This window comes from Phoenix dactylifera, chromosome 14, assembly GCF_009389715.1.
Source record: "Phoenix dactylifera cultivar Barhee BC4 chromosome 14, palm_55x_up_171113_PBpolish2nd_filt_p, whole genome shotgun sequence".
In the NCBI taxonomy this organism is placed as follows: Eukaryota; Viridiplantae; Streptophyta; class Magnoliopsida; order Arecales; family Arecaceae; genus Phoenix; species Phoenix dactylifera.
The window spans coordinates 11,186,490-11,330,227 of record NC_052405.1 but is presented as its reverse complement, the minus strand read 5'-3'; the positions used below and the strand labels follow the sequence as shown (position 1 = coordinate 11,330,227).

Here is a 143,738-nt window from a genome sequence, read left to right as displayed (position 1 = left end):
GTCCTGTCAGAGCAATAGGATGAGTCAGGATTAAGTATAGGATTATACTATGGAGCATAGGATTTTTCTGTATGTTATTTTATGAGTCGTTTACAACTGAGTAAAATATATCATGACTCAGTGTGTAACGACTGCCCTCTCTTTTTAACTCTTTTAGAGACATATAAAGAGAACCTTCAAGGAGAGGATCTGCTCGTCCTGGAAGGAGGATGGAGCCAGATATAGCATTGGATGCGGGTTCCGCACATGTCGAGCCCCAAAGAGAAAAATCTCCTCCTGCTGATAGACGGAGGGTTGATGATCAAGGGGAGGTAGGAAATAGAGATGCATTGATGGAACAGTTACTGGCGGAGAATCAGGCTCTGAGGGAGCAGATTGCTCGGGGGAAACCTCCTGCCCCGTCAGTAGTATCCATCCTACCTCCTGTACCTGTGCAAGAAGTTTGGCCAGGCGAGCTCTAGATGATGAGGGGATTACTGTACAAGAATTTCTGAGGCTCAGAACTCCGGAGTTTAAGGGGGAAGAAGGTGAAGATCCTCAGAGATTCCTGGAGGAGACTGAAAAGATGATACGGAGACTGCCCTGTTCTGATGCAAGGGCAATAGAACTTGTAGGGCTGACAATGAAAGAAGATGCCTGGGACTGGTACCAGAGACAAGTGGAGGACAGATTGTACAGTAGGAATCCTCCAACCTGGGAAGAGTTCAGGCAAGCAGTGATGGATGAGTTTTTGTCTCCGGCTGAGAGGCAAAATCGGGCTCTTCAGTTTGAGAGGCTGAAGCAGATGCCCGAAATGAGCGTATCTGAGTACGCTCGTGAGTTCACTAGATTGGGGAAGTATGCTCCTTACATCATCCCCACTGAAGCTGCCAGGATAGAAAGATTCAGGCGGGGTCTGATTTCCCCGCTTTATAATGCGGTGTTGGCAGTAGAGGTCCCACCTTGTCTAGGCTGATAGATAAAGCAAAACAGTGGGAGATCAGAAACAAAGAGGAAAGGGCTGAAAGAGAACAGAGGAAATGAGTAAGGGGAAAGGGCAAAGCAGCCGAGGTAGATCTGAGGGAGTAGATCTCTCGGAGGGCCCGACGGAGCAGTCTGTACGCTCAGCTCCACCTGCCCCACGTAAGAGGAAATGGAGGGAAAGAGGTCAATCACAAGATACTTTTCTGCCATCAGTACCTCGTCCTCCGGTCACTATGGCCAGAACGGAATCCAAGTTCCAATCATGGCCAGTATGTGGCATATGTGGGAAGCAGCACCCTGGCAGATGCAGAATGGGTCAGGGAGTGTGCTACAGATGTGGACAGCCGGGTCATTTTGTCAGAGAATGCCCGCAGGGTGCCACCCCAGCAGTTTGTGCCTTTGGCATCCTATCCTTCTGTGCAGATGGACAGGCCTAGTAGTAGGGAGCCTGTAGGCAGAGGTAGAGGTCAAGCACAAACATCACAGCAGAGTGCTGGACCATCTCAGCCATCAGCTCCAGTAGGCAGAGGGCAAGGAAGGGTGTTCACGGTAAATCCACAGGAGGCACGGGCATCGAATGCAGTTATGATAGGTATGCTCCTCATTGATAAGATTAAAGCTAGAGTGTTATTTGATTGTGGAGCTACCCATTCATTTGTGTCCCCTTATTTTGCTAAAAAGTTAGCTAAGGATAAGATATTAATGCATATTCCCTTAGCTATTAGTACATCTGTAGGGGATAGTATAGAAGCGAAGTATGTGTATCCTACCTATGTGGTAGAGATAGAAGGTAAAACACTTCCAATTGATATGATTTCCAATACCATACCGAGCAGAAAAGCTTCTGGTAGTATTGTTGCTCTACTTACCCCTTTGAGTAATCAGGTAATTTACTCTTTCAAATTCGAGGACGAATTTTATATAAGGAGGGGAGGATGTAATAACCCCAAAATTTTTTTTTTTATATAAAAAAGGGATAGAATAGTCCTTTTCAATTGATATAAGGGGTAAAATTGGAAGGAATCAAAAGTTAATGGCATAACCGTAGATATGTTGAAGTGTTAGGGGCAAAACGGGAATTTAATATATTAAACAAAGGGTGAATAGTGTCTTGATGTGATTTAATTGGAGGGTTTGAGCTGGCTTTTGGAATCAAACCGAGAGAAAGAGGGAGGGGGTTCTCAGGCGTGAAACAGAGGAAAGAAAGAAAGAAAAAGAGAAGAAGAAGAAGAAGAAAGAAGAAGAGGAAGGGGATTCAAGGAGGAAAGGGATCCCGGTTGCACTTCCAGCTGAGGGAAAAACGTAGATCTCCTTCCCCTCTACGCAAGGACCTCGATCTCCTTCATCGTATGCTATGATTGCAAGAGACCGGGACATATTCGTTCCGAATGCCCTCAACAAAGAAGTATTTTGGAAAGAAGAAGAAGAAGGCATTGAAGGCAACATGGGATGATAGTGACACATCATCCTCCCGAGGAAGAGAAGGAAGAGACCGCCAATCTATGCTTCATAGCGTTCGAAGACGACGAGGTATGTCAAAACCCAACCATAAATTTTACTTTAGAAGAATTATATGAGGCTTTTCAAGAACTTATGGGTGATTGTAGTATGTTAGGAGCAAAGAATAAGAATTAAAAGCCTCCAATCAAAAACTAAAGGAAAATATTGAAAACTTATTAATTGAAAAGGAGAGCATTAAAAATATTAACACTACTAACCTAGAAATCAAAATTCAAACTGAGCATTGAAAATGAAAAGGCAAAAACACTAATTAAGGAATTAAATCTAAAAGTAAAATCCCTACTCGATAATAATACCTCACTTGCACAAAATGTTGAATCTCTTAAAAAGGATAAGGAAGAACTAGTCAAAGAAAATTTGAATCTTAAGAATGAGGTACATAAATACAAACCAATTGTTGAAAATTTACACAAAGCTCTGAAAAATTAAATCTTATTCTCTCAAATCAAAGAGCTGTTTTTAATAAAGCCGGATTAGGATATAAAACTAATGAGCAACAAAAGTATCTAAAGAATTTCTTTGTAAAAGCAAAAGACGTAAAAACTGAAAAACCAACATGCTTTCTTTGTGGAAAGAATGGACATAAAGCCTACTCTTGTATTCAAAGAAAAATCCAAACTAACAAGAATACATTTGTAAAGGCTAAAAGCATAACTAAAGTATGGGTGCCTAAGGGAACCAACTACACTAACCACGAAGGACCCAAGAAAAACTTGGGTACCTAAGAGCTTCACATGATCATTTTGCAGGTATGCCTTGCAGCCGGAAATAAAAAGAGAATGTGGTATCTTGATAGTGGTTGCTCAAGGCATATGACCGGTGACAAGAGTCTCTTCGTCACCTTGGAATCAAAAGAAGGAGGAGTAGTCACATTTGGAGATAATGCTAAAGGCCGAATTATTGGTATGGGTAAAATCTCCATATCACCCTCCTCATTTATTGATAATGTATTGTTAGTTAATGGACTAAAACATAATTTATTAAGTATAAGTCAATTTTGTGACAAGGGCTTTAAAGTGTCATTTGAATCATCACTATGCATAATTAGTAGTCCAAATGATAATGAGATCATACTCACAGGACATAGGCATGGAAATGTTTACATGGTAGATCTTGATGATCTCACCATGAAGGATGGCCAATGTCTTGTAGCTATGAATCCCAAAGTCAATGAGACTAGTTGGTTATGGCATCGTAGGTTAGGGCATGCTAGCATGACTTAATCTCCAAATTAATTACAAAAGATCTAGTCAAAGGACTACCAAAAATAGACTTTGAGAAGAATAAAATTTGCGCTGCATGTCAATTAGGGAAACAAACAAGAAGTTCCTTCAAGTCTAAGAATATAGTCTCAACATCAAAACCCTTAGAACTAATTCACATGGATTTGTTTGGACCCACTAGAACTGCTAGTCTAGGGGGTAAGAAATTTGGTCTTGTAATTGTTGATGATTTTTCACGTTTTACATGGGTTTCATTTCTTGCACACAAAGATGAGTCCTTTCCCGCTTTTATCAAGTTTCATAATAGGGTTTCAAATGAACTCAATCTTAAACTAAAAGCAATTAGGAGTGATCATGGTACCAGGAGTTTGAAAATCAGTATTTTGAAAAATTTTGTGAAGAAAATGGTATCAATCACAACTTCTCGGCACCTAGGACACCCCAACAAAATGGGGTGGTAGAAAGGAAGAATCGCACACTAGTAGATATGGCTCGTACCATGTTGTGCGAATCGGATCTACCAAAGTATTTTTGGGCTGAAGCAATAAATACTTCATGTTATATCTTAAATCGTGCTTTAGTTAGATCCATCTTAAAGAAAACACCTTATGAGTTGATAAAAAGTAAGAAACCTAATATAAGTTATTTTCATGTTTTCGGTTGTCGATGCTTTATTTTGAACAATGGAAAGGACAATCTAAGTAAATTTAGTGCTAAATCAGATGAGGGGATCTTCTTAGGTTATTCCTCATCTAGTAGAGCATACAGGGTCTTCAACAAGAGAACTCTCGTTGTTGAAGAATCCATTCATGTTGTTTTTGATGAAACTAATGGAGATTCTTCTAGAAAAGAAGAAGATGGTGATGTAGGTATACTTGAAGACCAAATGAAGGAACTCTCCACTCAAGACAAACAACATGAGGATGATATCAAAGAAGATACAAATCAGCGAGATGAAGAAGATCAACCTCCATCAAGAAATCAAGATCTTCCTAAAGAATGGAGGTATGCACATGGTCATCCAAAGGATCTAATCCTTGGTGATCCTTCACAAGGTATAAGAACTAGATCCTCTTTAAGAAACACTAGTAATTATCTTGCCTTCGTTTCGCAAATAGAGCCTAAATCACTAGAAGAAGCTGAAAAAGATGATAATTGGATGAATGCTATGCAAGAGGAATTAAACCAATTCGAAAGAAATGAAGTTTGGACTCTAATGAAAAGACCCCCTAATGTTTCAATTATAGGCACCAAGTGGGTGTATAGAAATAAACTAGATGAAGATGGAATAGTAATAAGAAACAAAGCTAGGCTAGTGGCCAAAGGATATAATCAGGAGGAAGGAATAGATTTTGATGAAACTTTTGCTCACTGTTTGCTAGGTTAGAGGCTATTAGACTGTTTTTAGTATATGCATGCTTCATGGATTTTAAACTCTATCAAATGGATGTAAAAGTGCATTCTTAAATGGCTATATAATGGAGGAAGTTTATGTAGGAACAACCTCCAGGTTTTGAAAATCACTTACATCCAGATTATGTGTATAAATTGCATAAAGCATTGTATGGACTTAAGCAAGCTCCTAGGGCATGGTATGAAAGATTAAGCAATTTCCTAATTGAGAACAAATTTAAGAGAGGAAATGTAGACAAAACCCTCTTATTAAAAGAAAAGGAAATGACTATTGCTTGTATAAATTTATGTGGATGATATAATTTTTGGTGCTACTAATGATAGTCTTTGTCAAGATTTGCCAAGCTTATGCAGGGAGAATTTGAAATGAGCATGATGGTGAGCTCAACTTCTTCCTTGGCTACAAATAAAAACAATCAGAGAAGGCATCTTCATCAGTCAGTCCAAATACATCAAGGAAAATGCTGGAAAAATTCAAGATGAAGGATGCAAAGGAAATCAGCACACCCATGAGCTCAAGTTGCAGCTTGACAAAGATGAAAAGGTAAAAGTATAGACTGCAAATTGTACAGAGGTATGATAGGCTCTCTACTTACCTTACTGCTAGTAGACCAGAATATATTATTCAGTGTTTGTATGTGTGCTAGATGTTGGAATTTGGTATCTTAAATGTCAATCGTCAGCATATTGATGATTGAATTTTGTAAATGAATTGACAAATTAATAAAGTGTTATTTGGCATTATTCATCATTTCATCTTCAAATGAACTCTTATATGATGAAGTACCTTAGACTATGTTATGATAAAGGAGATTTATCTTTGGAGTCCTTAAACTTGTTTGCGACGAAATGATATGTTTATTAGGACGACAACATTATCGAGATTAGGTCGTTGTGTGACATATATGTTGGTTGTCCTCTTAACCAAGGAGTGTGGAGACACTGGTATGCCACACAAGTGAAGTGTAGAAGTATATTTCACTAAGACGTGACCAATTCCGGAACGCTCTACTGTCGAGAGATGTTCCGAGTGGATATGGGTAAAGTTGGCCCTCTGACCTGAGACCGCAACCTTGACTACAAGCAACTCACTGTACTTTGGTACCAGACTACCTGAATTTCTTAATTCAGTGGACGAAGGTCACTGGTGCAGTCAAGTACTTGCGTAGTCAGTTGTGAGTCAAGATGGAATTACCCCTCCTGAAACAGGAGATAATGTCTTATGATTAATTTAGCAAAACCTTGGCCAGGGTATCCCAGTGAGGAGTCACGGGATACTAAAGTTAATCACATAATGGATGTACTAATTATAGGTGTTGACAGTGAGCTCTAGTCATCCTGGCCATTAGGAGGTCAAAGGGATTGAATTATACAGTAACCATAGTTCAGGGTTCCAGAATATTTGCTTCGCATATATTCGACCTATCCGGACGTCGGGGTACCATTGCTAGATGGTCACATCGATTAGTGTAGAAAATTGTTCCTATACTACCGGCTTAGGTTCGAACCTATGAGGTCACACGCATAGAAGATTCCTGATTGATCAAGAAAGCTGAATGAATGATTAAGAATCATTCAGGATAATTTGGTCAATTTGATTGCAAATTATCTTATAAAATAATTAAAAGTAATTATTGAAGGATTAATTAGTAATTAAATTACTAATAAACTCAATTTGATTGAGTAATTGTGCTAAGGATGAGCCAAATTGAATTGGCATTCAAGTTTGGGCTCAATCAGGATTTTGACCTGATTGGATTAGGTTAGAACCAAAAAGGACTTAAGCTGATCAAATTAATTTTAAATTAATTTGTTCTTAATTGGGGATTGACCTAATTGGATTAGGTCCAACACAAAGTAATTAATTCAATTTGATTGAGTTTGCATTGAGCCAAATTGAATTGGATTCAATTTGAGCTCAATCAGGGTCTGACCTGATTAGATTGGGTTCAACCAAATTGCTTTGTTTTAATTTGGGTTTGACCAAATTTGATTAGGTGCAACCCAAGAGGATTAGGCTCAGATGATGTGGCAATTATTGGTGACATGGAATTGGATTTCATGAATTTTAAATAAACCAAAATTATTGCATGGCACATGGACCCATTGCTTGACACATGGCGACATTGTTTGTTATTTGAATTTAAATTCAAACATTAAGCAATGTGTTAAATGATTTTAATCACTCAAACCATCAGCCAAGGTGGCATATGAGTTTTTGAATGGATTAATTCGAATTTCAAGAGGTGATTTCGAAATTATGAAGTGTTTTACCTTGCCGCATGGATTTCAAATTCCTTCCCTCTTGCACATGTGTTTAAAATTTGAATTTAAATCAGATTTGGTTGAGATCTGATTTGGGTTGTTCCTATTCCTTTGCATGTGCCAACTAAAAGAGGTTTTCTGAAAATAAATTTCGAATTTTGAATGAAATTCGGAGGCCATTAAAAGGGGTCAAACAGGGCACCAAAAACACATCCATTGCAGCCTTCTTCCTCACCGCCTCCTCTTCCTCTTCTTCTCCATTTTAGATAGGGTTTTTCAGGGTGAATATCTAGAAGATTCAAGATCAGATCTGAGTCCTCTACTTCTCTTACAAACCTCATCTCCATCTGCTCAAGACAGATGATCAAGAGTTGATTGAATCCCGACGGGCAGATTTCAGCTTTCAAGAAATTCTGCGCAAGCTAGCACATTCCGCAGGATTGGATCTCTTCAGAACTTCGCGTGGACTCTCGTAGAGGCTTCGTGTGCGTGGCTGCGAAGTCGAGGATCAGATCACAAGTTTCTTTCCATCATAAAAGGTATTATCCTACATTAATCTTTTATTATGGTGTCAGATCTAGTCTGATTCCCGAGGTTTTACCCTCTTTTGGGGCTCCTCACGGAGATATCTCCAGAATCCATTCAATGGATATCGGAGATTAATCGGAATAGAGTTCTTAATTCAGATCTGATAGTTTAATCATGCATAAAGTTTTAGCATAATTGTTTAAACGATTCCGGCATAATCCTATGTGTTCTTAAGGTGCTGATTTCTAGATTTGATCTTGTAAGCATGCATGAATTAAATTGTTTGATTCGATTTTTCCGCTGCGTTTTAAAACTTAAAAAGAACTACGTATGGCTTGATCCCCCTTATGAAGGGGTACGTAGGCAACCCGATCAGGTTCAGCCATGGTTTTTTTTAAAAAAAAAAAAAAAAAATCAGCATGCTTAACACCGAAGAACCTAGGATTCACTTTCAGTGGTATCAGAGCCAGGTTTATGTTTAAACTTTTATGTTTTAATTCTTGCAATTAAATCTGAAATCATTACATGTTTAGATTAGATCTAAAGTGCTTTTTATGATTAATTTAATTGCTGATTATGCATGATTAAGTAGATCGGAAATTTTGGATGCACATGATGCATGTTTGTGTTAGGATTAGTAACAGGAATAATCTGAAATCATAATATTGTTTAGATTAGATCTAAATAAAGTTTATGATTCATATGATCTTTGATTTTAATAACAAATCAGATCTGAAAATAAAAGTGAAAAAACAAATACATAAGATGTATGTTGTTTGTATTAATTCATTTGTTTGTATAATGTGATGCTGACATAAAACATAATGACTTAAACATGAATTAAATCTGATTACATGTGATTAATTACAAAAACTCAGATCTGAAAATGTGTTTTTAAGAACTGAAGATTGTAATTAATATGTAATTAAAAGAAATATGCAATGATCAAAACTTTCATAAGTCTAAACTTGATTGAGAATTAAGTGTTATGAAATAGAATTGTAACTCAATTAATTGACATTGCATAATTATTTGGGCATATGGGTTAGCTTGAATCAGTTTCTAGGATTGGGTTAGACCTAAGGTTAGAATCATACATGGACAAATAGAATTAATTGATCAAATCTAATTAAGTAGTAATTAGATTAGGTAAGGAAATTCTAGGTCAATTTTACAATAGTTGTAGATGGATCAAGGTCCATGTCTTTTGATTAGACCAAGATGGAACTTGATTTAGGCTAGAGATGTAGCCCGAGTCATTTGAGTAATCAAATCGAAATTGATTAAACCAGTCGGTGTCTAAGGTAAGTTTGGCAGTTTTGACCGGTGGTTTTTTAATTGGGAGCTACTCGCACTGATTCGTCTTTGTCGAGTTAATGGCATATCCCTTCCACCGATCTCACTTACCCTGGCCGACATGGTCAATCACATTTTGATTGGATCACTTAATGATTCGAGTTAGCCCCATGCCTTAAGAAAAATCAGTATGACTGATTTAGTGTCTCCTTAACCGGTTTAAGTCTAATCTGATTTGGTGAAGTCAGTGGGAGAATTAGACTAACCGGATCTTCTCATCTATCCTAATTATGAAATCCTCTAAAATTATTAGGTTCTTAAAATGAAATGGTTATGGAGATAACTAGGTCATAGCCTCCCATTAAGTTGGGTGATAATGGGTCCAATGTTTTGATAATTATTGGAGGCGCGACACGCCTGGTACTTATCAAGCATTGGAATTGTCATTCAATATATGATGAGTTAAGTGTACCTTCAATAGGCGGTCAGGTGAGGCCGAGCCACACTCGGGCTTGGTCGTCTATTAGTTGATTAGACTTAACCCTATCATTTAATGGTTGGACCTGACTAGGTATTCCGGTGGAGGCGCCACCACGCCTGCCAGAAAACCTAGGGGCAAAATTATCACTAGAAGTTGCTTGGGTGAAGCAACTGGTTTAGAACCTACCATAGGTGCATATGGGTTAGCCGAGCCACACTCGGGCCTATATGCGATCTATTGGGTTCTAGTGCCCACTAAAGAATTAGGAGTAATTTTTCGAATTGAAGGTAGAGGCTTACCAATTGTATAAATAGTGGGAAGTATCTTTAGACTAAAGTCCAAGTCTACTTGTTTAGTCAATTCATATACTAATAGCCAAATTTTCTTTTATGTAGAAATGGCCACAAGTTTGTCACTTCGCTCATTATTGGATAATGACAGTTGACTGGTCCCAACTTCAATAATGGTATAGAAAGCTGAAAACTCAGCATAGTCAGACCAAAAGGATTAAGGATGACCAAAGTCAGGCAGAATGCTTCTATTGTAAGAAGCAGGGGCATTGGAAGAGGAATTGTCCTCAGTACCTTACCTCACTTGACCCGAACAGGCTAAGCAAGAGAAAAGGGCAATCAGTTGCTGATCAAGGTATTTATATGATAACACCTTGTAATTTCTCTATATGTGATAATTCAACCTGGGTATTAGATACTGGAAGTCCGTTTAATATATGCAATTCATTGCAAGGACTTCAGGTCAATGAGAGATTTGAAAACAGCGAGAGATTCCTGAATGTTGGAGATGGAAGATCTGTTCCAGTTCTAGCTTTAGGAAATCTCAAACTTGTTTTCAATTCTCATGTAGTTGTTTGAGTGATTGTCACTATTGTCCTGCATTCTTATTGAATGTAATTTCCGTAGGCCTTTTGGCCATGAACGGTTATGAAATTTCAATAAAGAAATATTCTTGTGATATCATTATGAATGGTGTTACTGTAATGAATGGACAATTGAGCAATGGCATCTACTTGTTATCACAACCTGTTAATGTAATGTACACGTCAAGTAAGCGTCCTAGAATAGATAATGTCACGGATGTCTACCTTTGGCATCATAGGCTAGGTCATATTAACAAGAACAGGATGAACAGGTTAAGTAAAGAGGGAATCCTCAATGTTAATGATTGTGAATCATTGACAACCTGTGAGTCATGTCTTCTTGGTAAGATGACCAAATCACCTTTTACCGGAAAAGGTGAACGAGCCAGTGATTTATTGACCCTTGTACATTCTGATGTATGTGGGCCAATAGCACAGATGCTAGAGGTGGGTATTCATATTTCATTACGTTTACAGACGACCTTTCTAGGTATGGTTATGTCTATTTAATGAGACATAAATCTGAAGCATTTGAAATGTTCAAATTGTATCGTAATGAAGTAGAAAAACAAACTGGAAAGAGTATTAAAACTCTTCGATCAGATCGAGGAGGTGAATACCTTTCCAGAGTTTTTGACATATTTAGGAGAAATGGGATTCTCTCCCAATGGACTCCTCCTGGTACACCACAGTATAACGGTGTGTCAGAAAGAAGAAATCGAACTCTGTTAGACATGGTTCGATCCATGATGGGGTTTGCAATCTGCCCATATCCTTTTGGGGATATGCACTTGAGTCAGCCTGCTACATTCTAAATAAGGTTCCAAGTAAGTCTGTAAATAAAACACCACATGAGATGTGGACTGGACGTAAGCCAATGCTCTCTCACCTTAGGGTTTGGGGGTGTCCAGCATAGTCAAACGTTTGAAGACAGACAAACTTGAACCCAAGTCTGACAAATGTTTCTTTGTTGGTTATCCTAAAGAAACTAAAGGATATTACTTCTACTTTGCTGAAGAACAAAAGTTTCGTAAGCAATAGAGCTGTTTTCTTAGAGAAAGAATTCCTTAGTGAAGGAACTAAAAGCTCTAATGTTGAGCTTAGGAAGTTCAACATGTAGAAGATCCGACACCATCTACTGAACTAGTTGAGTCGATTTGATTAGATCAGATCCAGAACCCATTTAGATGCACCATTAAGGCGATCAGGTAGAGTACCACGTCAGCCGGACAGATACTACGGTTTCTTGGTCCGGACGGGGATCCTGTCGAACTTGATGAAAACATGAGGATCCGATCACCTATATGGATGCATGCAGAGGTATGACTCTGATGCATGGCTTGGAGCCATGCAATCCGAAATGGAATCCATGAAGGTCAATGATGTATGGACATTAGTTGACCCACCCGAAGGATTAAACCCATAGGGTGTAAGTGGATTTTCAAAAGAAAACGGGGCGCAGACGGAAAAGTAGAGACCTATAAAGCCCGTCTGGTTGCCAAGGGATATCGTCAACGTTATGGTATTGACTATGACGAGACGTTTTCTCCTGTGGCAATGCTCAAATCCATTCGGATTATGCTTGCGATAGCAGCACACTTAGATTATGAAATCTGGCAGATGGATGTTAAAACCGCTTTTCTAAATGGAGATTTAGAAGAAGAGGTGTATATGATGCAACCTGAAGGTTTTATATCTGCAGATGAGTCTAAGGTGTGCAAGCTTCAAAAATCCATTTATGGATTAAAGCAAGCTTCACGGAGTTGGAACATACGATTTGATAAGGTGATCAAATCATATGGCTTCATTAAGAATGAAGAGGAACCTTGCATTTATAAATGGGCAAATGGTTCAGTTATTATATTTCTTGTTTTGTATGTGGATGACATTCTTTTAATCGGGAATGACATTCCTGCATTACAAGGAATAAAGGTTTGGCTATCATCTCAATTTGCCATGAAGGATTTGGGAGAAGCATCTTACATCCTAGGGATGAAGATCTATAGAGATAGATCTAGAAGATTGCTTGGATTATCCCAATCCACATACATTGATACTATACTGAAAAGGTTCAGTATGATTAATTCCAAGAAAGGCTATCTTCCAATGGGCCATGGAATTAACCTCTCTAAAAGGGATTGTCCGACAACCTCTCAAGAAAGAGAGACTATGGATAGAATTCCATATGCTTCGGCAGTGGGATCTATAATGTATGCCATGACATGTACTAGACCAGACGTGGCATACTCACTAGGAGTAGTGAGTAGATACCAGTCTGATCCAGGTAGCAACCACTGGAAGGTTGTCAAAACCATCCTTAAGTATTTGAGAAATACTAAAGATCAGTGGCTTGTCTACGGTGATTCTGACTTAAAACTTGAGGGATATACCGATTCAAGTTTTCAGTCAGATCAAGATGATAGCAAGAGCGTGTCGGGATATATCTTCACTCTTAAGGGTGGGGCCATCTGCTGGAAGAGTTCCAAGCAGCATACAGTGGCAGATTCTACATGTGAAGCAGAATATATTGCAGCATCTGATGCAGCCAAGGAAGCCGTATGGTTGCGCAAGTTCATCACCGAGCTGGAGTGACCTCCATTGATGGTCCAGTTCCTATATTTTGTGATAAATACTGGAGCCATAGCTCAGCAGAACCTAAAGCACATCAGCGGACCAAGCATATTCTACGACGTACACCTGGTTCGAGAGATTATCGAACGAGGTGATATTGATCTTCAGAAGATTGACACAAAAGAAAATCTGGCTGACCCATTTACCAAAGTCCTCGGCATCAAAGAGTTCAACGAACACAAGTCGAAGATGGGTATTAGATACTGTGCCGATTGGCTTTAGGCTAAGTGGGAGTTGTTGGAATTGTATCCTAAATGTCAATCGTCAGCATATTGATGATTGAATTTGTAAATGAATTGACAAATTAATAAAGTATTATTTGGCATTATTCATCATTTCATCTTCAAATGAACTCTTATATGATGAAGTCCTTAGGACTTATGTTATGATAAAGGAGGATTTATCTTTGAGTCCTTAAACTTGTTTGCGACCAAATGATATGTTGTTACTAGGACGACAACATTATCGAGATTAGGTCGTTGTGTGACATATACGTTGGTTGTCCTCTTAACCAAGGAGTGTGGAGACACTGGTATGCCACACAGTGAAGTGTAGAGTACATTTCACTGAACGTGACCAATTCCGGAACGCTCTACTGTCGAGAGATGTTCCGAGTGGATATGGGTATAAGTTTGGCCCTCTGACCTGAGACCGCAACCTGTGACTAGCAAGCAACTCACTGTACTTTGGTACCACTACCTGAATTTCTAATTCAGTGACGGAAGGTCACTGGGTGCAGTCAAGTACTTGCGTAGTCAGTTGTGAGTCAAGATGGAATTGACCCCTCCTGAAAACAGGAGAAATGTCTTGTGATTAATTTAGCAAAAAGAAATCAAACGAACTAATAAAAACCCCTGGGCCAGGGTAAATCCCAGTGAGGAGTCACGGATACTAAAGTTAATCACATAATGGATTACTAATTATAGGGTTGACAGTGAGCTCTAAGTCATCCTGGCAATTAAGGATCAAAGGGATTGAATTATCAGTAACTAGTTCAGGGTTCCAGAATATTGCTTCGCATATATTCGACCTATCCGGACGTCGGTACCATTGCTAGATGGTCACATCGATTAGTGTAGAAAATTGTTCCTATACTACCGGCTTAGGTTCGAACCTATGAGGTCACACGCATAGAAGATTCCTGATTGATCAAGAAAGCTGATGAATGATTAAGAATCATTCAGGGATAATTGGGTCAATTTGATTGCAAATTATCTTATAAATAATTAAAGTAATTATTGAAGGATTAATTAGTAATTAATACTAATAAACTCAATTTGATTGAGTAATTGTGCTAAGGATGAGCCAAATTGAATTGGATTCAAGTTTGGGCTCAATCAGGATTTTGACCTGATTGGATTAGGTTAGAACCAAAAAGGACTTAAGCTGATCAAATTAATTTTAAATTAATTTGTTCTTAATTGGGGATTGACCTAATTGGATTAGTCCAACACAAAGTAATTAATTCAATTTGATTGATTTGCATGAGCCAAAATTGAATTGGATTCAATTTGAGCTCAATCAGGGTCTGACCTGATTAGATTGGGTTCAACCAAATTGCTTTGTTTTAATTTGGGTTTGACCAAATTTGATTAGGTGCAACCCAAGAGGATTAGGCTCAGATGATGTGGCAATTATTGGTGACATGGAATTGGATTTCATGAATTTTAAATAAACCAAAATTATTGCATGGCACATGGACCCATTGCTGACACATGGCGACATTGTTTGTTATTTGAATTTAAATTCAAACATTAAGCAATGGTTAAATGATTTTAATCACTCAAACCATCAGCCAAGGTGGCGTATGAGTTTTTGAATGGATTAATTTCGAATTTCAAGAGGTGATTTCGAAATTATGAAGTGTTTTACCTTGCCGCATGGATTTCAAATTCCTTCCCTCTTGCACATGTGTTTAAAATTTGAATTTAAATCAGATTTGGTTGAGATCTGATTTGGGTTGTTCCTATTCCTTTGCATGTGCCAACTAAAAGAGGTTTTCTGAAAATAAATTTCGAATTTTGAATGAAAATTCGGAGGCCATTAAAAGGGGTCAAACATGGGCACCAAAAACACATCCATTGCAGCCTTCTTCCTCACCCGCCTCCTCTTCCTCTTCTTCTCCATTTAGATAGGGTTTCAGGGTGAATATCTAGAAGATTCAAGATCAGATCTGAGTCCTCTACTTCTCTTACAAACCTCATCTCCATCTGCTTCAAGACGATTGATCAAGAGTTGATTGAATCCCGACGGGCAGATTTCAGCTTTCAAGAAATTCTGCGCAAGCTAGCACTTCCGCAGGATTGGATCTCTTCAGAAACTTCGCGTGGACTTCTCGTAGAGGCCATTCGTGTGCGTGGCTGCGAAGTCGAGGATCAGATCCACAAGTTTCTTCCATCATAAAAGGTATTAATCCTACATTAATCTTTTATTATGGTGTCAAGATCTAGGTCTGATTCCCGAGGTTTTACCCTCTTTTGGGGCTCCTCACGGAGATATCTCCAGAATCCATTCAATGGATATTCGGAGATTAATCGGAATAGAGTTCTTAAATTTCAGATCTGATAGTTAATCATGCATAAAAGTTTTAGCATAATTGTTTAAACGATTCCGGCATAATCCTATGTGTTCTTAAGGTGCTGATTTCTAGATTGATCTTGTAAGCATGCATGAATTAAATTGTTTGATTCGATTTTTCCGCTGCGTTTTAAAACTTAAAAAGAACTACGTATGGCTTGATCCCCCTTATGAAGGGGTACGTAGGCAACCCGATCAGGTTCAGCCATGGTTTTTTTTTTTAAAAAAAAAAAAAAAATCAGCATGCTTAACACCGAAGAACCTAGGATTCACTTTCACTAGATACCAAGCATGTCCTAAGGAATCACACTTGCAAGCTGTTAAAAGAATATTTAGATATCTAGTAGGGACATCTAATGTAGGTTTATGGTATTCTAAATAATCTGACATAAACTTAATTGCTTATTCCGATGCTGATTTTGCCGGTGCAAACTCGACAGAAAAAGCATAAGTGGCACATGTCAACTCTTGGGTGCCAATTTGGTTTTTTGGTTTAGCAAGAAACAAAATTCAGTTGCCTTGTCCACAGCTGAGGCTGAGTACATTGCAGCTGGAAGCTGTTGTGCCCAAGTTCTTTGGATTAAGCAACAACTTGAAGACTTCGATATCAAAATGGATAATATACCAATTAAATGTGATAATACAAGTGCAATTAACTTAACAAAAAATTCTGTCCAACACTCTAAGTCAAAGCATATAGAGATTAGGCATCATTTTATTAGGGATCATGTGCTGAAAAATGATGTGATGATTGAATATGTATGTACTGAAAATCAATTAGCTGATATCTTTACAAAGCCCCTTTGTAAAGAAAGATTCAACTTCTTAAGGAATGCCTTGAGCTTGTATGATCCTAGCAAATGAGTTGAATTTGTATTGCATTGCTTTGCTACTCAACTAATAATCAACCTCAAGGTAAACATAAGTGAAAACATGAATTCATCTAAGCTAAATGACGAACTGTTTGACTTTCCGGAGGATGGTTACCCTCCCTTGGACTCTTCATGGAGATATTTTCAGAGCCTATTTCATAGGTATTCGAAATTTGGTCAAACACTCCTCATTTCAATATTAATAATTCAAAAATCATTATCAAATTATTATAGGATGTATCATTAAGGGGGAGGATCACAAACAAATTTACTCTAAGTTTATCAAAAAAAAATCATGTTGATTAGGGTGATTAAACAAAAATTGGGAGAAAATAGAATTCAGTCTGAAATTTTTCAGTGCCGAAGACGTCTCTGGCAAATCGCAGAGACGTCCCCCCAGGGGAGACGTCTCGCCTTAGTCGCGGAGACGTCTCGGGGACCGAAGGAGGGCTTTTTAAATAGGTCGAAATCGCTCGAGCCGACTCGAGCTTTCTCCTTCATTCCCGACCAAAACGAAAAACCCTAGCCTCCATTTGCTCTCCACCTCAAATCCTAGCCTCCGTTTGCTCTACATCACAAACCCTAGCATCCATGGCACAAAGAAGGCTAGGACGACCCGTGGAAGGCGACCTAGGGTAGCGGCCGACGGTGAGGAACGACGGGAAGAACCCTCCGCGCCGTCTCCTCCGGTTGCTCCGCCAACCACGACTATTTCCTGTGCAAATCGCACAGTCACGACAGGAAGGTATATAGATTTCTCCTTTTTAGATCATGAGGGGTTCTCTATTTGAGAGACTCCGAGCCCAAGGGTGGGAACACTTTTGTACCCTCAATACCTCGACCTACCCCGGCCTAGTTAGAGAACTTTTTAGCAATATGGCCTTAGGGGACCTAGGGTACACTGGATATGTCCAAGGACATTAGTAGAAGTCAATGAAGATGTCCTATCCACTGTCTTACAAATTCCTAGGGACGGTGAGGCTCCAACCTCACATCCCCAAAGGGAGTCAGCCCTAAATTTACTTTTAGGAAGAGAGGACTGCGGCCCTCTTGATGTTGTCAATTCCAGGACCTAAATGCAGAGATGAGACTTCTCTTAAGTATTGTCAACCGGGTCCTATTTCCTAAAACAGGTCGCTTCGATTTTGTTTCGGAGCGAGACTTAGTTATAATGCACCACATCCTACTAGGGATCCCTCTAAACCTCCCTAGACTCATGCTAAATTACATTGCCCTATGTCATAGGTATTCTAGGTTTAGTATACCCTATGGCATGATCTTTACCTTAATCTTTAAACACTTCAAGGTTCCCATTCCAACAAATGAACCTGCAAAGCCCTTGAGAAACACCGACTATTACAATGAGGGCACAATGAGAAGAATGGAATTTCATAAGATAGATGGATCGTGGGTCAAGTACCAAAGAGAAAAATCCAAATCCTAGAGCCTGAGATCCCACATCATGAGTCTGACCATCACTCCCTCCACCTAGCCACATGGATATCCCTGATATTCTCTCCAGCTCAGCTGGACCTTCCACATCCATGCCACCACCTCCTCCAGTTAGTGGGCCCTCCTTCCTGTCAGAGGATCAGATGCGCACCTTAGCATCTGCCATTTGCCAGCAGATGAGGGAGGAGATGAGATCCATGATTTCTACAGAGTTGGCCCCCATCAGAGCTTCACATGAAGGGCTTCTACAAGAGATGAAGATATTAGAAGTCAAATTGAAGCTACAACACAAGAAAATGGGTGTGGGTGCCACCCAAACCATCAGATCAATAGAGCTCAAGGACAGCTTGAGGAGCATTTCCAAGAGTCTCAAAGAGCTGACAAAACCAGATGGCAATGTGGCACCTTGGTTGCCCAACTCAGAGGGAGAATTGAAATGGCAACCATAGAGTTTGAAGCACTTGTGGCAGGTTTCCACAAGTCACAGGGAGATCAATTTAAGACCCTCATGGATTCCATCAATGCATTCATAGATGCAGCTTGTAAGGTTTATGAACAAAATACAGCTAGTAGGGCCCATGAGCAACGTCGCCGATGAGGGACATTTTGCAGGCTCTTCTTTGTAAATCCTAGGCTGTTTTGAAACACTTTTTGTATTAGAAATCAATACTTGTAATGATTTCTTCTTTTGACTATGTACTGACTTCGAAGATTTACAATGACATATGAATGACATACAATTTCTTTTGCAACCCTGTGTACATTTCCAACTCTGTATATGTAAATATGAATGTGCCTCTTGATGTGTCATAAGAATCTCATAACATACATTATGTATTCAATTTGGCACAACTTATCAAAGCATATGAAACAAGGGGAGCACAACCTGAATATCAAAGGGGGAGTAAAATGAATGCTGAACTCTTTAATAAAGATAACTTGAGTATCCTTGAGTGGTTAATTATATTATACTATGAATTGAGTTTTAAGCACCTAATGATAATTTGTCCCCTTCATTGTTGATGACAAAAAGGGGGAGTAGATATATAGAAAGTATAATTGAAAGGAGGAGTAGATATATAGAAAGAACCAATATGGATATTGAGATATAATTGAAAGGGGGAGTAGATATATAGAAAGAACCAATATGGATATTGAATATGGAATGCAAAATTTATAATCATACTCCAAAGTTGATTTAGAAAAGATAAAATTGAAGAATATTGACTTGATTCAAATTCAGCATCAATATTTCATTTTAACTTGATTCAAATTCAGTTGATATGCTAAAATTGCTTAAGAGCCATAAAGTTCAATCTCATGCAATTATGCACACTGTATCTAGCTCTAATCAAAACATTATACTTGTACATCTGATCAAATACTGTGTATATGTTTAAACTTCAAATTTTTGCATATACTCAGTGTTTTGTCATCATCAAAAAGGGGAGATTGTTGACCCCCTAATGGATTTTGATGAATACAAAACACTAGAGTATAATTCCATTTATCTTAACATTTAATTGAGGAATTCATGTGATTAATTGAGAATATTGTTAAGAAATGTCTAGGCAAGTTCCCATAATTTTTATGAATTTATTGAAGAATATTTTGAGTTAAAGAAACAGATCAGGAACAGCCGAGACGTCTTCGGATAGTTTCAGAGACGTCTCTGGCACAAACAGGAAGAACTGGGACACTTGGAGACGTCCCCGGCACCTGCCGAGTCGTCCCCGCGCTAGCGGAGTCGACTCTCTCAGTAGCGGAGTCGACTCTCTCAGTGGCGGCAGAAAGGCAATTTTCAAGAGATATGCGCGAGACGTCCCCACTGTACGCGGAGTCGTCCCCGCAAGTAAAAAGGAGACTTCCCGAGTCGTCCCCAAGATAGCGGAGACGGCTCTCTCAGGGTTTTCCAGAGAATGGTCTTTTCGGTGATAAGGAAGCGGAGTCGACCCTGAGACAGCGGAGTCGTCCCCATGCATAAAGTGCAAACAAGCCGAGACGTCCCCTGAAGGAGCGGAGTCGACTCTCTCAAGGAATTCCAGAGGACATGTTTTTCAGAGATAAAGAAGCGGAGTCGTCCCCAAAGCAGCGGAGTCGTCCCTATTCAAAAAGTACAAACAAGCCGAGACGTCCCCTTAAAGTGCCGAGTCGACCCCAGACAACGTAAAAAGTGAAATCTTGTAGCCGAGACGTCTCTCGTTGAAGCGGAGACGTCCCCGGAGCGCCTGGGACGCGACTGACAGCTTTTCAGGTTTGGTTTGAATTTCAAATCCTTTTTACTTTGTCTCTAACGGCTATATTTGCTTTTTTGGGCTATAAAAGGGACCTCTTAAGTGCTTCTCAACAACTCTTCACCAACCCAAAGCTAGATCATTCAAGAGAGAAGTAAAAGAAAAGTTCAAGGGAGTGAGTGCATTCAAGTGAAGAAATCAAGTGTTTTCAAGCTTCCCAAGTGATTTCAAGCTCAATCACTCTCGTGCGCTTGGATTAAAAGCTCACACTCAATCCTACGCGCTCCACATCGGAAGAATCAATATCTCCCACGCTTCCAACGGCAAAAGGATTCTTCCGGGTTCTATTGTTCATAATTGCAATATTTGCTTTTAGAGCTTTTCCTTTCTTTTGTAAACCTTTCGTTGTGGGCGTTCCATCAAGGGACTTGAACAAGGGAAGGCCCAAGCCTAAGTGAAATGGGGTTTTAGGGTTTGTGTGAGTCCGGTGTAAAACAACGAGGTGGTAGTGAACTCGCAAAACACCGTACGGTAATCGTGGATTATAGTGAAAATTCCCAAAGGTGATTTGGAGAGTGATGTAGGAGCAGTGGAAGCTCGAACCACTATAAAACCTTGTGTTTGCGATTGACCTTTCTCATTCCGCCTTCTATACTTTAGTGCATATATTTGTGTGTTTTATTTTTAATTAGTCAAAAGTTTTTAAACACCCAATTCACCCCCCTCTTGGTGACCATCTCTGGCAACACCCGCCTCATATGGCCCAGGCTCCTGCAACGAATCTTCCGATGTGGACTTATTGGACCTCACACCCTTCCCACCATCGGACAGGAGCCTGCCTCAGCTCTGATACCAAATGTCACGCCCCTCCTGTGCGGAGCACGTGAGCACCTAGTGCCCACGTGGAGGCCACATGAGGGGGAACACGGGCTCCTCTGCCAGATATTGTCGGTTTCGGGTTTCACGCAGCGTCCTTCATCCCTCCTCGATTTGTTTTCCACCCAAAACGCGTCTGCGGATTTGAAGACACCCGCCTCATATGCGCAGGCTCGAAATGAGTCTGCTGAGTTGAAAACCATTGGCCTCACAGAGTCCTCCTCAAGGAAGACACTGTCCGCGGCCCAGCACCTGTCTCGCATGGATAACACCCTTTAGAAATAAGCCCTTCCCAAATTGTCCTCTAACTCTACCCTAGGACCGAGATATCATGAAGTTTTCTTGAACCGGTTAAAAGCACATGGCCATTGTGGTCTTTAACAACGAAGCTAGCTCCACCTTAATTAACCTTGCAGAGGCCATCAAAGTTAATTTTGAGCAACCCATAGGCCGAAGGCACCTAACAAACATGCAAAAGATAAGATGAAGAGAAGCTACTCAAGCTGCAGATGTCCCAGTGCCAGAAGTTACTTGACAGAATATCAAGCTTTTGAAGCCAACCTTATAGCATCTTCGGCAATCAAGAATGGATTAGAAGCGTCATTTTGAAACACTAGGCTATTTCCAGCTGACAAAAGCATCCAAGCAGTATAAGTAAATAATTGATTGCATCATTGAGTTACCAATAGGAACAATATAATCTAATAGGGCTTGCAATATAATATAATAGCTATAGTACCCAAACTTGTGGGAGATCGCCCTTCATGTGTCCCTTTGGAATATGGCAACCAATCAACATTTGCTCAACATCTTCAAGAAGGCCACATACATCACAACTAGCTAAGCATTCATCAGTGAGTCCTGTTTCAGCTGATAAAGATATGCAAGGAAGTCTATGCCACCCAATTGTCCACAAAAAGAGCTCAACTCTAGGGGCTGCAATCACCTTCTAATTAGTAGAAAATTTTCTTTACAATAAAAAGTGGAGACAAAGTGGGTTTCTTCTAATAAAAGTATGGGCTATTTACAAAATTTGAAAATAGAAAATAGATTTTCTATTTTCAAATTTTTTATAACAAAAACTATATTTGATTTTTTTATTTTTTTTAATAATGAATAGTTGGAAGCATGGAACCGAGCAAGAATGAGAGAGTGGAAAGTGGGGCAACTGGGGACAATGTAATGGGAGTTGCTCGAACGGTAGCCTAGACCAATAGGTACTCGAAATGAATGAACACCACTATTTCTTAGAGAATGAACAAATGAACGAAAAAATGAACAAAAAGATGGATGGACAATGGCAGAAGATGAATGCTGAGAACGAATGGACAACAAAAATTGGATGGTGGTCATTTTTTCCCATTATATAACAATCATTTTTATAGAAAATGGTCAAATAATGCTTATAATTCTAATACCTCTTATTAATATTCACAAGCTAATGGATCCCACTCCAAGAAAGTGTTGTAACCACCATCATAATATTATCACAGCCATCATTCTAAAACCATTGCATGCATGAGCAGCATCATATGATATCAGACCACCCTACAAAATTCCTTATCTAGGCATATGTCAAAACTAACATGTTACTTGACAAAATTGCTTCAATCTAGCATCGAGTAATAGATATTAGACACTTTTCCACCTTTCAAAACAAAAATAAATGTTAAACATAATTCAACTTTTGCAAGACAAAGATTAACCATGTTTGCGATGAAGAGAGATTAAGATACATCTTGCAGCACACAAATCACAATTAACTCTCCTAAAAAATACATCATCTATATACACTTTCAATGCTTGTCCGCTGGTTTCCGCCTACCAAAATAATTATCTTCAAGCCGTCTGAATGGAGTTAATCTAGTAGAAAAATAAATTTCATGTCAGATTACTATGATTAATACAGAAAGTGAATAAAAAAATAATAAAATAAATCTTATATTTATTTTTCTAGGGGATAAAGGTAAAACAAATAGCACCGCTATGATGGTATTTATTTTTCCATGCTAAATTATCAAATAAAGCTAATCTTAAAATATCATTTCTTAATAAAAAATATCTGATATTATATATCAAATAATCAATATTAATTATATTAATATATATTATAATAATATTATATTAATATATTATAAATATATTAATATATTGATGAATAAGAAATATATTTTATAATATATCTAATTAATTTAAAAATATTTATTAAGTCATAAAAATATATTTTAATGTTTGAAATGGCCTCTATATAAATAGACAATAAATGAACTGAGAAAAATCATATAATCATCTGAACTATTTATCCAAGAGTATTTTTTGAAAATTTGACAACATACTCGTATAAAATTACATTCAACCAAATATAACATTTTTTATACTACTTTTTAGTATAATTTTTTTACTAATAATATGATAACATTTATATATCAATTATTCCATAATTATTCCATAATATGATAACATTTATATATGATAATTAGACGTACCAACCCGGGTTGAAAAATCACAAACAAATCCTACAGTCCGATCTCCACTTCATCCTCCGTCTCGTGATTCGTGCTCAACCCCCTGATGAGCCTCCATCATCCTCTCCGCCCAGGCCGTTCTCCTCCGCCGCCAAGAGCGACGGCGGCCGACTCCACGTGGGTGAGGAGGTACTCATAGATCTTCTTCCTGAGCCGCTCGATCGTCTCCGGCGGTACGCCGTCTTCGTCGCCGCCTCCGTCGTCCCCCTCCTCCACTCCCCTCTGCCCGACGCCGTCCAGCCAATCGTTCACCTTCTTGAGCTGAGACAGCATCCCTGCCACCAGAGCCCGATCCCACGGCCCGGAGGCCGCCACGTCGGCGTCCAAGAACCGCTCCACGAACCCTAAGAACCACGTCCTCGAGGATTCCCTCAGCTCCCGCGCCAGCTCCGCCCCCTCCTCCAGCCCTTCTCCCCGGGCCAACTCCCGCGGCGGCTGCGGCGGCGGCGGCAGCGGTACCGCCGCCCCCCGCGGCCTCCGGATCGCCGCCGTGACCGAAGAATTGGAAGAGACCGTCGCCACCGATGACGGACGGGGCTTGATCGGGGAGGCGGCAGGCTTCAAGGCCGCGGTGGATCTGGCCGGGGACTCAAGGACGAGCGCCGCCGCGGGCTTCATCGAGGGGGATTTAGGGCGGTAGAGGGTAAAGGGGGAGAGGTCGGTGGCGAGGGCGGCGTGGACCCAGGAAGCGGCGAGCTTGCGGGTCTCGGAGGAGACCCGGAGGGCTTCTTCCTGGATCGGGTCACCTCCCGCGGACATGTCCGGTGAGGCTACCGTGGCGGGGGAGGCTTTGGAGAGGGCGTCGGAGATGAGACCGGCGTGGGTGAGGGTGGCGTAGAGGTTCAGGAACTGCTCCACCGCAGGCTGAGGGTTATTCTCCTCCGCAGAGGATGTCAACTCCGCATACATACTGGTAAAAAAACATACATATCTTTTCACCAAAAAACATATACTGGTAAAAATAAACAATTCCAAGTTATAAAAAATCACAAGCAAGTGGATTTTGTATTAGTTGCCGGCATACTAAATCATCCTATTTGTTAAAAATTTGTGCAATTGAGCATGAACCTTTTATTTGGTTGATTCATTAATAAATCACTCCAATTGGATGGTGCAAAATATTTACACTCAGTTGTGAAAATTCATGAGTTATTGAGCTGTTTGTTTAATTTAGTTGTTGCAGCAATAAGTAGTTTTCGAAACCTTCAGAAGTTTTCTTCAATGGTGAATAAGCATTTTAACTCGAAAACTTCGAGTACATTAGGAAGTAGTAGGCTTTTTCACAAAAAAAAAAAAAAAAAAAATCACAAGGAAGCACAGACACACAGAAGCATTGTCCCCACTTCATTGTTTCCATTCCTAAAATCACAAGCTCACACGAGGTCTACAAAGAAACAAATGTTTTAGATTTTATTCTCTGCCAATTTACCTGAATTATCTCCAACCTCTTGGTGCATGCTCAGCAAGTTTCCAATACAACTTATCTATGGCTTGAGGGGCCCATTTTAACAGTTGGCATTTTGGTTCCACTCATTGTCGGTAGTTGTTTATTCAAAGTCATTAATTGAGCTCAAACATGCTTAAATTATGTTGGTATAGAAGGTTATGTATCTAGTGTCTTTTCCAAAAAAAAAAAAAGTAAAGAGAACATGGGTTGCCATGAGAGGAGGAGAATAAACATTCAGCTCAAAGCTTAGATCTTTTTGCCATAGAAGCATCCACCGGAGGTAGACCTCGCAGGTTCAATAATACGAGTGGGGACCTAGTTTTCATCTTATGGCAGGCAATTTTGTAAGCATGGCCTACTTTTCATGAATCTTAATACAATTCATGGTGTCTTCTTGGTCAAAGTGCTCGATTGATACATTGCAAGATGGAACCTTCAATTGATCCATTTATTCCTCCACGATAGATATATACTCGTTGTCAAGAGGATTTCTTCTAGTTGGCATCTACCTAATGACACTATTTAAACATGTGCTCCCATACCTTAGTATTTTAGTTTGCACTGCTCTTTGATTGATTAGAGTCAATGTTGACTTCTAAATGTTCTCCATATCAGCTTCCACCCAACATTAAGATGTACTAATTTTCAAGTCCTCTGACCCCCAATTTGTCTTGAGGATGATAGTGTTATTTTGATGATTAACAAGTAATTATCTAGAGCATGCTCTAAGTTAAATTGATACTTCATTTATAAGTTCATTACTCTCAGTACATTTGTTTAATTGAAAATATATATATGGTCTTGTTCATTTGGATGAATCTAACCTTGAGAATGCAGCAAAGTGTGGATTGAGTCGACCCATAGGTTGATTGGGTCGACCCCGGCACATCTAGGAATCATCTGGCACACTCCTGCAAAAACAGCACAAATGAACAGTGAGTTGGGTCGACCCAAGGTAAGCATGAGTCGACCCAACCTCCAAAGAACCTCAAAACGCAAAGGAAGAATGCTCTCTGGATTCACTGAGAGGGTCGACCCACACAGTGGTTGAGTCGACCCAAGCTTGAGTCGACCCAAACTCTGAGAGGGTCGACCCAAAGGGCAAGACAGAAAGACAGACAGAAAACGGTTCTCTGGAATTACTGAGAGGGTCGACCCAAGAAGAAGTTGAGTCGACCCAAGTGGACTTTGAGTCGACCCAAAGAATGGTTGGGTCGACCCATGGGAAGGAAGGCTGAAATTGAAGTTTCTGTGGTTTCTGAGAGGGTCGACCCAAGAAATGGTTGAGTCGACCCAAGGCAAAGTTGGGTCGACCCAAGGACAGGTTGAGCCGACCCAAACACGGGCTGAACAGTAACGGCTAGTTCTGCAGATGTACTTTCTGTCCTTCCCAAGGTATGTAACGGCTAGTTTTTCAAATCTGACGAATGGGGCTTGTCCAAGGAAGGTTGAAAACTATTTAAAGGGGCACTATTCATTAGAGGAAACAACTTTTGAGTGGGATATCAAAGAAAACACAAGAAAACAAAAGAGCCCTAATCTCCTTCATCAAGAGCTTCATTCAAGAATCAAAGAAAGGGATTGAGCACATTCAAAGAGGCATCAAGAGCTCCTTCCCCCCTTGAAGAGTGAAGCTTCCTTGACAAAGAAGAGCAAAGCGACTTCAAAGCGATAATTTCTTTCTAACTCTTCTTTGTAGTTCATATTGCTTTATATGCACATTTAGGAGTTTAAATCCTTTCTTTTCATCTGTTTTAAATACTTTGTAAAGGTTCGTTGGTAAGCCCGCAAAACCAACAAAGGTTTTTGGTAAACCCGGAAAACCAAAGTTGTATAGGTTCGTTGGTGAGCCCGCAAAACCAACAAGGTTTTTGGTGAACCCGGAAAACCAAAGTTGTATAGGTTCGTTGGTGAGCCCGTAAAACCAACAAGGTTTTTGGATTGTGAGCCCGGAAAACAATCCAACTGTAATCCGTGAGATTATAGTGAATTCCCAAGGGTACGCTTGGGGAGTGGACGTAGGTGCTAAGGAGAGCACCGAACCACTATATATTGGTGTATTTGCATTGTGTTTGTGCTTTCATTTTCCCTTGCTTTATCTTCTATTCTTGTATTAGCTTAACTCACTCAAATAACCTAAGAAAGCATCCACCGCACTTAATTACGAAAGTTTTTAAAAGCACTAAAATTTAGAAGAAACCAATTCACCCCCCCCTCTTGGATTGTCACCTTGGGCAACAAGTGGTATCAGAGCAAGGTGCTCTAATAGTGCTTATTGATCTAACAATCAAGAGTTAAAGATCATGGCAACCCAAGTGGGAGGTACAATGAGTGAGGGGCAATCCACGAATAGACCACCTCTATTTAATGGCACAAACTATGCATATTGGAAAGCTAGAATGAGGATATTCATTCAAGCTTCAGATTATGAATTATGGCAAATAATCACTAGAGGACCTCACACACCCACACTCAATATAGAAGGCACTATCATACCCAAACCAGAAATGGATTGGAATGAAAATGATAGAAGACTAGCACAATTAAATGCAAAAGCTATAAATATACTTTATTGCTCTTTAGATGTAAATGAATTCAATAGAATATCCACTTGCTCCACCGCCAAAGAAATTTGGGATAGACTTGAGGTCACACATGAAGGGACCAATCAAGTCAAGGAATCAAAGATAAACATATTAGTACATAAGTATGAATTGTTTAAAATGGATTCTACCGAGTCCATAACTGATATGTTTACTCGTTTTACTGATATTATAAATGGGCTTAAAAGCTTAGGAAAATCTTATTCTAATTCTGATTTGGTGCGAAAAATTCTCAGGTCTCTACCAAGAAATTGGGAGGCCAAGGTAACCGCCATACAAGAAGCAAAGGACCTCAATACACTACAGCTAGAGGAGCTTCTAGGGTCACTCATGACCCATGAGTTGACTATGAGGCAAAATTCAGAAGATGAGGTCAAGAGAAGAAAGCCTATAGCCCTAAAGACTACCACCCCTAGACAACAATCTGAATCAGAAGATTCAGATGATGATGAAGATATTGATGAGGAAGGGATGGCAGTACTTGGCAGGAAATTCAGAAAATTCATGAGAGGTAAGAATAGATTCCATAAAAAGAAGCCCTTCTCTAAAGGTAACTCAAGCAAAGAGAAGGGTAAGGACAAAGAAAAGGGTAAGGACAAAGAAAGGGAGAAAGAAACTCCCATTTGCTATGAGTGTAACAAACCCGGGCATTATAAGATAGATTGCCCAGATTTGAAGTGGATGGCAAGAAAATTAAAAAAGAAGAATTTTATGGCTGATTGGAGTGAGAGTGAGGAATCAAGTTCAGAGGATGAAGATCATCAAGACACGGCCCAAATATGTCATATGGCCAATGACGATGAGGTAGATTCTGAACTTGACTGTGATTTTACTGTTGATGAATTACATGATGCATTTTTAGAACTCATGGAAGAACATAAGAAAGTAATTAATAGAAATAAAGCTCTAAAAGAAGAAAATCAATCTCTCATTAAAGATAAAATAAAACTGTCTAATAACTATGAAACGTTAAGTAGGAAACTTGAAAATGAAACCAAGAATCTAATTGCTGAAAATATTAAGTTAAAAGAAGATGCTGAAAAGTATAAATCCTTGGTAGATAAATTTACTCTTAGTTCTACCAAATTGAATATGATACTTGATAGTCAAAGAGCTGTATATAATAAGGCTGGTTTAGGTTATAGAACAAATACAAAACAAAAATTCTTAAAGAATATCTTTGTAAAAGCTAAAAATGAAAATGTTACTTGTTATTGTTGTAATAAGATAGGGCATAGAGCATATGAATGTAACTTTAGAAAGTCTAGTCAAAACAAATCAAGTAATAATCAAAAGATTAAATTCAAGAAAGTTTGGGTTCCAAAAGGAACATGGAGTACTAACCCTAAAGGACCCAACTTAGTTTGGGTACCTAAAGTTTCTTCTTGATCTTGATTGCAGGTGTGTCTTACAGCTGATAAAATGGAAAAAACGATGGTATCTAGATAGTGGCTGTTCAAGACACATGACCGGTGACGAAGATCAATTTGTCACTTTGGAACCAAAGAAAGGTGGAGTAGTTACCTATGGAGACAATGGTAAAGGCTATATCATTGGAAAGGGTAAAATTTTCATTGCTCCATCTGTTTTTATAGAAAATGTTTTGTTAGTTAAAGGGTTGAAACATAATCTTCTTAGTATAAGTCAATTTTGTGATAAAGGATTTAAAGTTACATTTGAAGCATCTGTATGTATAATCACAAATCCTAAAGATAATAGCATTGTACTTGTAGGACAAAGGCAAATAAATATTTACTTAGTAGATCTTCATGAATTAGGCAAGAAAAATGGTTTATGCTTAATTACTAATGAAGAAAAGAAGAATGAAACTAGTTGGCTTTGGCATCGAAGACTAGGACATGCTAGTATGGAATTAATATCAAAACTAGTTAAGAAGGAATTAATAAAGGATGTGCCAAAATTGATTTTTGAAAAGGACAAAATATGTGGACCATGTTCATTAGGAAAACAAACTAGATCATCTTTTAAATCAAAAAATGTAGTATCAACAACTAGACCATTTGAACTCATACATATGGACTTATTTGGACCTACTAGAACTACAAGTCTAGGAGGAAAGAAATATGGACTAGTCATTGTTGATGATTTTTCAAGGTATACATGGGTTTCATTTTTGGCACATAAGAATGAAGCATTTTCAGAATTTTTGAAACTATACAATAAAATCATAAATGAAAAGAAACTCACATTGGTAGCAATTCGAAGTGATCATGGCACGGAATTTGAAAATTAACACTTCGAGGAATTTTGCACTAAAAATGGAATATCACATCAATTATCAGCACCTAAAACGCCTCAACAAAATGGGGTTGTTGAAAGGAAAAATAGGACATTGGCAGAAATGGCACGCACAATGTTGTGCGAGTCAAATCTTCCAAAGTACTTTTGGGCTGAAGCTATAAACACTTCTTGCCATATTCTAAATCGAGTTTTAATACGACTTATAACTAAGAAAACTCCTTATGAACTTTGGAAGAATAAGAAACCCACTGCAAAATATTTTAAAGTATTTGGATGTAGATGTTTTATCTTAAATAACGGCAAGGAGGACTTAAGTAAATTTGATGCCAAGTCAGATGAAGGTATCTTCTTAGGATACTCCACATCTAGCAAGGCATACAGAGTATTCAACAAAAGAACCTTAGTAGTGGAAGAGTCGGTAAATATTATATTTGATGAGTCTGATAGTGAGTCTGCTAGGAAAGAAAACTCTATTGATGATGATACAGGAATTATCGATTTTGAGAAGTTAAAAATTGATGACGTACCAAATCAAGATAAGGGAGATGATTGCGTGCCACCACAACCCCAAGACGTGCCAAAAGAATGGAGGTATGCACATGGACATCCTAAAGACTTAATTATTGGTGATCCATCTCAAGGGGTAAGAACTCGATCTTCTCTTAGAAATTTAAATGATTATCTTGCTTTCGTTTCACAATTAGAACCTAAAACTTATGAAGAAGCTGAAAAAGATACTAACTGGATAAATGCCATGCAAGAGGAATTAAATCAATTTAAAAGAAGTAATGTATGGACATTAACTGAAAGACCAAAGCATAATTCAGTAATTGGAACAAAATGGGTATTTAGAAATAAACTAGATGAAAATGGAGTAGTTATAAGAAATAAGGCCAGACTCGTAGCTGAAGGATACAATCAGGAAGAAGGAATAGATTATGATGAGACATTTGCTCCTGTAGCTAGATTAGAAGCTATTAGATTACTTCTAGCATTTGCATGTTTTATGGATTTTAAATTATATCAAATGGATGTGAAGAGTGCATTCTTAAATGGTATTATTGAGGAGGAAGTATATGTAGAACAACCTCCAGGATTTGAAAATCATGAATTGCCAAATCATGTGTTTAAATTACATAAGGCATTATATGGATTAAAGCAAGCACCTAGGGCTTGGTATGATAGACTAAGTAAATTTCTGATTGATAATGATTTTTGTAGAGGAAATGTAGATAAAACTCTATTTCTCAAAAGAAAGGACAAAAATCTACTAGTGGTACAAATATATGTAGATGACATAATCTTTGGTGCCACTAACGATACTCTGTGCAAAGAATTTGCTGATTTAATGCATGGAGAATTTGAGATGAGTTTGATGGGAGAACTAAGTTTCTTTTTAGAATTACAAATCAAACAAACCAAAGAAGGCATTTTCATTCATCAAACTAAGTATACAAAGGAAATACTGAAGAAGTTTGGGAATGAAAATCATAAGGGAATTGGCACTCCAATGAATCCCACTAGTAAGCTAGACAAGGATGAAAAAGGGAAAAGTGTGGATATTAAGCTCTATAGAGGACTAATTGGATCCTTGCTCTATCTTACTGCTAGTAGACCCGACATTGTATTCAGTGTAGGGATATGTGCTAGATACCAATCGGATCCTAAGGAGTCACATTTAAGTGCAGTTAAGAGAATCCTTAGATATTTAAGAGGAACTACCACCATTGGATTATGGTACTCGAGAGACTCCTGTCTAGATTTGCTTGCATATTCAGATGCAGATTTTGCCGGATGCAAATTAGATAGAAAGAGCACAAGTGAGACATGTCAATTCCTAGGAAATAACTTAGTATCATGGTTTAGTAAAAAGAAGAACTCAGTGGCACTATCCACAGCTGAAGCTGAATACATAGCTGCTGGTAGTTGTTGTGCCCAAGTATTATGGCTCAAGCAACAATTAGAGGACTATGGAGTTAAACTAGATAATATTCCTATTAAATGTGATAATACGAGTGCTATCAATCTCACTAAAAATCCAGTTCAGCACTCTAAGGCCAAACACATAGAAATAAGGTACCATTTTATTAGGGATCATGTGCAAAATGGAAACGTATGCATTGAGCATATATGCACAGAAAAACAATTGGCCGACATATTTACATTTCCATTGAGTGAAGATAGATTCTGTATGCTCAGGAGGGAATTAGGTATATGTGATCCTTTTATTGAATGAATATGAAAGGGAGCTAATAGTGTCATGATACATTCCTCTAACTTCAAAAATCCCATGAAACATGAGTCAAATTTGTTATCTATAGATTCCTTACTCATGTATCATTGTTCCATAAAGAGGTTATAAGGATTGGAAGCAAGGAAAACTTTTTAGAAGCAAAAAGGGAGAGAAAACAAAATTTCTGCACTTGGGTCGACCCAACCCAGAACATGGGTCGACCCTACGTTGAGTCGACCCAAGAAAATTCTTGAGTCGACCCAACGTCGGGACCCCACTGTTATAAGGGGGCCCGAGAGCTCATCTAGGGCACTGCTTGCCCTTTGTCTCCTTCCGAAAAGTCTAGCCCCCACTCTCCAATCTCCACTAAACTCCTCCAAACAGTAGATTTCCTAAAGATCTTGGAGAAATGGGACCCAAACGAGCCGTAGCCAAGAGATCCGGAAGAGTGACCCGAGTCCAACAAGAGGAAAGGCGTCCTACCGAGCCTTCTCCCGTGTCTCCACGACGTGAGGCACGTGCGGAGGTCCCTCCTCCTCCTTCCCCCTCAGTGATCCTTGCAAGATTTGCGGGGAGGCCGGTTACTACCGGGAGAAGGATTCATTCGGAGTTTTTCAACCAAGAAGGATTTCGGATTTGGGAATGGATCCAAAGACAAGGTTGGGAGTATCTTTGCTCCCTTGATGTGGTGATTTACCCCGGGTTGGTCCAAGAGTTCTACGCCTTCCTCAAGACTGGTATGGGAGGACTTATTTCAGATGTTAGAGGGGTTCGGATCCGTGTATCCGAGGAGAGCTTGAGTGAGCTACTACACCTACCCTGCACAGGAGCTACTCCGGAAAAGTCAGAAAACAAAATGAGAGCTCTACAGTTAATCATGGAAAATGAGAACTTCGATTTTTCCACAAAGGTAATAGCTAGCTCTCTTTCTGCTGAGATGAGGTTGTTGCTCAATATGATAAATAGGATTTTATTTCCGAAGACCGGGAGATTCGATCTAATCTCAGAGCGAGATCTTGCAGTTATGGAGTGTATGATTCGGGGGATTCCCCTAAATCTTCCGGCCATGATATTGAGGTAGATGAGAAAGGTGATAAGCAGCAACAGGGTATCACTACCTTATGGCATGATACTCACATTGATTTTTAGACAGCATGGGTTACCTCTCGAGGTGGAGGCATCCAAGAGTCTGTATTCCACAGACACGTACACTGCACGGACACTCATACGCATGGGATATGCGAAAGTGAACGGGCAGTGGATTCACACCGGTGCAGGCATTCAGGGTGAGGCACCAGAGGGAGAGGCACCAGAGGATGAGGATGAGGAGCCTATGGATCATCCTACTGCACCCTCAGCGGCTGGACCATCGTCATCTGCTCCTCCGACAGATACGGATGACTTCTGGAGCAGGATGACAGAGCTCATGACAGCCCAGGCGAGGACTATTACTGACGGGCTCACGAGCCGATTAGACATCCGGCTGGATGTCATGTCTGCTGATATCAGTGATCTGAGGCAGCAGATTGGAGCACTCAGGAGAGAGAGAGAGACACATGGACCATCTGTGCCACAGGCTGCTGAGTCAGAGATATCGGCACAGAGTCATCCAGCTCGTCGTGCTCCACGCCAGACACAGTCTCACCAGGCTCGACCTCCCCTCGCCACTTATGCTAGGAGGATGAGGACTAGATCCCAGCCATTAGATTCCCCCTAGGCTGATCTTAGCATCTATGTTTAGAGCCTAGGCTAGAAATCTAGTTCTCATATGTATCTTGTTTTTTCTCATATGTATCTTGCTTTTCCCTTATATCTTTAAATCTCGATTGAGGAACATTGTACTTATCTTTGTTTTTGACATGAATGTATGAAAATGTTCCTATTTTGATCAATGAAGTTTGAAGTTTATTATTTATTGCATCTTTTCCCATATATATGTTTTTGATGATAACAAAAAGGGGGAGAAGAGAAGGAAAGAGTATATAAAGGAGAAGAGGAGAAAAGAGTATATAAAGGGGGAGAAGAAAAGATAGAATATTCACTTTAAGAAAAGAAAGAGTATTTCATTTGAGAAGTTAAGAAAGAGTATTAATTTTGGGAGAAGTAAAGATAGTGTTTAAAGAAAGAGTATTAACTTTGTGAGAAAGAGTGAGTAAAGAAGTTATGAAACGAAAAGAGAAATAAATGGGCAAACAAATTGAAAATCATATAAGAAAGCTTATATATCTAAGGGGGAGCAATTTGTAACAATGAAAATCATCAGATCAAAAATTTCTATCATAATTCAGAACTTGGCACGCTCCTCTCGCACCCCGATACATAACCTGAAACTCATATGATATCTCAAATTTTTGAAGTTTCATTGCTAATGAATTATAAATGAAAGGGGGAGCCATTCAAAAAGTCAAATTGGCAAATTTTGAATAATATAGGGGGAGATTTCACAAGTATATATGAAAAGCTAAAATTCTGAAATTCAATCCCTTTTATAAACTGATTTTAAAGACAAGTATCAATAGGCTTATACTCTTTATTTTGTAATCATCAAAAAGGGGGAGATTGAGGATGATAGTGTTATTTTGATGATTAACAAGTAATTATCTAGAGCATGCTATAAGTTAAATTGATACTTCATTTATAAGTTCATTACTCTCAGTACATTTGTTTAATTGAAAATATATATATGGTCTTGTTCATTTGGATGAATCTAACCTTGAGAATGCAGCAAAGTGTGGATTGAGTCGACCCATAGGTTGATTGGGTCGACCCCGGCACATCTAGGAATCATCTGGCACACTCCTGCAAAAACAGCACAAATGAACAGTGAGTTGGGTCGACCCAAGGTAAGCATGAGTCGACCCAACCTCCAAAGAACCTCAAAACGCAAAGGAAGAATGCTCTCTGGATTCACTGAGAGGGTCGACCCACACAGTGGTTGAGTCGACCCAAGCTTGAGTCGACCCAAACTTTGAGAGGGTCGACCCAAAGGGCAAGACAGAAAGACAGACAGAAAACGGTTCTCTGGAATTACTGAGAGGGTCGACCCAAGAAGAAGTTGAGTCGACCCAAGTGGACTTTGAGTCGACCCAAAGAATGGTTGGGTCGACCCATGGGAAGGAAGGCTGAAATTGAAGTTTCTGTGGTTTCTGAGAGGGTCGACCCAAGAAATGGTTGAGTCGACCCAAGGCAAAGTTGGGTCGACCCAAGGACAGGTTGAGCCGACCCAAACACGGGCTGAACAGTAACGGCTAGTTCTGCAGATGTACTTTCTGTCCTTCCCAAGGTATGTAACGGCTAGTTTTTCAAATCTGATGAATGGGGCTTGTCCAAGGAAGGTTGAAAACTATTTAAAGGGGCACTATTCATTAGAGGAAACAACTTTTGAGTGGGATATCAAAGAAAACACAAGAAAACAAAAGAGCCCTAATCTCCTTCATCAAGAGCTTCATTCAAGAATCAAAGAAAGGGATTGAGCACATTCAAAGAGGCATCAAGAGCTCCTTCCCCCCTTGAAGAGTGAAGCTTCCTTGACAAAGAAGAGCAAAGCGACTTCAAAGCGATAATTTCTTTCTAACTCTTCTTTGTAGTTCATATTGCTTTATATGCTCATTTAGGAGTTTAAATCCTTTCTTTTCATCTGTTTTAAATAGTTTGTAAAGGTTCGTTGGTAAGCCCGCAAAACCAACAAAGGTTTTTGGTAAACCCGGAAAACCAAAGTTGTATAGGTTCGTTGGTGAGCCCGCAAAACCAACAAGGTTTTTGGTGAACCCGGAAAACCAAAGTTGTATAGGTTCGTTGGTGAGCCCGTAAAACCAACAAGGTTTTTGGATTGTGAGCCCGGAAAACAATCCAACTGTAATCCGTGAGATTATAGTGAATTCCCAAGGGTACGCTTGGGGAGTGGACGTAGGTGCTAAGGAGAGCACCGAACCACTATATATTGGTGTGTTTGCATTGTGTTTGTGCTTTCATTTTCCCTTGCTTTATCTTCTATTCTTGTATTAGCTTAACTCACTCAAATAACCTAAGAAAGCATCCACCGCACTTAATTACGAAAGTTTTTAAAAGCACTAAAATTTAGAAGAAACCAATTCACCCCCCCCCCCCTCTTGGATTGTCACCTTGGGCAACATGTCTGCTCTCTCCTCTCTTCTAATGCTCTTCTAATGGCATTAGAAGAGCATCTGTCTTTACCTCTTTGGCTCTTAAAGTAGTCCGTCCTGAACTACACCAGCAGTTAAATGACTCACACCACCTTGGCAAATGACATCTTTCCATGCCGGCCGCATGGCATCCATGTCATGAAATTATGGCATGCATCCAAACCAATTGCAAATGGAATCCATGATTTGGCAGCATATCAGTGATCTTAGTAATTTGACTTGTATTCACTATAAGAATACCATATATCTTTGAAGGCAACCAAAGTAGAGATATTTTAGATAGGTATTTTTCCAACTCTTTTACAGAATGTGCCTGCTTTCATACAACAAAGCCCCACTTTGAATATTATACTACCATCAGTTTCCAAGCTGACTTAGGAAATATATATTCTCTTTCAAGTAACCTCAAAAGGCTTCTAGAGGTCCAAGTCTTCCATGGAAACTCCAAATCTGGTCCCTTTCCACAGCCTATCAATACTTAATTCTCTCCAATTCATGACTCTGGAGTTTCTTCTACGTTACACCTTCCAAATATTTTAACTAGAAACTACCAAGTTTTTTAACTACTGTTATGCCTTGAAGGATCCACTATGTCTAAGATTGTACCCCCATTTTTATGCCATGTATTGTATCTTGACTCTGTTGGTTGCACTCACGCTCGATTAACGTGAGCAACCGTTTTACCAAAAAAAAAAAGAGGATCCACTATGGCTCTCAGCAAAGATATGTATCAGAAAACTTGCAACGTCACTTGAATTCCTACACTTTTAAGTTGGTGGATCATATGATTTATATCAACATCAACTTTCAATCATTAACTTTAATAGCAAAAGAGCAAGGTCTGAATGCTGCCAATGGTTGGACAAAGCATGAAGGCATGTGACAAGAGACTCATTAAAGGAGGCCCATTTAAGATGGACCATCTATTTAGATTTTTTTTCAAAATAAGGGGGATATCATAGATAAGACTTGGGAATGTAGCAGCATCAACGAGTAGAGAATAAAGGAAAACATAACGACCAGAACGACAACCTACTAAATGATTTCATTTTTGGACTGGACTGCTCCTTGATATATTAATTAAGATTTGTAACATAGTTAAAGTTAAAACATATGGCTATTTCTTCTCCAAAAAAAAATGATGGTCGTTTGTCAAAATAAACTCATAATAGAGATTAAACATGTATGCAAAGGAATGAAAAACAGAACTATATTGACTAAAAATCTGTGCTAATAATATGAAAGATGTCATGTAATGTCAAAGTGGAAGAATCATGTGATTTAATTTATAGATGCATTTATTTGCTCCTCAAAAAAAAAAAAGCCTTATATAGATGCATTTACCTAAGGCACCGAATCAAGGTCTCGGCAGAAGCAGCTTCTTGCATGGCCTCAATGGCAGCTTGTTGTGCTGCATCTCTATACTTCAAGACTTCCTAAAACAAAAATTCAATCAATGAACTAAATCAATAAATAAATCAGTGCATCACAAATAATTCAGCTTTGGAGAATCCAAACTAGATGCAAAAAGAAGACCAGGTCCATATATAGGGCCATATAGCTGTTGGATTTGTTTACAAGTACATAATAAGAGCAAAAATAGCACCTAAAGAAGATGAGTCTTAAAAAAAAAGCAGAAATTAGATGGTTTTAAAAATGAGGAAATATGTAGAATGAAATATTTTCAACCCTTCTGTCATGCAGAGAACATATTTTGAGACTGATACGAACCATACCTTTCCAAGTTTTGCTAGAGAAGATGGAAGTGATGCCCAGGAAACACTGCCATCAGTCCATTTTCTGCTACTGGAAACAACCTTGACTAGATTGCCAAAGGATGTATTGTGAGTGGCCTCTGATGTCCTCCTTGTCACAGGAGCCGGTTGTTTATTTAATTTATCAGGATCTTCCAAAGTGGCACTTGCATTGCTTTTCCTTGCAGGAGTTTGCACCTTGTTGTCCTCTTTAGGTAGCAACTTTTCATTTGTGGTTGGTTTTCTTCGAGGAACCTGCAGTTTGTAATATCAGAATACTAAAAATCAACTTCTGATAAAGATGGCAGAAACATCCTAAGTTGCCATAAGATAATTATAATTCTTTCTCTTTATTTTTCCCTTATTAGTGGCGGCGAGAATGAAATTAACTGTAAAATTTAACACAAAAGTAGAAGATGATTTATATAGGTTCATGCACACTAATTTGTTAAAGTCAATAACATCATCAAATTCAGAAAACTTCTTAAGCAATCAGTGAAACATTATATAGATTTTTAGATACGAAGATATACTATTTGATCGGTGACCAACTATTAATAGATCCTTCTTACTTTTTCTTTGGATAAAATAGATCCTTCTTACTTTAACATTCTCTCACATAATAAGAAAGTGGCATTTGTGCCTTGCTACTTCTTGCACTGGAAATTGAAAACATGGCTCAGAATGAAATGCAAATTGAAACAGAGGCTCTTTCTAAATTTCCAACTAACACTAAAATAATGCCCAAATAATAAAAGGAAGTTGAATATCCACCAAAATTTTCTGCTAAAAAAGCAAACTAGAATTTACAAAATCATTTTAAAATCGAGAAGGAAATAATACCAACGATTACAGCATTGATTTTCAGTAATCATAGCCAATTGTCACTATAAAAATCTGACAACTGGCAGCCATAGAACTAGCTATTGACTAATAATATCAGCATGATATTGTAAAAGATCACTAAAAGACCATGGAAAGCATAGGAAAAATGCTTTTTAACTTCATTAAAAACAAAAATATACATATACAGCTAGAAGATCAATATAATAGTCAATTAATTCAAGTTAAAAAAAAGAAGCCAAAATGTCAAAAGGAACTCACAGAAGTGCTTCGGGCTTCAGGTTTAGTCTCGCTCTTTGCTGCCCTTGGATTATAATTATCCCTCCCTTTCAGCTCCACATTCCCTTCCCAGCTCCTTCTCAAAACCTTAGGCCCTGATTCAACCCCTGGAATCAAATTTCCCGCAGATGGCTTCTTCTTAGCCGCGGTTGCCTTCAAAGCAGAAGCTGCCCTCTCCAATAAGCCCAACTTTGTAGGAGTAGGCGCTGGTCTCTCTGGCACTTTAACTTTTGTCTGCTGCTTAACTCCCTTGGAGAACTTCTCAAATGATGTGGGTAATGAATAAATGCTTGTCGGAGATGAAGGGATTGACTTTGAACTCAGCGATCTGGATCTTATATGGATAGCCTCCTTCTTCTCCAATACACTGCTTACTGATGGTTTTGAAAGCGAAGAGTATGACCTACCGAGCAATGCCTTCTTTTCCACCTCATCAACTTTAGTAGTTGCTACCGATTTCCTGAGTTTGCTTCTCTGTTTTTCTAATGGTGTGCTAATATTATCTTTAGAGCCATTGGATGCCTGCGGTTTCTCGGCATTGAGGAATGCCAAGGAACGAGCGGCCACAAGATCTTCAGGGCTGCCAACACACGGATGGCGACCAGGGACTGGCTTCACACCCCTCAGAATAGGTACAGGGGAGGCTGCCTCAAGGCGTTCAACATGGATGAATTGGCCCAGTTGGATCTTATCACTCAAGATGAGGTCATCTTGCTCATCAGGCAAGGAAACATAGGTCGCATGGGATGAATCAGAGACCTTGAGGTAGAAGCCCTGATTGGGGTAGAGCTCACCACCAGCAAGAGCAGGAACAATGCTGACAACTTGGAGGAGTACCGAACGATGCTCACCAGCAACTTTGACATCTGTGTTCATATGCTGAAGGAGCTTGAGGAGAGCACCAGGGACCAAGGCAGCCATTTGGTTACGTCTCTATACCACAAATTCTCTGTAAATAAGGATTAAAATTATAAAGAAGTTGTTAGCTAGGTGTTTGCATTTTAATGAATTCAGCATAGAAAACTCAAGTTGTAAGCTTGGAACAGAATGTTATAAGACTCTGTCTAAAACATACTAAAATTTCGATCTTGAGAACAACTAAGATCAAGAAATAATGAAATGCCAACTTTTGTATCATAGGGTGTCAGAAATTGGGGGGGAGGAAAAGGACTTTTTAGGCAAACAACCAGCAACACATAATAAAAATCGCAACTATTAAACTGAAATCCTGGAACAGCATGCAGTCTTCGAGAAGGAATAGCAGAATCACCAATAAGTTTACTGTCCAGTAAAGAACATGCTATAACAAAATTTAAATGTGAAATTTAAGTTTCTGAAATAGAATAGTTGCATAACTACAAAATGAGATCTCAGAATTAATCAAAAGCTTAAAAATTGAATCCTGCGAAACCCATTTAAGAAAACGATCAAAAAGAAAATTATGGATCAAAATTTATAAACAGATATTCTGCAAGTACCTTGAATAGCAAAACTTGAGTAAGAAACCGGATAAATGGAAAGGAACAGATGAAGATGACATGTTTTAAAATATTAAAATACCATGCCCAAAAGGAACCTCAGTTCTCCTATAAACATATAAAAGTAAGGTCGGGGCTATTGAGTTTTGTGATGAACGTGGGAGTCTTTATTGACTAGAAGAAAAAGATTAAAAAAGAAAGGACCTAAAGCAAATAAAGAAGGAAAAGAATAAAACATTGACTTTGAGTGGATCAACTCTGTCACAGAATCAAAAGAAAAATAACTCATACGAAAAACCCATGTGCAAGTAGATGGAGATTTTGATGATCATCGAACAATAATGAATTGGAAACACATAAAAATCCCTAAAACTGTAAACCTCGACTTAGACATAGAGGAAAAACTTGAAGTTATTGAATTGTAACAACAATAATCCAAAATTTCTGTAATAAAAACTCCAATAAAAGCTGCAATTACTAAGAAAGAACACGTTTTTATCCAAGCTCAAATGAAAAAAAAAATCGCCCTTTTAAGGGATTCCTCTGCTTCCTCTCCACCCAAAAGAGAGAAAATTCAACTTCCTTAGGATTCCATGGGCTCCAGAGGCATAAATAACACATTATGTACCATAACCAAATCAAAAAACACATGCCAATAGCAAAAAAAATCGCGTTTTTCATCCATTGACCGATCTTAGACTAAAAGAAACGACTAAAAATCCAGGAAAAAAACGAAAAAGGACTGACCTTCCAACATCCAGAGCAAGGAACCTCGCAAGCCCGAGCTCTAGAACTAGATATCAACTACAAATCGAAGCCCGTTCCCTTTTTTTCTAAGGAGACGAATCAACTCTAGTGAGAAGATCGACATAAGAGCAAGAAAATTCGGAGATTGACGGAGTGATGATATATGTTTACCAAAAAAAACGGAGTGGTATATGACAAAAGAGGATTCAGTGGACGAGACTCGGAACTTCTCTGCTCCCCTGGAGACGACGAGCCCTGCGACCAATCACAAGAGAGAGATCCGGAAGTGCAGCTTTGCCACGGTATCATGCGATTTTCCGAGTCTTCTGCGATAATTTTTCTTATACAAGAGTTTCTCTTGTTCTCTTCTCTGTGAAACGCCTTTCTGAACGTTTTCTTTTGGTAACGAGAATAAAAAAACGTCGTGTTTAACGCTTCTCATTGTTTTTTTTTTATTGGATTAAAGATGCCACCGAAAACGGCTATTCCGTTGCAGTGCATCTCCACCGAAACAAAATAAAATAAAATAATTACCTAATAAAAATAATAATTTCTGGAGTGATTCAGATTTTTTTATTGAAGATATATAGAATTTTAATTTTAGAAAATAAATAATATGTGGAGAGACATGTGGTGTCGGCCGCCTCCGAGCTGGCGCGAGGAGGCAACGCGCCGAGGTCTGACCAAGTGGTAACTCCACCTGCGGTGAGGGGATCTCAAACTGATATAAGGAATTCGGTGCGTTGGAGCTTCGCGCCACCGGGAGCGGTTCGCTGGTTTGCCGTGCGGACGACGCATCCGCATGCGACCGCACACAAGGGTGACGGATCAGAGCCGTCGATCGGATGCGTTCCACATTGGATTCGTACTCTCTCCAGCCGATATCTCTGATCGGGTGTCCATCTGATGAGCTTTGATTTCGTTTCATTCAAATCAGATCACTGTGCTCGGAGCGGCATTGACCATCGTATCTGGATACTTTCCTTGGTATACAGTGCATGAGGAGGGGCCATCAAAGGAACGGTCCTGATAAAGTATAAGAGAAAAAACAAAAACCAAAGGAATATCCATCTGCTGTCACGTCCTGATAAATCAAAGGATGTACTGTATAGTTGGTGTTTGGATAGTACCATCATAGCAATAATATATTTAATAATTATTTGATACATAAAACTAGTTTTTTAACAGTTGATCACATGCAATAAAACCTGGCATATTAGGATGGATTCAGAAGGGGTCTGAGGATGTCGCAGTGGGACCATCTCCTACTCGAAGATATTTAGGCCATGAGCAGGGATGGGGAGGCCTTCCTGACTAAGCATGTTTATAGAGAGGCCAATGGGGTCGCGGATTGGATGGTCTCTTACGTAGTTAGTCATTCAAGCGGCACTCTATGGATGCAGGGGGGACAACTGCCTAGAGCTCTCCGCAATATTTTGTTTTCAGACTTTATTGGGTATATCTGTACTCATGTACTGTGAGGCGCCTGTCTAAGCAAAAATTAAAAAAAAATGGCACATGTCTTGCCCGCTCGCAAATCCGCTCATACGATCCACCCACCGCACAGTCCAATTTATAAAGCCTAATTTTGATCCATCTAATCTGTTAACCAAATCTTTCCAAATTTGCTCTTCGAGCCTAATTTGATATTAGGCCTTCGATCTACATGCAATTAATTTAAGATCGAGAACAAAAAAATTGATTCATGCTCAACCCAAGCTGCAAAATTCCTTTGACCTAAACCAGCCCGGATTGGATTGAATCGGGTCGAGTGCTTAAACTAGATCAAATTTCTGCTTAAAAAAGATAAGAGGTGTATTTATCAGAACACTATAACTGGACTCCATTGAATAATCTAATGATAATAAGTTATGGTAGAAGATGTATGATTGCTTTTGGTAGTGGCAATGGTGTTAGGTTGCAATTTTGTTTAGTAGTGAAGATGTACATGTCTCAAGAGTTAGTGAGTAAGACTGCCGACAACTTGACTTGAGACCAGACACCTAATTATTTTCTTTATTTGGTCTTAATGGAAAAGAAAGTATTATATGATATTATTTTAGTTTATGCAAATTTATGCCTAATTGTTTTCTTTTGCCACTAAAAGGACCTTGATTAACCCACACTTCATCCTAGGTCCTTGTCCCAACCTCCAAACCTTGTCCCTTAAACAAAAAGCCAAGAAAAAAGAGAATTGGAAAATTCTTGCAGATGGAGACACTGTACCTCATAATCCCTACTTGCTTCAATAAAAGGTTCACCTATCCCCCAACCCCGCGAGGATAATATAATCATAGGTAATGAGTGGGTATTATTAGGATAATGTCTTGACAATATTTAAGAGGGCTTCTTCAGTCTTCTAAATGAATCGGTCATTACTTGCATTAAAGAATGATCATCATAAACTATTTTTAGCTTTCGATAATTGTCAAGTATCCAAGATATTTAAATTGTCAACTTATGAAACTTATGTACCCCTTTAGTCTCTAGCAATTCCTTGATTCATATAAAAAATGCAATCAACTAACCCCATAAATTTGCTTAACTTTTCAGATTATATTAGAAGTTTTGCAAATTTCTTAATTTGCTTAAGATTGGTTGTGTTCACCAACTCTAGATAGAAAAATACCATGAAATGCATGAAAACTTTAGATATACCAATTGCAAGCCACTTTGCTAGTGGGGATAGCAGAGAAATTAATTCATTTCCAGGCTTTTGATAGCTTTGATAAAAGATCCATTTGGTTACACTATTCTCCTTTTATTTTAAGGTTTTTCTAGTGGGGATAGCAGAGAAATAAATCTATTCCTAGGTTCTTGATAGCTTTGATAAAAGATCCATTTGGTTAAACTATTCTTCTTTTATTTTAAGGTTAGGTTTTGATGCAACAGTAAGAATGCTCTATTATGATATAAATATAATTTAAAATATGAAATCAACATCTCTATAGGCAGGTTCAAAGTTGCTTACATCTAACCCTCTCCATATTTTGCAGTGGAGTTCCGTGCGCTAAATCCTCTTATTCGTTTTTTTATTTTCTGGTCCTACTTGAACAAGCTACTCTTAGAGCAACAAGCCCGAGTCAATTCTTCTTAATTTATACATATTCGCTTGCACTTAATCTTTAGCATTTTTTTTTCAATTCCTCAACAATGAAATTGAGCTCGATTTCAATAAAGCATTTGTTATAAATTTCATAAAGAGTGGGAAAATCACATTGTGATATGTATTACCATTTTATAGGAGTCTCTCCTAATTGTAATCATAGGCATTCAAGCAAGTGATGATCTTGATTTGGTAAAATTACCTAACTAAAATTAAGTGCGTGCCCATCTTCACTTTCCTAACCCAAACTCAAATTTGAAATTCTATATCAGTCCTAAAAAAAAAAAGAATCTATGTCAGCGGCAAAATTAGATCCGTGACTGATAGTCAACTTTAAAGACCACGCAATAGCACGTATCTAGTAGGATAGTGATTACGGGTATCGATCCACAGGGATTGGGGTATAGTTGTTTTTCTTAAAAATAAAAATATTTAAAAGGATGAATTTGTGAAGACTATTAAACTAAGCAATTCAATAAAAGAAAATGCAATTAAAAGGATATTAGTTTAAGGGAACCTAGGGCAAGGAATTCACCACTAACATCGGAACAAGGGTTATTTATATTTTATTTCGTTCTTGGATTAACATGCAAATTGGCTACAAGCCTAATAAACATTTAAATAAAAATTCACAAAAGTAATTTGGGCATAATCCATCTTCAGTTGGCATGAAATGTCTACCCTAATCTAAGGTGGCAGCACATCGCATCTTCCCTAAGCATGGACTATCTTATATTTACTTAGTGATCATGAAGAACAGTTGTACGAACATCATACTTAAAATCACAGAAATTAAATATGATTCAAAAGAAGATATCCATTGAAAACAATAAGTTCATACAACCCCAAGAATATAGAATAAAATATAAAACCATGTCCCTGTGTTAGGGCTACATCCAGCCCTGGAGAGGAGATCAGCTTTCCATATAGTTGTGGACGATAGCAGTAGCGCAGAGGACTCCGACTCCCATCATAGCTACCTCCTTCTTCGCTCCGTCTTCTCCCTCTTTCTGACTTCCTTGAAAACTCAGCTTAGGGAGAAGCTTGCTGATCCTTTTTTTCCAAGCATCCCCCTCTGGTTTCCATGAAGAGCCTTTTATAGACTGCATACCTCCTTCTCTCTCCCCTGTTCCAAGTTGAGATAAAGATGGATCAACGGCTGCGGGATAGAGTCGATATCTTTTGATCCTTTGACGATGGGATAAGGATGGAGGCTGAACAGGGGAGTTGATACGGAACGCTGGGACTTGGCTGAGATTTGTTCGGGATGCTATCCTGGCTGGCAGCAGGATGGGTCGAATAAGGATGAGAAGAAATCCTATCCGTGGGAGATAAGCATGGCTGGAGATGAAGATGCTGGGAGATACACTTGAGAAGATCTAATCCGGATGTTGGGAGAAAACTTGGTTTGATTTGTGGACGTGAAGGAATCCGTGGACGAGAAAGTCGGTGAGCTGGGAACTGGAATTCGTTGGCTGAAGTCGGCTTGATCCTTGGAGCTCGGATGGCGAGGACGTGGAGCAGGGATCTCGGACGGCTGCTAGCTTCCAGACGTTGTAAAGATGAGCTGATGAGCTTGGGAGTTTGGATTCGGCTGGATGCTAAGAAAACTTGGTTCCGGGATGCAGGGGATTCATCCGACGCTTCTTCACGTACAGGGGATGCGGAAGAAGATTCTGTGACGTTAGGAGGATCTCGGCTAAGAGATGGAATTCAATCCATGAACCGAGAGGATCTCGGCTGGGAGGAGTGAGTATGTGAACTTGGGATGGATGATGATGAAGCTCACGGCTGGCAGGAAATCCTTCGACGCCGTGTTTGCTGGTCCGTGAGGTTCGGGATTTCTTTATTCCGAAGCAGGGGATGAAGGTGAATTGGTTGTTGAGATGCTCGGACGCGGGCGTTTGAGAGGAAGGTTGATATGAAGTTGGCTGGAATCGAGCTCTGAGGAGATGAGGATGTTGAGAGGATCTCGGCTAGATCGGGATTTGTGGATGAAGGAATTTGAATGGGATGAAGCTGGGAGTTAATCTGGAAGGGGAGATGGGATAATGATGAAACAGGGGAAGCGGAACGGCTGGGAAGTTGAGTTCCTGGAATTCTTTTTGATATGGATGAAGGGAAGAAATGATTCGTGAGCTGGGAGTTTGGTTGGATTTGTGAGGTGCGGGAGATCACAAGTGGTCGCTGGGAACAGGTCCATTTAGCTGGAAATCGGAGATTTTGATGGATGGATGATATGGGAAGCAAGATGAATGGCTGAGATGGGATGAGACTTTGGGATTCGTGCAACTAGGTGATATGCTTTGAGATATGAGAAACAAATAATTGAAGGAATTTTATTAAAATAGGATCATGTGGAAAAAGAGTTGGAATGAGTGAGAAGAAATTTAGGTGAACGTATGAAGAGTCAGGAATTAATGGAAAGCACTGGGTTTTGGAAAAGAGTTATTGGAGTCGATTCTGAAAATATAAAATTGTGAAATGATGTAGTGTCCGTTTAGGCTTTACCTAATTGAGCTTGACTTGACCTGCATGCATTAAACTTAATCAATAAATAATCAAATCAAACTTGAATTACCTTTGATAATTCATTAAAATGCACTGGTGAAGGTAATACATTTTTTAGTTGAATTTACAAAATATGTGAATTAAAATAATGATAAGTGCTATGAATAAGATATTAATTTATGCATTATTTAGCACTTATCACACCCCCAACCTGCATTTTGCTAGTCCTCGAGCAAAATAAAAACTAACTCACTTTCGCAGGAATCGCGATTGCATTTACCGTATGCAATAAGGCTTTAAACCCCTAGGTGGCCCTAGTGGACGAGTTTTGTCTCGTGAGGGTTTCCGGCTCAGATACCCACAAACTGTTGTCTCTACCTAATGAATTTGTTTTATTGCTTTATAAAATCTAATTTTAAATGCATAAGTGCCAAGAATTTTAAAAGCACATAAAGTTTTAATTACTAAGTCAGCCCAAATCCTAAATCAGTATGCAATTTAAGTTGAAGTCATTAAGTTTCTATTAGAGAGTTGTAAGGCCAATTTATACTTGGGTGCTCGGTGATATCTGGACCATACACAAGCTAAGGCTTTAGATTCCTAAAATACTGCCAAAGCTAGTAGTTTCCAAGAATTGGTCCGATAAGACCTATTCACTGATTCAAAATCATCATATCTTGCAGGATTTCGAGAGTTGTGGATGTTTACTTTAATACCTCATGGGCTTTATCTGTAATATTCCAGTTTACTCGAATTTTTACAACGACGGCTTTCACACTATCGTCTTTTTCAAGGTCAATATTATTTTCTCTTTTTCTCTTTTTTTTATTTTTTTATTATTTTTTATTTTTTTATTATTTTTTTATTTTATATTTATTACGCACTTTTACTCTTGTAATGATTCCTCCATGTAACGAGCATTCAGTCAACACTCCCACACCAGATGGCATAAGGTGTTAGGCATCAAGACTCCCCTACGGACCTATGCTCGGATTCATCATTGCAAGCCCGCTGACCTTTGACAATAGGTAGCCCTTTTCGATGTACCTGACTAAATTCGCTTCTTTTTTTTTTTTTAAAGCAAATTAGATAGGTATGATTCATCAGGACTCAAGGTTGCTACCAGACTTAACAACATCATGTTAAACCTAACCCTTAGAAGTGCAGGCCATACGTGTTGTGAAATTTCAAAGTAAAAATTATCTTACAACTTGCTAAAAGAATTTTTAATGAAAAGAACTCAAATTGATTTATTCCTGACTAATCATTGGGCTTTTTAGATTTTATATACTTTGTGTGATTATCATTTCAGCACTAAGGCATAGAAATTAGGTTTTTTTTTCCGAAAAACTTATTTAATAATGCGAAAATGCAAAAAAATTTCTTATAAAATTCGAATCTTATACCCCCCAACCTAGATCAGACATTGTCCTCAATGTTTTTTTTTGAATATTATATTATTATTTTTATTGTTTTATATATTTCTTATTTTGGACGAAAATATGATTTATATGGAGGATAGAAGCATTTTACCGTAGTTGCATCAGTAATATGAGGGATCCTATTAAGAAAATAAAAAAATGCGACAAGAAAATATGCAAAAATAACCTACGAGAATTGGGTTGCCTCCCAACAAGCGCTAAGTTTAACGTCTTCAGCCAGACGCAGTGCATCCTTATCAAATCATACCGGGTTCATGCGGGGTTCTCCAAGGAAGAAAATTTGTGGAAGACTGATTGTTGGGCAGGAAGTTGACTGCTTCTATGGCCTTGTCTATATCAAAGTCAAAATGGGCCAAGTATGTTTTCAGAGGGTTAGTTGCCAAAATATAGGGAAGGGTTTCTTCTACAAGATCGTCCATTTTGTCTATTAGGAAGCACTCAACTTTCTTTGCAGGTTGATCAGAGGCACGAAATATATTTAACTTGACCTTCATATTCCCAAAGGATATATTCATCACCCCAGTTCTACAATTTATACTCGCATTGGCTGTAGCTAAAAAGGGACGCCCAAGGATCACGGGGATTTGTTTCTTAGGATTAGGCTCATGTTCCATATCAAGAACGATAAAATCTACTGGAAAATAGAATTTGTCTACCTTGACAAGAACATCTTCAATTATCCCACGTGGTATTTTTACAGATCGATCAGCCAATTGAAGGGATACTGAGGTTGGTTTTAACTCACCTAACCCAAGTTTCTCATAAACTGAGTAAGGTAAAAGGTTGACACTTGCCCCTAGATCTAATAGTGCTCGATCAATGAAATTATTTCCTAAGACACAGGAGATGGTGGGAGCACCAGGATCTTTGAATTTCGGAGGGTTGTTGTGTTGGAGAATAGAACTCACTTGCTCAGTTAGGAAGATCCTTTTAGGCACATGTGTCCTAGATTTTCGCTTTTGGGTACAAAGATCTTTGAGAAATTTGGCATAGGAGGGAACTTGTCGAATAGCATCAAGAAGCGGAAGGTTAATTTTTACTTGTTTGAAAATTTCCATCATCTCCTCTAGTGAAGTTCCTTTCTTGCCAAAGGGAGTGGGTGCATTAAGTGCTTCAAGAAATGGGGCCTTTGGAATGTGAGTGTTGGCAGAAGGTGAACTAGCTGAAGAAGAAGAAGGTTTTGGATTATCATGTGATACATTTCTCTCCTCCTCTTTACCTTCCTTATTGTTACCCTCCCCAATCTTATTGTTTACTACACGTCCACTCCTTAGGGTAGTCAAAGCATTGGCTTGTTCATGATGAATTGTATTTAGTTGATTTTCTTGAGCCATGTATTGTCCCCTAGGATTACTCACTGGTTGGCTTGGAAGCTTTCCTTCCTCTCGCTTGTTCAGTGCATTAGCTAGTTGCCCCATTTGGGATTCTAGCTTGGCGATAGATTGCGTGTGAGAGTGCACCAATTGTGTAATGGTTTCCAAACCTTGAAGGGAGGTCAACACTTTCTCCTCAAAGGCTGTGTTTCTTTGGGTTGCTGGAGGAGGGACATGTTGAAATTGTGAATAGTGAGTAGGAGGACGGTTTGGATGAACACTCTGGAACGGTTGAAAGTTTTGGGAATAAGGCTGGGAGGTATTGGAAGTCTGCTGCTTCCAAGAGAAATTTGGATGGTTGCGCCACCCCGGGTTATAAGTGTTAGAATACGGATCATTACCCGGTCGGGACTGTGCTTGGGCAGCATTTACTTGTTCTTGCACAAATTCAGGAAATTATGCTGCCGAAGGGCACTCAAAAATAGTATGAGACGGACTAGAACAGAGAGCACACACTTGTGCTTGGGAAAAGTTTGGAAGCTGTTCTCTAGACATTAGCTGGTCCAACTTACGGGATAGTGCATCTACTTTGTCAGATAGACCTATGGACTGGCTAACTTCATATATGGTTCCTTTTCTTTGATAACTCGGAGGTGCTTGACGAGCGGAGGAGGCATGGTGGAGGGAATTTTCATTAAGGTTCTCAAACAATTGCCATGCCTCATGGTCACTTTTAAGCATAAAAGTTCCCCCGCATGCGGCATCGATCATCTGACGGTTTCGTTCAGTCAATCCGTCATAGAAACATTGCACTAGCTGCCATTTAGGTATTTGATGATGCGGGCATTTTCGGAATAAGTCTCTAAATTTTTCCCAAGTTTCATGAAATTCTTCCCCGTCAGATTGGGAGAAGCTCGTGATAGCACGCCGAAATTGGTTTGTTCTTCCTATAGGAAAATATTTCTTTAGAAATTCATGTTGCATTTGAGCCCATGAGAGAATGGAATTGGCTTCTAATGAATGGAGCCATTGTTTAGCTCTATCCTTAAGGGAAAAAGGAAACAGCCTGAGTTTCAGAGCATCATCAGTGAAGTTCTGAATTTTGACAGTAGTGTAGATCTCAAGGAACTCATCTAAATGTTTGTATGGGTCTTCATTGTTAAGTCCATAAAAAGAGGGAAGCATTTGGATGACACTAGACTTAATTTCAAACTGCACAGCAGCAGTGGTATCAGGTAGTCGAATACAAGATGGAGAGGTATAAATGGAAGGAGTGAAGTACTCCTTTAACAGCTTGGGTTGTTCTTCAGCCATCTTGATAGGTGAAGCAGATCCTAGGGTTCTATAAGTGCGGATTTCGGCTCGAAGGGCCCTAAGAGAACGCTTTATTTCAGAGTCAAACGGTACTAATTCAAGAGATCTAGAACGACACCCTAGCATACACTAAGACTCCTCTCATCAGTACAGTCAAGCATGCACTAAAAAGAAAAACACAATTCCTTATGTTCACCCTAAAATTACTAGACAGCTCCTAACTGGTTTGAAGAGGGCACCTAAGCCTCCAATCCGGTCTAATGACTGAGCTAACCAGGTAAGCTCCCAGGTAAGTGGGGGGGTCACGATGCGTTTGCAAAGGTCCCACTTAAAAACCACTTGCCTCGAACAGGTGAACTGTCTCCCTTGGGACAAAGCTTGCCTAGACATCAACTGAGCCACAGAGCGAAATTGGTGCAACTTTCGGTGATCTTCGTCCTATTGAGCTCGAATGTCCCTAGGGGCCAACGTCTAATTGATTTTAATTAACGTGATGGCTATGTGAGAATTGATTCACCTAACTTGGGCAAGAATCTGGTGACGAAATTCAGTTCTTATCTTGTTGGGGTGATCGCCCCTACTATGTGCGGATTAATTGGTATATGTGTATCAAGCATGCATTCACACTTTTACTGAAATTAAAATCAAACAATCACCACAAAATTTCAAGCAAACTGGGAATCAATTTAAATAAGAAAGGTTTAGAGATTACCAAAGGGAATTTCCCCAGCAATTTTTAAAGCAAACCTTTACCGTATTCCTTTTCCAATAGTTCCTTTTTTGATCGCCCCAGATTTTCTCTTCGATTCCTGATTAAATAATACCAAAATAAAAATCAAAAATTAGTAAGAAAGAAGAAAGGGGATAATTAAAGTAACAAAAATAGAAAATACTTTTATTTTATTTTAGAGATATATATTTTTATTATTATTATTATTATTATTATTTTTTGAAAGTTTTTTTTTAATATTTTATGAAAAGAAAACAACTATGCTAGCAATCCCCGGCAACGGCGCCAAAAATTGATAGTCAACTTTAAAGACCACGCAATAGCACGTATCTAGTAGGATAGTGATTACGGGTATCGATCCACAGGGATTGGGGTATAGTTGTTTTTCTTAAAAATAAAAATATTTAAAAGGATGAATTTGTGAAGACTATTAAACTAAGCAATTCAATAAAAGAAAATGCAATTAAAAGGATATTAGTTTAAGGGAACCTAGGGCAAGGAATTCACCACTAACATCGGAACAAGGGTTATTTATATTTTATTTCGTTCTTGGATTAACATGCAAATTGGCTACAAGCCTAATAAACATTTAAATAAAAATTCACAAAAGTAATTTGGGCATAATCCATCTTCAGTTGGCATGAAATGTCTACCCTAATCTAAGGTGGCAGCACATCGCATCTTCCCTAAGCATGGACTATCTTATATTTACTTAGTGATCATGAAGAACAGTTGTACGAACATCATACTTAAAATCACAGAAATTAAATATGATTCAAAAGAAGATATCCATTGAAAACAATAAGTTCATACAACCCCAAGAATATAGAATAAAATATAAAACCCATGTCCCTATGTTAGGGCTACATCCAGCCCTGGAGAGGAGATCAGCTTTCCATATAGTTGTGGACGATAGCAGTAGCGCAGAGGACTCCGACTCCCATCATAGCTACCTCCTTCTTCGCTCCGTCTTCTCCCTCTTTCTGACTTCCTTGAAAACTCGGCTATAGGGAGAAGCTTGCTGATCCTTTTTTTCCAAGCATCCCCCTCTGGTTTCCATGAAGAGCCTTTTATAGACTGCATACCTCCTTCTCTCTCCCCTGTTCCAAGTTGAGATAAAGATGGATCAACGGCTGCGGGATAGAGTCGATATCTTTTGATCCTTTGACGATGGGATAAGGATGGAGGCTGAACAGGGGAGTTGATACGGAACGCTGGGACTTGGCTGAGATTTGTTCGGGATGCTATCCTGGCTGGCAGCAGGATGGGTCGAATAAGGATGAGAAGAAATTCTATCCGTGGGAGATAAGCATGGCTGGAGATGAAGATGCTGGGAGATACACTTGAGAAGATCTAATCCGGATGTTGGGAGAAAACTTGGTTTGATTCGTGGACGTGAAGGAATCCGTGGACGAGAAAGTCGGTGAGCTGGGAACTGGAATTCGTTGGCTGAAGTCGGCTTGATCCTTGGAGCTCGGATGGCGAGGACGTGGAGCAGGGATCTCGGACGGCTGCTAGCTTCCAGACGTTGTGAAGATGAGCTGATGAGCTTGGGAGTTTGGATTCGGCTGGATGCTAAGAAAACTTGGTTCCGGGATGCAGGGGATTCATCCGACGCTTCTTCACGTACAGGGGATGCGGAAGAAGATTCTGTGACGTTAGGAGGATCTCGGCTAAGAGATGGAATTCAATCCATGAACCAAGAGGATCTCGGCTGGGAGGAGTGAGTATGTGAACTTGGGATGGATGATGATGAAGCTCACGGCTGGCAGGAAATCCTTCGACGCCGTGTTTGCTGGTCCGTGAGGTTCGGGATTTCTTTATTCCGAAGCAGGGGATGAAGGTGAATTGGTTGTTGAGATGCTCGGACGCGGGCGTTTGAGAGGAAGGTTGATATGAAGTTGGCTGGAATCGAGCTCTGAGGAGATGAGGATGTTGAGAGGATCTCGGCTAGATCGGGATTTGTGGATGAAGGAATTTGAATGGGATGAAGCTGGGAGTTAATCCAGAAGGGGAGATGGGATAATGATGAAACAGGGGAAGCGGAACGGCTGGGAAGTTGAGTTCCTGGGATTCTTTTTGATATGGATGAAGGGAAGAAATGATTCGTGAGCTGGGAGTTTGGTTGGATTTGTGAGGTGCGGGAGATCACAAGTGGTCGCTGGGAACAGGTCCATTTAGCTGGAAATCGGAGATTTGATGGATGGATGATATGGGAAGCAAGATGAATGGCTGAGATGGGATGAGACTTTGGGATTCGTGCAACTAGGTGATATGCTTTGAGATATGAGAAACAAATAATTGAAGGAATTTTATTAAAATAGGATCACGTGGAAAAAGAGTTGGAATGAGTGAGGAGAAATTTAGGTGAACGTATGAAGAGTCAAAAATTAATGGGAAGCACTGGGTTTTGGAAAAGAGTTATTGGAGTCGATTCTGAAAATATAAAATTGTGAAATGATGTAGTGTCCGTTTAGATTTTACCTAATTGAGCTTGACTTGACCTGCATGCATTAAACTTAATCAATAAATAATCAAATCAAACTTGAATTACCTTTGATAATTCATTAAAATGCATTGGTGAAGGTAATACATTTTTTAGTTGAATTTACAAAATATATGAATTAAAATAATGATAAGTGCTATGAATAAGATATTAATTTATGCATTATTTAGCACTTATCAGTGACACGCCTTAAGATTCGTATTTCATCGTGATGATTGGAGGAGTAGTTCTCTGATAAGATCGTACTCGTATCAACTGTTACCGGTTTTATGACCCGCCCTCCCTCTTCCTCTTTTTTTCTCATTTCTAGGTTTTCCAGCCATTCTCTCTCTCTCTCTCTCTCTCTCTCTCTGTGTGCTGGCCACGCTTGATCTCCTTCTCCTTTACCTACGTGTGGAATTCTAAACCCTAACGCAATCTCTTCCTTCTTCTACTTGTTTTCCTCTTTTCTTTTTTCTTTTTACCTGATTTGATGCCTTTCCTCAATCTTGGTTTCGATGACCAGCTCGGGAAGCAAGAATCAGGAAGGTAGATCTTGGAGTTCTCGAGTCATGCGTAGCTATTGGGCATAAAGGAGGTAACTATTGCGAGAATTATTACTCGTTTTTTTCATAAGATTTTGTTGCTGCAATGTTAGAAACAGAAATAAAAAAAAAAAAAATTTCTTCACATTCACATGATAGAACTTTGGGTTCCATGAAAACTCCCACTTATGCACAGGAAAAATCGAGAAATAGATGAGAGAGAGGGAAAAATACTATTCTTGATCGACAAAATTGTTGATGTGGTTGTGAGATTATCAGAATAGCAATAAACAGACAAGGAAGATAAACAGTGAGAGGAAATGAGAAGAAAGAAAATGAGAGAAAGATTCGTCGCAAGCATGAATTCTCCTTTTTATTCAGAATTTCATCAATTTTTCACATATGATTTGGTAAAGGATATCAATCAGATGCTTTTATATAACAAGAGAATTTATCAGTTATTAACGTGATGAACCTTGAATTTGAGTTTTCTTATTCCTTCAAGCTTGTAGGGAGCTACTAAAAATTCAACCTAAACCTAGAAATAATTTTTATTACAGCTTAGCTGAGAGTTTTGGTTCTTGTTATTATCATTGTTTCACTAATTGTGCCATAGTATCTGTTTATTTTTTGCATACCATTATTACCATATGTAAGTTCATTGATTTGTAGGCTCTAATTAGAAGGTGCCATGGATCTTCCAGTATCAGATACGGGGCCAGTAAAGGAAGGTGGCTCATTACTTTCTTGCAACCAATTTGATATCGAATTAGTGCACCAAATAGCAAAACTCCTGCTTCCTGGATTGGCCACAGCTTGCGTGGATAACACCACTGGCCTCTTTAAGGGTCCAGCTTCTGTAGCTGTTGAAATGAGAAAGGAGATGGTGGATTATCTCACACAAAGAAGTGAAACATATCTTGCAGAGTCTGCAGTCCGAGGAGATGGTAATCTGGATCCAATGGAAGAAACTTCTAAAGATCCGACTGAAATCATATCTAACTTCATTAATGATTTTACAAATTCAAAAAGGAATATGTTCAGCCGTGTTTCAGGTTGGTTGATGAGCGAAAGCCGAGAGGATAAAATCGATGACTTTGTCCAAGAGATGGATAAGAATGGATTCTGGTTAATGGATAGAAGGAAAGCCATCGCAGAGACTCTTCTCAGGAATCTAGATTTTAGAAACATGTTTCACTGTCCAATCAAATTTGACACTGCCCAACAGCTTGCTGAGCATAGAAGCCAGTGTTGTTTCAGACCTGTAAATTGCACAAATGTGGGATGCAAAGCTACATTTTCAGCTATTCATACAGAGAAGCATGACTCAGTTTGCCCATTCAAGGTCCTCCCATGTGAGCAGAATTGCCCAGAGAACATAGTGAGACGCGAGATGGATAGGCATTGTGTAACTGTATGCCCGATGAAGCTTGTAAACTGCCCTTTCTATCAAGTTGGCTGTCAATCTGCTATCCCACAGTGTACTCTTGAACAGCACTGTTCAGAGTTCATTCATTCACACCTGCTTTATGTTCTCCAAATGGTTCACAAGCAAGAGATTTCAGTGGAGGAGGTAAAACAACGTGTGCAACTGCTGGAAAAGGTCAGCATTAATTTCTTGCGTTGCTTCTTCTGTTAACCATTAGCATGCTGATTATGCTGTAAATTTCAATTGGCATCACATTATGGAACATGCACGGTGGTGGATAATGTCTCTATCATTACTGTTTTAAGCTCATCAAAATTGAGGCTTATCATATTTATTGTCTCTTTTCTGCTCCATGCAAGTGCAGTCATGATCCACTCAAGAACGGCATGACCAATATCTTATTTCTGACTTCTAGTTTAAAATTATTACGTGACCTGATGATATACTATATACTCGACCTAAAGCAAATTGTTGATTTCTAGGTAATCTTATCATATTTTTTGTTAAAAGATTTTCATGTTTTAAATGGAAGGTAATCTTACGTACTATTTTGTTATTTTTCAATTTCTTTATTCAGCATCTAACCCTTATTATCTAGGGTTGCTAATAAGCTTGAGAGAGCGCTGGCACGCCTCCCTCAAGCTGAGCTAGCTACAAGCCAAGGCTAGGTGAAGGTAAAATGGATATTGGGCTCAGGTTGGGCCTTAAGGGGGCTAATATGATTTTGGGCTGGGCTTGATAGACCTTGGCCTTCTTAGGCTTGGCCTAAGCCCCAAATTAATGTATTATTATGGACACTCATTAAATATAATTAGATTATTTGACAGCAGACCATCCTTTAGACGGATTGCCTAAACCAAAAGTAGTCATACTTGTTGTTACCCTCTCCAATCTTTGATCCCTTGACCTCTCTCATCTCTCATTTTGTTCCTCTTCTTTCCTCCAATGCCTCCACTGCAGTTGCTTGCTAGCCATCAAAAACATCCTTGCTTTTGGCTTCTGTACATTTTTTAGATAAATTATCAATTGTATGAAAATTAATGACTTGAAATGGAAGGATGCCTTTGTTATCATTCTTGTATTCATGGTCTGTGCTTAGAATGTTTGGAGATGGTCATCATTATGTGGATGAGAAGTATGAGAAGATACAATAAAGTTTGCAAGACAGTATTTAGCCCTTCATAAGAATGAAGGTAATGTGGTTTTGAAGGTCAAGCCTGAAAAATTTAAATCAGGCTTGTTGATTATGGTTTTGTATGTAGGTGTAACTGAATGAAAACAATGGAATCTCAGATATGGTAATAAAGACTGAAGCATGAGAAAAATGAAGCATCTGAGATAACGTAGCAACTCGGGACCTCTCTCAAAAAGGCTACCTATAAGTTATTATTTGGAGTCGTTAGCCTTGGTTAAGTACCCAAGCTCCCTAATACATACTTGATGTGGGATTTAATGCATGCAGTATGGATCCTCACATGCTCTCCCCTTTTAAAGGTTGGCATCTTGTCAAGGAAAGGGCCAGTTACAGACATCTTGACTAGCTCATGGTTAGCTCTAAAAATGCTTGTATTGCCAAGTCCCCTAGCCACGCGAGCCTTGGGTCGAGTCGCTTTGATACCATTTGAAACGACCGATGACTTTATCCACATAGGCTAGCCAAAATTTATTACGGCCTTGATTAAGCACCCAAGATCTCTCCAATGCGCACCTAGTGTGGGACTAATGCATGCCTTTGTGGATCCTCACAAATAAACTGGTCAAGATGAAACACTATAGTATTTGTTATGGTTCCTATTAAATCTTTCTGCAGCAAAGTTGGAGTTTGTTCTTATTTGCAAGGTATAATTTCTATCATCTATTTGATTCTTGGATGCTTAATATCCCAAATTGTACTAAATTTTTTATTCTATTTTGTTCTGGCAGTCCCAATCTCTGAGTGAATTCTCGGAAACTTTGGATGTTCGATCTCTAACCCTGGCACTTAAGGAGCAAGAAGCAAAGATAAAGAAACTTGAAAGTGAACTCAGTAAGGTCAGGAAGAAGAAAAGCTGTTTATTCTTATTTGCAACATATAGTTTCTAGCATCTATTAGATTCTTGGAAACTTTATTAATCTTTTTTTCCCATTTCAGCACCAGTCTCTAGGGATTGATGCTAGAGATTGAATGCTGCTAAACTTTACGTTTTTTTTTTGTTGCAGTCTCAGTCTGCAATTAAGGGGGAGGAAGCAAAGATGAAGAAACTTGAAAGTCAACTCAGCAAAGTCAGGCAGAGCACAAGTCCTGCCTAGATATATTGACAGCGGAAAGAGTCATGTAATGGATGTATCTTGGCACGAAGATCAGAGTATAGATACTTGCTTCTTTTCTTTGCAAAATTGAGAGTGATCGGTTCTTTCCAATTAAGAAAATTGTGGCCCCCTTCTATTCTGTAAATTTAATGGGTCTGTATAGCAATTCATACAGGCATTTTTATTGTATTTTTTGCTGATAGTCAGAATTTAAGAGTTGAATTGAAGTATGGCTTGCACCTGAAACATCAAGCTCTCTATTGTTTTTCCTCGAGGAAAATGTCACTAAACAACTAGGTTAGTGAATCTCGTTGGTGTGTCAAAGACCATTTTTGCGTCGTCTTTGTTATAATCTTTAACAAAAAATATGGGCAAATGAAGTTATGTTCTCAGGGTCAGCAATTGTGCAGCAGGCATCCTTTCCATATGGTCTAAAACTATATTATTTGGTTTGTGTAATATTTGACTCCATAATGCTACTTGTGTGCACCTTCTGAATTCTGGTGATGAATGGGAAATTTGTTCTGCATTTATAATGTCATATTGTTTTACTATCTGTAGCTGATTTTACTTGACAGAAGAAAACGAAAAATATCTGTATGACTGCAAGCAGAAAAGTCACGTTGTATTTTTTTGATATAAACCTTTTTTGTGATTATTGTAAATATATCCATATAATTGGTTTTTAATGAAAGAAAGTATTATCAAATGTATTAGGAATCCTTGTATCTTAAAATCATCATTCAGAGCTTATATTTAATACAAGCATGATTCATGATGTTATATTGACTGTGCTAGGTACCTGCAAACACAGGCATCTTCAACTTGTTTGACTGAATGGTCATGCATGGAAGGAGCGATTACTTGATTTAATACAATTAAGTTGGTGTTTAATGGACCAAGACTTTGAAGTTTCAAACATCTCAAGAGCCAACCATCAAGTCGACTTGTTTGACAAATAATCATGCATGGAAGAAGACGGTCACTTGATTTCATACAGTACGGTTGGTGTTTAATGGACCAAGACTTTCAACTTTCAAACATCTCAAGAACCAACCATCAAGTTCTGCATGCGCCAAATCTGACCTACTTATTGGGTCAAGAAACTAACGCAGAACCTGACTTTCCTATCAAATAGATAATCCCAGCCGACCTATGCAACTCATTTACTAAATAGGTCAAATGGATTTGGAAGGAGGATTTAGTCAAAGTTGCAGTAAGCTTGGTGGAATGGTAATGAGGGATCTCTTTGGTCCTGTATGCCCTGCCCATCCCCTTTCCTAGCAATCCCTTGTATGGTGTTGGGTAGCTGGATTCACCACTCTTGTGCCTTCTCTTCTTTGTTTCCTTTTCTTCAGAGGACTCTTTGATCTAATTTTACATCAGAAAAAACAAAAGTGAAGTCAGTCAAGTATGTGATAACAGGTTGAACAGGTCTTAGTAGTGAACCTGTGGAGTAGGTGAATTTGGTCACAATTGCCGTCTCCAATACGTGGAACTAAAATTACTAGACATGTGGCCTCTGAATTCTGATCATTGGCATCCGTTTCAATTTTCAGCGGCGCCTCCACAGCTAATTAATCAGCAAACCGTCCAAGCCAATAACGGCTATCCAAGGACCTGGAGAGCTTTGACCAGCCATAGTCAATTTCGGACTTCAAAGGAAGAAGGTGGAAACACCACAAGGAGGGCTCTCGTCCCCCATGGGGGAATGCTATATCAATGCTCTTTCCATTCTTGCTCCAAAGACTCCTCTATTCTTTTCAAACTCCAAAGAGAAAGAAGAAGAACAGGAGGAGGAGCTTCACACTTGACAGGCCTCCAGACTCCAATCTAAAGGAAGTAAAATATGCTGATCCTCATCCTGGTTTCCCTCGCCTTGGCTGCTCTCCTTGCCTTCCTTGTGAAGTTTGCAAATGCAGATGGTATAAAGAAGAATTTTTTTGACATTTTTTTAGCTTATTATAATTGTTGTTGCTGTTGTTGTTATTTTTCTGGTGCAATACCAATTTGATTTCATTTCTTTGATTATTTTGGCTTTTTAGGGGATTTCACATTGCTTTCAAAAGGGCCTGCAAAGCATGAAAAAATTGAAGGCAAGGTGAGATTCGGTGTGGTTGTCTGAGCACATGCATGATTTGAGAAGTTTCTTTTTATTATGTCCTATAAATTCTTTTAATTCTGTGTTCTGGCCACTGAGTTGAGTTGTATATATTTTTAATTATATTTGTTCAATTGTTGGTGTTGAGCAGGTTGTATGGATTACAGGTGCAAGCCGGGGAATTGGTAAGAGTTTTTGGGGGTTTTTTTCAAGGCTAACATGATAAATTGTTTCGTGCTTGTTGCAATTTAAAATCACTTACTTATAATTTAAAAAAATTGCTAGCTATCAGATTCATATGTCGGTCAGGATAAGCTATTGTGCTTGTAAGCATTAAATCAAATGCTTACATAATAGTTGTTACCTTGAAACATGGATCATGGATTATTATAGCACATAAGCAGATTTTCTTTTGATCTTCTCTGTTAGCTAACCACTAGATCCAAAAAACATTAAAAGGAGGGCTCAACAATATATGTTAAGGTTTAACACCCCTTTGGACAGTGCATGCGATTGCATAAACTGATAAGGACTCAAAGATAATAATTGGGAACAAGTCAAGAGAAGAAAAGATTTAAGGTGATAAATAGGTGAATTAAATTTTTAAAAAAAGACTTATAGGGGAATTAAATTCTTGACTTTCAACTCATGTATCCCACTCTACCCCAAAAGCTTAAGATAATAGGGAGGAACAACAATGTATATCAGGCCGTATTGTTCCTTTCTTTTCAGACATTAGGTCTTCAATTTCTTCCTCCTCTTTTCTTTTCTCTGATGAGTGGGTTAGATTTGATCACATGTACGGAAGAAGAGAAAGAATGATGAAAGCTGCTAGTATGTCAGTCCTTATAAAGCAATCATTTGGTGGGATATGGGAAACTTATCATTGATTTTAGCAGTATGACATTTATAAAAATATTTATTGAATTTCCAGGCGAGGTTCTTGCTACACAATTTGCAAGTCTAGGAGCCAAGCTGATACTTTCTGCGCGAAATGCAGTTGAGCTGGAACGAGTCAAAGCTAGGTTTGCTGGTAAGCAGCCTCCAGAGCTATATGAGCACACCTTTTTACTGTAATTTAGAGCAGTGATATTTGAGTAGAATTGTGCATAGAAAATGTTTTTTTACATTTTAATATTTAGACATTAATTTGTTTTTGGCTGCTTTGAGCACAGGAAAACAAGTAGAAATTCTGCCCCTGGACTTGGCATCTGGGGAGGAGTCTCTTAGAGAAGCTGTTCAGAAGGCCGAATCCTTTTTCTCTGCTGCTGGTGTTGATTTTATGGTCCATAATGCAGCCTACGATCATCCTGTATGTACTTTTTTTCCTCACAAATGATTTCACCTATCTAGAACTACTGTTTAAATTTTAATCTTATTATCTTATTTTGATCCATGCTGCCTGGTCCTACCAGCGCTCTCCTAGAATATTTGTTATCAGATTTGACTAATACCATTGGAGGCTCTTAATAAGTGTTATCAACTTATCGTAATATCACATTCACTTGCAGCCGACAACAGCTTTGGCAATAACCGAGGAAACCCTACTGGTACTACATTATTTCCTTGTTTTTCTTAGAACATATGATTTTTCTTTAGAGAAAACATTGTATTATTTTTCTCATTTGGCAGACTACTTTCAAAACAAATGTTCTGGGTACAATTTCTCTCACTCGGCTTCTAGCACCATATATGTTGAAAAGAGGGCATGGTCACTTTATTGTGGTGCGTCGAACGTTGATCTCATCATTTGAAAATCATAATTTATTGTTTAAAGTAGTCTCTGTGTGTTGGTTTTCATTCTTTCTGATATCTAGGTGACTGTTGCATGTAGATGAATAGTGCTGCAGGAAAGTGTCCTGCACCAGGTCAAGCTGCATATTCTGCTTCAAAATTTGCCTTAAATGGATACTTCCACACATTGAGTTCAGAGGTAATCATCAAGTATATTAGATAACTTGAAGGGCTTTAGCATCTATTCCTTAATTTTTATCAACACTGCAGAACACTCAAAGAGGCAGTCAGAGAGCATAGACATGGATGTGAGAATCTGACTTAGACACATATCCAAGTCTCTGACTTGGCAAAAGAAAATTAAAGGAGATACTATCATGGAGATATAATATATAATTTTAACTAGTTATGTATATGTGAGTTCTTGCAATATTTTAGTGGAGAGAATGTAAAAAGATATTATTTGTTAAGATGTTTCAGATATGTTTTGATCGTCCGAACTCCCAAAGAAACTCAAGAATACAAGAAATACGATATTTTGCGCAGTTATTTAAATATCTACATCCTTGACCAATTCCTTGAGATGATTAAGGCCTACTTCTGATGTTATTATGGTAGGTCACACCTAATAATAGAAAACCCAACTCTTTATTGATCTCTAAGACATTTGACCAAAGAAATTAATGTTTATCTAAATTCTGATGCATATCTGGAACTTGATTGAGGCAAGGAAAAGTCCTTGGAGTGAGAGTAAAAGGGAAATAGAAAGGTTCCATGACACCTTTACCAGATAGTTGAAGCATGATTCAGACAAATGTGATTCAAATTGAATATGTGTTACATGAAATCAGGGAGTGTAAGCACTGAAATAGCGATTGCTCTTATCTGGATACTACTGTAAATTTGCTCATTCCAGAATAATGTCTTTTGGTGAGAGAGAAATATCATACATAGTGTCTACAATTGCAGCTGAATCAGAAAGGCATTAAAGTGACTGTTGTTTGTCCTGGACCAGTGGACACATCAAAAGAATCTGGAGCTCATGCATCTGGACACAACGATTCTGAGGTACGTCTTTACACCTACTTTGCTACAATCTAGATCTAACTGTGCAAGAAACATGTCATAGGCAATGTTTAATTCAAAACATATTTGATGCATGAATATTTCAAATACAATTGCTTTGGTGCTCCAGTAGTATTGCTGATCATATTTTACTTGAATGAATTAGTCAAGAGTAGCAGCTGTTTTCTTTTGATGTATAGGCTGATTAGACATCTTTTCTGATTAAATTATACAAGCGAAAAAATAAAAGATGTTGGCCCAATGAAAATCCCTGTTGATAGACAAAATAATACACATTGTTATATGTGGGATACTGCTACTTTGAGAACTATTGCCACCTCTGATTTATTCATGCTCCTATATAATGGAATAGGATAAATTAAAAGCTTACTTGCTCATGAAACCTAAATTCTATTAATTATTGCTGCTAAAGAAGTGCACTTGTTAACCACACAGAGATTCCTTACTGCTCTAGCAAAATATTTATTTTTAAGGATCAAATGATCGGCTTGCAAGATCGGGCATTGCTTTATCAGGGATGATTTTCCTTTGAGAAAGATTAGCAATAAAATCAGAGAAAAATTTTATAATTTGAACAATATGTTTAACATTTTATATTAAGCAATTTGTGGTTATGAGGTGACTAAGGGTCTTTTTCATATTCCAAAGACTTCTTCACGTAATGTCTTTCTTATTTGGTTTTAAGATCCATAATTTTCATTGATTCAGACTAGTCATAGATTTCTTTAAAAAAAAAAGGAGATGCCGAGACCTTCTTCAATACTATAAAATCTCACCAATTGATCTAGTTATTAGTGGGTTAACAGGTTCAAAATGATCCAGTCTATCGTTAATACTCGAGCACTCCTACTGTCATTTTCTTTATCTCATTATTATTGGCTAAGACAATTGTTCTGGCTCCAAACTTAAGCCCTGTGAACATAATAAATCTCACCATACAACTTCCCTTTGGAGGTGGAACTGTTTCAGAAGCCACTCATGTTACATATTGAATTCTGCTTCTCAATTTACTTCTTAAAGATCACACAGAAATAGGATATAATTCATCTGATTCAGCCCTTTGTGGATGATCATTTGAAGCCATAAGGATTACTTGTAGTTCAGAAACTGCTATTTTGGCATGAGAGCTTTACAAATGCACTTTCACATTCTTTTTCCATTTTTTCAGAAACCTGTGCCAGTAGAAAGATGTGCACAACTAATCATCAGAGCAGCAACCCATGGATTGAAAGAAGTTTGGATATCAAATCAGGTCATTCTCTTGAAATGAAGTATCTTTCTGATTGCATTATTTAGGCAGCATATGCAATAGCAAGAGCGCTTATACAATTTGAGTTAGAAAAAAGCAAATAGACGTCAAAGAAAAGTAGTCAAAACTGAAAAAAAGATCTCATGCCGTCCCATATAGATTCCTTTTCATCTGTTTTTTCCACTTCTATCTGCATTGCAAAAAGATACCTCTTTTTAAAAAGGGGAAATAATCTAGCTTCATAAATTTACTAAACTTTGTGCTCTTTCTTGCAGCCTGTACTGTTAGTTATGTACCTGGTGCAGTACATGCCGACCCTTGGCTATTGGTTCATGGACAAGGTCTGGTATCATACTGAAGTTTCATATGATGCTTCTAAATTCTGTCGAATATATATATATATATATATATTTCCTTTGCCGTTATGTTTGCCAATTTTTCCCCCAAACTTTATATAATATATGTAAAAAATTAATTCAGCTGATTCTAATAACATCTAGATGATGGTCGCAATTCTGTTTATAAAAGTTCGTTGACATAGATTTGAGAGCTTACCAAGTTATGAACTAGTCAACTTGCGATGATCTTTTACCATTTTTGCAGTCATCTTGCTTGTTTTCATCATGAGAATGTTTTACTCTCGTCTTACGTATGCTATCCAGTTATCCTATTTTGATACCATTAAAGGTCTCAAGACAATCTACTTTTCTCTTTCTCTATCACCCTTTTGATTGATAGTTACATTCAAAAGAAAAATAAGGGAAGTCGAGCATTCCCAGTTCAGTCACACTTAATGCTGATTATGTAGTTACGTAATGATTTAGGAATCTGTTAGTTAAATATTTTATTGCTTAAGATATAGCGGAAAATAAAGCATTTGCTTTAAATGCAGTTACTAAGGGAACTGAGATTCCAAAATTGAGCCATATATTCTCACACAAAAAAATGCATATATTACTGATCCTTTAAATAATCATTTCTTCTTCTGCTGGCCTCTCCTTTGTAATCATCTACAAAAACTTCTCAGGTCCTTGAAAACACATACCCGTTACAGAAAACAATCGAAGTTTTAATTTCACTTGATGATGATATCTGTTTCATTAGTTGAAGGCTATGTCAGTGCTTGAAAGCCTCCATTTACATGATCTTTTAACATAGTTGCAACTCTTTTTCTCCACTGAGTACTGTGATTAATTTTGATTTTCTTTTTTCACTCAATTATCTTCCATAGATTGGGAGCAATCGGGTGGATGCTTCAGCAAGTGAGTGCAACACTTCTGTTATGGAAATGCTCTTTGGCCAGAAGAAGAAAACAACTTGAGAGCTGCTCTGGATGGCAGAGGCAGCTAAGGCACAATGAAATGATACTACTTGATCCGTATGACAATTTACTCTCCGTATGCTGATTTCCTTAGTTTTGGTTGGTAAAAAAATGTAACCATTGGAGAGCTTGTAGGAAGAAGATTTACACTACCTGGCATGTTATGGAAAAATTTGCTATGTTTTCAATGAATAAATCAGATTTCACTTTTGCATGGCCCCTTCAAGAATTTTGCTCCAAAATAGGAACTAACACCTAAAATACTGCACAATTAATCCCACCATCTCTCCTAAAACTCTGGGATTTGATCTTTATTTAATCTCTAATCCATATAAGGAAGATTTCAAGAACCTTCTCTTCTCTTTAGCTAAATAAGTTTTCAGATTAAAATCTGCGTGCAATTTCGCAATGATAGCTTATGGTTCTTTAATAGCACAAGTGATTCTGAAGTAAAATTAGAAATATGTTTATCAAAACAAGCTTAAGTAATTATGAATATAATGCGTATCATATTATCTAAGCATTAAAAAGTCTGAAAGAGAGCCAGCCTCATGTGATCTCTCCTGCCTCATGATCAGTCGCTTAAATATTAAGAAATAAAAGCTTTACAATAATGTCCCATCCCTTAAACAAAGGGCAAAACGCCTCCAAAATCTCCTGTCATAGCCTAAGGGTTGAGAATGCCAAAGCCTTGAACTAGTGCTTCTGTTCCCATTTTCTTGTAGGAATGAAGAGAAGAATTTTTGATTGTAAATATTGAAAAAGAGAATTTTACTATAAAACTAACTTGTAGATGATTTCTATTACAATAAATAATGATGAGCACAATTTCAATAAACTTGCTACATGTTCTTAGCAATAAGAGTTTATTATTTTTAAGGAAAATTTATCATGTTCTCTTACAAATTTTAATATTCAATATATAAATAAATATATGTATGTATGTATGTATGTATGTATGTATGTATGAGCGAAGGGGACTCAAGACCACAACATTAGCAACCTACAACAAAGCTATGGACTAAGTGTATGGAGGCAGAGCTTTTGGTGCTTTTATTGCATCGAGAACTTGAGGTGGCTCCACAATCATGCTCCATAAATTAAATATTCAACAAGTGAAAATTGCTCAATATTGAAAGGTAGAAAGCCTGTTTATCTCTGAGCAGCTACAATCTTACAATGATCAACGGGTAATGGGTGTTGAGATATCTAGAGAAGAAGAGGAAAACAAAAAAAAAAAGGGAGAAAAAAGATTTTATACCTCTATTTTATTATATTTGCTATATCTCAGGGGTTATATATACTCATATACAAGCTCCATATAAGAAAAATAATATAGGCTGATATATGATCACACTAACAAAGAAAAATATTATGGATGATACAGATTGTTATGTAATATCTAAAATTATCTTAACAAGATCATGTAAACAAAGAAAAATAATATAGGTTGATACAAGATTACACTAATAAAAGAAAAATTATAGATGATACAGATTGTTACGTGATCCCTAAAATTATACTAACATCTCTTCTCAAACTTAAGATGGTAATGTAGGTGCCAACTTGAGTTTGGAAACTAGATTACGAATGTACCTAGAAATTGATGTACTAAATCAAGAGCTGAAGTAGCAATTCAGAAGCTGACATAATAGACTAGGAGATGACATAGCAGCTTAGATCAGGAGCTGACGTGGCAGCACAGAGACTGGTGTGACAGAATACAAGCTGTTATAGCTACTCAAAAATTGATGTAGCGGATTAGAAGTTAACATAAGAACTCAAAAGTCGATATGGTAGATTGATGTGTCAAGCTGTGTAATAATATAAAATTTGATATGTTAGAACAGAAGCTGACATAGCAGCTTAAAAACTGATATGACAAACCAGGAAGCTAACGCAACAAACTAATGCCTTTGGTAATGCTGACGTAGCTAATTGATGCGGTAGACTAATGCGTCTACTGATATGACTGACTAACATAGCAAACTGGTATTTGTCAATGTGTTTGACTAACGTGACAAACTGACGTGTCTGCCGATGTGGCTGATTGACTTGTCAACAATGTGGCAGCGAGAAGACGAATAGAAAATGACAGTTGTAGCTAAAATAGAGGACAGAGAGAAAGCAACCAAAGGTTGGCAATCCTCGTAAATGGAGGCACCATGGAAGAGGTGCAAGAGATCTCGAACTATATGGTGAAGGAGTCGGAGACAGTAAATAAAATCGGAGATAGAGAGAAAGAGGCTGAGCGACGGTGAAGAGAGACGACCGAAGATCTGAAGCTGGAGAGAAAAGCGGTGAAGAGGAGCTACAGTTCAATAGAAAATAAAGGATCTTCGATATTAATCTACCAGAAATAGAGGATATGTAGATATACTAAGAAATATGAGATCTTCGAATGATGATTCACTAAAAAATAGAGGATCTTTGAATATTGATTCACCCGGAAATAAAGATCGATAGATAAGCAATGGAGATCTTCAAAGCTTTTAGACATGGCAACAACCACCCAAACAATAATGAAAGAGATGGTGGCGGCAAATTAGGTGATCGGTGGCTCTAATACCATGTTGAAATATTTACAAGAGAATAGAAAAACAAAAAAAGAGAGGGATAAAAAGGATTTTATATCTTTATTTTATCACAGTTGGTACATCTCAGGAGTCATATATACTCGTGTACAGACTTCATATGAGAAAAATAATATAGGCCGATACATGATCACGCTAATAAAGAAAAATATTATAAATAATACAGGTTGTTATGTAATTCCTAAAATCACTCTAACAAGTTCATGCTAACAAAAAAAAAAAAAAAAGGTTGATACTATATTCGCTAATAAAAAAAATTATTATGAATGAGGTAGATTGTTACATGGTCCCTAAAATAATGCTAACAACGGTTTTCCTTTGTTAGGATATTACCCTAGCTATGGAACACATTGGTTAAACTTTATTGGATCAGAAGCTGGTCAATATTTTTTTGATCACAGAAACATGCTGTATTGTAAAAGTTTCTGCTGCCACATCTGTTTTGCCTCCATATGTCTGTGATGATTGGTTTCAATTCTAAAGAAGTTGGTGAGCCATTCAGGTTGTGTTTGCACAGAGGTGCCACATTTAAGGCACATAAATTCCTTTGTAATAAATAACATTCACAAGCATAGCGGAGTGTATGATAAAAAGTTTATTATCCAAAACAATATATTTGTCTATGATCGTTATCTATTTAATATATCAAGTGCTATAATAAAAGCTTCTAGTGATTAAACTGAAGTCTAATGCCCGAGATTAGAATAGCATATCATTTATAAAAGCCTGGTGGTAAAAAAACTTCAAGCCATTTCATAGTTCACACCAACATGCATCACTAGGTTTGTGTTGCTTGGTATTGATCCATTGCACATGAGAAATGTTTCATTATGGCATGATAGGGTATGGCTCAACAAGGATAATCAATAACCAAGAATAATTAAATAAATAACTAAATTTTAGATCTGCACTCATGATCCTAGACAAACCTGAGTAATTATACCATGTTAACTAGCCAATTTATCCCCAAAGCTTAAGCTTATAAAAAATGGGTAACATTAGACATAATAGATATATCATAATATTTGCCACATTGATGGATATATGCATGCCAGCAATATTTGGATATTTGCATGGAATGTTTTATGCTCTCGAACGTGCATATATAAATTCTTCATGAAGATTTGAAAGTCCAACTCAAATCATGATTAATTGTCACTGTACTTGTCCAAAGGTGGATCAATCAAATTCTTGCCCACCAATCCAAAACCCTGTAGCGCCATGCTACCTCAAAGTTTTGGTCGAAGGCAAGGTTTGATTAACGACATTATTCCATTACATTAGATCTCCGTTGAAGCCACATGTGACCTTTATAATAGTTATAATTATTATCATTTGGGCCATCCAATTTGATTTAAATTATTTAATATTAACATAATAAATTTTATAACACTATTAGAATACAAAATAATGCACATTAATAGTGGAATAACAAGCTTATTGTCCGATAATTATTTTTCTCATTGCAAGTCCGACTCTAATATTTACACGATAAAGCATTACGAACTTTTTTGAAAAAAAAAATTGATTTTAATATTTCAATTTTACATCAAGTATTTTTTTAATATAGAAAAATAGTATCAAAACAACATACTATTTTTATAATAACAACATAATGGTGAAATATTGCCTCATATTTCAGAATAATTGTTTATTTATAATACAATGACCCTCTCAGCCATTACTTGTCTCAAAATAGCATTTCAAACTTTCAATATTTGAATAATAATTATTTTAACGAAAATTATAATGAAAATAACGGACAATAACATTCCCTTCTGTTTCCATTGAATAATAAAATTATTTTTGAACATAATTTAATAAAAATTTAATACAAAAGTTTGATTTTTTAAAAATAATATTTTATTTGACTAAAGAGACCATTACGAAATAAAAAATTATAATAACGATTAGCTTTTTAGCCCTATATATAAACTAGGAATTTTTTGCAAGGATATCCTCCTAAAAATTTAAATTTACATAATATGCTCTTAAAATTTATATTTATATTTATATCTTTATAAAATGATGTTTTTTTGACAGATGTGATTCTTCTAACACTGTTAATAAAAAATCATATGTATTTTAATTAAAAATAAAATTAAAATTTGAAATTATTTTTTTGTCCTCCATCGTGATTATCTTATAAATGCTTATTTTTTGCCCCATCTATTCATTAAGGATATTTTAGTTATTTTAATTTAAAATTGTTAATTTTTTAACGGCGTTTGATGATGTGGAGACATATGCAAAAATAAGGATAAAAAGATAGGATAATAAAATAAATGTTTTACAAGATTATATGTACAAATATCAATTTTGAAAGGTTATCTATACAAAATTTAATATTTAGAAAGTTGTTAATAAAAAAAAATCTATAAAATCACCAAAGGCGGTTGAAACCTCTGTAACGGCCGTGACATGAGTCCGTTAGTGTAAACGGCTGCACCTCATCGGACGGTTCAACTTTTTTTTTTTTTTTTTTTTTTTTTTTTTTTTTTTTAACTCCCTAGTGATGCACGCCGCCGGCCAAGTCTCAACGATATTATCGGTGCAATCGATTGCAAAGCTCCCTTCTTTACAATTCCCGACCAAAGTCTTCAGCCGAGTGAGAGGAGAAGATGTTGGCCCTGGTCCTGGGCGGCCTCCTCTTCGCCGTGACCGCAGCTCTCCTCTTTAAATTCGCCACCGCCGATGGTGAGTGGAGAATTCCCCAAGCCCTAACTCCATTCTTCCACTCCTCCTCCCTTCTTTCTATCATTCCATGTTTCAAGAATCGGAATTGATCCGGTTTCTGTGCAATAAAAAATTTGAATCTTTGGATGTAATTTCGGCGCTGTAGGCGATTTCACTCTGATATCAAGAGGCCCGGCGAAACGAGAAGAAGTGGAGGGCAAGGTAATCGCGTCCTTAGTGACTGGTTTCCTTGGTTGCTAGTTTAGTCCACAATTTTCCACTGGATTTAGAATATTTCATTTCTGTTTCTGAGTAGAACTATTGTTGATGGTGTTTAGGTTGTTTGGATTACGGGCGCAAGCCGTGGAATTGGTGAGCAGCTTGTCTCCTAAGTTTGTTTCGTTATAAGTCTATGCTTTGTATTGATCCTCTTTCATATATTCGGAATCTGCTATTACTTGTATTAATCATATTAGATTCCCTGTCATGAATTTTATTAAAATGCATGTCTTTTAAGAATGTTCTTGCTTCTATCTGTGATTGTGACAGCTGTTGTTTGTAATTGTCGAATTGTTTCAGACAGCTACAAAACTTATATATTTAAGTACATCTGTATTCTGTACTTGTATTGTTATTGTAATTGCACTTTTGAATTCCAGTTTAATGACTCTGTCGATCATAAAACTACATGTAGATTTAGCACTTGTATAGTCATTTTAATGGCCTTCTCTGTGATGCAGTTATAGAAATTTATTTGATTTTTGCAAATTGGAATCCATTCTCTTCTGCTGATGCAACCTTGCAGGAAAGGAAAAACAAAAAGTAATGAGTCATATAACTTTGTTTTCAATTTATTTTAGAAGAGGCATTGTGTTATTCCCAGAAGGTCTTCTTAGTTGCATACTTACTAATTAGAAACTAGTTAGCTTCTTCTTTGGATGTATCAATACAGCATAAGTTCATACATGTCAACAGAATGATTCTATTGAACTAACAAATTGAGCACGAGTGTCCATTTTCGTGAAGGGGCTACTTTTTATATTTCATCATTATAGAATCTGACTTCTTTCTTTTCCAACTTTGCTACATTTGTAATTCGATATATGAGTCTAGGCAACTAAACTTTTCAAGGGATGCTTCTTAGTCCTTATCATTTATGAAATTATAGAAAACTTCATTTAGATACTCCTGAACTAGGGACCACCGATACTTTAAATTGCATATAATATCGCATATTGGACAATTTTAGGATATCAGATACTGATAGTCATTGGATACTTTTGGATCTTTATCCGTTACTTATGGTACAAATCACAAATCCTATTTTCGAAAATGACAAAGTTGCTTTTGCTATTTATTAGATATGCTCGAGCTACTTCCCCGTTACCTTCAGAAATGAGGGAGAGGACTTTTCTTTCTAATTCTTTCTTTTAAATACGTCTTTAACTTTTTAACAATGATTGACTAACTTTGGAATCTACACTGTTCACATTACATTATCTAGAATATAAATGATGACTAAAAGATGAGTTTATGGAAGTTGATAATGTCATGCAAAGTATGGACGATTCTATTTAGATAATGCGTCATACTTTATGGATCCTCTTTTAGACATAAATGTATAAAAATACATGTAGGTTAATCATCTTATCCTGGCTCTATCATGTCCTACTTTTGCAAATTTTGCTGCATTGACATATCCACATCGTGTCACATCTTTAGCTCGCATCCATGTCTATGCTTCATAACTCCCTGAAAAAAAATCAAGAATTTCATGGTGAATCATGCACATTACAGTCTAGCATGCTTTAAGGTTAGATGATGAAACCTTCTCAAACATTCTGCCATAATTCATATTTTGAGAACAATCTGCCATAATTCAGTTCAAATAGATGTTATTCTCAGACAATGCACTTTATGATCTATTTCTGTCATTTTGGCATATGATAGTGGTGGAGCAAATTTAAATACATCCATTTATGATATTGGCCTTGGTTTGAGAAACATAATTTCATCTTCAATAAAGTGCCAAGCAATTTGACGTTTGAACACCTGAAGACTTTGACCCGATCACCACCATGAGAATCATTTGTCTTTGTTTTATAACTCTTCAGCATCGGTACAAATGACTTGGAGGAACATATAAAAATTGATTAAGACCTGCAGGACAAATGACTTGCTGGAAATTGAAAAGGCCATGTAAAATAGGTGCACCCATCTAGAAGTGACAAACGCTATTCCAGATTTATTTTGTTTCAAGAAAGAGTAAATGAAATGTAAGAACTTTGCATAATAAAACCACATAGGAAGATAGTGGGGTTCTGTATGTGGTTGCAGTGGGGATCGATATATGATTTTATAGGACCAAACTGTAATTAAATTTTATACAATATTACTTTTTGGGGGTTCAGGTACCAATGGAACCCTCATAACTCATTCTAACCACCTTGCTATAGAGCTAAAATAATCTTTAGCCTGCTTATTGTTGCGTCCTTATGTTTTGTATATTGTATGGATGACAACTAAAATTCTCTAGGGGACTTTGTTGTATAAGTTTGGGGTGGGTGGTGTTTGGGTGGATTACTAGTGGCTATACGTAAAGTTCTAGGTTACAATGCTTGGAGACATCATTAGCATCAGTATTGTGTAAAAGTTCAGGGACTTTACATATACGAGCTTATAAAATCATGGGTCAATGTTAATACATCACTAGTGGGTTTTTTAAGAGTTCTGATCAAATATTTGAACCATGAAGTGACCTTTTTTGGTTCCATCTCGATAAATGAGGCATGTCTCTTGCATTTTCAGGGGAGATTCTTGCAAGGCAATTTGTAAGTTTAGGAGCAAAGGTTATCCTTTCTGCTCGCAATACTGTGGAACTTGAACGGGTCAAAAATGAACTTATCAGTAAGTTTCTTTGAAAGAAATCAAAGGTTATCACCTTGCTATTCTAATTAAAGGATCACTGTGCAAACATGAGTTTAAGAAGTATCACCATTATCAGGGGCTTAAATTTATCCTTGTGTTCTTTCCGTTTTGCATGTTTGGAAAAGGTAAATATTCACCTGGTAGAGTTGAAGTTTTGCCTTTGGATTTGTCATGTGGCGAAGAGTCCCTCAAAGAAGCTGTACAGAAGGCAGAATCCTTATTTTCTGGTGCTGGTGTAGATTATATGGTTCACAATGCAGCCTTTGAACGCCCTGTAAGTATAGCTTTCTTTATCTTTCTATTTTTAATTTTTTCAAAAATTTTATATTACTGCTACAAATTTTCCTTGGTCAAGCACATGGTGGATCATTTTGTATATATAAAATAGAAGATTTAATCTGTCAAATTTTAGTAGATGGTGTCCACTTCCAGTAATGCCATAAGATGCACATTTAACAATTCAAGAGAATTATCACATTCTAATTCTCTTTATCTGGTTTACTTATCTGGTTGTAGACGAGAAAAGCTGTTGAAGAAACTGAGAAAGGTCTTCAGGTATATCAGTACTGCTTTATATTCTTATGTTTTCTGTGTTCTCTGGAATGTAATATTTTTGCATATATATTTCTGCAGGCCACTTTTAATATAAATGTCTTGGGAACAATAACTCTTACTCGCCTTCTTGCACCTTCTATGTTGAAAAGAGGGAGAGGTCATTTTATTGTGGTACGATGAAAGATGAATCTCATAATCTGGACCTTGCAGTGACTTTTAATATTAAGACCCTTTCGGTTGCTAATCACATTTTAGTTGCAGCTGAGCAGTGCAGCTGGAAAGTGTCCTGCACCAGGTCAGGCCATCTACTCTGCTTCTAAGCATGCTTTAAATGGATATTTTCATACTCTGCGTTCTGAGGTATTGTTCCTACAGGTTAATTGTTTGGTTAGATCTAACACCTGTGACCTTAGTTTTTCTTTTTTTTCTCTTATAATTTCCATGCAACATGTTATAGAAAGTAAAGTTGCACCTGTTTTTATTTCAGCTTGGATGTGTGCCTTTTATTCCAGTCTGCTGTTTCCTTCCAATATATGAGCATCTACCTTTCTAAATTGATTTACAACATGAGTTATGTTACTGGAATATCTGGATTTATATTTAACTATGTCTCACTTAAGTTCTTTACCCCCTCAAGTTGTTTGAATTTCATTTATGCCATGCTTATTTTATGGATTTTTTCTTGGTAGTTCTGTTACAAGCTTATTTATCTGCACCTCTTATGATTTTTCTTGATTGTAGCTATTTCAGAACGGCATCAAGGTCACTGTTGTTTGTCCTGGACCCGTAGAAACATCAAAAGTTTCTGGAGCAAGCTCATCTGGCCAAAGTGATTCTTCTGAGGTTAGTTCCTTAAGTCCTTGTTTTTCTATTTTAATTTTATTGAAGAATGTATGAACTCTGAAGAATATTAAACTAGAGCCAGGTCTCTCTTTTTACCATTTTGAATCAGAGGAACTGCATCCTTGTATAGTTGTATTCATTCATGCCATGATTGTTGCCAGGATTTTAAAGCTTCATCTATATGCCAATTTGAAACCATAAAGAATCCACTGGCATGTTAAGTGAGATAAATTCATGTTTCAGCCTAAACCAATCGGTTATTCTTAGTGATTGGGAAAGAGGTCATTCTAGGAAAGCTATGGGAAATGAGAGTACAATCATTTAAGCGGGTAGTTACCTCAAATCCTGCTAGGACCACTGAAGAAGTAATTCACTCAAGAAAAAGGCCACCGCAAATGTCGCTCACATTGCAGAAGCTTGATCCATCTCACTTCTGAGGACCTCAACTGCTCTGAACAGTTCAGTTCTCTAAAGCTCTATTTTGCATTTCATAATAACCTTTATTTTAAATCCATAGTTCTCTCTGTTCATGTAGATCACTTAAGATTTTTTCATTAAGTTCTTTTTGCTGTCCAAAAACTAGGAAGATTAGGATCTTACTTGTGATTGTGATTTCAATATTTTATCTTACTCTAAGCTTAGACTTTCTCTGAGCAAATTAAAGAAAACCCTAAGCTTAAACTTCCAATTTCACCAGACCTTCTTTGAACCTAAACTCTCACCTTCTTACACTTTAAAACATCCAAAGATTGACTGGGCCAAGGGCAGAAACTCCAACTGGGACTTATCGTTCCACTGGGGGTAGCTCCCGCCATCATCAGGCCAATGGAGTCCTTGCAGTGGGAATTAGATGGGATGACCATGAATGTGATTTTAACTGGTCCCAGGTCGAGATGATGGTGATCTCGAAGAGATGAGGGGTATCTCCATCTCTTTTTGATGTTGAGCAGCAGGAGGGAAAAAAAAGGAAGTGAAAGAATTTCCTTGGCAAAATATGGTTTTTATCTGTTAGAGAAATAATTGTTATAATCTTGTCTTTCCTCATTTGAATTTAGCATTCCTAATTTGAGATCAGTCTGAAAGATAATTGCACAACTCTACCAATTCTCTACTCTTTTGAAAATCTGCATCTAGTTAGCTTGTCAAGTTCGGATCCTCTCACACTATATTCAATCCTTTAGGTTAAATAGCTTGCATCTGTTCAAGAAGGTCCCATGTTTTGTTAAATCATTTTCCTTTGATTAAGTAAAAAATCATTTACTAAGTAGGGGAGGAGGGAGTGAGAGAATTGAGGAGGAGGAGGAGAGGGGGGGGGGGGGGGGGTGGGGGGCGGGGCGAGATAGAGAGATTTTGAGTGCTAGCACTCAAGCCTGATGGTTGGGGACGTGGGTAGTGTCATTACTAAAGTTTTCTATCTTATCTAATGGTAATTGTGGAGGGACATTAATTTTTTTATCAGCCTTTACTGACTAGCCCTTTTTTTGGCCTAGTCCTGTCCAATATGGATCTTGTACTCCAACAGTCTATAGAATCACTTGAAAGATGGATGTAATTTGATTTAGAAATGAATACCTTGAGGAACAGAAAGGAATATCTACATATATGTACATCATAACTTTCACTTCACTTGGCTGCATTCTTAGGTTTTCCATCTCTCAAAGTGATTGATGAAGACTTGGGTTTATTCTCTTTCGAAGATTTCTTCTTTCTCCTCTCCTCCTATGTTTGTTCTTCTCTCCGGGACTAGCCATGGCTTCCTTAGATGATGGCTAAAAGAAGATGATGATGTTGAGGAACTTGGTCATGGTTGGTTGTCAAATGAGTGAGCCATTCATGAGCAACTAATATTGAGCCCACAATTTGTGGGCTTGCTTGATTAGTAAATGAGAAAGCCTGAGCTGGGTGTTGCTTGCACAAGCTAGCCTCAATTAAGCTGAAAATATAGATAAAACAATCATGAATGTATTGTATACATAGTTAGTTATTAATTATCAATAAAAATCTATTTCATTTTATTTTTTATAGACTAACATAATTTACATAAAAAGAGGATAATTTAACTGCATGACTTGAGATATGACCTTCAGAATTATTTGAAACATAAAGGACACGGCTCCAAATCTCTTAAACAAGCTGTTCATAAACAGCTGGAGTTTGGCTTGTAATTAAATGAGCTGGTTTGGGGTCAGCTCAATTAGAAAACAAGTTTAGGCCAGGCTACAGCTAGACCTGGCTCATTTGAGCTTAGCTTGTTTGACATGCCTAGTCGTGGTGATATGGTCCTGGATCATCAAGAATGCTATTGAGAATGAGTGTGACCTTTCCTCAATGGCATCTGCATGATCCTTGCCAAGGTCGGGTACTTCTGGGAGAACAAATCCATGAACTTTATGGCAGTGGAGGACCTCTTCCCTAACAAGGAGCTCAAGTCTTGGTACGCTGAGTTTGTGGTGGTGGAAAAGAATGCCCTGTTTCGATCTCATCATGATGGCAAACTATCAAGACAGAAGGATTGCTAGACCTCTCATTGACAAACATGGAGGACATGATGCAAGGGAAGAATGTTGAGGATATTTGAAAGATTTTCACATCGATAATGACTACATGCTGGAAGAGGCAGAAATGCAGAGGGAGAACTTGTGACCCTTTGATGGATGAAGCCTGGAAAATCCATCAGCAGTTTTCCTCCATAGGATTTAGATTCTAAGAGTTATGCCTCCCTTGAAGTGAGTTGAGTGTAGGAATTGTAGTTGCTTTAACAAAGATATATCCAACATCTGATTCTTGTGCTTTTGATGGATGTAAACTTGAGATCAATTGAAATTGTTATATGTAATAATAGTATAGTGGGAAGGAGCAGACATTAGTGTATGATAAGTCTTCTATTTGTATTCTATGCTTCAGTCAAACTTCTTGTATGAAGGCCTTGCTGTTTGGTTGTTTTGTATACTGATTGGGATCATCCTGGAACAAATGCATGACAAATTTCACTGTCAAATATCTGGCTGTTTTCTGCACATTTTATGTTATTAGGATTGGCTAATTTTTTGAAATTGATAGTTCGTGCCCTCTATTTTGTCCATGAGCTTATTCCATTTTCCACCGTTTAAGTACTCTGTTTTTGACAGAAGCGTGTGTCATCAGAAAGATGTGCTGAGCTAACAATTGTTGCAGCAACTCATGGGCTAAAAGAGGCTTGGATATCGTATCAGGTTATTTTCTTGCAGAAGTGTTTGCTTTGAATCCCATATACTAGGATTTTTCCATGCTTCTAGTGCTAGCTTTGTCTATTAGACATCCATTAAAACTGTGGAAATAGCAGTCACTATACTGAGGAATCACATCAGTTTTTTCATCTCTCTTTTTTTTGAACTGGAGGGGTTCCGTTTTTTCCCCTAATGTCACAAAATTTTAATTAATTGTTGTGCTCTGACTTGCAGCCCGTACTGCTAGTTATGTACTTGGTGCAGTACATGCCAACCATTGGTTACTGGTTCATGGATAAGGTATCTGTCATTCTCATCTAAGTTATAAACGATTGTTTCCAATTCACCATAATTTTTGTAATCATCTTTCAGTTCTTAAATCTCCCAAATGCTTTTGAATATCTCCTAATTATTTGCTTGCTCTCAGTCCTTTAAATTTCACTGTGGCCATTTTTTGTTATCATTTACCTTCCAATCTATATAGCTCGCAAATAGGTTGATTTCAGAATTTTTGAAACCCCAGCAAACACTGTGATTTGATTATCCACTTACTTTCAAAAGCCAATTTAAACCCTTGAACCCTGAACCATAGGTTAAAATCTAGATATTCATCACCATTTTTTTTTAACAAATTTGATGTTGCTGGTTCACTTTTATTAAAAATATAGGTCTGAACCTGAAATTCCAGCAAAAAGAACCATGAACGTCTGAAACCCCATCGGCCCTTATGGACCCGTTTCTCTGTGCTATACTATATTAGCTCGTGTAATTTGCATGCTGTACTATAACATATTAATTAGGGGCCATTGCATGATGGTGTGGATTCGAGATATGGGGAAGCCACTTTGCGCCAAAAAAAAGAAGTCAAATGTTAGGTTTTTTGTCCCCAGCCTGCCCCTCCCAGGACCTTGGATAGTCAGGGTCATAATTGGGTATTGGCTCTTTTTTATTAAACATGCTGTGGCTCAATAACTACCACGGCCTGCCTCAAATTGTTTTGGTCCATTATGATGTTAAGAGATATCAGAAACAAAATAACAGCTTTACCATGATAGTGTGAAATAACAATTGTCACAACCATTGTGTGATGTTGTATAAAAGTTGTCAGACACATAATGAGTATTTATATGTTGTCAAACTGTAACATTATGGAGGCATCCTGAGACTGTTATTAGAGCTGTTGTCTAAAGCTTAATTAGATTGCATGCTAAATATTATTTGTAGGACCACAAAAACCTCACCCTGCAACAGATTAGAATCATGGATCCAATTCAATTATTGAGGTTGTAGACAACCTTATCACAATTTTTTTAGTTTATTATTTTGAACCCATCTGACTGTTTGATAGCTTTCCCTGAAAAACATTTCTTGAGCTTGCCATATTGTCAGATATTTTCTGTTAACCATTTCCTACTGAAGACATGGTTTCAGTGCCCTCTCTGTCTTGTACTTCTATTTTTACATTACTTAAAGAAAATCATATGATGTAAAACAATGACATTTATTTACTCGTGTACAAACTCGGTTTGATTTCATCTAACCAATGAATCTCCATTGACTATATTATCACCAACACATAAATTTATGATAGTAACTAATAGATTAGACAATGTATTTGATTGCTGCAGTTCACTAATTGGAAAAGTTGATTCCTTTCTTTCCTAGTTTATTAGACAAGAAAGTAAAACAAAGTGGGATTTCTATCAATTTTTATGTCCATATAGACTATGCTAAAATAGTCTCAAGAACTCAATTGTCAACAAGATAGTAATTTATAAAGCAAAACAAAGTGGGATTTCTCTCAATTTTTATGTCCTATAGAATATGCTGAAATAGTCTCAAGAACTCAATTGCCAACAAGATAGTAATTTAGATGAATATTCCTACTGAAAAGAGCATTGCATATTATGTGGTTTTAGCTCGCTGTGGTGATAATGATTATGGTAATTGATAGGTGAGTGGAAGTCTAATTTGTATTGATTAAAGCTCAGCTTTGAGAGAAGAAAAAAGAGGCCATGGAAAAAACTGGTCTTTATTGCTGTTTGGGATTCCTGCATAAATTTCATTTGCTTCTCCAAGAGTTGCTAGAAGTTACATTTTTTTTTAATTTTTTACTCTATTTTTAAAATTGTGCTTCTGCATGTGCATGTGCCAAGAACTTAAATTTTTTTCTTTTGTTCCACCCCATTCTGTACAACATCTTACTCCTTGTTCTCTTGATCTTGTAGATTGGTGCAAATCGGCTGGATGCTGCAGAACGGAAGGGCAACACTTACAGTTGGAAGTTGTTCTTTGGTCAAAAGAAGAAATCAGCATGATTGTTTGTTGCATTTGGCAAGTCGACATGAAGCACAGCCGCCGAATACTCTGCATCTGATCATCTTTTACGTCTGGCTGTGCTTTCTTCTTGCATCTGTTCTTAAGCTAAACAATCTGCCACCATGAAATATGAACGTTAATTTTGTAAGGGTCCAGATCACAGATTTTGTTCTACACATTCATCATTCAAAGGTCTATGAACCATGTAGCAGACCTTGTTGTGCAATGATACCAAAAGTTTTGGGAATCCTAGCCTCAAAGGTTATCCACCATACTGTGGGCCTCTGAAGTCCTCAAGTTGACATTGGTTCTAGTATGGGACCTGAATCAGAGATAGGTAAAAGAAATTATAATTGCAAGCTGATTAGATGTTTCGGATTGCTTCCATTGTGGTTGATGTGCTGATTAGCTGATTACCACCATTTGGGTGGCTTAAGTGGCATTGACTTGGTCTGCAGAAAGATTGACAGGAGTTCAACTCACCATGAATTTTTAACCTCTTTTCCGTCATAAGGATGTTTGGTTTTCACTGCTGCTGTCCCATACCATTATTGTTAGCCGATTGTAATTCTCATGCATTTGTATGTACTGGCATAAAGTTATAGAAAAAAAAATACTGACCACAGAGCTCGGCTTTGTTAATTTGGATTTATTATGCAAAAGACCACATAGAACTGCCTGAACCGCCCGAATCATGAAATCCAGCAATAGACTCAAACTGTCCGGATAAATCTAGTAGTTTAAGTTACAGAGTGGCTCTAGCATTCTTGCTCATCAGGAAAACTTACCCTTGGAAAGATTTGGGAACCGCACATTACACCGACGGCCTGACAAGCAAATGAACCACTGCTCTTCTCTCCTTTTCTATGATAAGTGGAGAATATTTGATTGGAAATTTCAAATTAAGTTTGGGAAAAGTTGATCACCTATTAAATCAGACGATACACATCAGTTAAAACAAACCAGTTCCCATAATATCCAGTCCAAATATCCAACAAAATTGTGTAAATATCTAGATGTTTCTTCACGAGTTTTTCAAGCACTCTGAAAAATAGCAAAAGGTATAATCTGACATTCGGAACAATATTCAATAGGCAACGATGGAAATAACTTGAATCTGCATCCTAGGTATAGCAACATCAGTCTCGTGATGAGATTTGCCTGATAAGCTGCAGGACCAGCTTTATCTTCAGATTTCTTGGACGCTCAAACCTGCAAAAACAAAATAAAGTCATGCTAAGAACCTACAATAACCATGCAGCCCAAATGACAACACATCTGACGGTCAATAGAGCAACTCATTGAGCAATAATCATATGGTAATGAGCCAACAAAATAAACTTTGTAGATGTCTAAACTCTGAAAGTGCATTCTAGCAATATCTACCATCTCAAAGATTCTGAAAGAAATCAATTTGCTATAACTTATTTCCAATCATACAAAATCAAAGGATATATGTGTTAGTACCTGGAAAACATCAGGTTCTGGCGAAGACAATAACCAGACAGAATGAAACATCTAGAAGTTGTTGACCATGAAGCACCATATAGAGTGAAAATTTTTGGCTAGTCTAGTCCATACAGTTTGAACCATTTCTCTCTAAACCTTGCTTGACCTTCAATTGCTATCTATATAAAAACGACATCACAATAGTTTCTCTTTTCTCCAGCTGTTAAACTTCTTTTTTCTTTTCTGTAACATACAGGCTAAGCCTAAATAAATAATAATTCCAAAAGAAAGCACAGTCAAAATTGTTAGCATTTACACGATAGGAGAGCTATGGAAGTAGAGTATTTTCACTCTAAAGCATTAATTCAGCAGCTCCATGGCCAGCCAACCAGTGTGCTCGTTGGTTGCCTTCTGAGTATATGATAGGCATGAAAGCTGTGGAGAACGCCGTTAATTGTCCAAATATCCTTCAGTAGAAGGTGAACTACATAAGCATCCTCATCCAAGAGAGAGCTCTTAGGAACTTTCTTTAAAGAATCACTTGGTTTTGGGTTCTATAAGTGCATAGTAGTGGTCAATCTACTCTTTACTACCTAAGAACTTGTGAGAAACAGCAAGAATGGCAAGGTGCTTTTCGGTTTTAGCTGCATTGGTTTGTGACATCTAAACTCCGCCTTTAGAACTGCAAGTAGCTTTATAAATTGGGTCCACATATGCAATTAGGTAGCAAGGGCAAAAATGCCAAAGGTAGAATAAAATTTCATACATATTATTGGAAGGACACTCAATCCTCCAGTTGTCAATGGAAGTTTCCAAAGAACATTGGTAGAAGAAAAAACAATGCATAGAAAGTGCCTCAATGTGGGTGACCTTCGTAAAGTTCGGGTGGCCACCTGCTACTTTTATCTAATGAATAAGGCTTTTCAATATGGTCTTTCATGTCGTAAATGCCACCATGTTTAGGTCGCACATCATAAAACAAAGACAATTAAGAAATTATCAAATTATGTGCCTGAAACCCATGATGTTCATTGCTCAAATGGCAACATACCACTGCATGGATCCAGGCACCTGTATTGCCACCATGAGTAACAAATGATTGCCCCATGAAAATGCCACCATTGCAACACTTAACAACATGGCAAAGAAACAGTGTCCTTGTCACTAGCCATCCATTGGACAAAAAATGGTGGAAATAATGGCAGCCTAGATATCTACAAAAAATTGCGGCAATAAGGGCAGTCTAGATATCTTGAGATTCTAGGTGCCATGAACCTAACCTCTGCCTATCAAACCCATGCTTTCACCATGCACACAATATTAACTTAATCACGATGACCTTGGGTTTCCACATGATATATCATAACTTAACCAATTTCATATATTTTTTTTAAAGGGAGGCATTCACCAAGCAAGATAACATCTGCATGCTGACTGATACTCACACACATATATATCATGTAAGTATATTGAATTCACGTCTGTGGATATCGCCAATATATAATAAATGGATCTGTTTTCTATAAACAACTTTAAAAAGCATATACCTAGAGCAAACTTAATCATATTTAAGCAGGGTGATTACTAATAAAGTTATTAAAATCAACAACAAAAATGAAAGAGTTACATGAACTTGTATGTAGAGCATTATAGGATATATAGTATAATAAGTAAACCTTTTGCATAGGATTTGGTGCTTTGGTCATGTCCAAATCTAAACAAAAGATCAATGGATTACTCACTTTTAATCTGTTGAAAGAGTATGGTCTTTGGTAGGTGTAGCAAAAGACTTGGAATCAAATCCCTCCTTCACCAAGAGTCAGGGGATTAGGGGTGTTGGGGAAGGCCACACTCTGTTGTGTTGCTTATCGCTGTCTAAGAAAAAAATAGAGATATGGATCTCTGTCCCTTCTGTTATGTGGTAACTTGCCACTGGGTTGGGTCACAAGGAGTGTAGGTCAGGTTGCTTGGATTTGGGATAATATGCAGTAAAGTTATGGATAATCAGATTGGATCGAGTCATCGGAGTCAAACTTTGGTTTGCTATGGTCGAAAACTTTCAGGCCCATGTGAAGTTAGGTTTCAGTAAAGGTTGCATGTGTTATTATCCTAAGTTTGACCCAACTTAAATTTGACATGTCTCGACCTCTTGCCACCCTGGTACATGCTCATCTATTGGGTTGCCTAATATAAACTATCAACTATTACAAATATAGTATTTCTGAATATGTAAATGAGATTGATAGGCTTAGAATTGATTTGTGTACCATATAATAAGAGAAATCATGTGAGCCTCGAATTGTATCTCACTACTGAGATCAACACAAGAAAGGCCTCTATATGACAATGATGTCTGCATGTCCTCAGCATTTATATGGGAACTCTCTAATATACTTACATAAATTGGCAGTATTAGGAGTTGGAGATTGAAAGTGCATTTGTTGCCAAAATTGTAAAAACAAATACGTTTATTATTATTGATAAATTTACTTAAACTTCACTTCATTCATCTGCACAATTTTATGAAAGCTTTCAGAAAGAATTTTAAGCGGTCTTCTTATAATTGAGAGGGCCAAAAGTGCAAGCATATATTACAAAACCTGTAATGCATATTCACATGATCATCCATCGAGTAAAAACAATCGTTCTATTCTATATGATGAATAGGGGAAAATATAAGTTGTGATGATAGTTGTTCATGTTAGACAAATCGTGCCATTGTTATCACACATCTCTTCAGTTAGTTAGGTACATGAAATGCACTAAAAATCATATCCTTTTTTTAAATTACTTCCACCATGTTGCGGGGTCTTTTCTTGTTACAGGTTATATAGATCTACTTTAGAAATCCTTTCAAATGCCGTTAACGTATTAATGCAGAAATTCAAATGTTGTTACTAAAACCAGCAAAGAAATGAGAGCATTGTACAGATCAGTAAGTAGAGCATTATATGCCATATAGACCTAATTTAAAAATCGGTTCAATCTTGTTTGCATATCACCCACAAAACTCCCTACTCAATTATAAATTTAGGTACAACCATGCAGGTAATGCATGAAATCAATGCACTTGAATGGATAAGCATGCATGCATTTGAAAGCCAAAAGGACTTCAGAAGAACCTAACAACGTGTTCATGCCAAAAAAAATGGGAGAATCGAGATATGTGACCACCAACCAGGAGGAAGAGATTGCTTCAACTTATCAGCTTTCTCAGAGTCGAATACACAAAGTGTGTAGAGGTACTTGGAGCAACGAACTTTGAACTTAACAACATCTTTGCTCCTCTTGATCTTCACAGAGAGTGCATCCTTCCTTCTAGCTGTAAGAAGGAAATCCTTGATCTCATGAATCTGCTTGGGCTGTAAACAACAACAAATAAACATAGGTACAATAAGCACTTGTACAGTCATAATAATATGAAATAATTTAAAAGGCCATGCCTTACAACAGTCTATGCAACCAAAACTATACACTGAGAAAGGATGGCTTGAGGTATAACTGGAAAAAGGTTCACTAGCAAGCTTATCCCATACCACGCTCTTATTTCGAAGCTATTGAAGATCATCTTCAGAGCCTCATACAACTAAACACTTCAAAAAAGATTCATATTTCTGCAATATGATAAATTTTATGTTCAATACCATTAAATTCTTCAGGTACATTTCTTATAAATTTTATACACATACGCCTCTTAAGAGGAAATGCAACATAGATAACCTCATCACTCCAAATGGTTCGGCAAATGCAACTTCAATGCCATGAAGCATCAGCATTTCCAGAACTAGTTAAGAAACTAAAAATTATAAAATGCATAATATTTCCAAGAAATCAAGCGATATATCCCACAGAAAATAATTTAAGCAACTACAAAACCCTAAAGGATACAAATTTCATGCTTGATTTGATATAACAACAGCCAAGTTCCAAGACTAAAATTTTAAAACTACAAAACATATGCCAGCTTAAAATCGATCAGAAGTTTAGTATCCAAATCCAGTATAAGGATTCGAATAGCAGCTCATATTATAGCAAAAAAACTCGAAAAAAGTCATCTTTTTGAATAATTGATGCATTCCATTAATCAAGTTTCATATGACTAGCGAAATCCCTGCGTTCTTATAACCCCGAATCGCAGGATTTTCAGATTAGTCCTGATGGGAAAAGAAGAAGAAGCAGAAGCTAGGTTTTAAGAAAGAATAATTACAAGCACAGCAATCGGAAAAATAAGAGAAATCGGAGAGAAATTACCATTTTGTTGAAATTTACAAATGGAACGTGCTTCGATTTGATTTCCTCGGCCCAACAAAACCCTAACGGGTGAAGAATTTGACGATATTATAGGGCGTGATGACCCCCAATTTTCATTTACGAAAATGCCCCTGATTATAGCGGTATGTCACTGGTCGAATGTACGGTAGAGATGGCATGTTCCGAACATTGGACGGTGGATTTGGATCTCCGGCTGCCACCTAATAAGAGTATGATGAGATAAATTTGCCCGCTGAGAAAGTACGGCGTAAATCAGGCTCCAACTCCGTATGCGCCTATGAAATCCTTTACATAATTTTTTTTAAAAAAAATATTAGGGAAAAAAATGAAAAACCTAATTGCTTTCTTTCATGATAAATATAATATTAATTATTGAGTTCTGCAATTAAGGGCTGGGATTGGTGCAGTACATGAAACTGGAAATAGCTATATATCAAGGTTTTGACTTCCATGTAGGAGTGGGTGGGTACTCTGAGTCAATATTAGTTAAATATCAGCTATATATATAAGTTGATATTTTCAAAAATTATTATTTACTGATTATTATTTATTTTTAAAATAGAAATTTAACTAATAAATTTTGACATCAAAGTTTAAGTATGTTTGGCGGTCATGGATTTCAAAATCTTTTAGTTTCAAAATATTACTTGAGATCAAGAAAATTTTAATTCTCTCCAAATTTACTTTTGATGCTTGTCTAGATAAACCAAGATCTTGTCACTCACCATGATCTCTCGTGATTTAAAAACCTTGCTTAAAATCTAAATATTATCAAAATTCTAAAGACATGACAATAATAATTATTACAAAGCAGTTAAAATAGACTATAAATTTTATATTCCATCATTCTTACTACATGTCTAAGAAATGCAATTAGTGTTAGCATTTGAATATAGATGTTATAATTTATATCATTCTTATTGCAAATATGAGACATGCAACTAGCGTTAGCATTTGAATGTACATGTTATAGAAGATATAGTTTTTCTCCTATTTTTAAAAAATATATCATATTTCAAAATTCAGGTGTAAAAGAAAGAATAATGCTCATAGGTTAATGTTATGTGAAAAATAAGAATCGATCTAATCTTTACATATAATATAAGATGAGGAACCAGAGGAAGTCAAAATATTTTTGTTTTTTCATAAAAAAATATCATATAGAAAAAATCAGCTACAAAAGAAAGAATAATGTTAATTATGTTAGTCTTATGTGAAAAAAAAAAATTATGGATCTAATTTTTGCTTGCAATATAAAATATGGCATCGAAGGAAGTTAAGAATATTTTTGTTTATACTAGTTATGATGATTTATATGATTATACTAATTGTATGATTAAACAATACCCACTTCCACTAATGAATAAATTTTCAAATAATTTGTATCTAACATAACAAATAGTCACATATTTTTGATACTTTTTCTAATTAAGTAGTAGATTGATAATTATATAAGAATCCCTTAAGCTAAAAGTCATTTGTGAATAACCACCACATTCTTATAAAAGAAAGGAAAAATGATTGCGAAGCCAAATCCAATCTACTTGAGCAATTCATTGTCTTAACCAAAATAAAGGATTCAATTAGGCTATTTTCGGTTAACCCAACTCAAGTTGTATCTCTAGATCTTGTTGGTTTTATAGGGTTTTTTGAAGTAGAAATATTATCTAAACACATAAAGCGAGTGTTAAGTGTCCATGTGACCACGAGTGATGGACATACCCATATCATATAAAAAATATATTATAAATTTGTCTTTATAATGCTAGCTTTGAGATCCGTGCAGGTGGACAACAGAATGATTTTGGGGGGTGCTTTGAGATTTGTGCGAGTTATGGTCCAATGGACGATGCTGCAAAAGAAGATCAATTATTCTTTCGTAAGAAAGATACAAGCCAAACCCAATAAGGGCTGGGGTTGTGTCTTTTGCACAAAAGAAGGAATCACCTTCCTTTGCGCGAATCCATCATTAGACCGCCAAATGCTCTTTTTGAGATTGGTGCAAACATATGGCTGAATGATTTCAAGATTCTTTGAGATCTGTGCAAAATCTTCTATGTAACCCCCCAATCCCCCTTTTCTCTATCTACCCTCCATCCCCACCAATTATTTACTCCCAAGTCTCAATACCCCCTTGTAAAACCTAACAATGGCCCTGAAGCCATGGATAAAACCTAACAATGGTTGGCAGAAGCTATTAACTTGAGGAAGTCGTAAGAAGGACTTTTTGAGCTTTACAATAAAATCTTCAAGGCTTAAGAGGACCAAGATCTCCATTTCTAGTCTTGCTAAAACCTAACAGGATGCACTAAATCATTTGTGACACCTACCATATCATAGCCCTAAGCCAGGAGGAAGAACGGGAGAGAAAAGGAAGAGATAATTGCCCAAAAGAAAAGCGACGGGGAAGATGAAGCTATGTAAAGGTATTAATTATTTACTCCCAAGTCTCAATACTTGTGAAAGAGTGGAGATGATGGCAAGCTAAAATAAAACCAAACAATAGTCTTAGATGTCACGATCCAGGATCTTACCCAAAATAGTTAGTCGAAAGGTATTATTTGGATTTCTTGATCCTATATAAGTATACAAAATCTATCCAGCGAATAACCGATATGGAACTAAACACACACCCGCACAGTTCTCACATTGGAGATTAGTTAACACTTGACAAAAACCCTAGTTTGAGGAAGGAGCAAGAAGCGCTTTTGAGTTTTTAAAAAAAGAAATAATTCGAATACATGCTGTGTTAGACTTGTTACATCTCTGCCAATAGGGATATGCCAGGCTCTACAACGTTGGAGCACTGGATGAAAAGATCACAAAGGCCATGAAAACAATTTCATACTTGAAAGACACTGCTACTTTGGACTAGACAAGCCATCTAGTTATTGCTTTCTGTTTCCAGGGAGGATAGGTGATAAAATAAAGAAAATTACATAGAATTTTAAGTTTCATGAGTTGCCTTGAAATAGTGCAAAAATGAAATTGTTTAACCATATATTTCCAGGCTCGGGCTCGCTTGGCACAGCCCGGCTCGGGCTTGAGCTCGTAAAGCTCATTTGCTCAAGCCCGAGCCCGAGCGCGAGCGCGAGCCCGAGCCCGCCCCATCCCCATCTCCGTCGGAGAGAAGAACGAGCAACCGAGCTCGGTTTGTCGTCATCCCCGTCGGAGAGAAGAATGAGCAGCCGAGCTTGGTTTGTCGTCATCCCCGTCGGAGAGAAGAATGAGCAGCTGAGCTCGGTTCGTGGTCATCCCCATCGGAGAGAAGAACGAGCAGCCGAGCTTGGTTCGTCGTCGAGAGAAGAACGAAGGAAAGAAAGAAAGAAAGAAAGAAAGAAAAGAAGAAGAAGAGAAGAAAGAAGAAAAGAAAGAAAGAAAGAAAAAAAAAAGAAGAATGGACTCACCTCGTCGCATGCGGCAGCCGCCGGCTTCGGCCGCGAACATTGCCGGCACGAGCGTCGATCGCAGGCACTGCCGCTCCTCGATTCCTCCCCTGATTCGCCAGTGGAGGAGGGCTTCTCCTCCCGTGCGAGGGACTCCTCGGCTCCTTCCCTGATTCATCGGTGGAGGAGGGCTTCTCCTCCTATGCGTGGGACTCCTCGGCTCCTCCCCTGGTTCACCGGTGGAGGAGGGCTTCTCCTCCCCTCCTCTGTCGTAGTGTCGCCGGTGGAGGTCCGAAGGAGTCGGCAAAGTGAGGAAAAGGGAGGGGGAGAAATGGAGAAGAAAGAGGGGAAGGGGCCTCACTGAGTCGCTGGTGCTGGAATCTTCTGGAGAAACCGAGAAGAAAGAAGAAGATTAAAAAAAAAAAAAGAGGAGGTGGAGGGAAGGGTTAACAGAATGGGTTCGGGTTAACGGGCTGAGTCCGAACTCGAACCAATCCAATTCGATTTAAAGAAATTAAATGGATTTGGATTAGCTCGGGTTGAGTCTGATTTAAGTCCAACTAGGTTCAATTAGATTGGGATTTAAATTGATTAAGCCAAACAAAATTTAATTGGGTTGAGTCCAAGTTTAATTGGGACCCAATTAAATTATTAATTGGACTAAGCCCTCATTTGGGCTCGTTTGGGCTCGCGAGCTGCTCGGGCTGGGATTCGGATTTAAACGGGCCTCATTTTGGGCTCGGGCTCAGGCTCGTTTGACTAACGAGCCGAGCTTGAGCCGGGCTTTTATCAAGCCGAGCCCTAGTAGCTCGGCCCGTTGATAGCCCTATTTAACCATGTGTTTATTTACTCTTGGAATACGCTCAAGGTCGAATGTTAATCATAATGCAAAGAACAAAAGTCATTGTTCAAGTGTTTATGGTGCAAGAGATCCTTTTCTGAATCGGCCCAATCTGTCATCCTTGTGCTCTTCACAACTATGACTTGGGTATGCGGGAAGGAACAGAATGCTATAGAATCTTCCTCAGTAAACAGGCTTCAATCACGGCCAGTGCATTGAAGGGACTTGGCTTCTTTAACAATTGGTTCTCCTTGTCAATCAGAAGCAGATGTCTGACTTTGGAAAACTTTGGGTAAGTATAAAGAATATATCATGACTTGTTGAAGAATGGCTAAGAAGCAGAATGTCAAAGGATAAAGAATATATAACCACACTGACTTTTCATCACTGTTGAAAAATCTGTTGTTTTGTGGGCCGAGTAAGTTATTTTATTTGGTAGGATTAGAGTTTTTTCCTGTTGGATAGAATTTGTTCTGGGGAAGATATAGGTACTATGCTATAACATTCGCAAATCCTTTCCTCTTTTCTGTAATTATGTAAATATTTTTTTTTGGGTGGCTTTTTGTCTTCCTCGCCTCTCGAAAAAAAAATATAAATTTATGGTGCAAGAAAAGGATGAAAGTGAGTAATTCTTTCACTTTTCTCTCTTCAGAACGCTTAAATTTTCCGTAGGAAAGATTCTGGACATGAATAGTATTAAGAAAACACAAATAAGAGAGGGATGGAAAGGGAGAAACTATCTGATAGTTTCATTTTCCTCTGTTCTCTCATTCGAATATTATATGTTTTTAGTCGGACTAGCCCATCCTCAAAAAACCAACAATAGGAAATGCATGCTTCCTTCTATGTAGACTGGTATTCTGGTAGATGCCAACACACTACTATTTGGCATGCAAAGGTGCCGTACGTGCACAACCGGCCGTGGAATTAAGGCCCTCGGCTATTTGGAGATGAACTTGGTCCCAGAGCAAGGTTGGAAGAAAGAATTTGCACTAATGGGGACACTTTAATCCCATTATATCTGCCTCCCAGGAGTTGTTCTCCACTACAATATATGTGGACCAGCACAGGCCTACCTCCATGTCTGCTTAAAAACAGAGAAGCCATTGCTTAGTGTCAGCTTAGTGGGACTAATTATTGGACTGGAATTGAGTGGACACTGCATGGCCCATTTCCTTGTGTCAGCTTAGTGAGACTAATTATTGGACTGGAACTGTTCTTTTGTCTAATGGCACATTGCCATGGTGTAGGTATTATAATTAAAGAAGCTAGTTCATGGGATCCTAGGGATCGCATGAGCCTGTGATTTATGGGATATGATCCACATAGAAGTTAGAGGTTTCCAAAACCTCTATGTTGAGATTCTTAGCAAGGTTGGGTCATGAAGTGGAAGTCGAAGCCTTCCTGGAGAGCCAGATTCTTCCTATCTCAGCTACCATATACATACCATGACTAGATATATGTTTTTTAACCTAGCTTTCTGGTAGTAGGAATCTGCATCCCAATAAAATCACTTTCAGATGCACAACCAATCTAGAATTGCAAAACTTGGTGAGGATTACAAAAGCTGCAAGAGAGAACATCAACTGTAAGCAAAACATGAGGGAAAAAAAGCTTGATAGCTACGGTTTAAGAAATGAGAATGTTATCCAAGCTTAATTCTAGAGTTTCTTGGGTTTCCAAGCTGATGCCCATACCACTGGCATCCTTCCATGTCAAGTAGAGGCCTGAGGCATCACCCTCTGCAGGCAGGAGCGACCATCTTGACTGATACCTCTTCAACAATGCCTTAACATCATCGATTGCATCGTCGCTAAAGCTCATAGGCGAGAAGTCTTCCATTAGCCTTGCACACCATTGGCTCCCCTTCTCCCCCCTCTCGCAGTGTCCACCACCATTTTCATCACAAGCGAGGACACTAAGAATACTCCTTGAGCACTCCCTCTCCAACATCAACCTCTCATTGCTGGTGGGAGAAAAGCTTTCCTCCAGCATCCTAAAGAAGACGCCGTAAAACCTCAAGCACTCCTCAAAGCACTTGACAAACTCGCTCCTAGAGCTCGTGAAGTCAACCTCCTCTTCCACCACGGTGACCACCTTTGGCCGGATGTTGCAAAGCATGCGTAGGAAATCATTCCTCTCTTCCACGCTGACCCGTCGCAACGCCCCGATGCAATTCACAGCGACTGCTTCATCCTCTTGGACTCCCAAGTCCTCTTCCTTGAGCTCCCCTAACCGTGCCGCCACCCTCACCACTTGGAACTCAAACGGCACACCCATCAATCTCGCAAACTTTTCAATCCTATGCCCGATGTCCTTCATCACCGATCCCCCCATGCCGACGGTCGACACCACCGCCGTAAGCCTTAAGTTTGGTGCGTCATCATTTCGGGTTGCCAAGGCTTCCAGTAAAGCTGGCCATTGGGTGCAGTAGGTGTTGCTGATGTCGATAATATGAAGCTTGGCCTCTCCTTTCATGGCTTCCAAGATCGCACCATTGGATGCTACATGGCCAAATGTGGTCCAAGGACTCACCTCCTGAAACTTGAGGATTACCTTCTTTGCAGACTCAAAAGAGTGGCTTCTCTCTACGATCGATACTAAATTCTTGTAGCAGCGCTCTCCTGATTCGGTTGCTCTAGAGAAGAGAGCTTGCAGGAAATAGGATGCCAACTTTTGGTCACAATCTCCATAGGGGGATGCAAGCTCATTCAACATCCATAGGAGGTGATGGATCTTCTTGGAGTCCTTCTCTGAGATGGCCTTTGCGCACTCTTGGAGGAGCTTTGCAACCCATTTCTCGGTTGTACCAGTGCCGTTAGGCTCCGTGTTTGTTGACATGGGGCGGTGGTGCTGGTTTGGATTTTGCATGCTATGCTTGATCATGAGATAATTTGCTGAAGGAGATAAAGTAAGGAGGCTTTGGAAGGTGGGGTGTCATGTCCAGGACCTCCCCTAAAATCGCTAGCGAAAAAGTATTATTTGGATTCCGTGATTCTGTATAAGTGCCCAAGATCTACTCACAAACTTTCCTCATTTAAGCTCTGACGAGAACGTCAGGGCTAAGAGTTCAAATCCATATAAATCTAATCACAAGCACCATGATCGGCTCGTGGTCAGCCCTAATAGATCCGTATGTATCCCCTAGTCCACATAGATTATGAGTGGAGTCCGCTTTAATACTATTTGTAATAATCCAAGACCTCATTCAAAAAGACTAGCCGGAAGATATTATTTGGATTCCTTGATCTTGTATATAAGTACCCAACATCTACCCAGCGAATACTTGATGTGGGACTAAACACACGTCCGCCTGAATCCCCACAATGTGTTATATATGGACACGCCAAAAGCGAGAGGCAAGGTGAAAAGGAGGACTTTGGCTCAAAGTAGCCTCCATGGAGTAAATTCTGTTTTAATCAAATCTTTATCATGCTGATAATCTAATGTTGTCTATTTGCTTATCACCAGTGATTTGTATAATAATATCGGCATTACTATTAAATATAATATCGCCATCATCTTTATAACAGCGTTGCTGGTTTATAAATTTTTTTTTATTTGGATGTTAGTAAAGAACCTGCAATAATCCAACTATTATTTCCTTGGAATTTATATTTAAGTTCATGCAAAATATTTGTACAGATTGGTACAGTAGAAAATTTATTTAAGATCAAGGAATCAAGTATTCCACATTTTTAGAGGCCACTAGAATCGTTGGAAAGAAACAATTTATATTTATGTGAACACAAATTACTTAACTAAAAGGTCTGATGTTCTTTTATATTTCTTATCTGAACTTTATAAGATGTTCTTTTACTGAAGTAGGGGATAGAAAAGGAGAACATGCTTTAGGCCTTATACAATTAAAATTCATCTAGTTGCATAAGTGAATTGAAAACCTCACTCCCTTGTTGGAAGTGAGTAGCAAGCTTAGTTTCTTGTCAAACAAAGTCAAGTTTGCGACATCACATCATTGCAGATAGAGATTTCTTTCTTTCTTTCTTTTTCTTTTTTTTCTCTCTTTTTTTTTTTTTTGAGATCAATAGTGTTGTGCACCAAATTTCACTAAAATCAGAAGAAGTTGCAAAACATCATCGCAAATAGAGATACCGAGGAACAAACAATGCACTCCATTTTCCAGGACATGGAAATAATTAAATCATCATCTTCTTAATTTTCACCTTTATCAGTAGCTGCTATTTTCTATTTGATTTGGCTACTCATGATTTTCAAATGTAAAGAGGCAACAAGTGCATCTTTATGAGCTCCTACACCAAAAGGAAAAAATGTGAATACTATCTTGTCATAGGGTCGTAGAAGGTATAATTTAATTTTTTAGAACATTACACAGACATGTTGCTAATCTTAACTGCAGAGCAAAATATCTTTCTGCTGAGCCATCCTAAATTCTTCTATTATAATAACCTAGCTTTGTAATTTTCCATTTGGACCCAACCCCAAGTAAATAATAAAAATTATTGGAGCCAGCGTAAGAGGCCAGCCGCTCTTTACATTCTTATTATAAGTTTGTCGATATCTAATTCTCTCCTTTTTAAAACTGAGAATTTATGTTCATGGACCTGAAACAAATGCACAAAACAAACAAGTCATCAGAAGTGAGCTTTCAAAAGACTAAGACAACCAAAGACCAGGGTATCTTAATTCTAATATTCCATGTTGTTGATTACAGAAGAGGACAAGACACAACCTCTTTTGCTTCTTCCAATCATTAGAAAATTGTCATCCCAAAGCTCCATCTTGCAATGAAAATAGTTTAATTCCACTTTCGAATGCTGTCTCTGTGGCCTATAGAATTGCAGAACATTTTAACAAGTGTTTCCAGAGCCATGGATCTCCAGTGTGCAGCTAATGACCCACCATTTTTGCTTTATGGGGCAGAACTCATGCGACAAGTCCCAACAAAAGGTGGGAAAGATTTAAAACTTCTATGGTGATGTTGCGTGCCTCCACTTGCATAATACTGCCGAAATAAATGGTGGGATAAGATTGCAAAAACCTTGGTTCACATAAGTTCATATTCTTGGTTATTGGGTGTGACACCATTCTATATGTGCTGTGGTGTTAAGAGCTACTAGCACTAAAGAAAATTGTCAGAACTTAGATGGGCTGATGATACCTGTGATGTTCATAATTAGACGTCCAAGTCTATTTGCTATACATGGCGAATGATTCTTGTTATTTCTTTGTGGAACTTCTTCATCAGATTGATTAACCATTCTATTGCTGTGTAACCTGTAAACAAGTTCTCCTCTAAAAACTTCTCAACCTAGAATCACTACATTTTAGAAGTAGAGGACATTTTAGTATTTCATAATGACTTCTGTCATAAGAGAACTGTGGGATCACCTCCACCCTCAGCTTTTTGTGGGCAATATCCCTGACTCCTTTGGGGACTGCAAGCCTGAAAAGGAGCATGATGGATGCAGTCCTGATTGCCCATGCCATTAGACACACCTGCTTCCACAAATGCCAGAGGCCACTAGTATCAATGTTTGAAACAATATATTAGTACATGAAAGATTTTTATAGGAAGCTTACAGATAGAAAAGGAGAGCTTGAGCATGGAAGAATGTTCAACATAAAGGTTTGCACATCGCCTTGTCAAGGAACCAACTTGACAAACTCCTTGTCAAAAATCAAAACTAGCGACAAGTGCGGAAGTAGGTTTAAGTCTAAACATGTAGATGAAACTAACTGATCAGCAAATCATCTCACATGAGTTGCCCTAAATGTTTGGTGAGCTTAGTCAAGGTAGGACCAATCTTTTCAGATGTGCAGCCTTCACTATTTGCATATCAGAGGCACTACATAATGCAAGCACATCAGTCTTTCTTTGGTACTCTCCTATAGAAAAGGTATAAGCTTTTCCTCGCTCTCTTCTTTGGCTCTGCATAGAAAACCTTAGGATTTCAATTCCAACATGCGGAAATTAAAGTGCATGCCTAGTTCAATATAACAAACATCCATATCTCTGGCTTTGCTTGCTCCTTATTTGGTCACCTGAACAAATACCAAACTAACTTTTGCTATGTCTACATAAAAGCACCACAAACTATTCAAGATGCTCAGAGTCTGACTAATGAACATATAGCTGATAGAAACAAAATCAAAGGACGGACAAAGACACTAAAATAAAATTATTTCTATGTTAGGTTTAGAAATATATGCTGTCTGAACTCATTTCAAGAAATCATATGCTTCGGCGTCTATTAAATAGATCACAAACATTTAGCTAATGAGAGGTTCTTTCAGTGAAAGGAAATTCTGCACCTCCAAACCAAGTATTTTCTTTTCATTCTGTATCAGTAAACAGCCCCTGCAAATTACAACAGCGAAAAATATAAAACAGATGCAAATGCAAGTAGGAAGATAAGTTCATTATCCTTCCTCACAATATTTGACTCCATGAAGATACTAGCAAGAGCTTAAATGAACAGTAACCACCCAAAGAATTACAAACGTACTATCATTACTATAATTACAACAATGAGTAAGCTCTACGATTTGTTTACTCAGAAGCCCATAAACTTAAGCAACTTTTAAGTAGGCTTCATGAGCTACTAGTCTTGCCATCATGCCTCGGTGATCTGTATTTGGAATCTCCAAGCAACATACTTCGATTGTAATCATTTATTCAATTGCCTCAAAAAAAATTTCCTTTACGATTATAGGGGAGAACATTCTCAGCCTATAGTATACATCTGTTGTGGCTGGTTTCTCCAAACCAGCAAAGGGAAAAAAGAAAAAAAAATTAAAAAAGCAAAAAAATGGCTGGGGTGGACGGTCTCCTTTGGATCCCAGTCTCAGTCTAAAAAGAAGAGAAGTTCCACTTGTTCATCCATATCTCACCCCATGTTTTCTTTTTCTAATGCTCTCATCTTTAGCTTTGCTGTTCATGCATTGAGTATTCCTTAGCAACTTGGTATCACGGTTCCATTTTAAGTTCCATCTGTTTAGCTGCAATCTCAGTCATGTCAGCTTCCGGCATGTCTGTTGATGATGGGTGGGGTTTTACAGAGCCATCAGTTGAATGGTGTTGATTGTCATGCCGAGCTTCTACCGTCCAAAACAAAACAAGAGCCACCATAATTGTTGACAGAGCTGCCAATGAGGCCCATGTCATGTGGACATATTTCTTCAGTGGCTTGCATTGGTTGAAAAGGATCTCAGAGAATGCATCTTTCACCATTTGGCAATCCACCAGCTTCTCCATACCAGGGAAATCATTGACAATATCCTGCATGGAGCTCGTAAAGACTTGCACTCTATTGTAGTTGCTAGCTGATATACATGTTCCACCTTCATTATCTGAGCAGATATAATTCTTCAAAATCTTCAAAAAGATAACACTAGGTTAGGTGTCATTTATTAATAGTGTGAATACATTTTAATTATGATGGATGATGCTCAAACTTCTTGCATATTTCTCACAACGTAAAAATAAGAATCAAACTTATGTTGAACATGCCACAAATATTAAATGGAAACCTTTTTATGATATTATAAGCAGATGATGCTGGAATTGGAGGACATAAGAAAAAATTTACCTGGGGGATATCTCCTATCTTGATTGTGTTGGAGGAACAATTTTGTGGCTGATAATTGTATTCAGGTGGTCCGGAGAAAGGATTGCAGATATATTCTAGATCTGGAAGAGCCAATGACTTCGCTGCTGATATGTTCGCATTTACCTGCATATTTTACAGTTGTAATTTCTGGGTTGTACTGGATGCATTAAATGCTAGAAGGATCAGATTCTGCAGTATTAAACTATATGTAAACGATGTATTTATGTATGTAATAATTTTTTTTTTTTTTTGAATATATGTACAAAGTTTTGTCATCTTCAGCATCTATTTTCTGTTCAATTGAATGTGTCTTCAGTAATTTTCATTACATGGGAACATAGGCTGTTTGAGATAAGATGTTTCAAAGCATTGGAGCTTTCTAACTAGAAAATTCCAATTACTTCAGTAGCTAATAATATGGATACGAATGCCTTTCCATCCAAAGAGGGTAATTCTGTTTCTGATACCATTTTTCTGGACTGTCAGTTGATAGATCCGTATCGAGAGTTCGAAGTTGTCTGGTCAACATTCATTGTCATTTCTGTTCCCATCTCAAGTTTTAAGTTACTTAATTTGTTTATAAGCTGGTATGAAAAAACTATCAGTTTCATAAAAATGTGTTGTGATGCACTAAGGACATCATCCAGGATGGCCAACATTTACCTGAGCTTGTGATCAAGTGTAACTAGTAGTAGCATTATTCACATTCAGACACATGCATTAATGGATAGGGTCAAACATATAAATATAACCAAAGACTCCATGCTTTATGGTCAACAGTATTGTTATGTGATACATGTCAATACCGAATCATGCTAACAAAAAAAATATTATGGGCTGATGCATGTTGTTATGTGATCCCTAAGATCATCCTAACAAACAGAATGACAAAAATACATTTAGCTTTCATTGTGAAAACTTTTTATAGATGGCTGCTGTATTTTTTTGGTTGAGCATTTGAACTTGGGTAGTGCTATCAGTAATTGACATTAAGCGAGGAAGAACAATGATACCATCTCGAGCCTCAAAACAGGCTCATCTATACTAACATATTTACGAATGCATTCATATGCATGCACTAGTGAAGCGCATGCGTGTTAGGTTATGCTGTTGAAAATTGAGGTGAATGAAGTACTTTAGAATGAGTTTGGAAACATCCAGGAAAAGCAAGTTCCATGTGACTGGTTGTGATGTGGTTAATCTTTGGCTCCAAAGGAATTTAGAAATTGAATACCTGATTAACTATATTGTAGATTCCAGCTCCAACATCACGTAGAAGTTTATTGGTTGAAAGCCGATCGGCACATGGGAGGATCGAACTTAGTGTGCTATTTTCAGGGTTCAGCCGATATTCATCAAGAGCTGCACAGGAATCACCAGCAAACCTGGAAAAATTCTAAAATTTACTCTTCGTAATTTGTTAGGACACAAGAAACTCACACATGCTGAAGAATGAATATAGCTTACTTGTCTAGGGAGTAATACAGCCCAAAGTATATCCAGAAGAGGAATGTCAATAGCCAGCAAAGAATGATAAGCCTGTCGCGAATAAGATTTTGTTAGACCTTTCCTAGAAACAGATCCTGATTGCAACAAATTGAAACTGTGAAAGATGATATGTTTCTTTCTGTTCATTAAAATCCTAACATATGGAGGTGATTGAATTGGAGCATTTTTATTGAAGAAGGCAGAATCAGGATTTAAACAGAAAAGGTGGCTTGTTAGACTCTTTTTAGATGATATAGCAGGAAGGACAACTTGCAGCTTGCTTACCAATAAAGAGCCTGGTGAAGCCTGAGGGGCCTTGATGCTGCAGTACAAAGAAGAGAAAAGTTTAATACAAGAAACATGATCTCTTTCATAGGAGTTTGGAGTGCATTCTGCATACAAATTAGCTCATTTACCTATCAAAGCAAGAATGGCAATCAGGTTTAGCACAATGGTGACAATGGTAAGCACTTTCCTGAAAAAATATAATGCGTACATCAGAGGGGAAAACATAATGGTGGTTTGGTTAACTTTGTTGTAGGATTTTCTCATTTTTCTTGATTCTTACAATATTTTGATGCCCTTGTTGACCAGCCGCATTTTCTTCACTGCCGTTCTCTGTATGCTATCAGCTTCATCATCAAGTTTCTGTAATGTGTTATTCAGACCGCTGTATGCTTGAGAGCCACCATAGAGCTTTGCGATGTTCTGCATGTTCGCAACAGCTCCAGTTACATTGTATATTGTTCCTGATGCCTCCTCTGCAGTTTCTGCAATGATGTTTTTAGTTGACTGGGCTCTTGATTGGAATCTTAAGCTTCCACCAAGTACTACTCCAGATGCAACTCTGCAGGTATTTTTATCAGCAGTAACTGTTTATTAATTTTTCATCAAAATAAATTATTATTTTTTGCTCTATGATGGTATTTAAACACCACACTTACATTGCTAGGATTGTTAAGAAAATGCCCAGGAAAATAGACCAGAGACTATATCTCTTGAAGCAGGGGGATCGCCTGTTCTTTCTTCTTGCTCTCTTGGTGAAGCAAGTGTTTATGGTAAGTACAATTGCAGCATAAAGGAGCCCCCCAACAAGCCATAGGATTGCAATGATGTACCCATATCTACCTGTAAATATTGTAGACTGAACATAGAAGAAATAATTAAAGGATCAGTTTCCTTCTTTTTATTTAAAAAAGAAAGAGAAGAAGAAAAAAAAAACTTTTTAGGATGTTCTTTGACTTGGAGGTACTGGTACACTCCCAAAAAGTTGAGACTTATGAGGAATTTTCCAATTAAGCTCTTTTTTTGTTTCAGGACAGCATGAAGGCCTTTGAGATTTTGGTAAAAGGTGGAGTCATGTGATTGAAGGATAAGCAAATTGCTACTATAATTAGAAGAATAGAAGGTAATATAGGAATAAATTCATTAAATTGTTGATAATCCTGAAGAGTGATTCAGATGGAGCAATAATTCATGCCCAAATATGGGTGTTTTAATTTATTTAATTTAGCTCGAAGCTAAAATCTTTCCTTTTGGCTATAGTACTGATTATTTGCAATTTTGATAGCTGTCCTTGTACAAAGGATCATGAGGACATTTTCAGGGTTATTTTTATATCTGATGTTCATCCTTAATAATATTGTGTTTCTTATTCTAATTCTTTATCATCATCATCATCATGCGTGCATGCATACATGCGTGCAAGCGAGTGAGAGAGAGAGAGAGAGAGAGAGAGAGAGAGAGAGAGATCCTTACACTCCAGTAATGCTTGTTCGTAATGTTGTAGCCTCCTTTGTACTTCTTGAAATCATCCAAAGGGTCAATTCTTTCTGTTCTAGCTGACAAAGTATCCACAGATACTGAGTTGTTCACCCCATCCGCTAGAAGTCTTTCTACTTGTAAAAAAAAAAAAAAACAGACCAGACAGAAATATATAAGAGCCAGTTGTTAGAAAATCATTTTGTAAACTCTAAGATGTGTTGCCTCAAATCCTGCATGTAATTTGTGGCATAATGCAGTATTTGTATGACTGTCTTACAAGTTACAAGTTTAAAACTACTAATCAGGTCAAAATCGAGGAGTTTTCTTTCTTTTTTTCTTTTCTTTTCTTTTCCTTTTGAACAAAACAGTGACTAAAGTCGCCACAATTTCACAGATGTCAAAAAGTAGTTTTTCTTGAACAAGTGCAAACTAGAAATATGCTTCTATCATTCTTTCCAAATGAAACATAGCTACAACCATTTTTCAGAAATAACTGCAACATTGAGCGTCTGGAACATGAAGCGGGCATAATAAACACCTTATGATCTCAGGGAAACCGACACCTATTAGATTCTCTATTTTTTCCATATTTTACTGTATTTGTTTTGTTTTATCTCTCTGTTTGATTCCTATTCGAAATTCTCTAGGAATAACATCTGATCTGTATTCTTCTTAGCGTGAACACAATGCAGGTGAACTTAGACTCTGTATGTTCCAATGAACTCATTCATATATTCACAAATATATGTATCATGCTGCTAGTTCAAATTCCAAGGTCATGTCTCTATACTCTTTGACATCAAGTTTTTCCCCCCAATTTTTGAGTTCATATTGTAGCACTCATGCACCTAATAGCAGTCCAAATGTCGACAAAACCTATGACGCAGTGTCAGAATGGGAGCTCCAAAAGGTGGAGCAGCTTGGAGAAACCATGCATCATGTCTTTAAACTCTGCCATTTGCTTCATTTTTAACTTCATATTGCAGCTTTCATGCTCCTTAAGGGTGTGGAACTATTGCTCAACATCCACATTTCTTTCTTATGCGTTTTTTTTTTGTCAGAATCATAAGAAGCCTAATCATTAATCACTTGTTGCAAAAATTTTAAAACCAGCAACAAAACCTAAAAGAAATGAGGATGCTTTGAATAAGAGGCAATGCTTAGGTATATAGAAGGTTTTGTGATTCTCACCTGCTCCAATATGAGAGACTGCAATGAGCTCCTGAGTGCTGTGAGCTGCAACTTCCACACCGAAACCTAATACCAGCACCAGAGAACAAAGAAGCACCACAACCACATTCAACTTTCTTGAGCCCATCTGAATGACCTATTAGCATTAAAAAAAATTTATAAGAAGTCGTACTAATATAGAATTATCCAACCTAATCTAAATAAAAAGTATATAACTGAAAGCATCTCAAAATATTTGGAAATATAACAAGGTTCTATCATGGAACAAAAGCCAACAAGATATGGACCCACTCATCAGATGACTCGGTTTGATGCAGCCCTCTGATGAATGCATTCCCAAGTTGGCCCCAGTCACCTCCAACTCCCATTCAGAAGGAGATGAAAAAACCTTTTAACTAATTTAACTCCCATCAAAAAGGAATGAAAAGAACTTTTTAGCTAATAGACATGGCAATGAACAAGTACACAATTGAAATCACACCTACCAGTGATCTTTCGATCTTTCTCAAAAACACCTCTAAAAGCTGACTTGCCTCCAATGAACCATAAGATTTCTTTACGAAAAAAACCAATCTAAATAGATCTCGACATAAAACCTGCTTCCAAATCCTCACTCCAAATCCCTCCAGAAAGCCTTTTTCTACTTTAAAACTATTTCCTCTGCTCAAAGAAACAATATAAAGGACTGCTGTCGGCAGCTGATTACTAAATTGCAGCCAAGAAGCAAAACACAACACCTCAAAAACCTCTCAGACTTGTCCACAGCAGCCATTTCAAATCGTGACAAAATTCCGTGATTTCTGGAAAGAACTAGAAACAAAAGACCAGTAAAATTGTTACATGTCCTCAATCACTTAAATGCTCATAGAATTCAACACCATTCTCTCCAGAAGCCCGCAAAAATCCTAATCCTGGGTTATCGAAATGAAGCTGGAACCCGTGTCAAACTAGACCTCCGGCGCAAGACAAAGTCCTCTCTCTCTAGATATATATAGCCTGAGACAACTCTTTGCACCCATACTTTTCTTGTGGAATGGGGAAAGAAGACTAAACCACCTTAGCTAAGAAAGCGCTTTATCAAAAGATGCAAATGGGAAGAAGGAATTGGAGTCCGTGTAACAACTTTTCCATCATAAAGCTCTCATCATCAATGGATTCTTTCCCTACTCTCAACGTGTGAAACCTGAGACTGAGATAAAAGATGAGGTAAAGAGCTCAGCGAACCTTCATTCCTTTCGGCTTATAAGCCTTTTCTTTTCTCAGTTTTAAACTCAAAAAGAGAAAAGAAACCGCTCCAAAGCAAGGTGGCAACCTAAATCCTAATACACGGAATCCTTTCACAATATGTGGGTCGCACAAGTCGCTGCTTCTGCTGACAAAATCTAAGACAGTCTAAGAAGAGGGGGATTTTGGGGCCCACAAAGACCGAAGCTTTTCATAATTTGACGAGGACCATGAGCATGGATCGTCCGATCCGGACGCCATGCAAGCATCGGATGGAGAAGTTGGGACACGGAATCTTTCTTGGTGGCCGAGGGAGGCGGCCGTTTTGGTCTAACTTTCCCACTAATCTTTTGAGAAATTTTTTTATCGGCTTTGATACGCTCTCCCTTTTGCCAATCCCCGCCGGAAGAGCGGGCAAGCAAATCGACAACGGTTCCCGTCAAACGCCTACGACACTCGCGTCAAATCTTTCTCCAATCCCCACCTTGCTCGCCATGCATAAATTACAACTCAGCATCAAATCTTTCTAAAATTTTCTAAATCTGGTTTTGTTTTGTTTTTTTTATTTATATCGAATTCTACTCGAGCCTAATCCGTCGCCACCCATAAAGACTTGCACCCAAGCTGCCTCCGTATGAACTTCTTGCACCAAATTCTGACTTTGCCTCTGGTCCATGGCATGCTTTTTTTTCCAAAGATGCTGCCATCTTCTCACTTTACCTACCTAACTTCGGAATGGGATGAGCAGATGTGCCTCCTTGATTGGGCATCGAGATGCATGGGCACAACTTTTGATGTTCATGTCCACATGCATTTTTTTTACCCATCTCGATGCACAAGGAAAGACTGGTGTTGCAACGGACCTTCAGATGTTAGACCAGCCTACTTGCACCGGCCTTTGTGGTTACGAAAGTATCAAACCAGGAGTTTCAGAACAATGTAAGAAAACAGGAAAAGAAGGGGAAACAAGAAGTCGAAAGTAGCCAAATACTGACTGGGGTCAAAAAAAAAATAAATAAATAAACTAATAATTTACCAACAAAACTAAAAAAAGGTCAAATTACTTATCTTACAAGCAAAACCAAATTATAAATCCAGCAAAAGAAGAGATGGGATTCTTTACGAGCGAAATCAAACTAGAAATTCAGCAAGAGGAGAGGTGGAGATCTTTAAATAGCCGATGAAGTGGAGGCTATGTTTCGAAAAAATTGGGATAAAGTAGGATTCCTTATCTCCTTCAAATAGGATTCTATCCTTTTTTTTATTTTTTTATTTTTATCTCCTACTCTAACTCTTACACCTGGGGCCGGCCAAGTTAGGTGTTATAATTCAAACAAAACTTATATGAGAAATGGTAGTAGGCATTAATTAAGCACCTAATAAACTCATGAACAATTCTATTTAATAATTTATATCTATATTTTTATAAGTTATTTCATATACTTGCACAATTCTCAAATGCTAGTGTCTAAACCTTGACATAATTTTTTTTCAAAAATATCATTCATTACAATTCCTGGTTGGTCTGGCCCGTCCTCGGAATGGGTCAAAGATAGAATCTCCATTGGTTGGAGCGAACCAAACATTAGCATAAGAAGTCAAGTTTTGGATGTAGTTTCAGCTGTTGTTTCCAACGAAATCTTGACCTGAAGTTAGGTCTTACGTTGTTGGTGAATCAAGAAGAAGACGGTTACGTAGCTAGCTAATTGATGCAAAATTAAGGCTTACGTAGCTAGCTTTAGAGGACAAGAAGAGGGTTCAAACCACATGAACCCTAAGAGGTTATCTTGCAGGGAAAACTAAGACGCTGTACGAACCTGGACTCCATGGATGGGGATGCTGGGCCTCCAGACCTGGCGCTTCTGCTGCAAATAGGTTTCATCTTCGACCTTCATGGCTTGTACTTTGTCTTTGTTTGCGTTCTCGCTTTCTTCCCTCGAGGAAAATTAACAAAAAAAAAGAATTAGGAGGTGTCGGCTGTGAAGCAGAGCCCGGTGCCGGATGGATCTTGAGAAGGTTTGAGAGCAGATAGAAATGTTAGCAAGATCAGAAGGAGAGATTTATGAGATTTAATTGGAGTATGGATAGCCATAAAAAAAAAAAAGGTAAGGGTCTTTTAAGGCAAATAGGATTTCAGGAAGAATGAGAGAATGCCAAATCGAGAGCTAGTCCTGTTCAGTCATCCAAGACAACGCATAACAAAACTTTCAGGACGTCATATGCAATGAATCAAGCCGGGCCCTCGCCCACAGGCCCAACAGCTGAGCTTCAGAGCCTTTGGATCCACTGGGCCACCCTTCACATTGATAACCCAACAGGACAAAACTAAAGAACAAAAAGCATGCTAAAATTCTGATGATGACGTAAAATAAGGTCTAAATCACAATGATCAGTGGAGATATTCTTGTACAGGCTTTTTTGTGTATCTCGGATCTGATTCACTTAGAACAATGGATCTGTAAGTAGAGCATGTCAATCCCTGTCATCATGGTGAGGATGTCGATGTCACACCAATCAAAAACTGATAAAAAGATACTTTTCGAGAACTATGTACCATAAAGTTACGAGAGGTCCTGGTCAGAAGAGCAACTCAGCAAAAGGATGAGAAAAAACAACATAATGAAATAGTCAGCAATGAATGAACCACACATAACAAAAACTAAAAAATAAAAATTAGATGCCGAAACCAAATAGGCATGGTAAGGGTTGTTAGCTATGGTGTTGCAAAATTATGATTTCTTAATCTCTTAAAACATTCGAGCAATGTTTATCTGACATAAACCTACACTGGAGGATTCTCGAGAACACCCATTCAAATTATAAGCAGATAAAGCTAATCCTTTGTCTCGGTTCAACGAACATTTCTTACAAAAATATCTAACTTTTATGCCTAGAAATATATGTTATGACCAACTAGGAATAAATAGACACGGAAGGGTTAAGCTGATAATTTCCTACTAGGAAAAATGAGCTAGGACTAGATCAGACTGGCGCCTTTATTTGTTCTTGCGACAGAGATGGCGAACAAGGTATACGATCATCCACATATCTGATATCATGTTTGCATTGGCATAGTTGTCCTTGGAAGGATAGAGTGGGCCAACTCCTCGTTCATCTTCACTGGAAGTGGGGGCATCTGCTTCATTGTTTCAGGCATATTGTCCAAACTGCAACACAAGTTCGCTCAGGTTTAAAATTGATAAATAAAAAACACTAAAACTACATATGGAGGAAAAAGAAGGAAATACCAAAAACATCTGCCAAGTTCTATTTATGTGAAGTGCTTCGAAGTAGGTAGCAAGACATCCCAGGGTTCTCTTGGAAGACATAAACATTAATATTGTATATGAAACAATGCGGGAGTCTGGTCAAGATCAAATCTTGTCAACATATAATGGGATACTAATGATATACAGTAGTAACTTCATACGTAAGTTCAACAGCACGGCTGATTACACTAGTCTCCCACAACTAGCAGGACTATCTTTTTTGAGTGTCAATTAGCAAGAGTGCCAAGATAAAAGGTGACCTTTCTTTTCTGAAGATTTTCCTTAAGCTGATTGTTTATGACCCATGAAGTCGGTGTCCAGTTTTTGTAAAATTAGATTGCCATTTATTTCTTTCTTTGTCAAATAAAAGATGATATCGTAACAAAGATGGATCAAACAAATGTGTGAGATCTTGGTACTCTTGATATACAGTAGTAACTTCATACGTAAGTTCAACAGCACGGCTGATTACACTAGTCTCCCACAACTAGCAGGAGTATCCTTTTTGAGCGTCAATTAGCAAGAGTACCAAGATAAAAGGTGACCTTTTTCTGCTGAAGATTTTCCTTAAGTTGATTGTTTATGACCCATGAAGTCGGTGTCCAGTTTTTGTAAAATTAGATTGCCATTTATTTCTTTCTGTGTCGAATAAAAGATGATATCGTAACAAAGAACAAAGATGGATCAAACAAATGTGTGATATTCAGCAAAAGTCTGGCATCAAGGCAAAGTACAGCCTACAAACTACAAAGACTTTGTTTCCCAGCACCCTTTGTACCAGAAAAGTTGGCCACATCATGCAAAGCTGACAAGCACAGAACATCAACGTGAAGAGTGGCATAAATAAACTCATAAATAAGAGGGTTTTATGAGGAAAAAACAATAGATAAGTAACCTTTTCTTATACGTAGAACAGGTACAGGCAATTGTAGCTGATAGGAGTATAGATTTATGCATTGCAAATCTTAAAAGGAAGATTTAGTTACTTGGGTCATTAAAAGAATTTTATGCATTTATCTTACAAGAGCATCAGGTGCACATGCATGCTTTTATCTATATGTTCCAAACAAATTTTAAGTTAAGAAACAATTTCTGTATGAGCAATAACACCTATAGACAAGGAGTAGATCTGTAGATGTGGTAACTATTAGAATTCTTCAACCATGGAGAATCTAGAAGCATGGGAGAAAAATCCAACTACCAATATATTTGATACTAATAACCAAAGAGAACACAGAATACACTATCCCATGCAATGAAATTGCATGGGTTACAGCAACCCTGTTTCACAACCTACAAAAAATGATTTGAATAACACACTTAATTTCATGCACGTGTGAAATTGCATTGATCTTTCATAGATTTGAAAATGAGAAAAAGATGAAGCACTTGACAACATACTCTTTCAAGATTGTAAGAATATTGTCCCGTGTTTGGCAAAAAAGACTGATGTTTTCCTGTATCTGCAAGAGAACCAATATATTAAAACCACCAGCACAATAAAACCAAACATATCCTGCACGCAAGTGTTGTTTTGTGAGAGCACCTAGTTGGAAAATAAACATCAGTTAAGCTAATTGTTGCTACTTGGTCCTCTTTTTTCCTTTTAGAAAAAGTTTGAGCAAGCTCAACCTACTTTCATGAAGCAAATGAAAGGAGATACAAGAAGGGGAAAAGGAAAAGGAAAAAAAGGAACAGAAGAGAAAAATCATAGCATGTGACAGCAATACATCCACGATTCATGCTGCTGATCAGCATATACCTGAAAGTTGCCAAGGTTTGCGGAAATTTGACTGAAAACCTGAGCATTATGTTCCAGGAGCTGTCCTGTTGGACCACCAATTTCTGCAAAGATAAATTACTGGAACTAATCAGCTACTCTATACAGGACCATAAATATCCATAGATCACCTCAAAAAGATTTAACTGCAAGTTAACGAAATTTTTGAGAGAGACAGAGACACAGAGAGAGAGAGAGAGAGGCTATTTCTTCCCACCTACTTTATGTGAACCCCCCCCCCCCCCCAAAAAAAAAAAAAAAAAAAAGTGCACACACACACACACACAGAGAGAGAGAGAGAAGGAAAAGATGATCATTGCCTGCAGATTTACCTGCACTTCCACATAATCTAATAAGGCACGGCAGAGATTAGAAATGGGGCATGGTAGTGTCTTAAAATCTTCAGGTTACAAAATGCCTGTTATTACATATCTTTAAATATTGTTCTATCAAAAATAGAAAAAGCGCTCACACACACACACACACACACACACACACACAGAGAGAGAGAGAAGGAAAAGACGATCAATGCCAGCAGATTTACCTGCACTTCCACATAATCTAACAAGGCAGGGCAGAGATTAGAAATGGGGCATGGTATTGTCTTAAAATCTTCATGTTACAAAATGCATGTTCTTGCATATCTTTAAATATGCCTCTATCACCCTTCTTTTATTCTTCTAGAAAGGAATATCAACAATAAAGAAAGATGATTCTACTGGTCTTGCTTAACTCGCTCCACTAACAAACTAGCTTGAACCTGAGAGCAGCACATGAAAGAGAATGCAAATAAAAATTTCACTAATATAAAAAGCATTTGGAATGTGCTTATCTTCAATGTCCTTTGGGTTCAAAAATAAATTATGTTCTCGCACATACTCTTCTAATAGAAATTACAGTAATCAACGAAAAAAAAGGCCAGTACTGGATCCCAATTGCCATATCCCAAACAAGTGCTTAGGTACAACAAGAATAAAGAAATTCTAATAAGGCATGAAAACACTGAAAACTTAGCAATAGTGAGAGCAGAATGATATTTTCACTCATATACTCCTCACAGCAAAGTGGGCAACAGGATCTACAGGAAAAGAATAATGTAGTTTATTATCAGTATAATGTGCTTAGTAACAATTATATACTAGTTTAGTTATAAAGATAGCTTGCAGGATACCAAGTCCACACATAATCCAATCTAGAATACAGATTGAAAAATACATCACTAAAGATATAAAAGTGTAATCAAGGTTAGCTGAACTATGCGAACTGGCTAGTTCAAGACATACCAAACCGGACCGGTCGATTACCGACACGTAGGGGTGAAAGTGGACCAAATAATATTTGTCTGAATCCATTTCCGTATCCGAATCAATCCGGATATGGATAGAAATTTGAACCTTTAACTAATATCCATATCCGTCAAAAAAAAAATAGATATGGATAGACAATTATCCGATTCGTATCCGAAGATTCGATTCCATTTGTAACCCTATTTAATTTTATATGGCACTCATGAACATTTAAGAAAAATAAATGACCATACTAATATGCCATTAATTTGATTTATCATCCATTTAGTAATATCATTGATTCTGTGGTCATAAAGTTTAATTGTCTGATTTATATCCGCATTGATATTAATACTTTCAATATCTGATTTGTATCCATATCCGTTTAAAACAAATATGGATATAAATTTTTGCATCTGACTAACATTCGTATTTGTATCTGTATTCATCAAACAAATCAAATATGGATATGAATATGCCAGTATTTGATCCGTATCGGATCCGATTTCAGCCCTACCGGCATAGTTCACCTCTTATATTCGGTTCAGAAGATAAAATGCTCGCTCCGTCGCTCACCGCTTCGCTTCACCCCTCTCTCATTTCGAAAGTCAAAACCCTACTCCAAAAAGTGCTCCTCCCCCTCTAGTTCAACAATGATGCTGCAGCCAACTAAGTCTCTCTAGTTCAATAATGATGCTCGCTCCGTTCCTCACCCCCCATGCATGACGAGGGCTTCCAAGCCCTCTCTTTCGGCCTCTCTCCCCCTCTCTCTCTCTCTCCCTCCGTCCCTTCCTCCCTCTCTCCCTCTCTCCCAACGAACGATGAGGGATTTCAAGCCCTCTCTGTCTCTCAACCTCTCTCCCCCCTCCCTCTCCCTCTCTCCCTTCCTTTCTCCCCCCCCCCCTTCCTCTCTCCTTCTCCCTCGCCCCCTCCCTCTCTAGCTCTCTCTATTTTGATATGCCCCAAAACAGCATAGTAGGGATCCGTACTGTGCCAAACCGGTCGCTGGCTGATATAACCTCCAGTACCAGTCCAGTGAACCATGAGTGCAAAAGAGTTATGTAGAAAGATTTAATTCCGCTACTATATAGTTTACTTTAGATAAGAAAAATAGCCAAAAGTCATGAATTAAATTCCTAGCAGATTTTCTTAAACAAGTTATGATATTTAATTTAGATTTTTAAGAATAGTAGCTCACTCTAGCAATAGATAGATATTTCTCTTTAACTATTCAAACAGCAATCTTGCTGCTTTCTAATTGGATAAACATTTTTGATAGGGGAGATTTTGTGTTTGGTCCAAGGAAGGCAAGAAGTCAGGAATGAGTTTCATAAAATGTCTCAATATATTCACACCCCACAGACCATTAGGAAGCACTTTTCGACAGTTTAGCCAATTTAGAACGTTGATAAAGTCTAAGAATAAGCATGAACATGCAACTAGTATGACAATAACTATCAGATCCAGTGCAACAAAGTGCAAAATATAGAGGTTTTTGTAGAATAGTGCCAGCAAGAAGCCTACCAGCAATAAAGAAAACCATGTCATATTTGTAAAAAAGTATATAAGTATAACTAAAAAATAACAAACCTTTATATGAAATTTCATCATCATCTGCAGGAAGCATAGGTGGAGCATATGGAGGAACATTAGGGCGTGCTACTAAGTTAGCTGGTGGTTTTGCGGAATGGTCTGCAACCCTTTCCTGCACATTAGATGGCCAAATTTTTCTCAGGCATTGACAAAGCAACTTAGTATGATGCATAAAGGAAAACAAGAGAAAATATGATACATACACATTCACACATATGTACCCACATATACATAGAGGTCCACTTGGCTCTAGTTGACTGAATTTGAAGTTTGATTTGGTCACACAAAATCTGAAGATGAGGTCCAAAAAAAGATGATCCAAGTTTGTGAATGTGAACTACTATCTCTAAATTACTTGGAGATCAAAAATCATGCCTTTTGGTGACCTCTAGCCTATGCATCAAGTGGTTAAAAACAAGCAGTTTAAATAACAAGATATAATGCCCATTTGTGACCACCAGATGCATAGGTTAGAAGTCTCCAAAATATTTGTCAGTCTGTACTATGTAGACAGTTTAGAGGTAATAGATCACATTCAACATCCTAGATCATCATTGTCGGACCCCCATCTTCTGATTTCACCTAACTGGATCTGCCTCGAAATATGGTAATCTATTCATATATACGGGAATGCTTGCATGGGCATGTACATATGGCACGCACGCATGCATGCTTGCATATAAAAAAAAAACATTTATCAAACGTATCCGTCCTATTATCAGCCAAAAACTGGACATATAAATTAGTACTTCTGTATAAAGAGGATTAGAGAGTAAAAGCAAGATGGGTTGCTTTCAATGCTATCAATTAATTAAGCAACTTAGTCCGGTATCTAACACTGGTTCACAAGTCAAAGTAAAAGAAAATGGACACAAATATGACATATAGTAAGGTGCACATGCCTTTGAAAATTAATTGATAAGTTTAGATGAATAACATCTTTTCATGTTCAATCCAAACAGATTAGTAATCAATTCACGTCATGATGCGTCATGATGTGCCTGAAGTGCTCCTAAACTCCAGACCCTCAATATTCCTTTTACGTTAGTTTGGCTTTCAAGATCAAAAATAATGGAGAAAGAAGCAAAACTTATCATATTTTCGCGGAGAAAAACAGGAGAAAGGTGGAGAGAATGTAAGAAATGTGTAAAGAAAATATAGTTACATAGTGGGTTTTTTCCTACTCATACTAATTACAAGCCTAATGAAGAATCAAACCGAATTGTTGAGATTTTAAGGTCAACAATCATCACGAAAATAACTCACAACTCAAAAATACTTTTCTTTTTTATTTCTTCATTCTCACAAAATAGCAGCTTCTTAATGAGTGATCTTTAATCTTAACCAAAGTAAGCAGCTTATGAAATGACAACTCAAGTTACAAACAAGCAAAATATCTAATCCAAAGGCAGATAAGAAATATCTAGTGCAAGATAATATCTTAGTTGGATGACATAGAACCAGTGCTAAACAAAAGCAAAATTAAATTGATCTGTCCCAAGGAATTAGGCAGCAAGATCATAACCTGTATCTAGAATGCTCAAAAAGCAAATTACCCATTGGCTATCCAGTACATGATGATAAACATAATACAGGGCATACATATCGGCATACACCCACCTTTTTATCTTTGCTTTTCCTTGACAAGTTATGATCCTCTTTCCTCCTCTTGCCACTTTCCTTTTTCTGCAAGGGAAATGAAACCGGCTTTACTTACTAAAGAAAACCAATTTTGAGGTTAATCATATGTAATTACGTGTTCTATGCATGTAAAACTCGCTTTATAATACTTTTTTTCGAAAATGTAAGTTTGTTAATTTTTTGCAGATTTCAATTCAAAACTGGAAAAAAAAAATCAGCACATCCCAAAATGGCATGATACAAACCCATACCGTACCATATCAGTCGCCAACCAATACAAGCTCCAGTACGAGTTCGGCAAACCTTGGATAGGTGTAAGCTCTAGGCTAGCCTCATCAATATTGTTACCCCATCCTAGACTGAAAATGTGGTATTAATGCTACCTTGTCGTATACAGGAGATGTGACATTATTATTGCCTCATTACATGCGAGAGACATGACTGTGGTTAGCCAGAAGTCAAATACAAATCAATTTACTTTTTGTGCACTGATGTCTGTTGATTGGATCCCTTTCAAAAGAACTATAAAATGATAGCAAACTGTTTATTTGAATGTGTGATAAATGCAGTTATTAGTTTAGTTGTGTTATTTATTGATACGTTGTGACCTATGGAGTGAAACATAGGAGAATACAAGTACTAGATATCTTGAATGTGATTTCTAACAATGATATTTCTAAATTGTTATATTTGTTGTGAAATAATTGCTATTAACTCTCATTTAATGAAACTTATCTTGGTGTGTGGAGGAGGGGGGATTCTTACTAAACTATTATTCTCATGTCGTTCCTTTATTTTTTTTCTTTCCAAAGTCACAGGTGTTTAGAACTCGGCTAAGGTTTGAAAGGCTTATGCCAAGAGAACAGGTGAACTGCACGGTTAAAGGTGAACTAACACATGCAAGCCTATTCAAAACAGGATCAAGATGATTATAATGGGAATAATAAAGGCTATCAACTATCAGACTTAACAGTCATCCATCTGCACCGCAGGACCACATCTCGGACTGTTTTATCCTTCAGCTGCATGGCAATTTTTGCATAACGAACTATAGTTGATTCAGACGCATATCTGCAGATGTAAACAATCAGAAAATCAGGAAACATGCCTTACTCCAAGAAGAAGAGAACCAAATAGCAAGGTCAACATGAAATTGAGATAAAGATATTGGAATTGACTATCAAAGACCAAAACAATCATTAATAATAAAAATAGAAGAAATAAAAAAATTACCAAAACAAGATCCGCCAAACTGGCAACGGAATCCATACCGGCCGGCAGATGGGTCGGTACGGTACTGGTTTGGTACCATTCCGACACACGGTGTGCTTGGGCGTGCCGGTTTCGTACCTTTTTTTTAGAGTTTTTCAAGTTGATTTAATTGGTAATCAATCTTTTTGAACATTTTCAATAATATTAAGTCTAATTTGATATTTTTTTAATATTTTTTGATGTTTCTACGATCCCAGTTTAACCTAAATGATGCATCTTATTGTTTTAAAATGATACAAAAAGAAAAAATAATTAGTAACATATTGCATGCTACAAGAAGCAACATGAAATATCCTCAAATTAAGTAGAAAAATGAAAAATATAAAATAATACAATCAATTACATATATTTAAAGTATAACATACATATCGATATCTAAAATCTCATCGAGTAGCAATGCTTTTCGTAGATATCCGGATCATTAGCATAATCAGGAGGCACATCAGCCTACCCCTCTAACCAAGCAGCGTTGTAGTCTTTTATGTTCATCATATAAGGAACGCATTCCCGGTAGCACTCTTGGATCTCTTGTTGATAAAGCTCCAATTCTGAAAGGTATCGTCTAGCTGATAAAACGGCTGTGAAGAGGCTCATCCGAATAAGCCGGCAGCAAAAGCCGACCTGTAAGATTCTTCGGACTGCGTAGGGTAGTAACCACCAGAAGATGCCTCAAATCCATATCCGTATCCATATGGATCATAAGCTGTCTATGGTTGCGGGTGATAGAAACCTGATACGTCTATAGATCTTATTTCACATGTGAGATCATCTGCAACTGCATCATATCCTTCTAAATGACCTCGAGGAGCCTGTCTTTTATATGCAATCAGATTCTCGCGGGCTCCACCAAATCGTGCGCTGTGGTCCCTATCCTGTGTAGCATGCGTAAACTGGGAATTAAGTTAAACTGCCTTAAGGTCCACATTTTTTTGCATTATAAGGAAACACACTGGAATTAAATTATATACCAGTTCCGGTGAAACCACTAAACAGTCAAGTGCTAGACTGTTTTCTTGTACATAAAGATGTATATGCATCTTGTTTTCATTTACTTAATGTCGAAACCAATGTCCCAACTTAAACTATAGAATATCCATAGAGACCTAAAAGAGTTCATTATAAAAGCCAAGATATTTTTTTTACATTTTTTATTTTTCCCATACTCTTTCTAAATTCCTATATTTTATTTCACTTTGGAAATTAATGTCCAGTCTCCACCCATTTTGGTCAAAATCCATCTCTAGCAGAATTCAGTGTTGATGTTTTTCAGCCAAAGGTTGGGTTTTGCAGCTACCAATATTGATATGTTAAAGCTAGGTGTCATGTGAAACCATATTTCAACAGTGAATTTATTTTGATTACCTTATGATTATCAGCAGACATAACTTCAGCTTTCTATATACATGCATTATTGTTTGATTCATATATATCCTCTTCAGCATTCATTATTTTATCAATAAATGTCAATAAAAACACAAATTGCATCATATTCATAACTCTTAAAAGTCTAAACAACAAATATCATTTTGTTGTTAATTTACTTTAATGCTTATATAATGCTGTCATATAATGTCCCAGTCAACAAGACAGAATAGAAAGCAATATGAATCCTTTTTTGAGGGAAAAAACAATATTAGTGAATCCTAGGTTTGTAGAAATATTACAACACACGGGTGGTGTCTGTCTTTTAATGCGACCTGGACAAGCATGTGTCGAATTGTATGTACAAGACAATGATAATGGGAGCTCGGAATTTTGAGCAGACTATCTTTCAAGATCCTTATCAGTTTTTCTTGTTGATATGGACCAATGGTTGAATATGTTCTCAAGATTCCTTTTTCCCTTCCTTAAGATGGGTGTGGTCTCCCAACTCTCCATTCTTCGTTGAGAGACCAATTATTTTTCTTTTCTTTTCTTTTTGAGATGTTAAGACTAATTCAATTATATTACACCAAGTTTGTTCCAAAGCAAGATTTGATGATATGGGGCAAACAGGTTAAAATGATGAAAAAGTGCTAATACAGCTCAGACAAAAGCATTATTAAGAAATAAATTATCACATGGAAATAATCAACACAAAGATGAATTTTTTCAGGTTAAGAAGACCAATGAGTGCATAAAAAGCATTCAGATAAAGGTTTTCATATTATATTACTTGTAAGTTACATAGCATTAATGGAAACTCAGTAAAGTGATCAGGGACATGGAGACTTATGGTTGGTGTATAAGTCCATAAACAGTGGCAGAACCAGGATTATTTCCCTTGGGGAGGGGAAGGGGAAAGGGCAATATTGAAATTATCAAAGTTTATTGATATCATTTTTTGTATTCCATATACACATGTAACTGAAGTTCTGTTTGATAGTAATGAAAAGAGATATAACACTTTACTGGATGCTTTACAAATTACAGTCCTCGTAACTAGACTGGATAGGTTAGTTTGTATTTACTTGTAAACAGAGAAACATAAAGAAGACAAGAGCTTCCAACATGTTTCGTTCACTAACAAAAGAATTAGACTATTTATATTGTGAGAACAACAAATGGAGACAGATGGACATCTGAGCAGATTTTAGAAATTTTTTCCAGTTTCTATGTTCAGCATAAGTTACTTTTTTGGAGCTCGAAGGTAGAAGTTCTCGCCCTATTTCATGTAATATTATTAAAATAATAAAGTGTTCAACAGCAAAGAGCAATCAAAATCTCCTAATTTGGTAATATGACCAACACCAATGACTGAAATTTTATTAATTACAAAGTCAAAATGCAGCGCGTTAAAGATTTAAGGTCATAAAAATTACAAACACCATTTAAAAGCAAAATAACAAAGTATGGATCATTTATAAGTTACGGTGTGCATAGAGAAAGAAATTTGAATGATTTATAAATCAAAACTAACAGAAAATTTTTCTTGACATAAAACATAAGAGAAGGTAAAACAAATAAAATTGTCAACGAAATAAAATCTTAAAATAGATGGGAAAAGACTAACTTGTTCAGCCCTTCTTCCAAGATGGCCTGATCCTCCGCCGACCACTCCATCGAAATGCCAGGATTATGCTTCAACGCCTGCGCGGTGCCCAAATTCCCACCCGCCGCCGTCGCGCTGCCGTTGCTCGGGTTCCCGGAGGCGGCCCCTCCACCTCCTCCGCCACCTCCATCGCCGCCGCCTTGCAAGGAAGGGGCCCCCCCATGGGTCCAATCCTGATTCCCCGACGGGTTCGCGTTCGCACCCATCTCTAAAGAGAGAAACAATCCCAGCCACCTCTCGGACTCTCAGAACCCTCCTCTAATTACCCCCCAATTTGAAGCTTCTTCCCGCCATAAAAAGGAAAGAGAGATTGAAGAAGAAGAAAAACAAAAAAGAAACAAAGAAGGCGAGGATTAGGCCAATGACGCACCGAGCTTCCTAAAAATAAAAACTTTCCAAAGATGAGGCAAGAGGAGGAAACGAGAGAAGGAGGAAAGAGTGGGGGATTGGAAGGGAGAGGAAGAGAGTAGCTTTCTAAAAATTAAAACTTTCGAAAGATGAGACAAGGGGTGGGAACGAGGGAAGAAGGAAAGAGCGGGGGATTGGAAGGAAGAGAAAGAGGGTATTGGGGGGGGATTCTCCTCTTTTCCTCTTTTTGGGTGCCTTACTGCCTCGCCTTGGAGAGAGAAAGAAGGAGGCTCCGAGTTTTTTTCTTTTTTGACACCTCTCTCTCCTTTAGATATTAAAACACTTAGATGAAGCCATTTGAGCAATAAATGCTTCGATGGATGATGGCCATAAGCGACATCGAAATTACTAAATTGTCCCCCTCTGCTTGCAAATATTGATCCTAGATAACAACATTTAGTCCACTAGCGGCTATAATTTGTATAAGCTTGTAGTTAATCAAACCTAATTAATTAAGTGTTCCATAGAGAATGCTTCTCTCTTGAAAAATCTTGGAAAGGGATATACATAATATTTAGAAAAAAAAAAAGGAATAAGATCAAATAATTTGTTCACAATTACCAAGCCATATTCGAAAGCCATTTTGAGATATGTGATTTACGAACATATATCTTATAAAATATGACCAAGTGGTTGCCTGTATGAAAAATAATGACAATCTTTTATATGAAAGACCTAATTCAATTCGCTCCAAATACCTAAAAGTTAGGTTTTCAACTTAGGAAGACTACTTGTTAAATCATGGCCGGACTAATTTTGCCATCACAGCCTATGTTGCTTGGTTCATGGCCTAGTTGTAAGAAAGTAATGTATAGGTGAAAATTAAGGAAGTGATATATAGGCTGGCGACTGGATAAAGGAGAAGGGTATTATGGTCTTTATAGTGTCTACATTTTGGTGGTCCCTCTGTCTTGTTGCCAGGTAGCTGTTGCATGGGCCATAAAATTGTCGAACAAGTTGACGCATGGTCTTAAGCATTCCATTGGTTCAATGATCAGGTTCATTTATATGTTATCATCGTGGTCTGATAATTTAAATTAAATGACAAAAATGATTTGATTAGATTAAGAACATCATCATGGATTCAGTGGTACAGGGATTGATATAAGTAGGCCAGGTTTATAAATCCCAAATGTGGTTGCCTCAAACGAGCAGTTGATGCTAAAAAAAATGGAATTCTCACAATCCAAGAAATGCTTTAGACTTGGCAACCACAGAAGATTGGATTAGGGCAAATGGAGGCCATGGATTAAGATCCTGTGCCCTACCATGCCTGTGAATCCCATATGAGGTCAGTACATTTAATCCATTTCATTGTAGGTATAGCATCCCCTCGATCGCCTATGTGGCAGCATAAATCAATTTCCTCAATTTATTTAGGTAGGAAAATAAAATTAAGATTTACTACTGTTTTAGGTTTTGATTTTGATATTGTTCATTACAAAATGAAAATATGTTGACTGTGAGATAAGTATCATTTTACCAAACTCTATGGTTCTCAGATCAATAGAGATATCAATTTATATCAAAATCAAACATTCGTGCACCTAATATGTCGACTTCTTTCCTTCTTGACAAAAAGCAAAAAAAACAACAAAACAAAAAAAACAAAATCGGCCCTTGCAATCTAGGCTGATATATCCCGGTATCTTAGTCAATACAATATAATATCTTAGCCAATATTTTATATAGCATGGGAGCTAGATGCTATCCCATGCAAATGCTGCCAATTGGACATGGGTTGCTTTGATTATTGACACACGCCTAGCTTAATTTATTAATTTAATTAATTACTAATCTATAATTTGTCATCTTAATCCAGAATGAGTGCAATACATGGTGGATAGCATCATGGCAGTGCTATCTCCTATTTTCTAATCAATCATTTATAAATTCAAATTATTTTTTACTTACTAAATATTTCAATATATATCTGATCACTGTAATTGATTTGGGATTTACCTTATTAGTCTCATATTTGCAGGTCTCGATTCCCATAATATTACTGAAACCTTAGGAGATTTTTGACAAGTCTTGGATCACTAACATTTTATTCACCCTCCTTTCATGGCTACAACGAATACCAAGAATTCAGTCATAACAATCTCAGCCAATCACCAAGATGGCCAAGATTAGTAGTATGAAAAGGCTTGGATATAAATACAGACCAAACTAATAAGAATGGAGATATTTGCAAATGGTTTGGATCACAATAATAGTAGTATAAAACCAATTTCCCAGCCTAGGCAGATAATTTCCAACGGATGAGCATAGAAGTTATGTTAGATAAATCATACAAACAACTTATTTTTACTAAAGATTCACCAGGCAACAAATTATGACATAATGATCATGCTGACAAATATTTATATAAAGATTCACCAGGTAATAAATTATGACATAATGATCATACTGGTAAAAAAAAAAAATTAATTGTGAATATTATTGAGCATGCTTTTCAAGTTGTATTTTGCAATGATTTTTGTTGTAACGTTCTTCAATAGTGAGATGAATACGGCTATTTCAAGAGGATATCTATATTTTTATATATAAAGAAAACAACTAGGTTACATGTGAATCCAGACTTTCAAACAGTGAAACCCACATGTTGATTTATTGTGAATCTCTATAACTATTCAAAGGATAGAAGAGAGGAAGCCTATCCTTTCTAAAATTCAGAAAAAAATTTAGAAAAACCATAGAAAAATCGAGCATACCATATCATGAATTCGAAATTAATTGGACTCTTCTTCCTTAATCCTCCTGTGGAAAGAAATATAGCTTTCCTAGAATTCTACTGAAACAAAACAAAAAAAAAAAATCTCATTTATCTTCTTTAACTCGAAGTTTCACTTATCCAAAACACTTTTTGATTAGAATTAAGCTCTCATAATCAAAAAAAAAAATTATGGATTAAAAATATAAATAATATATATTATACTTAAAATATAACATTTTTATGTAAAAATTCTTTTCCTTGCTTGTTTGTGTTTCTTAATTTTAAGATAAATGCATTTTGTGCTGACACCCACTGGGGTGGAATAGCCCGCATTATAACTATCTTCAGGTCACAACTTTTACAAGTTTGCACAAAACCATGAGTCACATTGAGCTTATGATCCAAACCCGAGCCCTTTGACTGAAAACCCGAGCTAATGGGCTTGCCAGGTCTATCTCGCACATTGGACCCAACCCAACCCAAACCAACCCGAAATGGACCACTTTTGAGCTAATGTCTTCTTGAACCAACAAATCCATCCGACCAAGCATATACTATTCCCAGATCAATTCCACCAGACCCAGTGGTTTTTGTTTCCAAAAAGGTTCTTGTGAAGTAACATCCTTCATCAGGCTTTATCCCACCCACCAAATGAGCATGTTTAACTCCGGAATAAAGTGGATTGGTCAAGGAGCAAAAGGGGAATTTAAAAAGAAACGGGTCTTATTCCACTTAAACTAGATAAAATATGCTGGTAGAGTACTGGAAGTTCGTTTCAGTTTCTCTCTCCAATTTGCCCCAAGTTTATTCCACTCATCCGGATAAAACCAGTCCCGAGACTGAGAGGAATATAGCGTCTACACCATGACAGGGAAATTAAACGAATGAAGTATAAGCATACAAAGTGGAGTGGTACACAGCCCCCTGTCCCTATGTGGAAAGAATAGTTACAGGTCGAAATAGAAAGAAGTCCTCTGCTCCCCAGCATCAAAGAAAGGGAGATATAGGTCACATTGTATATTCCTGCCAAACAAGGTCGCTTTTCTCTGTCCACCATTAAGGGCCACGCATATGATCACAACAACCCATTGTTGAACTGGGCTCGGATGGTCGTTTCCAATCCACAAAAAAATCGGAGAAAGAATCCAAAACACCATGGCAAGTAGCACAATAAAGTTGAAAGAGGAAAGAATAGACCAAAACATTGAGAGAGACTCTACTTCAAGTGGGAATTATCACTAAACTTTTCCATATTTCTTTTTGTGGAACTTTAACTTATTTACTGCATGGCACGCCTCCTGTGCCATGATAAGTGGAGCAGGTACGAAGCATGATAGCTTGCCCCTAGCATTCTTCCAAGAACAAATTCAGTTTGCGATTCGTAGATGCAAATTAGCTCACAGTATAGGCAAGATATTGTCACCAAAACTAAACATCATCCATGCAGGTCTTCAACCCACTGCTTTATTCACAGTATCATGAAGTACCTCTAAGATAAATTAGCAATTTGGTGGATTGCAGAAGAAGAAATTTGGAAATTTGTATTAAGATTGACTTGACTATTTTGTTGTGAATACCTTTCCAGGATGTTGTAGATCTTTATCTACATAAGAACACCAGTTAGCCATCGATTGATGCCCTAAAATGGATACAAAATTCTCTCCCCTTGAGAAGCTGAAGTATGCTGTTTCAAATTCCATTGGTAAGCCTACGTTACAGAAAGCAACACTCTGATCCAAGGCAGTTTCTGAAAAAATGGATTTCTTCTAATGAAGAGATTTCAGTTATCCACAAGTTTGATGCTCCATTCTCCCCCTAGCCTTCCAATTACCTTCAGCTGATAACCGCATGTTGAGACAAACTGAGGAAAATATGGCTGACATTTTTCCTCTCACGAGTAGTCCGAGGAGCCTCAGCATGGCAGCAGCAACCAAATGAAGCTCTATGCCAGGTTCCAAATTAGCTAAAAGAGTAGCTGACTCCACTTTTCAGTTTTTGAGTGCTTTGAAGTATACGGTTAAATCTGAAGATTTTGCACAAATTGGCTGAAAACAGGAAGATATTGTGAGTATTTTCAGAAAGATATGGTTACATACTGCGAAGGATGTGCATTCTGATAAATAATAGATATTGAGCATTTGCAAAGAGTTGAATTACTTACCATCTCAAATGAAAAGATTGTTCGATTAGTTCACCACAGAGCACTACTGGTTCACAATTTGACAATGTAGCGGTCGGCATATTACTAATTAAACTACCGATCATAGGAAGTGTCAAAAACTAAAGAATTTTCTCGATAAGGTAAATTAGGTAATCAAGAGGTACCATAACTAGAACTGAGTAATCTACTAGGATTAAAGAAAAGAAGCTTTGACACATGGGTCATACAGGGTTTCTGCTGATATATGACAACAAATGTCTCAGAACACTTCAGAAAAGCAAATGCAATTAATAAGATTTCTATCACATAACAAGATTAAAAACTTGAATATAGTAATGCCATCTAAACTATATAAATGATCGCAAGTACAGAGTTGGAGCTAGAGATAGTTGCAAGTCCGGTGATAGTTCCAGTTCACACTAATATGGTGCTAAAACAACATAACATTCAATCAGTTTCAAGATAGGAACACAGAACATAAAGATCAGGAAATGACTTACCTTGCAGAGGCGTTGTATTAACAGAAGGAATGAATATATAACTGGAGTTCTGAAAAGGCCACAATTCTTCCTGCTCAAGTTCCACAAAATAATAAATAGGAAGTGGCGCTATGAACCCAAAATGTTGGGTAGCAACTTGGGCTGTCAATTCCGAGAGAAGTACGATAAAGGTTCAAGCTTTTTCCAAAGAAAGCATGTGAGCAGTGCTTGTTTGTTCCATTAACTGTACCAAACACAAGTTAAAATTTCAAAACAGGATCTTCTGGATAAAATGAATAAATAAATAAATATATTCCGAATAAATAAGCAAATAGCAATGTCTATATCAAATGATCAAATGTCAGATTGTGAGGGTCAAAAGTATAGCAGGCCATGACAAGCACAACTTAAGGACCAAGTTGAAGAAAAACTGTTATCATTTTAACGTTTTTTCTTAAAAAAAAAAAAATCTTACCTTGTAACTGTACTTCTTCCTTAGTTTGATAGCCATATGTATGCATCTTTTGACATTGATTTTGAGCATATTATCATTGAACATCTGCAGAAGAGTAGACAAAAGGACGACAACATATTATTCAAGCAAATTATGACAAACTTAAAAAAGTCCAATTAAAGCCTTCTCAGATGTCGATACAAATATGTCAGCTTTAAATATATAAAAGAAGCTTATGGACATAAATACTGGATGCAGACTACAAATAAATTCAGTATAAGGCATAAAATTCTACAGTATAATGTAAGACATAAATATTAAAATTAATGCTATATCTTAGCTATGTCAAATTACAACAAGAGAAATTGTAATTAACTAGAACTTGGCACACGTAATGTATATGACTTAGTTTAGACAGTTTTGATGGATGGCTGAGCCAATCAAGCAAAAAAGCTTTTGATTTCTTTTGTTAATATTGAATATGCATCCTCACCTCTCATTATGTATTCCTTGTGTCTCTCTCTTTAGATATGGCCAGTCTCTTTATGGAAACCATGGCAGAAGTGGGTTGATTTAAAAATCCTTTAAGACAAAAATAATGGCAATGGTTGGATGTCCATGGAGTCACTTTAAGATTATAACATAGTAGTAGTGAACTGCTTATACAAAACACAGTAAATTCTAGAAGTTGTGCAATGAACAAAAGACCCCAAAAACAAACTAATGATGACCTGTTCACTGTTTCCAAACACACGGAAACTCACCAAGACAGATTTGGAATGATATATCTAATCCATTTCTATTTGTATCTAGGTTCTGGAAATAAAGATAAAAAGAAAATAAACTTGCCTTAATTATATCATCAAATGAATGAGTTTCTCTCATTATCTTTTGGCGGTTGATTACGAGGATTGCTGCTACGCAGAAAACAGGCAATCCATCATCCCCCTTTCTCATTGATGCGGTGGTATTGTGAGGCTGCAGCTGATCATGTCTTGACCAGAAATTAGCCTTTGTCAGGCCACAAAGGGGATGACCTGAAATGGACCTCACCCCAATGCTATAGGGCGCCCAGGCTTTACCATTTCTGCGCTGAGGCTGCATGCTTTTAAATTTTCTTTTACCATTCTCCATGTGTTCTGCCTTAATTGCCACCTGTGAATTGTCTCGAAAATTTAAAACCAATGGATCAAGGCAATTTTCCTCTAATTGCCGAGTTAGAGCTTCATCAAAATCAGCAGCCCAGACCATCTGAAGAAATTAATCAGCAGTTAGATTCCATACAACAGCTGACGAATAAAAGAAGAAATAAAAGTTAGTGAAGAAAGTTCTAATCAGTGTCTCATAAGTTGTGTTAATTGAGAAAATAGAAAACCTACATTTCAAATCTTTGTAAATACTCAATTCCTAAACAAGCTTCAATATCTTCAAATTTTAGCCAATAAAACATGAAATCTTAATGTTTACCTCTAACAATAGATTGGCTTTTCTATTAGATAGAAGTGAATAATGCATTTTTTTTAAGCTATCTATCATTTAGAAGATAAATGGTGCCAGCACCTGTTCATCTACACTCTCATGGCAGAGTGTTACGTTTCAGCCCCTTTTGCCTAGTTTAAGATATTCCATCATGTTGTCATTGATGTGGTTTTATATCATGAGAATTCATGATTATGTGCACATAATGCTCTGCAGAAATCCCTCAGTTAAAAGCTACAGACCTTCCCGGCATTGTTATCTAAGAAAGCACTCAAATTTGAGAAGGACCTCTGTCCTTATTTTTTAGGTTTTGTCAATGCCTTCTTTCCCGAAGGTTTTTGTTCCCATAACTAAACTTCCAATTGTACCCTATCTTATTTTTATATAATGTTCTTCTGTGCTATATTTTTTCCTTCCAAGGCTGGATCATACTTCAGATCCAAGCAGTAACTAAAGCTACATTTAGCTCCTGCACCAAATGAAATCACATCAATAACCTTTCCTCTCTTTTATGTAGCTTTCACATATTTGGTCCTCTTTTAATGCATCCTAAGCTGTACTTTGCCCAATTCGCTCATGATCAGAACATATCAAATGGTTCACTTTATTCTCTATTAGTGGAACTCTTAAGCTTTGCCCACGGTATTCATTTATAATGAGCCTTCCAAGATACAACAAACCTCAAGATTTCTATGTACGATGAAATTATTGCTAAAGCCCATCTTGCATGCATATACGATCTCTATTGCCAATTTTCTTCCCAGGTAACAGCATAAGCCAACTTAAGAGTCCTATGAAGTGATCCCTCCTGTCTATTTGTTCTGATTATAAACCTCATGGGTGCCCAAAAGCACATCTCCACCATATCCATCTCAAACTATTGAATTTCGAGAACTCATACACTGTTCCTGTGGCAAAAATTACAGGTCAAATGTCATACTGCAGTCCAAATGATACCAAACAAAGCATAGAACTGCAGATGACTTTTATATTACTCATAAAGCGAACCTAGTGAGTTTTAGGGTCCATATGCTGGAGTACAGCCCTTTTTCTCAATTATCTTGACCATAGAAGACAGATACTATAGCATCGTTTGACTAAAGTACTTCCCAAAAAATGACAACATATTTAGGACACAAACCTCCCACATGCGGAGAGCCTCATCAAAGGAAAGTTCGCGACGAAAAAGCACCAGTAGCATTCGAAAAGCAAAATGAAGACTTTCAGCGCCAATGAGCAATAGATGTCGAGAGATTTCAATATCTGTTAATTCCAAGATCTTCCATAATGATTGCAATTGCTTCATGACACCAGTTGGCCCTTCTATCTGGAAATTTTCACGCTAAAAGACACCACAATGGATATGTTAAAGAATGGACATAATTTAACAATAAAAGAGACAACAAATCCAAGATAAACAATAAATTCACCATTCGTCGTAGAAGCATCTCAAAGCACCAAAAAGCATCTGCATTATCCTCATATAGCATAACAAAGGGAGAGAGCAAATCACTCATACCTGCAAGCAGAGACCTCAAATTATAGTAATAGGATTTCACTTGTTAAAATGGAAATGCCTTTAATGTTCCCAAGGTATACATAACCAACTTGGTTGTGCCTTTGAAATTATATGGCTGGACTATCAAATCAACGATCCACGCCACTTATCATCATCTAAAAATTTTCTAATGTAAAGAAAAAATGTCAAACGCATTGGAGAAAGAGTTGTTTGGATGTATGGTTGGGAATGATCTGAAACACTTGAATTTTGGTCCTCATTTGGCAAAGGAATATATGACTTGATTCAATGTGGATGGTCAACTGGAATAACCAGCAATGTATTTCGCATGGATCATAACTAAGTAAAGCACTGGGACCAAGCCATCCACATATTAAAACTTAAAGTAAGATTATATTCAGTCTATTCAATTTGAGACAACAAACATTAACCTCAAATTAAGAAAGAACAAAATGTTTGATATGGAAAGAAAGATTAAGAGGAAACCTTGGCAGTATCCAGTAGCAGGATCTATCCATGCATAAACAGCGAGGATATCTGACATTCTGGCCATATTTTTTGAGTCACCATAAAATTCAAGATGACTATCAGTTCTTACCACATCAATGACTGCAAAATAATGCATCTCAAGCTTTCAGACTAATGTAAAATAAATGAATTTCAATTTTGATTGTTTGAAAATCCTACGTGTTAATATATTACCAATTCGATGAAGCGTCCAAAGCCACTCGGAAACTCTGTCTTCATTTGCAGCTAATCCACTGGAAGTGGTCCGATCCACTGTAGCTTCTTTTGGGGCATCTGGCATTGTTGACCTGTTTATAACTTCTATACTACAATCAATTTCCTTTGACACTTCGACATGATTCAGAGCATCTGATCTAAAAATATCAGTTGCATTGTTGCTTGAACATAATGGACCATTCAGATGAGAATTTGATTCCATAATTAGATCCACATTGTTATTAATCTGGAAGCTATGCATGTGCTCCTCCCCAAATCTCAATGTATGCTCATGCTTCTGAGTTTCATTTTCATTCCCATCACCTTCCTGGAATAAGTTTATTACAGGAAGAGGAAAATCAAAAAAGCTCTCTGTGTCATACTGAGGTTCATGGAAATCACTATCAAAATTTCTTGGGTAACAATTATATGCCTCGGAAGAGGGCAAAACATATGAAGAGTCATAGGCTGAATCATCTGTGCTCATCCCGCAACTGACGAGCTGAGCAGATTTACTAGAGCTTTTCCTTTCATGTGCATATGATGTGTCTGTACAGGCATTACTTAAATCAGAATAAGTCTCTAACTTGTCAGTGGCATCACAAGAAGCTTGCCCATTTTCAGTTACAGCTTCCCTAATGTCATTTTCTCTTGATAGAGTCCTCATATCCATCACTTTGGACCCAACATAGGCAAGGGAGCCAGTACCAACACTTGAGTGCATCATCTGGCATTGCCTAATTAAATCGTCATACCGCTCCCTGCATTGAAAAATTACATGTTATGGCATGCCCTGGAAGATCCAATGGTAAGATTAATTCAATCCCTGGGGGAAGGAGGCTGATCCAAGGAAGTGAAAAAAGCAGCACACTAAAGATATCCCACTGATATTTGAAGGAAATGGATAGCTGTTGATTCTTCAGCTATCACTAGGCATCCTTAAAGCATGCCAGAGAACCATTTGATATAATTTGCATCCTTACTACTGTATATTTTTTTCTAGACAAATAGCTTTGACTAATTAAAGTTGTTGAACGATGATAATATCAACTGACTATAACATTACTGCTACAAATATATCTTTTAGTTTCATAATATTAGCACATAACTGATACCAAACTTGTGCACAAACATATAGAGATCCTAACTTGAAAAGCTATTTGATTTCCATGGATCAAAAATCACAAAGCTTGTTTGAGAACATATGCTGTGAAAATATATGCAAAAGGCGAAGAGAATATAGCACGTAGAAGCTTATAAAGTCGGTAGTTCGACGGCTTAATGCTTGCCAGAGATAGTTCAGTCATTTGACTCGGAGATGTTTGATGAAACGGGGCTCCTTGGCCCAAAGAGATGATCGTGTTATCAAAGTCGATATCTTCCCGACGAAGGTGAGTATCAAGGTCAGCTCTTTGTAGGGTAGGGTTTTATCGAACAAAACAAAGTTTCAAAATAATAAAGAATCCTCTTTTTTTTGCTGTAACTACTTGAGCCGGATGAGAGGAAACCTTCTTCATCTTGTCTTGAGTAAGAAGCTGGCCTTGGTTGAATAAGCACGAGGAAAGGAAATCTGTCAAGCTAACCATTAGCGGCGCAAATGATGCATATCCATAAGTTAGCACAACAAGGATACATATATCTACAAGCTATGACACCAAGACTCATTTCACCAGCACCCATGTGCCTCTGTCCCCAGGCCCAAGGGGGGCAAATGGTGTGCGAGTAGTTTTGTCCCATCCAGGATGAGATAAGCAAGGGGAGCCCTTAGGTGAAAAGCTTATTGCAGCAGGTGAAACTTCATAATGCATCCTGATCAGCAACTATAGCAGGGTTTGCCATACCAGTTGGTATCGGTGCATACCAACCGTACCGTACCATATTGGTGCTAAACCGGTACGTGATATGGGGGCGTACCAACATTCAGTATGCCGAACTACCCCTATACCGAGTATACCAATACTATAATAAGATGGTACCAATATGGAATCCAGTACTAAGATGGTATACCTTGAGTTATATGTTAGAATTTTCAAGTTTCAACCGACTTATGATCAATTGAGAAGTGATATGGATAAATAGATAGACTGCAAAAAAAAAATAAAAAAATAGATAGAATGTCTAGATGTGGGAAAAAAACATGGCTGAAAAATTAAAATATGCTGAAGGATCATCGCAACAATAGAGAGCTAAATTGATAGGCGAAAAAAATTACAAACTCATTAAGCTCTTCAGACCATAGTTCTCTCCCAATGTAGATGCAACTGAGAGAATAACTTTTCCATACGTTGGAATTTAACAATTTGTTATTCCTTTATATAAGTCTCCAACTGCATAAAGAACAATTTTCTCTCTTTTATCAACACTTGATAGAGTGGTTTCAGTTTGCAAACTACCCCTCCACTGACGTTGTAGAGAAAGGACCAAAAAGGAGAGAATTCAACTCTCAAAAGGCTACCATCTATTTGATTTTTTTGTAGTCAAGCATAGAAAAGGCTTTCAACCTCCTGCTCAAATGACAACCATATTACATATTAACTGACTCCTAATGAAATTATCACAAATTCAACTCAAGAATTAAAGTTTGAAGGATTGGTACCGTATCAATGACTGGGTGTGGTATAATCCTTGATAGGAGGTCTATATGGGGGTGGCACATGTCGATACACCTTGATACAAATGAGCAAGATATTTTTTTATTAAAAAAATGTACCTAGTGGTACAAGGTCAATATGAATTGTAAGGAGAAGCAATAGACCCTGATATGCCTTAATAAGGGTGATATGGATAGATATGGGCCTAGTTCACCTAATATCATTGTGTACTGGACCCTTTTGTACCAACTCATGGCTAGCAAGTAGCAGAAAAATTATACATGAGATTTTAACCCTTGATTCAACTATTCAACCAAAGTTGTAAATCATAAAAGGCATACCAAACTTGCAAAGGCAGCATATAAAAGTTTCCAAATGGTAACTCATTACAGTATTACTAATCGGACAAAAAAATTACAAGCTTGATGAGTAAATTTTCACTGTCTGCAAGGGTCAATAGAAATCAAACAAATGCAAGTTAAGATGAAAAAGATGAATCATCCAGTACAAAATCCTAACCATGATATACAATATCGGACTAAAACAACCCAATTCGGTTGGCATTGTACTGTACTGACCACGAACTAGGATAGTTCATGGTCTCAATACGACATAGGGCCAATCCATTCGAAACCAAGTTTTGTTCCGGATGGTTCAGAAGAAATTTTGAGGCAACTAACAATCTTTTAGAAATTTTTGAAAATTATCTATATTTTAATTTTGAATTAAAAATTAATTAACCTATGGAAAATCATGGATATTTGTAGGTGCATTGTGATAATTGATCCAACATTTTTCTAAAATTTATGATGATTGGTTTTATAAATTTCACGATTAGACGGTCAACACTGGAGTTGAAAAGCAAGAAAAATAAAAAATAGGATATCAGGTGGTAGCATGATGAAATAATAAGTGGTCATCACCATTGGAGGTGTGAGTGGTGTTCCTCCGATGAGGGATTGTCCAGGTTATCTTGCGATACAAGCAATGATCACAATGACTCTGAATCATTAAGGATTCAATGGACAAGGAAGGTGGGCATGGGCATGTATCCATATGGGTTATAACTTGGCTTGGGAGGATATGATCCGATATAGGATGATAATCTTAAGTAAAAGGGGTATTCTAATATGTCCAGGATTTCCACTCAACACATCACCTCATCAGCTAGATCGGTCCTGCATCGACTACCTCTAGGTCCCTTTGCTTCATTCACTGGTTAGTTCTAGTTTGAGTATGGAATGCAGGATAGAGACCACGGACATAAAGCACCTAGAGGTAGTCGATGAAGGACCGATCTAGCTGATGAGGTGATGTGTTGAGTGGAAATCATGGACATATTAGAATCCCCCTTTTACTCAAGATTATCATCATATATCGGATCATATCCTCCCAAGCCAAGTTATAACCCATATGGATACATGCCCTCTACATCTTCATGTTCAAGCGGGTATCATCCTCTCCAGCCTTTGTCAAACTATAAATCATACCTTGCTAAATCCTTTTTTGGATTTTTGCCACTATACCCAATGGAGTAGCAATATTAGCAAAGCCATCTAATACAAACAACCTAACAGAATCCTAGATGGCACTATATTAAGGCCAGCATCAAGTCACAGGGCTGAACTTCGAACATCACCTAAAATGTGTATAAGGGATATCAACACTCGACTTGGCATTGAACAAATGCTTGTGCATTACATTTCCAATTTTTTTAGTATAAGTATTTTTACATTTTTAATATTATACTTACTTTAACATGTATCATATAGTCACACTATTCTACATCAAAAACAAATTTAGAAAACTATCTTCCGATCAAAACTAAATAAGGAAAGCTTAAAAACCTTAAAAAAATGAAAAATGGGTTCTTTGTGTACCTATACGGATCGATATAATATGGCATGGTACTAGTACAGTACAGTACCGGTCACCTACCGATACGTACTATGGTATCAAGACTGTGAATCTCGATCAAAACAACATGAGCTCCTCAAAAAGTAAGATGCTGACATATCTATATTCTAGAAGCTTTACTTTCAAAATCATAATTTTTTAATTTCATCAATTCAGAATTTTAAAATCTCAAATGGCAATATTTTAAGAATAGATAATTGAAAGCTTGAAAAAGGAAGGGCAACTAAACAAGAAAAAAATCCACGAACTTGGATATACTTTTCCAATTCAAAAAATTTGGGGATTTTATGATTTTCCAAAACAAGATAGCATGTTATCATCATAAAGAAAAGGTATGCTATATTTCTTACTTTGAAATATATTCAAACGAAGTCATAATATTAGCCAAAATTGAACTTTCACTAAGAAAAAAATTTCATGCTGATCATACAAATGAGTCGACACTACCCGGACCAAAAGATATTCACGTAACCGTTCAGAATTTGTCATGCACCTAAAGACTACAAGTGTCCAAAAGGCAATAGGCAATTTAACCCAGAAATACATTCCACAGAAGGACATATTTTTAATTATTGACTAAGAAAACACTACATGTGCAATAGCCAACTAATCAACGCTAATATACAATAAAAAACAAAAGTAAAACCTTCGAGCCATCCTTAGTTGCTTTCGATACTCAACAGTGCTGCTTAAAGCATAACAACCAAGAAGAAATTCCCAAACTTCTGCCCGTATAGAAGGATCCACACCCTGCATTGTGTAGAAAAGAATGCATACAAGTAAGAAATATACAAAATTAAACTTCTTCAATAATACAAGGGAAAAAACTGAAGAGAAGATTGAGGTAAGGTGCTTTTGGAAAATGTGATTGATGGGTGATATTGTATTGTATATTTGTCTAGGACGCATGGATACTTCAAATCACATGGTGTGTCTATATCATATCCATATTGGATACCGATTCTCATCGGATACCTTCAAATACATGTCTGATATTGTGTTAAGTATCTATTTTTTAAAATTGAAAAAAGTATACTTCCGGATTCACTTTAGATACTTCCCCTTTACATCCAAAAAATGAGGGGAGGGTTAATTTTGTAGTCTATATATAAACTTAAACTATTAAGTATGGATTGTGGTCTATGGAATAATAATAAATGATTAATTTGTAAAAATTAATGCTACCATATAAAGTATGAACTATGTTATTTTGATAAAAATAGCCTATTATGCTTTATGGATTCTTTTGTTATATATATATGTATTTGCATGTATGTATGCATATAGGGTTGGAAATAGGCTCAAGCTGGCCCAAAGACATTGGGTCAAGCCAACTTTGGATTGGGCTTCGGACTAGGCCCGAAAGAGTTCAAACCCGTTTGGGCTTAAATCTAGAGCCCATTTGTTTTTCGGGCTAGGTTGGGGTATGTCACTAGCCCGACCAGAGCCTGAGCTCAAACAAAGCCCGAATTTGGGCCCGAATCAATTTATTTTTGTATGTTGTTATTTAGAGAGAATAATGAGGAAGTAAAGGATAAATTAAAATGGATTTAGTTGAGAGAGCCTAATTTTTAACTAGCTCATTTTTTTGCAAAACAATATTATAAAATATTAAACTTCAATCGAGTTCAGGCCGAACCTATTTTTGGCCCCAATGGGTAAATTTGGGCAGGCCCAATTGGGCTCCGGCCCGGGCTTAGGCGGGCTTGGGGCTGAATTATCCAAATATTTTCGGGTCTAATCCCGACCCAAAGCCCAAAAAAAATTTTCGGGCCGGCTTCGGGTAGGGGCATAGCCCGGCCCGGACCGGCCCACTTCCAGCCCTATATGCATATATATGTGTGTGTATATATGCATATACATGTATAAATATAATGTATATGCATATACATGTATAAATATAATGTATATGCATATACATGTATATATATAATGTATATGCATATACATGTTTATATAATGTATATGCATATATATGTATATGTATCTATATGTATATGTATATATATGTATATATATATATATATATATGTATATATATGTATATATGTATATATATGTATATATTCCTTGATATATCCTAGCCTTATCATATCCTACTTTTCAAGATTTGTCGTTCCATGTATTCTTGCATCGTGTTGTATCTGTATCTCGTATACAGACAACGAGAGTTTTATATAACCTGATAACACTACATAAAGTTGCATCGACCAATTCTTTCCTAAGGATCTTCACGAGCAAGTTGAAATTGTGGTAAGAGCATGTTTGATCACAAAATTTAGAGAGGTTGAAGGATCATATTAAGATAGAGATAATTAAATATGAATTTAGAATTATGAACAATCATGACCTATTCGTGGCATATTTATGGAAAACACTAGCAAGCACATCAGATGCAAAAGTCTTAGTACAAAAACATTAAAGGCATTCAATACTTAGAAAAAGCAATAAGAACCTGGTTAGCAACTTACCCCTAATACAATTAATTTAAGTGCTTTTCGAAAACCTATAACCTTCCCATCGCTATCAAAATTTGTTTGCCACTTTTCGGGCCTGAGCATTTTGCTTCCCTGTATCACACAATTTAAATCAAAAATAAGAAAAAGAAAAAGGATATTTAGAAGAAAAAAATTACAGACTTGACAGTGGCTCATAATATCCATTGTATTGGCATAATATGCATGCAGAACATAAATTTAATACAATGATTCATTTAAAGACAGTTATTCAACAATAAATATAATCATGTTACAAAATCCTTTAAAATTTCTAGAAAAGATAACCGCATAACAGCATCAAGTTGCAAGTGACATCAGTGAAGGATGTTATCACATTGCTGTAGTTGAAAACGAAAATATGGTCACAAAAGTAATATCTCAGTCATTATCAAAATTCATGTTATGGTCAACATAGCATAATTATAACCTCATTTCAGCCAAAGCAGTCATCATGAGATTTCATGCTGTTATATATACAATACAACTATAACTACATTTAACTTTTCCATAAAAGCAAAAGTTACAGCATGTCAGGAATAAATGAAGGTTAAAAATTGTTAACCACTTCCTGCCAAAAGTCAAGTTATTCACCCACTATTAACATATCTGCAGCAGAAACCATCTGGTGACAGCATTATCCTTGTTCATTTATTTCCATCAGACATAGGGATGTTAATGGACTTAGGCCAACCGCCATACATCTAAGACCCAAAATTATTTCATGCCAAGTGCACCTATCTTGACAAACCAAAGCCCAAGCCCAGTTCAAATATTAATATTATTACATTGCATAAAAATTTATTCTACTAGTAAACACAAACAACCAAGCATATTGGTAAGGGTTCACTCAGGGTGTTGTAAATCTCCACAGCATGTGAATCACAATTGTCAAAGTTTTATATGTAAATCACCACATAAAAGCTTGTCGGATCAACTGCCAACAGTGCAGCAAGGTCGCAGTCAGCTAAAGCCTAACTTTTCTCCTCCCACCCTTCTCTCTTCCATTTTCTTCTTAACAGCAAAAGACAAACCCACACCCACCCACCCTCCCATGCACGCACATACATTCATGCACACACCGAGAGAGAGAGAGAGAGAGAGAGAGAGAGAGAGAGAGAGAGAGAGAGAGAGAGATTGGCCACTAAGGCGAGGGGTTCAGCTTTGTTTGGTGGAGCAACCCTATTATAACTTATAAGAAACCTAAACATGCTCTCACTGCGTCCACAAACATGTGCACATCCCCTTTCCCTACCACCTTCATACCTATCTTTTTCTCTCGACTTCCAATTGCCCTCCGGTCCCCTTAGTAAGGATGGCAACAGGTCGGATATGGATCAAATAGGCTATTACCTATACCCACCCCGTACTTACCTTGGGCAAGGCAGGGCAGATAGAGTCTCGAGGCAGATCGTGGTGGGTAGCGTTAGACACGGCGTGTTGAACGAATCGGATCAGACAAAGCTACAAAAATCATTTTTTGCATACAAATCTTTTTTTTTTTGCCTTGAGGGGATTTATAAAGAGTTATATACAAGGATCACTGTATCAGTACTAGGGCCTGTACTGGTCGGCCAACGACACAGTTCAGTACACCCCCATGCCATTCAATGTCAGGCCAGTAACACCACAGCAAAGAGAGCAAGGCAGAGGAAGAATGAGAGTGAGAAAAAGAAAGAGTGAGGGGGGGAGAGTGAGAGGTAGAGTGAAGAAGGGAGGAAAGAGAGACGATAAAGGTCGGCGAAGCACGGCGCAACACAGCAGAGAGGGCGGGAGAGAGGAAGAATATGAGAGAGGAAAGAGAGAGAGGGAGAGAGAGGGAAAGAGATGGAGGCTGCTGAAGGGCCATGGAGGCCGGAGAGTGGCGCGGAGGGACGGAGGAGGGGCTCCGCCCTCCAGACCCCTGCTCTCCTGTTTTATTCAAAACAAGAGTCCATCGAGGCCCCTTTTTATTTTATATATTTTAAGTAAAGTCGGCAAGGAGTTTTAAGTAAAGTCGGCAACCTCCTTGCTAACTTCACTTAATATTTCTAAAATAAAAAACGGCTAACGGAGGGAGTTGCTGATTTCACTTAAAATTTGCAGAATAAAAAAGGAGACCTAACGGACTCCTGTTTCGAGCGAAATAGAAGTTTGGATATGTAGCCCCTCTGCGGCCCTCTAACGACCTCCATCTCTCTCCCTCCTTCCCTTTTTCTCTCTCTCTCTCTTTCCTTCTCCCTCTCTCCCTCCTTCGCTGATTTCTCATTTTGAATGTCAGAGTCGTCCCGGTCTACTGCCAGCACGGCTCGGTATGCCCGGAACCAGGCGGCCCAAGATGTTTCGCATTCCTTGGTTATGTATATGTAGGTTAGGTTCAAGTCAGAGTTTGCTATTACTCGTACTCACCCCGAATCCGCCATGGATCGGGTAAAACCCACTCAATTAGGGTCTGATTAGGTTGGATACCTAATGGAGCGGAGTTAATTGCCACTCCTCCTTAGTTTGCTAGTTGCTACACCTATGGCCCGCTTAGTTTCCCCACAAGATCACTAGTTAATTCTAGAGACCTCATTTCTGCTGTCATATAGCCTTGATTCTTGACCCCCACCTTCATTCTCGCTATTTCTATCATAGCCCACCACACTGGCTATGCCTCGCTGTCATGTCACACTTACGTCTACTCTACAACTTCTCAATTCCCTAAAGACCCAAACGACCATACTAGCTTTGTAGCCTACCTTTCCTTCCAAGCTCTCTCCCTATGATAAGCACTCAAGCTTGAGTCCAGCAACACTCGAGCCAACCCTAGCCTAGCCCAAGAGTTTGAATTCATTAGCTACATGATACATCCATAGGTTAAAGAAATTAGAACTTTTGTCAACATAAAATGTTCCTGAGTAAGATTTTTTAAAAAAAACAAAATTTGATAAGATTTGAATGCAACAAAAGACACACATGTAAATCTAAATTAGGAACTGGTTAACTTTTACAATATTTCATTGCATATACATAATCCTTCAATCAGCTATCAAAATCAAGGCATAATTACCAATTTTGCAAATGAACATGAGAGAAAATACGAAAAGAAAACAAGATAAATGAGGATAAGAAACAGTTGTTGGACAAAAGAAGAAAATATTTAATAAAACAAGAGGTAAAACGTGTAACTCACAATAAAGCAAAGTTAAACCAATAGGCTGCCCTCACTCTTTAATTATTTTATCACCTTCCAGCAAGTATCTCCTAATTTTTTTATTCAAAATTTTGTTAAAAATAATAGGGTCTACATAATGAACAAAATCCTAACTACCAAAGAGAAATCCCTTCGAGACTTCAAGAGCAAGTATTGAATATGTTACATGAAGCAACTAACCTACTATTGGGGGCATAGCCTACTATATACAATTCCAATAAACTCTATGACCCACTCACATTAATACATGAGAAAGTGATGTTTTCTGAACATGGTACAGCTACGTTTACATAAGTTTCTCACACTCCCATCAAGCTCATGTTTAAATTAAAGAACGAGTTTATAAACATGCATCAAAAGCATAATTTCTCAAAGAGGCTAGAAATTGGTAGTGGTTAGAGGTACAATGTGTATTAGTAGATAGCAACATAGTTGACACAAAGGAATTTTATAAGCTTTAATAAGGAAATAGAAGTAAAGAGGAGGTTGTCAAGATAGATTCTCCTCATGATACCAAGAAGAAATATAAATTTGTTCAACATGCATATCGCATGCAAAATTTCCACTCCAACCACGAAATAATCAAGCTAATAATATCTTCCACTAGCTGATGATACTGAGTGGGATCAAGGCCCGTTATCAAGCATCAGGTCAAGCAGGACATGGTTGATGGGAGGTATATTGATGCATTAGAAAGTACCTTTGTGAAAAAGTTGAGATCCAAAAAGTAGTTTAGCATGCCAAGGCCCCTCTATGGCTCTATCACAAACTAAAACTAGAAATGTTGCTTCAATAAGGCCAGAATATATACATTAACATGAGTAATAATCATTTTGTTGGCAGTGGCTAGGACTAAGAATTTGCTACAGAAGCTCAATGTGAAAAGAAAATTAAGCTTTTACGAACTTTGGATGGCAAAAATATTTAAGCTACGCACACAGAGCTTGTCTAAGTCTACTTGACAAAGGTAACAAAAAAAATCCTAAGCCGCCAAAGGGCACAAATAATGAACAAGTGGCATCTAGAACCCATTTTAAAAGAACATAAGTTCAGATATATAGAATGTAACTTTAATGAGAATGGAAATGAAATGTGTTACCAATTGAAATTAATGACCAAGAGATACCACAAAGTAATAAGTTTCATTATTTAGGATTTATTATACAAAATAATAGGGAGATAGATGAAGATATATAATAAAATTACAGCTCCTTGGATGAAGTGGGGAGGTGCATCTAGAATATTATGTGACAGGCATATACTTTGAAGATTTAAGAAAAATTTCATACCACAACGGTAAGGCCTGCTATATTGTATGGATCGATGTGTTGGGAAATAAAGAAAAAACATGAAAACAAGCAAAGTGTGGCATAAATGAGAATTAAGAAAAACTTTTATAGCATAACGTATGGCCTACCATGTTGTATGGCTCACAATATTGGACAATAAAGAAAATGCATGAAAACAAGTTGAATATGGCATAAATGAAAATTTTAAGATAGATATGTGCTAAAATAAGAAAGGATAAAATAAGAAATGAATATATGAGGAGAGTTGTAGAAGTTACATAAATCAAGGACGTGATAGAAAATTGACTAAGATGGTATGGACATGTACAATGAAGATACAATAAGATACTAGTAAGGATGGGTGCTTTGATTTGTGCTAAAGGTTGTAAGAAAAAAAAAGAGGAAAACCTAAGATAACATGGATGAAGGTTGTGACGAAAAATATGAAGAAATCTGGAATAACATAAAAGGTGGCCCAAAATAGAAATACTTGGTGAATAAGGATCCATGAAGCCGAACCAAATAGTTGGGAAAAGACCGGATGGTTATGGTATCACGAATTAAGGTATTCTTTATGTTGATCCCTTAACAAGGTTATTGATGAACTAGCAAATATGGTTTTTAGCCAAAAAAAAATAGCAAATATGGAAATTAAAGCATGAAAAATGGTCATGTTTGGCACAAGCCACAAGATATTCATAATCAATGTTGTGCGCAAGGAAGACGACGCCATGTACTTGTGCTAAAAAAAACAAGGCTACTTGCAACTTTTACAGCATGCTACTTTCAAACAAGGTGGAAAGTCTTATCAAATTATTGAATTAAAAAATGAGTAATACTATGGATGGTAGATTGCATCCAATGAAGCACTAGCAGGGTGAACAACATTCAAGAAAGGTATCAAGAGAGGAAAACAAAGATGCAAGCAAAATATAACTCTACTAGATTGTGTGAGAAATAGAAGTATATCACCCAAATGTAGAGGCATCCTTCACCCCAAGAAAAGAGCTCCTGGAGTTAAAACAATAAAGTAAAAACCTAGATTTGCAAGATCTCTAAAGCAATAACTTTGTTTTTAAAATGCTAAAAAGCTCAGATCACTCAAGCAGCCAATTCAAGCGTTACCAATTGAATCATAGGCCAATTATATCATGGGTTAACCACTGCTCAACAGATTCAAGGTTTATAATACTCAAAACATCATTTATCCTTCCTCATGCAAAATTCCCTATGTTCCCCTTTAGGCCAGCCCCAGTATGGGCTCCTCTTCAACTCCTGCTCATGTGGTCTCCTTCCAAATTTGTTATCTCCCTCAGTAAAGTGAAAGGAGAGAAGCTCCAATATTGGCAAAGTCCTCTCCATCAAACTTGATGGCACAAAAGTTGACGTTGGCAGATGACATATTGTTGCAGACAATAGTAGGGATGAAAAAATCCTCAAGGCATTAGGGAACAGCCATTACCACTAGTTGGATGGAGACCAACATACATGTTGACCCTAGGGATAATTATGCAATCATTGAGCTTCAAGCCGACGGGAATATCATGATCCATGAATTTAAGTTTGATTGTTGGTAATCCGTGGAACAACCACTAATGGTAAGCCCCAAGCTATCATTGTTGGTGGACATAGAGGCAAAACTATAAATGAGCAAAGAGGCGGTTGTTGTTCGTTCTTCTGCCACTTTTGTTGTTAAGCTCACTACAGTTCCTTACCCACATTGCTTTGATGATAAGGCCCTATTCTCATTTGCCCACAACTGACACCGGAGGCCACCGGAGACATGGCAGCATCCAAGCTAAAGGAATCAAAACATGGCTAATGGACACATAAGAAATGTAGCAAGAGGAGGGAATTGAGAAAGAAGAGAAAGTTTTGCAATTAAGGGCATAGACTCAAGTCCTTGTGACACGTTCTGTAGGTCGTCGGGATCGTCCCAACTTCCTCTTCAACCCATCCTGGACATTCCGCACCTCAAGTGTTAGGATAAGGCAAGATAGTGGCACATCCCATTCCATAGAAAAATCAGGATAGCCCTATTCGATGGGATTTAAATCACTAGTTAAGGGATTAGGGATAAGAGAATTTTTTTCTTTCCTCACTATGCAACTAGTTAACCAATGCAAGTCATTGGCCATCTAATCTAGGATATTCAGATGGTTAAATCACTCAGGTTGATGGGTTGAAAGAATTTCTACAATTTCCTAGTGTTGATATTACTTGATCCACAATGGGATTTAGGTGATAGGCCAACTTGGCCAATCCCCAACCATTTAGACATCTTATACATTACACAAGATAAAAAATATCACATTGATATTATGTTGATCCTAATTGATTGAATGCTGACAACCCACAACTAGTATTGCATTATGCTCAATGGTGGCACGTTGAGGTAACCACTTTGCATATTGTTCATCATCCATCGACAAACAAAAGGTGCTTAAAACATTCATTGAATGTTAAACATCCAAGAGACCATTTGCTCCATAAGTAGTGCATTTTGCGCTAGCGCTGCCCTTGCCTTATTCTCCTACTACTCATCGTTCTAATATTTAGTTTCTGTCTAGCATAGGTCTGGGATCATTTGTTTATGTGTGTGACTAAAAGTCTAAAACTTCATATATTGAAATATATAGTGAGGCAAACTAATTAGTTTATTGATTCAAGTACAGTTGGCAGCAAATAACCATATAACTGTGATATTAAAATATATTACGCTATCATCCTTCTTCATTTTGATTTACTTTTGTTGTCTGTACCTATGACGCATTAGAAAACATGATAAAACATACACAAAACAGAAGGCATACTCCTTAACGGCATATAAGTTGTATCAGCTAATGTCCTGGAATGCTTCCCAATCATCAAGAAGAGCAGCTGCTCCAAAGTTTCAACCTTCTTAAATGAATCAAATAGGTTTCACTTACAAAATAAGACAGTTCGGATAGCTAAAAACTAGAATCCGACCTTGGAAGGCGAGTGATGAAGGCATGGGTCTCGAATCTCTCTGACCATAGAGCTGAACCGGTGAAGATTCGCTACGCCCGACCTCCCACACATCCATCGCGACTCCTCCCCGTCAAAAGACATCGCAAACTCTTCTCCTCCTTCACCGTCCCTTCCTTCTCACTTCCTGAATCCAACAACTCAAAAATTTCCCTCAAATCCTTCTCAGTACCAAACAAATAACGAAATCAACCAAAAAACAAATCCCTAAAAAAAACAGAAAATCTGATTCACATAACCGATCAATTAGATAAGCAGAAGCAGTGATGGTCAAAGAAACTCGCTAATACGATAAAAAAACGAATCGATCGAGAAATCAAGAAGAAAAAAAAAGACGAGAAAAAACACCGGAAATCAAAGCCCGGCAAATCGAAACGGCTTTCGTTCAAAAGAGCTAGAAAAGATACAACCAACAACGAATCGAGACGGACAACGGGAGCGAGAGAGGGGACCTGGGTGCGCAGAAGGAGGATTGGAAATGGGGGCGATCGGAGAGCTCCGGCGGCATGGACAGCGGGAGAAGGATGCCGTGGCTTCCGCCTTGGGCTGTGCGCCGGAGATCTTTTTAATTGGGGGATTGAGAGAAGGGAAAATAAGAAGTAAATAAAAATCCCAACAACAGGAAGAACGAATGACATACTCCCGTTCGAGTGTAAAAGACTTGTCTTCTCCCCCCCTCTTTTTTTTCTTTATTTTTGTTTAATTTCTTGGTGTTTTGGTTTTTCTTGGGTTGGGGACCGGTGCGGGTACGCTGTGTCTCGGGACCGACTCTCCAACGTTTGGCATGGACCGTTGAGTCCATGGATTCCTATGTGGACCCATGGGAACCATGTTTTGTTTTCCTTTAGGTAACATTTGGGTCTGGATCATCACCGACAGTCCTTATCTCAAGATAATCTATTTTTTGATAATTTAAAATGAACAT

General features: G+C 37.6%; 9 protein-coding genes across 17 annotated transcripts; 3 read left to right on the top strand and 6 right to left on the bottom strand.

The window, feature by feature from the left end:
• Positions 1-22,799: 22,799 nt before the first annotated feature.
• Positions 22,800-41,957, bottom strand: LOC103714852. 2 transcript variants are annotated; one of them, XM_017844535.3, is made up of 7 exons: positions 41,712-41,957; positions 41,541-41,626; positions 39,298-40,264; positions 38,176-38,448; positions 37,784-37,875; positions 23,693-24,641; positions 22,800-23,069 (listed from the first exon to the last, which is right to left on the bottom strand). In XM_017844535.3, exons 3-6 carry the CDS (start codon positions 40,234-40,236, stop codon positions 23,789-23,791), a joined length of 2,157 nt encoding a protein of 718 aa, XP_017700024.2. In that variant the 5' UTR covers positions 40,237-40,264; positions 41,541-41,626; positions 41,712-41,957; the 3' UTR covers positions 22,800-23,069; positions 23,693-23,788. The 2 variants fall into 2 exon arrangements, with proteins under 2 accessions (XP_017700024.2, XP_017700027.2); XM_017844538.3 differs by lacking the exon at positions 41,541-41,626.
• A 12,804-nt stretch (positions 41,958-54,761) lies between these two features.
• LOC103714866 (TNF receptor-associated factor family protein DDB_G0290965) lies at positions 54,762-59,102 on the top strand. Of its 2 annotated transcripts, none has more exons than XM_008802320.3 (5): positions 54,762-55,039; positions 55,659-55,933; positions 56,042-56,589; positions 58,339-58,446; positions 58,615-59,102. In XM_008802320.3, exons 2-5 carry the CDS (start codon positions 55,678-55,680, stop codon positions 58,702-58,704), a joined length of 1,002 nt encoding a protein of 333 aa, XP_008800542.1. In that variant the 5' UTR covers positions 54,762-55,039; positions 55,659-55,677; the 3' UTR covers positions 58,705-59,102. The 2 variants fall into 2 exon arrangements, with proteins under 2 accessions (XP_008800542.1, XP_038989604.1); XM_039133676.1 differs by having other exon boundaries at positions 54,780-54,855; positions 54,968-55,039; positions 55,659-56,589.
• A 352-nt stretch (positions 59,103-59,454) lies between these two features.
• Positions 59,455-66,407, top strand: LOC103714885 (dehydrogenase/reductase SDR family member 7-like). Its single transcript, XM_008802332.4, has 12 exons — positions 59,455-60,629; positions 60,750-60,805; positions 60,957-60,990; positions 61,740-61,838; positions 61,981-62,117; positions 62,317-62,355; positions 62,438-62,530; positions 62,640-62,738; positions 63,509-63,607; positions 64,794-64,877; positions 65,150-65,215; positions 66,106-66,407. Exons 1-12 carry the CDS (start codon positions 60,554-60,556, stop codon positions 66,193-66,195), a joined length of 972 nt encoding a protein of 323 aa, XP_008800554.1. The 5' UTR covers positions 59,455-60,553; the 3' UTR covers positions 66,196-66,407.
• A 4,908-nt stretch (positions 66,408-71,315) lies between these two features.
• On the top strand, positions 71,316-81,701 carry LOC103714904 (dehydrogenase/reductase SDR family member 7). 3 transcript variants are annotated; one of them, XM_008802375.3, is made up of 12 exons: positions 71,316-71,486; positions 71,632-71,687; positions 71,804-71,837; positions 74,274-74,372; positions 74,519-74,667; positions 74,910-74,948; positions 75,027-75,119; positions 75,210-75,308; positions 75,699-75,791; positions 78,920-79,003; positions 79,232-79,297; positions 81,226-81,701. In XM_008802375.3, the coding sequence occupies exons 1-12, from the start codon at positions 71,411-71,413 to the stop codon at positions 81,313-81,315; spliced, it is 978 nt and encodes a 325-aa protein (XP_008800597.1). In that variant the 5' UTR covers positions 71,316-71,410; the 3' UTR covers positions 81,316-81,701. The 3 variants fall into 3 exon arrangements, with proteins under 3 accessions (XP_008800597.1, XP_038989603.1, XP_008800591.1); XM_008802369.3 differs by having other exon boundaries at positions 71,317-71,486; positions 75,690-75,791; XM_039133675.1 differs by lacking the exon at positions 79,232-79,297 and having other exon boundaries at positions 75,690-75,791; positions 81,226-81,690.
• A 517-nt stretch (positions 81,702-82,218) lies between these two features.
• Positions 82,219-87,134, bottom strand: LOC103714918 (60S ribosomal protein L38-like). The gene is made up of 3 exons (XM_008802387.3): positions 87,017-87,134; positions 85,944-86,127; positions 82,219-82,528 (listed from the first exon to the last, which is right to left on the bottom strand). Exons 1-3 carry the CDS (start codon positions 87,017-87,019, stop codon positions 82,506-82,508), a joined length of 210 nt encoding a protein of 69 aa, XP_008800609.1. The 5' UTR covers positions 87,020-87,134; the 3' UTR covers positions 82,219-82,505.
• A 5,791-nt stretch (positions 87,135-92,925) lies between these two features.
• Positions 92,926-94,105, bottom strand: LOC103715985 (protein SHORT-ROOT-like). Its single transcript, XM_008803805.1, is given in 2 exon segments — positions 92,926-92,968; positions 92,970-94,105. Coding segments are annotated over 2 exon segments (1,179 nt in total).
• Positions 94,106-97,926: 3,821 nt separating this feature from the next.
• On the bottom strand, positions 97,927-107,123 carry LOC103714925. 2 transcript variants are annotated; one of them, XM_008802407.4, is made up of 11 exons: positions 106,341-107,123; positions 103,300-103,435; positions 102,103-102,239; positions 101,289-101,488; positions 100,913-101,191; positions 100,761-100,819; positions 100,630-100,666; positions 100,324-100,395; positions 100,091-100,241; positions 98,836-98,979; positions 97,927-98,621 (listed from the first exon to the last, which is right to left on the bottom strand). In XM_008802407.4, exons 1-11 carry the CDS (start codon positions 106,416-106,418, stop codon positions 98,214-98,216), a joined length of 1,701 nt encoding a protein of 566 aa, XP_008800629.2. In that variant the 5' UTR covers positions 106,419-107,123; the 3' UTR covers positions 97,927-98,213. The 2 variants fall into 2 exon arrangements, with proteins under 2 accessions (XP_008800629.2, XP_026663545.1); XM_026807744.2 differs by lacking the exon at positions 106,341-107,123 and adding an exon at positions 103,785-104,488.
• A 118-nt stretch (positions 107,124-107,241) lies between these two features.
• LOC103714937 lies at positions 107,242-119,053 on the bottom strand. Of its 2 annotated transcripts, XM_026807749.2 has the most exons (8): positions 118,357-118,461; positions 115,816-116,236; positions 115,064-115,163; positions 114,072-114,137; positions 112,449-112,563; positions 109,555-109,637; positions 109,194-109,255; positions 107,242-107,690 (listed from the first exon to the last, which is right to left on the bottom strand). In XM_026807749.2, exons 2-8 carry the CDS (start codon positions 115,956-115,958, stop codon positions 107,579-107,581), a joined length of 681 nt encoding a protein of 226 aa, XP_026663550.1. In that variant the 5' UTR covers positions 115,959-116,236; positions 118,357-118,461; the 3' UTR covers positions 107,242-107,578. The 2 variants fall into 2 exon arrangements, with proteins under 2 accessions (XP_026663550.1, XP_008800642.1); XM_008802420.4 differs by lacking the exon at positions 115,816-116,236 and having other exon boundaries at positions 118,357-119,053.
• Positions 119,054-123,012: 3,959 nt separating this feature from the next.
• LOC103714945 (small G protein signaling modulator 1-like) lies at positions 123,013-143,483 on the bottom strand. Of its 3 annotated transcripts, none has more exons than XR_005514875.1 (12): positions 143,266-143,483; positions 142,775-142,940; positions 135,317-135,415; positions 133,492-133,595; positions 128,317-129,098; positions 128,101-128,223; positions 127,526-127,614; positions 127,237-127,437; positions 125,466-125,867; positions 124,638-124,721; positions 124,184-124,406; positions 123,013-123,545 (listed from the first exon to the last, which is right to left on the bottom strand). XR_005514875.1 is itself a non-coding variant. In XM_039133674.1 (11 exons), the coding sequence occupies exons 2-11, from the start codon at positions 142,895-142,897 to the stop codon at positions 124,356-124,358; spliced, it is 2,058 nt and encodes a 685-aa protein (XP_038989602.1). In that variant the 5' UTR covers positions 142,898-142,940; positions 143,266-143,483; the 3' UTR covers positions 123,018-124,355. The 3 variants fall into 3 exon arrangements, 1 of the variants encoding a protein (XP_038989602.1); XR_005514874.1 differs by having other exon boundaries at positions 123,018-123,567; XM_039133674.1 differs by having other exon boundaries at positions 123,018-124,406.
• Positions 143,484-143,738: the final 255 nt, after the last annotated feature.

What these genes read in the sequence shown, in the direction of transcription:
- LOC103714852 (XM_017844535.3), bottom strand. Translation starts at nt 40,236, where the DNA reads ATGGCTGCCTTGGTCCCTGGTGCTCTCCTCAAGCTCCTTCAGCATATG. An exon ending in CTCTAGCAAAACTTGGAAAG is followed by an intron (nt 37,876 to 38,175) that starts GTATGGTTCGTA and finishes TTTTTGTTTTAG; the next exon opens with GAAGTCTTGAAGTATAGAGA. An exon ending in ACCTTGATTCGGTGCCTTAG is followed by an intron (nt 24,642 to 37,783) that starts GTAAATGCATCT and finishes TTTTTTTACCAG; the next exon opens with TATGTATGCGGAGTTGACAT.
- LOC103714866 (XM_039133676.1), top strand. Translation starts at nt 55,678, where the DNA reads ATGGATCTTCCAGTATCAGATACGGGGCCAGTAAAGGAAGGTGGCTCA. An exon ending in GTGTGCAACTGCTGGAAAAG is followed by an intron (nt 56,590 to 58,338) that starts GTCAGCATTAAT and finishes TTGTTCTGGCAG; the next exon opens with TCCCAATCTCTGAGTGAATT. An exon ending in TTGAAAGTGAACTCAGTAAG is followed by an intron (nt 58,447 to 58,614) that starts GTCAGGAAGAAG and finishes TTTTTGTTGCAG; the next exon opens with TCTCAGTCTGCAATTAAGGG.
- LOC103714885 (XM_008802332.4), top strand. Translation starts at nt 60,554, where the DNA reads ATGCTGATCCTCATCCTGGTTTCCCTCGCCTTGGCTGCTCTCCTTGCC. An exon ending in AGTCAAAGCTAGGTTTGCTG is followed by an intron (nt 61,839 to 61,980) that starts GTAAGCAGCCTC and finishes CTTTGAGCACAG; the next exon opens with GAAAACAAGTAGAAATTCTG. An exon ending in AAGTTTGGATATCAAATCAG is followed by an intron (nt 64,878 to 65,149) that starts GTCATTCTCTTG and finishes TCTTTCTTGCAG; the next exon opens with CCTGTACTGTTAGTTATGTA.
- LOC103714904 (XM_008802369.3), top strand. Translation starts at nt 71,411, where the DNA reads ATGTTGGCCCTGGTCCTGGGCGGCCTCCTCTTCGCCGTGACCGCAGCT. An exon ending in TAAATTCGCCACCGCCGATG is followed by an intron (nt 71,487 to 71,631) that starts GTGAGTGGAGAA and finishes TCGGCGCTGTAG; the next exon opens with GCGATTTCACTCTGATATCA. An exon ending in GTTACTGGTTCATGGATAAG is followed by an intron (nt 79,298 to 81,225) that starts GTATCTGTCATT and finishes TTGATCTTGTAG; the next exon opens with ATTGGTGCAAATCGGCTGGA.
- LOC103714918 (XM_008802387.3), bottom strand. An exon ending in GAAGCAATCTCTTCCTCCTG is followed by an intron (nt 82,529 to 85,943) that starts GTTGGTGGTCAC and finishes TTGTTTTTGCAG; the next exon opens with GTTTGAGCGTCCAAGAAATC.
- LOC103714925 (XM_008802407.4), bottom strand. Translation starts at nt 106,418, where the DNA reads ATGAAGGTCGAAGATGAAACCTATTTGCAGCAGAAGCGCCAGGTCTGG. An exon ending in TCCCCATCCATGGAGTCCAG is followed by an intron (nt 103,436 to 106,340) that starts GTTCGTACAGCG and finishes TAATGCTAATAG; the next exon opens with GTCATTCAGATGGGCTCAAG. An exon ending in AACAAGGGCATCAAAATATT is followed by an intron (nt 100,820 to 100,912) that starts GTAAGAATCAAG and finishes ATATTTTTTCAG; the next exon opens with GAAAGTGCTTACCATTGTCA.
- LOC103714937 (XM_008802420.4), bottom strand. Translation starts at nt 118,601, where the DNA reads ATGGGTGCGAACGCGAACCCGTCGGGGAATCAGGATTGGACCCATGGG. An exon ending in GGAAAAGCAAAGATAAAAAG is followed by an intron (nt 112,564 to 114,071) that starts GTGGGTGTATGC and finishes TCTAATGTGCAG; the next exon opens with GAAAGGGTTGCAGACCATTC. An exon ending in ATTCTTACAATCTTGAAAGA is followed by an intron (nt 107,691 to 109,193) that starts GTATGTTGTCAA and finishes CTTGTGTTGCAG; the next exon opens with TTTGGACAATATGCCTGAAA.
- LOC103714945 (XM_039133674.1), bottom strand. Translation starts at nt 142,897, where the DNA reads ATGTCTTTTGACGGGGAGGAGTCGCGATGGATGTGTGGGAGGTCGGGC. An exon ending in TTAAATTAATTGTATTAGGG is followed by an intron (nt 133,596 to 135,316) that starts GTAAGTTGCTAA and finishes TACACAATGCAG; the next exon opens with GGTGTGGATCCTTCTATACG. An exon ending in CATTTGATGATATAATTAAG is followed by an intron (nt 124,722 to 125,465) that starts GCAAGTTTATTT and finishes ACTCTTCTGCAG; the next exon opens with ATGTTCAATGATAATATGCT.